At 42.7% G+C, this 127,404-nt stretch overlaps 1 protein-coding gene across 1 annotated transcript; it reads right to left on the bottom strand.

Moving 5' to 3' along the window:
* Positions 1 to 28,887: 28,887 nt before the first annotated feature.
* Positions 28,888 to 89,271, bottom strand: LOC121581023 (kelch-like protein 14). Its single transcript, XM_041896330.2, has 9 exons — positions 88,864 to 89,271; positions 87,072 to 87,975; positions 83,159 to 83,280; positions 50,940 to 51,029; positions 50,690 to 50,768; positions 37,164 to 37,354; positions 35,058 to 35,216; positions 31,839 to 31,996; positions 28,888 to 30,233 (listed from the first exon to the last, which is right to left on the bottom strand). The coding sequence occupies exons 2-9, from the start codon at positions 87,950 to 87,952 to the stop codon at positions 30,093 to 30,095; spliced, it is 1,821 nt and encodes a 606-aa protein (XP_041752264.1). The 5' UTR covers positions 87,953 to 87,975; positions 88,864 to 89,271; the 3' UTR covers positions 28,888 to 30,092.
* Between the last annotated feature and the right edge of the window lie 38,133 nt (positions 89,272 to 127,404).

Below are 127,404 nucleotides of genomic sequence, written 5' to 3'. Positions count from 1 at the left end.
GTCTCCTGAGGGGGAATAGGCTTTGTCATGCCCTCTTCACGACTGTCTTGGTGTGTTTGGACCATGATAGTTTGTTGGTGATGTGGACACCAAGGAACTTGAAGCTCTCAACCTGCAACCTGTCTATGAGAATGGGGGAGTGCTTGGTCCTCCTTTTCCTGTAGTCCACAATCATCTCCTTTGTCTTGAACCATGAGCCTCCTAGGTTTTGTATTGAAGTCAATGTACAGTCGTGGTCAAAAGTTTTGAGAATGACACAAATACTAATTTTCACAAAGTCTGCTGCCTCAGTTTTGATAATGGCAATTTGCATATACTCCAGAATATCATGAAGAGTGATCAGATCAATTGAAATTAATTGCAAAGTCCCTCTTTGCCATGAAAATATACTTAATCCACTGCATTTCAGCCCTGCCACAAAAGGACCAGCTGCCATCATGTCAGTGATTTTCTCGTTAACACAGGTGAGAGTGTTGACGAGGACAAGGCTGGAGATCACTCTGTCATGCTGATTGAGTTAGAATAACAGACTGGAAGCTTTAAAAGGAGGGTGGTGCTTGAAATCATTGTTCTTCCTCTGTTAACCATGGTTTCCTTCAAGGAAACACGTGCCGTCATCATTGCTTTGCACAAAAAGGACTTCACAGGCAAGGATATTGCTGCTTGTAAGATTGCACCTAAATCAACCATTTATCGGATCATCAAGAACTTCAAGGAGAGAGGTTCAATTGTTGTGAAGAAGGTGTCAGGGCCCCCAAGAAAGTCCAGCAAGCGCCAGGACCGCCTCCTAAAGTTGATTCAGCTGCGGGATCGGGGCACCACCAGTGCAGAGCTTGCTCAGCAATGGCAGCAGGCAGGTGTGAGTGCATCTGCACACACAGTGAGGTGAATACTTTTGGAGGATGGCCTGGTGTCAAGAAGGGCAGCAAAGAAGCCACTTCTCTCCAGGAAAAACATCAGGGACAGACTGATATTCTGCAAAAGGTACAGAGATTGGACTGCTGAGGACTGGGGTAAAGTCATTTTCTCTGATGAATCCCCTTTCCGATTGTTTGGGGCATCCGGAAAACACCTTGTCCGGAGAAGACAAGGTGAGCGCTACCATCAGTCCTGTGTCATGCCAACAGTAAAGCATCCTGAGACCATTCATGTGTGGGGTTGCTTCTCAGCCAAGGGAGTGGGCTCACTCACAATTTTGCCTAAGAACACAGCCATGAATAAAGAATGGTACCAACACATCCTCCGAGAGCAACTTCTCCCAACCATCCAAGAACAGTTTGGTGATGACCAATGCCTTTTCCAGCATGATGGAGCACCTTGCCATAAGGCAAAAGTGATAACTAAGTGGTAAATAATGTATTGTGTCATTTTGGAGTCACTTTAATTATAAATAAGAATATAATATGTTTCTAAATACATGTACAGTGGGAAAAAAAAGTATTTAGTCAGCCACCAATTGTGCAAGTTCTCCCACTTAAAAAGATGAGAGGCCTGTTATTTTCATCATAGGTACACGTCAACTATGACAGACAAATTGAGAATTTTTTTTCCAGAAAATCACATTGTAGGATTTTTAATGAATTTATTTGCAAATTATGGTGGAAAATAAGTATTTGGTCACCTACAAACAAGCAAGATTTCTGGCTCTCACAGACCTGTAACTTCTTCTTTAAGAGGCTCCTCTGTCCTCCACTCGTTACCTGTATTAATGGCACCTGTTTGAACTTGTTATCAGTATAAAAGACACCTGTCCACAACCTCAAACAGTCACACTCCAAACTCCACTATGGCCAAGACCAAAGAGCTGTCAAAGGACACCAGAAACAAAATTGTAGACCTGCACCAGGCTGGGAAGACTGAATCTGCAATAGGTAAGCAGCTTGGTTTGAATAAATCAACTGTGGGAGCAATTATTAGGAAATGGAAGACATACAAGACCACTGATAATCTCCCTCGATCTGGGGCTCCACGCAAGATCTCACCCCGTGGGGTCAAAATGATCACAAGAACGGTGAGCAAAAATCACAGAACCACATGGGGGGACCTAGTGAATGACCTGCAGAGAGATGGGACCAAAGTAACAAAGCCTACTATCAGTAACACACTACGCCACCAGGGACTCAAATCCTGCAGTGCCAGACGTGTCCCCCTGCTTAAGCCAGTACATGTCCAGGCCCGTCTGAAGTTTGCTAGAGTGCATTTGGATGATCCAGAAGAGGATTGGGAGAATGTCATATGGTCAGATGAAACCAAAATAGAACTTTTTGGTAAAAACTCAACTCGTCGTGTTTGGAGGACAAAGAATGCTGAGTTGCATCCAAAGAACACCATACCTACTGTGAAGCATGGGGGGTGGAAACATCATGCTTTGGGGCTGTTTTTCTGCAAAGGGACCAGGACGACTGATCCGTGTAAAGGAAAGAATGAATGGGGCCATGTATCGTGAGATTTTGAGTGAAAACCTCCTTCCATCAGCAAGGGCATTGAAGATGAAACGTGGCTGGGTCTTTCAGCATGACAATGATCCCAAACACACCGCCCGGGCAACGAAGGAGTGGCTTCGTAAGAAGCATTTCAAGGTCTTGGAGTGGCCTAGCCAGTCTCCAGATCTCAACCCCATAGAAAATCTTTGGAGGGAGTTGAAAGTCTGTGTTGCCCAGCGACAGCCCCAAAACATCACTGCTCTAGAGGAGATCTGCATGGAGGAATGGGCCAAAATACCAGCAACAGTGTGTGAAAACCTTGTGAAGACTTACAGAAAACGTTTGACCTGTGTCATTGCCAACAAAGGGTATATAACAAAGTATTGAGAAACTTTTGTTATTGACCAAATACTTATTTTCCACCATAATTTGCAAATAAATTCATTAAAAATCCTACAATGTGATTTTCTGGATTTTTTTTCTCATTTTGTCTGTCATAGTTGACGTGTACCTATGATGAAAATTACAGGCCTCTCTCATCTTTTTACGTGGGAGAACTTGCACAATTGGTGGCTGACTAAATACTTTTTTTCCCCACTGTACATTAATGTGGATGCTACCATGATTACGGATAATCCTGAATGAATCGTGAATAATGATGAGTGATAAAGTTACAGACGCACAAATATATTATCATACACCCCCCAAATTTCTAACCTCCCCTGGTATTATAATGGTGAGAGGTCAGCATGTCTTGGGGGTAATTTCTAAACGGTTCACCCGCTATGGATAGAAATACCCTCAAATTAAAGCTGACAGTCTGCACTTTAACCTCATAGTCATTGTATCATTTCAAATCCAAAGTGCTGGACTACAGAGCCAAAACAACACAAAATGTGTCACTGTCCCAATACTTTTGGAGCTCAATGTAATTTCCCCCTTGTATTATTTCATACAGTCTTTTTTGCTCATCTTTATCAAGGGTGCCAATACTTTTAGAGGTGACTGTATTAGCTTTAGGCTACACACTGAGCGCATTGAGATATTTTTATTAATGAAGACAGACTTGTAGGCTACTATTAAAAACATTTAACCAATCCAGGTCATTGTGCTAGTATCGGAATATCATGTCTGAAATAAAAATAGATCATGAAATAGATATTGAGGGGCTGCCCCCTTTTTGAGGGAGAGGAGAAGAAAGCAGGGGCTTTAACACTAGTTCAGAGTGTGATGGAGACCTAATTTGGCAACCAGGCTCATTCCATCTGCCGCTGTCCTTCCCTTCCCAAAGGGAGATGTGGAGATGGGTCTAACAAATGACCACCACTTCATCCCAAGAGAATTGGGATGAATGGGTATACTGTATGTGATGTATACTGCATGTGCAGATAAGGAGAGAGAGAGAGAGAGAGAGAGAGAGAGAGAGAGAGAGAGAGAGAGAGAGAGAGAGAGAGAGAGAGAGAGAGAGAGAGAGAGAGAGAGAGAGAGAGAGAGAGAGAGAGAGAGTGAGAGTGAGAGAGAGAGAGAGGGAAGGGGGAGCGAGAAAGAGGGAGGGAGAAATGTAAACTAAAAATTGCGTATTTAAATCCAGCTATCTGTTTTACATAAACCTCCATTACATAAAGCACAAAAAAAAACACTCAATATTTGTCAATTTCTATAAACATGACATTCCTTTTTCTCTATCTTAACAGTTGTTTCCATAGCGACACAGCTCTCTTGAATTTCTGCTCTGTTCTTTTCATTTTGCCAACAAAAGCCATGTTGCACAATAGAGCAACCTCTTCCTACATAAATCAGTTTCTTCCCCAGGGCAACTCCGCTTCAAGCACATCACGTCAAGGTTTCAGTCCCTCTAGATAAACGGAAGGGCCAATACCACCTTCAAACAATACAAAATAAAATAAGTAAACTGAACGCGTATGAACAACGCTCAGCTTACTATGTTGGATGTAACAACCGATCATGATCCAATATCTAATCATCAAAGTTGCACAGAGAAACATGTTGTGTTTGTTTCCAGATTGAATCCACCATGCATAATAATCATGCATTCATCATTATGTCAGCTCATCATCATCATCATCATCATGCCTTCAGATGTCACTTCATAAGACATAGCATCAGAAGGGTTAGCATGGTTGTTCCTATGACAGCATCAGGAACAACTGAGTAACCTTCAGCCTGTTCTGGTGGGGGTAGCTGGATTAAGTAGGTGGGGTCCACATCTACACTACACTTCCACTAAAATGACCTCAGTAGGGGGGTCATGGCAGAAATGGTGTGCTGTTATTATGTGTTTCAGCAGGAAGTTCTGTATTGGAGATACAAAGAGGAGAAGAGCATTTCCGGTGGCATCTCATGTTTCTCTAGACATGGCAGAAAAACTAATGATGTATTTATCTCTTCACAACATTTTGGAGGAGGAAATTATAATAAGCACAGCCCTTTAAAAAAATATTCCTATTACACCCATTAACATTAAAAGAGAACATTGAAAAGCATTTATGTAATTGTTGACAGAGACTTTCACCAACCAACACTGATTGGAGTGGCTTTAGCGATTTTCTTTTTCTCCGTTACCTAGCAACAGACACGCTACATTCCTGAGTTTTGTTGATTTGGACATAACAATAACTGAAGCTTATATAGACAGATATATTAATCATAACCTAACTGTACACCACACCCCCAATCAAAGTTGCATTTTGATAATGGTAAAATGTTGTTTATGTCTCCTACAGTAATCCCTATCCTGTACAATATTGCTCAAAGATGGCAACTGTCAGTCAAAAGTGGTTGGTCCATCCCATCCTGTGACACGTGTCAAAAATGTGTCCCTCTTCAGACACACACTCATATGTCATTAAAAGTTATTTGTAACCTTTTGTAAGATCCTTAGAAATACTTCAACGTTTATTGAAACCAGTCATCCACTACTTGTATAGCATAACCATCTCTACTGCTCTACTGCTCATATATAGCAAATACCCAAACCATTTTGGGTACAGCTGGGAAGAACAAGAACTTTTCTTTCCATTGTCATCTCCACTATCTATCTGATTTTCTACGGTCTGCTTTGTTTTATTCTGTGGCATCCTCTAATGGTCAGATATGCACACTACATTCAGATAAGCCTTCATGTCTGGCCTTTCTGCTGGACATTCTATTAGGACTACAAAAATACTAGAGGTGGAATTCAGGGGGAATGCGTGGGAATAAATGTGTGAGTTCCCAAATTGAATCTCATTTTGACATGCTGAAACTGTTGTTAAGGGTGAATTCCCAGTGATTCCCAAACCTGATAGACACCATAGTACAAGACTGAGAGAGTACCCGTTGCATTGAATGTTGCACATTGGAACACTGGGTTGCAACCCAAAATAAACAACTCTCCCGATTATGTTTGGCTGTATATGATGAATGAGTGAGGGGGCGGTGGGGGGATGTGAAGCGAGAGAGTGTGTGCTTGTGTAGTAGGGATACGAAATAGTAATTATGTACGTGTGTATGACAGAGTGAGAGAGCACGGAAAAGACAGAATGAGAGTGAAAGCATGAGAGAGAGAAAGCATGAGAGAGACAGCGACAAAGAGAGAGTGACAAGATAACCCAGTATATACCAGTATGTGCTGTATGAACGGTATGATGAAGAGGGTGTGTTGGGGGCGGTGGGGGGAGAGAGGGGGGTAGAGAGATGAGTGGGGGTCTACAGTGATGGAGTGGAACTCCACAGTCAAGTGATGCTGAGGTAATCAGAGCTCCAGGCTCCAGAGCTCAATGTTCCACAAGCAAGCTACGCATACACTAGCTTGCATTAAACGTTATTTATCTCTGCCCCATGGCAAAAATATAATAATAAATAGTCATAATAATTATAATAATATATTTGGGGGGGGGTTGGGGAGGCATGCTCGAACCTTGCGTGGGCCCTGCAAAACTGCGCTACGCCACTGACCTCAATGTAGGCTGATTATTCTGTGCATTCCTATAAATAATTAGATACATTCTGCACATTTCTTTTCATCTTGACACATGCCAGAGATCTGAAGAGAGAACCCCTCCCCCTCTATCTTGTGTACTTACTCCCACTCTTTCCTGCGGGCCTGTGGTGTGCTCTGCATCTTGTGCGACTCGTGGGCTCTGATCACATCCCTCTGATCCACGATGCCCCCACGTCTCCTCTGCATACTACAGGGGCTCACAGACCCTGAGCCTGTGTCCGACCCGACCTTTTCAACCCTGTAAGGGACATCAAAGCTGGCCGCCCGCGGGGGTAGAGCCAGGGTCTCCAGGCCGGAGCGGGGAACCTGCAGGGAGCAGGAGCGGGACCCCTGAACTAGGCCCCCCTGACGGGTGGTGCCCACGCTGGGCCTCGGGGTCCGACGCCATGCCTCGGGCTCAGGGAGAGAGAGGGAGGAGCGGGTGCCGTGCATCCCCCTACTGGTGGTGCAGCCTTTGGGATCAGAAGCCAAACACGCTGGGGCACAGTGGTCTGGCGTCAGAGAGAGATTTAGCTGAGCTGGTGAGCATCTCCGGACAGGAGAGCTGCTGGGATCAGCATAATGCTAGAGAGAGAGAAAGAGAGAGAGAGAGAGAGAGAGAGAGAGAGAGAGAGAGAGAGAGAGAGAGAGAGAGAGAGAGAGAGAGAGAGAGAGAGAGAGAGAATATATTAACAATGTTCTAGTAATAGTTTTTTGTGCAGAGTCTTAGTAAACTGATTTTTATTTTCTGTAACTCAATCTGATAACCAGAAGCTAAAAACAAGCTAAAAATTAATTCCCTGTTCAGTCTTATCTCATGCAGACCAGACAGATTTATTTTCTCCTAACTCTCAGACAGTGAGTCCACCTGCCGATGTTCCCTATTTTAACCTTTAACATCATCGATGTAGGAGCACACAATGGTCACCTTTATCTGACCATTGGTCCGTTCCTTTCAGTGATGATGATGTTGTCAAATAAAAGGGGTTAAAAGTCTGATCCCTGTGGAGGCGTAAGGCTGTATTGATATTTCACTGAAGAGTCATTGGGTGAAAAGAAAAGTACAGTGATCTCCCTGGATGCAGCCCTATTTTCTTTCAGTGTTAACAGCTGTTTGTGTGAAGCTAACTACTAATGCATAACTAATATGTACTAAAGAACCAAGCACTTCGAGTATAATAGGGTAAGGAGAATGATAGATGGAAAACCAAGCTGAAAACCAAAGGAGTAAAATAATGACTTGATCCTCTCTAACCTCACCTTTCCTGATTGCAATCTGATTACATGAACAAAATCTACCCAATAATACACTACATTAAAATGACTTGAATAAGAGCACATAATTGGATGATGATGTAAATGCCAGGGGTTCATCACACCATTATCAACCTCCTTGCGCCAATGGATCTCACAGGATTACCCTGGCTGCTTTCCTATCTACAGATGTAGGATCTTAATTTGATTACCCTGTTGCAGCAGAACTTTCCTGCAATATAGGAAATGTAAAAGTTGTAGTGTATTTGAGGTTTAAAAATACTTCTGAAGTTTGTAATTTCCACTTTGAAATTTCAGACTTGATTTTACGTTACGAAAAATTTATAAACCGCTACAAAAATGTCCATTAATTATAATCCACATAATAATTCATATTTCGTGTTGCTGCAGGATTACTTTCCTGATGTAGTAAACTGGCTCAAATTAAGATCCTACACATGTATCAGGCACCTCAATTGGCTATTTAAGTGTGTTGGCATTGGCAAGAGAACAGAACAGTGGTTAGCTGTGACACTGTCTGAGACAGAGGAGAGACAAGGCCGTTTCCATTGAGCAGGATCTGAAAGGAGCATTATGGAGTGTGGGAGAGCTGAGGTACAGGGAGAGGAGAGAGAGTGAGTCACTCATGAGCAGCTAGGCTCATTAGACCTGTACAGCCACAGGAGACATGACTGCAGAGCTGCCTCTGCCCTCACCTAGGCTACAGTAGAGGGACAGCCAGTGACAGCCAGCATACTGTGAAAGGGTGAGGGGGGAGATGTATTGTATTCTGTTGTGCTTTGTGTAATGGACCTTGGCCTCATATTATCATTAAAGCAACATTGAAGCTGTAGGAAATAGGTCAGACACACCTGAACCAACATGATGTGAATCATATCAGTCTGGACTTCAGTTAATGCATAAGGTATAGATGAGCTGATCATTAGTAGTACTATTTATTCTGCCATATGAAAGATGTCATAGTAGCTAAATAAATCAATGACCTGTTGAAATGATCCAAAAACAAAAAATACATATTCAGACCGTATTCAGTATGAAAATGTATGCACTCACTAACTGTAAGTCGCTCTGGATAAGAGCGTCTGCTAAATGACTAAAATGTAAAATGTAAATGAAGCCATGAGCATCTTCCCTCACAAACATAAAGCCATGGGGTAGCTAGAATATAATAGAATAGACAAGACAATCAGGATGTCCACATGCCTTTTCAATCTTCATTATAAAGTGAACCACTCCATTGAGATTCTCTGTCATTTTTAATTTGGAAACACTTCCTTGCCTGTTATCTTGCACAACACTTAATTAGTGCGCCCACGTACTGGAATTGTAGGAAAGAAGAGTTGGCAAGTTATACTGCCTTTTGCCTAATTGGTGTGTGTCAAACATGGGTCGGCTGCGAATCGATGCGATAATAAAAACCTGGCTTCCAACAGGTATATTTAGAATTATAGGATGTGTTTATGGACAGTGCAAATGAACGAAAACAACCAATTAAGAGCATTACAATATAATCAGATAACATACTAAACGACTAGGAACAACTTATTAAAATGGTTCTCTAGGGAATACAGTAATGGAAGGTTGGGAAAACATAAATTAACTGATCTGTAAAAACAACATTTACCTTGAAGTGACGTCCCTTTCTCCATACTACATGTTGCGACTCACAGCAGAGCACCTGCTTTCAAAATGACACAAAATTTGTCTTCTTCTCTTCTTATTATTCCTCAAGTTGTCTTTGATTATGGTTAGAAATGATTTTGCGTGGATTCCTTGAGTGATGATGATTAGTGCTGTGCGGCTAAATCCAGGAGAGTGGTAGCCAAGGAGTCTAGCTGAGATCAACGTAGGCTACACAGGCTGCATGGGAAAGGAAGGAATGAAGGAAGGGAAAGGGGCAATGCATGGAAATCATCCCAATAATCATATACTCTGTGCAGGGATATGAGTCAGTCAGTGTTAGATCAAGTACAACATGTTATATTATATAGTCACTAGTATATTGCTAACATTTGTTATTTGATCATCTTAGTGTTTACTGTGAACAGTGTAACCTACTCTAGCCTATTGGAAAAGCCTAATAATAATAATAATAATTTATTCAACTTCTGAAGCTCTTTTCATTACAAAAATAATCTCAAAGCGCTTGAAAAAGGCAGAAAAATACAATCAAGAATCAAATAAAACAGCTACAGTACATGATGAGTAGGTCTGTACCACGATTTGAGTGTTTCAAGCCTCCCAACAGATGGAGCAGACAGTCAATAGGGAATCACATGGCTTGAGCAGAGGGAGGTCAACAGTCACACCTAACGTCACACCTGGTTTTATTTATTAGGGAAAACATTTTGGAAAGCCTTTTTTTCAGTTGAAGCATCATGCAATGGCTTGGACATCCTTCTGCTTAACTGACCAATAATGAACAAGGGTCAAAACTAGTGTATGCCTAAGGAAGTGAATAAGAACATTATTTACACAATAAATATCAATGCAATATTGTTGAAAGGGTCATAAGCTATTTGATACTATGGCAGTGAAGTAAAATTACAGTATTCCACACATTTTCCACTAGATGGAGGCCTAGTCTTACATTTATTACATTTACGTTTGAGTTATTTAGCAGACGCTCTTATCCAGAGCAACTTAGATCTAATCACGCAATGACAGTCAGAGATAGACTGTTCAACTTGTTTAATCTTCAGCTCTGTTAACTTTTATTTTGAAATGAAATTGTCAAGAGTCGCAAGGAAAGTAACTCTGAATATGAGATTTTTGAGTGATAGTCATATGAAAAGTGATATGTGACAAATGCATTTAATTAAAACCAGACTCAGTATGTCCCAAATAAAATGTCACTACATGACCAAAAGTATGTGGACACCTGCTCGTCGAACATTTCATTCCAAAATCATGTGCATTAATATGGAGTTGGTCCCCCCTTTGCTGCTATAACTGCCTCCACTCTTCTGGGAAGGCTTTCCACTAGATGTTGGAACATTGCTGAGGGGACTTGCTTCCATTCAGCCACAAGAGCATTAGTGAGGTCGAGCAGTGATGTTGAACAATTAGGCCTGGCTCACAGTCACCGTTCCAATTCATCCCAAAGGTGTTCGATGGAGTTGAGAACAGGGCTCTGTACAGGCCAGTCAAGTTCTTCCACACCGATCTCGACAAACCATTTCTGTATGGACCTCGCTTTGTGCACAGGGGCATTGTCATGCTGAAACAGGAAAGGCCGTCCCCAAACTGTTGCCACAAAGTTAGAAGCACAGAATCGTCTAAAATGTCATTTTATGCTGTAGCATTAAGATTTCCCTTCACTGGAACTAAGGGGCCTAGCCCGAACCATGAAAAACAGCCCCAGACCATTATTCTTCCTCCACCAAACTTTACTTTTGGGACTGTGCATTCGGGCAGGTAGCGTTCTCCTGGCATCTGCCAAACCCAGATTCGTCCGTCGGACTGCCAGATGGTGAAGTGTGATTCATCACTCCAGAGAACGCATTTCCACTGCTCCAGAGTCCAATGGCGGCGAGCTTTACACCACTCCAGCCGACGCTTGGCATTGCGATGGTGACCTTAGGCTTGTGTGCGGCTGCTCGGCCATGGAAACCCATTTCATGAAGCTCCCGACTAACAGTTCTTGTGCTGACGTTGCCCCCAGAGGCAGTTTGGAACTCGGTAGTGAGTGTTGCAACTGCTACGTGCTTCAGCACTTGGCAGTCCCATTCTGTGAGCTTGTGTGGCCTACCACTTCGTGGCTGAGCCTGTGTTACTCCTAGACATTTCCACTTCACAATAACAGCACTTACAGTTGACCTGGGCAGCTCTAGCGGGGCAGAAATTTGACGAACTGACTTGTTGAAAATCACTAAGCTCTTCAGTAAGGCCATTGTATTGCCAATATTTGTCTATGGAGATTGCATGGCTGTGTGCTCAATTTTATACACCTGTCTGCAACGGATGTGGCTGAAATATCCAAATCTACTAATTTGAAGAGGTGTCCACATACTTTTGTATATATAGGGTATCTCGAAAGACCATTTGGATCACTTCAAAGTGATACAAATAAAGGTTTTACGAATTATAAGCACATTAGCTTTGTTTACAAATTGCAGGTCAGATTTCTCCAGGTAATTATGACGCATTGCATGCAAAGGCCTATTGATAATTTATCTCACGCACGTTCTATCTGTCCTTCTGATCCATCCACGACTACAGCAACACATACATCAACAATACATTTCTAGCTATATCCCTCTAAATACAAACGAGACTCTTAAATGAGAGCTGAGTGACACAGAATAAACGTGTAATTTAGTTGACAAATGCATGTTGCAACGGTTAATAATATTGTCTCCTGGCTGTCAGTCCGTCTGAGTCTGCCTGTCTGTGCGACAGAGCACAGATTTGATATGCAGGGCCCCACTTTTTTTACTGTTTTGCATGTTATTTTGGCCTTAATATGTGTCACATATCAATTTGCAACCAATAAAATACAAATTGACTTAATAAAGCCGCATACAAACATGGTCACTTTTTTGCTTTCTTGAGTAAGGCAACTCCGAAATGCAGGTGTTTCAGCCTAGAGTAGTCCTTTCTGTGGTGGTAGGGCAGCCAGCGGAAAACACGGAGCATAGGGGTTGGTAATGTTCTCTAGTTGCGCCGTGATTGGCTCAGTGTTCTGTCACTCATGTGGACACTACATCACCGCAAAATCTACGTGTAGAGCTCGAAAATTCAAGCCCCTTGGGTGCTGCCATAGACTTACATTAGAAGTGCCTATCCAAGAAGGCTCAAGGTCATTGGCCACAGATAAAATGACCTTCGCCGAGTCCGTAGAGGAGATGCAGCGATGAGACAAGATTGTAACTTCTGGCCCAATGGCATTGCATGTGAATGTTTATCCTTTTACATTTTTTTACTTTTTCTCCCCAAATTCGTGGTATCCAATTGGTAAAGTTTGAATACATTGGCCATGCTGTCAATCCAGCATGACTTCTGCCACGTTGAAAACAACTCGAAACTGGGATATCTCAGACTTCAGTGAGTTCAAGACTGGGAACTCTGCAAAAAAACTAGCTCCGACTGGGAAAATACGGAAAAAATAATTTTGAACGGTCATCCAACTTGGAATTCCAAGTCGGGAACTCTGGCCTCTTTCTAGAGCCCACAAGAAGGAACGCTGCGCCACCTTCCTGTTCAATTGAGCACAGCACAACAAGGTGAGTCCAAAAATGTCCTGTATGCTGCTGCAATTCATAGGCCTATGCTACAAATTAAACACAATTTTTAACACTTCTGGTTAGTAGGCTATATAATCAGTTCAATGTCAATAACATAGCCTAATATTTTCAATCTGATTACATTGATAAAATCACCAATGTCTCTATTAAATTCGTTTTCTATATTTATTTGTGCGTTAATTGGGGAAAAACAGCTTGCAATCAAGAGAAAATGTTACGCTGAAAAAGTCTCAAAAGAAAGGTGGATAAGGTACCACGGATTGGTAGAAAACATTTACAGAAGCCTAAGGCATTGGGTGGTTTAGCTCTACCAAATTTTCAGACATACTACATTTCAGAGCCCTTTTGTACTGGCTAGAGACTGATCCTACTCACCTAAGACCTCTCTGGGTCCAGATCGAGTCTGAATCATGTAAACCTGCTGCACTTTCCTCTGCGTTGTGCTTGTCTCTCCCAAAGTCCCTAGGCAAAAGCTGTGTCAACCCAATTATAAAGTCTCTTAAAATTTGGAATCAGTTCCGTTTAGCCTTTAGCCTTCGAGGCTTTTCTCTATCAGGCCCAGTCAATCAGAACATTTTATTTTGATGGGGCTTTTGGCATCTGGCACTCACTGGGCCTCTCGTCACTAGCCCAATTATTATTTGATGATACATTTGCCTCGTTTTCTCAGCTACAGGTAAAGTTCAACATCCCCCAATCCCACTTCTTCCACTATCTCCAGACTAGGAACTTTGTTAGAGCTAACACACCTGAATTTCCCAATAGGCCTGCGAGTACAGCTATAGAGAGCATCTTTGAGCTAGACAAGCTTCCTAAGGGTGCAATTTCAGATGTATATGCAATCATTAATGATTTACAGTACCCTTCTTTGTTGCCTTTAAAGACTCGATGGGGAAAAGATTTGGGGGAGGAACTTGTGGATGACACCTGGGAGTCTGTGCTGAACAGAGTGCATTCTTCCTCTTTTAGTGCTAGACACATACTCATTCAATTCAAGGTGCTTCACCGTATCCACTGGTCCGGGGCTAAACTGGGAAGAATATTCTCTGATTTTGATCCTACTTGTGTTCGATGTAAAACAGAACCAGCCACTCTGTTTCATATGTTTTGGGACTGTCTGGTTTCTGGGTATTCATATTTAAATGTTTCTCTGATATACAATACCGTTCAAAAGTTTGGGGTCACATAGAAATGTCCTTGTTTTCGAAAGAAAATCATTTTTTTTGTCCATTAAAATAACATCAAATTGATCAGAAATACAGTGTAGACACTGTTAATGTTGTAAATGGCTATTGTAGCTGGAAACGGCTGATTTTTTGTGGAATATCTACATAGGCGTACAGAGGCCCATTATCAGCAACCATCAGTCCTGTGTTCCAATGGCACGTTGTGTTTGCTAATCCAAGTTTATCATTTAAAATGGCTAATTGAGCATTAGAAAACCCTTTTGCAATTATGTTAGCACAGCTGAAAACTGTTGTGCTGATTAAAGAAGCAATACAACTGGCCTTCCTGAGACTAGTTGAGTATTTGGAGCAGCAGCAATTGTGGATTCGATAACAGAATCAAAATGGCCAGAAACAAATAACTTTCTTCTGAAACTCGTCAGTCTATTCTTGTTCTGAGAAATGAAGGCTATTCTATGCGAGAAATTGCCAAGAAACTGAAGATCTCATACAACGCTGTGTACTACTCCATTCTCAGAACAGCGCAAACTGGCTCTAACCAGAATAGAAAGAGGAGTGGGAGGCCCCGGTGCACAACTGAGCAAGAGGACAAATACATTAGTGTCTAGTTTGAGAAACAGACGCCTCACAGGTCTTCAACTGGCAGCTTCATGAAATAGTACCCGCAAAACACCAGTCTCAACATCAATAGTGAAGAGGCGACTCCAGGATGCTGACCTTCTAGGCAGAGTTGCAAAGAAAAAGCCATATCTCGGACTGGCCAATAAAAATAAAAGATTAAGATGGGCAAAAGAACACAGACACTGGACAGAGGAATCGAAGTTTGAGGTGTTCGGATCACAAAGAAGAACATTTGTGAGACGCAGACCAAATGAAAAGATGCTGGAGGAGTGCTTGATGCCATCTGTCAAGCATGGTGGAGGCAATGTGATGGTCTGGGGGTGCTTTGGTGGTGGTAAAGTGGGAGATTAGTACAGGGTAAAAGGGATCTTGAAGAAGGAAGGCTATCACTCCATTTTGCAACGCCATGCCATACCCTGTGGACGGCACTTGATTGGAGCCAATTTCCTCCTACAACAGGACAATGACCCAAAGCACAGCTCCAAACTAAGCAAGAACTATTTAGGGAAGAAGCAGTCAGCTGGTATTCTGTCTATAATGGAGTGGCCAGCACAGTCACCGGATCTCAACCCTATTGAGCTGTTGTGGGAGCAGCTTGACCGTATGGTACATAAGAAGTGCCCATCAAGCCAATCCAACTTGTGGGAGGTACTTCAGGAAGCATGGGGTGAAATCTCTTCAGATTACCTCAACAAATTGACAACTAGAATGCCAAAGGTCTACAAGCCTGTAATTGCTGCAAATGGAGGATTCTTTGACGAAAGCAAAGTTTGAAGGACACAATGATTATTTATATTAAAAATTATTATTTTTAACCTTGTCAATGACTACATTTCCTATGCATTTTGCTATATTTCCAATTCAAACTCATTTAATATATGTTTTCATGGAAAACAAGGAAATGTCTAAGTGACCCAAAACTTTTGAACGGTAGTGTATATGACACTGTTATAGATCCTTCTCCCCTTACAGCCCTTTTTGGAGTACTGCCCATAGTCACCCCCCTGTCAAGAATTCAGTCGGACACTGTTGCTTATACAACTCTTTTAGCTAGACGGCTAATATTCCAGAACTGGAAGATGGCAGTTCCCCCATCTTATAAATATTGGGTGGGAGATGTGTTGTGCTCTCTGAAATTATACTTTTTTTTATTCAATATACGTGGGAACTCCAAACTGTTTTATGATGCTTGGGCTCCATTCTGGTCTTACTTTCAACAGTCCACCCTTTGATGGCATTCTTATTAAAACAAAAATAAATCTGTATTTGACACCCCTGTGATTTACTGGTTGGAGGAGCATTTCTTTCAGTGGCGGCTGGTGAAAAATATTCTCGGTGGGGCTGTGCCATACTTTTTTTTTCCTGTAACCATCGCGATATATTTTAACACAAACTGCAGGACAGCAGTGCTCAGTGAAACATTCAGTAATTATTTAATGCCAATATTAAAAAGTTGAGGCATTCTTACACAAAAACATATTACACAAACCCAAGCCTTTCATTTGCATTTAAAGTGAACTTTTCACCATTGGTAGTAAACAGGCAACGCAACAGGCATGCTGTCAGAACAGAGTGGAAAGTGGACAATAACATGAAATTATTATAAAGTTTATAGGAAATCTTACACTGTATAAAAGGATGTATAATATAGAAATGGATATCAAGTGGATGAACTCAAACCTTTGACTGGAAGAATAGCATACAGTATTTTATGATCATACTAAATGTGACTAATTGTTAATGTGCTCCAGAACTGCAACAATTAATTGATACAAAACAACATATATACAGTAATATTAGCAAAGACACTATTAAGACTTTCTAGAGTACCATATATAACTGGATTTTTTATGCTAAGGTCAACTATATACAAAGAAACATGCGGCCAGAGCTGCTCTGTGTGTGTGTGTCTGTCATCTTATTTGTACAGGAATTTTGCCCGTCTGTCCTTCTGAGTGGCAAACCTCTCAATGACCCTTTGATTAAAGTCAGGAATGTCCCTGACAAGTTTCTTCTCCATGGAGAGCATGGCCAGAGCGTTCAGGCGATCCTGTGTCATGCTGTTTCTCAGGAAGGTCTTGATCCTTTTCAGTGTAGAGAAGCACCTTTCTGACTCAGCAGTTGTCATGGGTGTGGTGATGAGGATCTTGAGGAGGCTGGCAGTCTCTGTGAAAGTGCTCTGAAGGTTGTTCTCCATGAAGAACTGGTACAGGGGCACTGCACCACTACAAGCCTTGAACTCACTGTTCTCATAGATGAGGGACAGTTCGGTTTTGAGCTTGGCCTTGTTCAACATGGGGTACGCCTCCACGGTTGTTTCAAGCGCTGTATCGGGAACTTCACACTGTGTTGTGGGAACAACTCTCCGTGCAATAGTGTTGCGCTGATGAGGTGCTGGGTGAAGGAGAACCTCTCTTTGGCATGACTCAGGATGGTATCACATACCTGTAAAAGATACATCATCAGCTTTAATTTGCAATTAAGCTATTTTGATGCAAGTGATCCTGACTGACACATGCCTATGTCCAACTCAAGTATATGATTACCAAGGTGCTGATTGTTCAGGGTTTTGGCTACATACTACCAGGCCTGAAAAAAAGTTCTAGGGGAAACACTGACAATTACATCACAACTTACCTCTATAGCCAACCTCTGTTGTTCTCCTGGTCCCAGCATCCTCCGTCGCTTGATGGGCTGTTGCTGCTCGTCAGATGCGCTGTCCCCACACAAAGAGGGAATTGAGGCCCTGGGTCCAAAAAATAAAGTTTAATTTGATAACTTGCAATCAGACTTCTTAACTCACTGTAATTCCCCCTCAACACACAACCAGTGACTTTATATATATATATATATATATATATATATATATATATATATATATATATATATATATATATATATATATAGACAGACAGACAGACAGACAGACAGATAGTGTGTATATACACACAAACTATGTCTAGTAACTGCTTTTAACCTGTGATGTACATAATTAACTGATGTTATTACGTTTTAAAGCCTTTTTCTATTACATTTGTGAGAGGGATGCAACATCATTTTGTTCTGCTGTGCACTTAGCAATAAAGTTAATCTTCAATAACAACTAGGCCTCTTCTAGAAATTGACCTGGTGGACACCTGAATAATTATTACAAACTGTGTAGTACTTTCCTGCATTATTATCAACGTCTGATTGTGTCTTCTCTTTCCTTTTAAAATACTAAAACAAATATAATTGTGACGGCTCTATGATAATCACTCACTTTGATGACCAGACACATTTAGGCTTTTAAACTGTTGTAAGTGAACTATTCATCTTTCTAACAACATCTTTATCAGCCAATAGTAAATATAGTTATTTACCTGATTGTTAGCATGCTGTCTGTGAACCTCTGGACAAGTGCTTTAATGAAGACAGGGTCGATGTTCCTCTTCTGCAGCTGGCTGAAAAGCATGTCCACATTTGGCATGATCTTGTGGAACAGTGCCAGGAAAAAACAGAAAGCCTCGTCTTCGAGCATCCTCACAAAGCCCCCCGCCTCTCTGACAGTCGGGGCATCAAAGTTCCCAGAGTCTCTGATGGTCTGGAAACACGTTAGGAGGTCATCCCTGTACTCGTACACAGTGTTTACAGCGCGACTGTGGAAGTTCCACCGTGTTGTAGAGGCTCTGGGGAGTCTATGCGCAACCACTTCGTCAAGCACGGTGGTTCGCTTGGGAGACCTGGAGAAGAAAGCAGAAAATCCTGCAAGGTCGGAAAAGAAAGTGCCGATCCTGGGGATGCGTGAAGTAGCCTGCTGCATGATGAGGTTCAGCTGATGTGCATAGCAGTGGACGTAGTGCGCATTTTCGTACACATCCACTATTTTACGCTGCACTCCGCCGGTGGCTCCCCCTCATCACACTTGCTCCGTCGTAAGCCTGGGCAATAAGTTTGGCCTTTTGTCCATGTGAGAGTATGGTGCTGAGCCTCTCCAGCAGTGCTGTAGCGATGGTGTCGGGCGGTTGCGTTCTCGATCAAAATGAACTCGAAAAACGCTCTTGGACGTTACTTTTAGCATCGATGTAGCGTATCGCAAGCACCAACTGGCAGTGGGTGGAAAGCGTCAGTCGTCTCGTCAGCTTGAATGGCGATAAAATCAGCACTCTTTACTTCCTCCAGGATGTAATCCTTAAGCACTGACAGCATACAGTCCAACAGCTCGTTCTGTATCGTCTTTGACGTGCCCTTAAAAACGGTAGCTGTCTTCAGGTGCTCCTCCAGCACACTGTCGAGGGAGGCAACAAAATCCACTAAGCCCCGGAAAATGCCGGGGTTGTCCGAGGAGTCAGTCTCCTCGTGCCCACGCAAGGCCAACTCAAAAGCCCCACAGAACTTCACACAATCGATAATTTTGGATAGAATGTGCCTGTTTTTATCCACCTCCTCATTGTGTTTCCTCACCGCAATCCTGTGGCCGTCATCCAGCTGCGTAGCAATGTTCACCCTTCCTAATACAGCTAGCTTTACAGAGTTGTCCATGTGTGCCCTGGTGTTCTCATGTTTCTTTACCTTCTCTGACAGGTGCTTCATATCCCTCACTCCGGTACCTGTCCATGCTGAATCTGACCCCGTCGTTTTAAAAGCAAGCACGGAAAGCAAAATAAAGCATTAGCATCAGTGCACCCAGCTAGCCAAGCCTTCCTGGTGTACCAGCTACGGGAGAAGCCGCGCATATACTGCTTCCCTTTCTCGCTAGCCTGCTGTCTGATTGAGAGGTCAGGTTGATCTGGGCCCAGCTCTTTCACCCGAACTTTCTCTGACAAAGTTCTCCTCTCAAACGGATCTTGGAGGAGAGATTTCACCGAGTTAGGGTTGGGTCTTGGAGGAGTAACGTTTGCGCTCACCATTGTCGTCTAGTAAAAATGGCGCCACTGGAGCCCGGTCCTTATTTTATCAGGGGCGAGCTTGGGCGATAAAATAATCGCCCTCCTTGGATTCGAATTAAAATCGCTGATTAGCTACATTTTATGTCATACATTCATATCTTAAATTAGCAATTGGCTTAACTGCTACGTAGACCCGCCTCCTCGGGGCACTTTCTGTATCGCCCAGAGCTGACGAGGCGTTTGACAGGCAGAGGAAAGGTTGCGAATATGATTTTCTATCATATCTTACACATATTACTGTGTGCATTCCATATTTCAAACACACAAATATTGACATACTGATGTTTTTATTATTATTATTATTATTATTTTATTTTTTTAATTTTTTATTTTTTTATAATTTTATTTAAGGGGGCGGCGCCCTAGCGCCCTCTATCGGCCAGCCGCCACTGATTTCTTTGTGATTTTTTGGGAGGACATTGAGGTTGGTGATGTGCCTATTGATTTTTATTGAATGTGACTTGTAGATGCCTTCCTCTCACCCTGTCAGAGCCTAAAATGTGAGCTTGTTTTGCCCTGTTCATTATTTTGTTTACACTTACATTGTTTAAAAAAATAAAGCATTGTAAACTTTCATTTTGGTCCAATGGATGGTAAGTCTGTGGCCATGACTGTCTGTGAGTGTGAGTGGTTGCATTTGAGTGCTTCCCTAAAAGCTGCCTGGATTTAAACAAACATCTTCTCTTTTCAGAAAGTGAAAAGCTCAATTAATAGGGATGGAATAGTAAAGTACATTTTTTTATCTCTTCGAATATTATAGGCTGCAGCTCAGCTTCAGAATGTCATAGAGAGGAATCAACATATCCCCATATGCATCGGAGTCACGTCTTTCGCAGGCATTTTAAAGCTTGTTTCTACAATAAGTTAAGGATTGTTATAGAACGCTTTACTCTATCACAGTGTCAAGGCATATGAACTAACAGGTTATAGAGCAAACAACGCAGTTATCACAAGACATAGGTTGTAATATGGCTTTTTCCCCTGGCTTGGATTCCCCAGTGATTTTACCCACGCACCGCTACTGTTTTCAAGACATTTGCATATTTTCACTTTGTCATTATGGGGTATTGTGTGTAGATGGGTGAGAGAAAAAAATCAATTCAATCAATGTTGAATTCAGGCAGTAACACAACACTATGTGGAATACGTCAAGGGGTATGAATATTTCTGACGGCACTCCTGTACATCTCCACCTCTGGACCCTCCTGTGAGGGTAAGTGCCAGTGTTTGTACTAGTCAGTCTAATGTGCTTAGATTGGGCCATCCTGAAGCTAAGACCAATGTCATAACATGTGTGGGTGATTGACACTTTCCTTCCATCTTTGTATCCACAGAAGTAACCCCTGTGTTTATGAGCAGACTCGCTCATAGCAGTGAGGCTGGGACCATGACGGAGGAGAGATCAGAGGCCAGCTCCCTGTGCCCAGTGGTTGTCTCTGAGCACAGCCTCTTTCCCAAGGACCAATGTGGTTCTCCTCCTGTGATGGATATTAATGTGGTGAGTTTAATGCAACGGGGTGTATTGTTATTCTATCATAAGGAAACTATTTGTATGGTAAAGACAGGGGTTTCACTTTTTCTCTGCGGTGGGCCCTCTTGTCTGTCTGTCTGTCTATCTATCTGCCTGCCTGTCTGTTTGCCTGTCTGTCTTTCTGTCGAAATTGAGCTCAGGTGCATCCTGTTTCCATTGATCATCCTTGAGATGCTTCTACAACTTGATTGGAGTCCACCTGTGGTAAATTCAATTGATTGGACATGATTTGGAAAGGCACACACCTATCTATATAAGGTCCCACGGTTGACAGTGCATGTCAGAGCAATAACCAAGTCATGAGGTCGAAGAAACTGTCCGTAGAGCTCCGAGACAGGATTGTGTCGAGGCACAGATCTGGGGAACGGTACCAAAACATTTCTGCAGCATTGAAAGGTCCCCAAGAACGCAGTGGCCTCCATCATTTTTAAATGGAAGAAGTTTGGAACCACCAAGACTCTTCCTAGAGCTAGCCGCTCGGCCAAACTGAGCAATCGGGGGAGAAGGGCCTTGGTCAGGGAGGTGACCAAGAACCCGATTGTCACTCTGACAGAGCTCCAGAGTTCCTCTATGGAGATGGGAGAACCTTCCAGGTGGACAACCATCTCTGCAGAACTCCACCAATCAAGCCTTTATGGTAGAGTGGCCAGACGGAAGCCACTCCTCAATAAAAGGCACATGACAGCCCGCTTGGAGTTTGCCTAAAGGCACCTAAAGGACTCTCACACCATGAGAAACAAGATTCTCTGGTCTGATGAAACCAAGATTGAACTCTTTGACCTGAATGCCAAGCGTCACGTCTGGAGGAAACCTGGCACCATCCCTATGGTGAAGCATGGTGGTGGCAGCATCGTGCTGTGGGGATGTTTTCAGCTGCAGGGACTGGGAGACTAGTCAGGAGCGAGGGAAAGATGAACGGAGCAAAGTACAGAGAGATCCTTGATGAAAACCTGCTCCAGAGCACTCAGGACCTTAGACTGGGGTGAAGGCTCACCTTCCAATAGGACAACGACCCTAAGCACACAGCCAATACAACACAGGAGTGGCTTCAGGGCAAGTCTCTGAATGTCCTTGAGTGGCCCTGCCAGAGCCCGAACATGATCTAACATCTCTAGAGAGACCTGAAAACACGCTCCCCATCCAACCTGACAGAGCTTGAGAGGATCTGCAGAGAAGAATGGGAGAAACTCCCCAAATACAGGTGTGCCAAGCTTGTAGCGTCATACCCAACAAGACTTGAGGCTGTAATCGCTGCCAAAGGTGCTTCTGTTTTTTATTTTTAATACATTTGCAAAAATGTTTAAAAACCAGTTTTTGCTTCGTCATTATGGGTATTGTGTGTTTATTGATGAGGGGGGGGGGGAAACTATTGAATCAATTTTAGAATAAGGCTGTCACGTAACAAAATGTGGAAAAAGTCAAGGGGTCTGAATACTTTCCGAATGCACTGTAAATAGTGTTGGACCACGTCACACACTGCCACTGTAGAACTGTAGTAAGCTTAGAGCTATCTCATTGGCTGTCCCTCTTATCATTCACTCTCAGGCGAGTGCAGATTATGTTAGTGAGGTGAAGGAGGAGGTGTCATCAGAGGAGAGTATACAGGAGGAAATAGAGGAGGACATTGTCAAGGAGGAAGATAAGGAGAAGGTAAAGAAGGAGAGTGCCGTGGAGGAGAGGGAGGTGGAGAAGGAAGGAGAGTTTGAGGAAGAGAAGGAGGACGAGACCACCAAGCCTGACATCCTCTAGTAGGTTGACGTTCTCTGTAGGGTTCCTTCCCACTTTATGCAGACAAGACTCCTACTGTGCTATTCTGAGAGTGTTTGCTTGAAGACTGTTTTGTTTCTTCCTGTTTTGCAGTGTCCTCGGCTGAGGACAAGGAGCAGGACAGACACTCCACCACTGAGGCCATCATCATCAGCCTTGAGGAGCAGCTGCAGGTAAACTGAGCTGGACCACACTGCGAACAAATCTCAGCTATCTCTTGTTCTGTGTAAAACTGTAGTTAGCTTAGAAGTTCTCTCATGGGTTTCTAATTTCCTCTCAGGCGAGTGCAGATGCTGTTAGTGAGGTTAAAGAGGTGGAGAAGGAGAAGAAGGTGTCGTCGGATGAGGAGAAGGAGGAAGAGGTAAAAGAGTAACTTTTATTATTTACTTATAGGTAATGTCCTGTTACTGTGGGTAACTGAATGTGTCTATCACCAAGCTGAGGCTGAGTATGAGGAGGACTTTCAGTCCTCTGTGGAGAGTGAGAGTAAGGAGAGCACAGCTCCAGCACGAACAGCACGGGCAGGCACTCACCATCTCCTCCTGAGCAGAGCACACGCCAGGTGAGTTATCCCTTCATATTGGTTGATGTTTTTGGATGCTTTTGTATTGTCCATGTCTTGAGAAGTTCCTTTTTGAAGTCTCCAGTACAGTCTCCTACTAGAACTATTCCCTGTTCCACACTCTGTCCAGACACAGGCCACAGTCCAGCCAAAGAGGTGAAAAAGACCAAACCTCGAGATGAGCTCGATGAGCTTCTGGACTCGCTTGGGGACGAGTGGTTCGATTATGATTTTGGCCTCAGCGGGGCAAAAAAAAGCAGCCCAGTAAGCTGCAGCAGCCACTGGCCAAGGCAGTGGAAACCAGCAGCTCCAGGCTGAAGCAGGTGGCAAAAGAGCCTGCCAAAGAACCAAACAAGCCCAAGCCCAAGCCTAAGCCAAAGAAGGCTAAGATCCCTATGGTGGTGGCCCACACAGTGCCTGAGGTGACCAGACTCATTGTTTGTGTGGTTTTGAGTGACCCTCCTATGTCTCTGTTTTTGACCTCAGCTGGGAGATCCTAAAGGACATCTTCCCAGAAGGAAAAGTTAAGAGGCTGCCATGGAAGAAGCCTGAGGTCAGACACCACACCTACAAGTGCAACCTCAGCTTCGATAATATGGCAGAGGTTCAGGTGAGACATAAGCAGGATTTGTGGAGTCAAGTCTTGGTGTGTGTTTCTGTATGGGTGTGTGTCCGTGCGTGCATGCATGTTTATTAACACTGCTTGTGAGGTTTTAAAGGCCTATGGCTACAAGAAGGTAGAGGTGGACCTAACCAAGAAGTTTGGCCAGACCTTCGCAAAACAAGCTTCAAGCGGAGGAAGCTGGACAGCGTAGTCCACATTCTGGTAAGCTTTTTACAAGTGTGTTGTCATTGTCCAAAATTGACACACACACTCACACACTGCTGGACCTAATATATCCTGTTGGGCTCTTTCTGCATCAGGAGATGCAAGAGGAGTTGGCCATAAAAATCAGGATGGCCGCAAGCCTCTTTGAATACCTGCTGGAGGACACTATTGGTGTCCTCAACTCCATCAAATAAATAAATACATATATTTATATACTGTATATCTGCTACTTGTGTTTTTTGTATACTCTGACTCTGAAGGTTGTCAGTGGTCTTTCAGAATTCACCCCTGTAACCTCAGAGGTTCAGATGAGGCATAAGCAGGATTTGTGGAGTCAAGTCTTGCTGTGTGTGTGTGTGTGTGTGTGTGTGTCTATGGATTTCACATGACTGGGAATACAGATATGCATCTGTTGGTCACAGATACCTTGAAAAAAAGGTAGGGGCATGGATCAGAAAACCAGTCAGTATCTGGTGTGACCGCCATTTGCCTCATGCAGTGCGAAACATCTCCTTCGCATAGAGTTGATCAGGCTGTTGATTGTGGCCTGTGGAGTGTTGTCCCACTCCTCTTCAATGGCTGTGCGAAGTTGCTGGAAATTGGCGGGAACTGGAACGCGCTGTCATACACGTCGATCCAGAGCACCCCAAACATGCTCAAGGGGTGAAATGTCTGAGTATGCAGGTCATGGAAAAACTGGGACGTTTTAAGCTTACAGGAATTGTGTACAGATCCTTGCGACATGGGGCTGTGCATTATCATGTTGTAACATTAGGTAATGGCGGCGGATGAATGGCACGACAATCGGCCGGCCTCAGGATCTCATCACGGTACCTCTGTGCATTCAAATTACCATCGATAAAATGCAATTGTGTTTGTTGTCCATAGCTTATATCTGCCCATACCATAACCCCACTGCCACCATGGGGCACTCTGTTCACAATGTTGAAATCAGCAAACCTCCCGCCCACACGACGCCATACACGTGGTCTGCGGTTGTGAGGCCAGTTGGACGTACTGCCAAATTCTCTAAAATGACAGTAGAGAAATGAACATTCAATTTTCTGGCAACAGCGCTGGTTGACATTCCTGCAGTCAGCATGCCAATTCCATGCTCCCTCAAAACTTTAGACATCTGTGGCATTGTGTTGTGTGACAAAACTGCCCATTTTAGAGTGGCCTTTTATTGTCCCCATCGCAAGGTGCACCTGTGTAATGATCATGCTGTTTAATCAGCTTCTTGATATGCCACACTTGTCAGGTGGATGGATTATCTTGGCAAAAGAGAAATGCTCACTAAAAGGGAGAAATAAATAAGCTTTTTGTGGTTATGGAAAATGTCTGGGATCTTTTATTTCAGCTCATGAAACATGGGACCAACACTTTACATGTTACATTTATATTTTTGTTCAGTATACATACTGTCACCCTTGATGACCATAAAACATGCAGGGTCAATAATGCTGCGGGGTTGCTTTGCAGCCTCTGGTACTGGGGACCTTGAATTTGTGCAAGGCATCATAAATCAGCAGTTATCTTGGCCAAAGTATTAGCTCCAGTGTGCCAATAATAGCCATTAACACCCCCCCATTGTTTCTGCAATGTTGAAAATCAAACAACAAGGTGTTTAAAAAAGAAAACTCAAATGTTAACTTAGTTTAGAAGAAATTGTGAATTATTTTGGAAAAGTGCAAGGGTGCCAATATATTAGGCTGCAACTGTATTTCAGCTGCTTGTGTTTTTTGGTATACTCTGAGCATGAAGGATGTCAGTGTCATGACTTCCGCCGAGGCTGCCCCCCCTCCTGGTTCGGGCAGGCTTCGGTGTTCGTCGTCACCGGAGTACTAGCTACTGCCGATCCCATTCTCATCACTCCACTTGTCATGTCTTGTCAATCACACACACCTGGTGCTCATTCCCCTAATTAGTATGTGTATAAGTGTTCCCTCTGTTCCCCTTGTCTTTGTGAGTGATTGTTTTGTTGTGAGAGCGTGTAGCTCGGTTGAGCTACAATTCACTGTGTTATTGCCAAGGAGCTGTCTTATCCCAACGCTCGGGCACGCCATCCAAGCGCCGCCCCTGTGCCTTCTTTTCTAAGAAGCTCAGCTCGGCGGGGCAGAACTACGGCGTTGGTGATCGGGAGCTGTTGGCTGTTGTCCGAGCTTTGACGGTATGGATACATTGGCTCGAAGGGGCGAAACACCCTTTCCTCGTCTGGACAGACCACCGTAACCTGGAGTACATTCGGGCAGTGAGGAGGCTGAATCCTCGCCAGGCCAGGTGGGCCCTATTCTTCACCCAGTTTGATTTTACACTGTCATACATTCTGGGTACGAAGAACGTGAAGGCAGACGCACTGTCCTGGCTGTATGACACAGAGGAGAGGCCCAGAGACAACACCCCCATACTCCCGGCCTCATGCATTGTGGCGCCGGTAGTATGGGCAATGGACGCAGATATAGCGCAGGCATTACACACAGATCCATCTCCACCGCAGTGTCCAGCTGGGCTGCAGTACGTGCCTGCGCTTATCCGTGATCGTCTGAACTACTGGGCACACACGTCACCCTCCTCTGGTCATCCAGGTATCGGTCGTACAATGCACTGCCTGACCGAGAAGTACTGGTGGCCTACCTTGGCTAAGGACGTGAGGGTGTATGTTTCCTCATGCTCAGTGTGCGCCCAGAGTAAGGCACCTAGGCACCTCCCAGCGGGTAAGCTACAACAGTTCCACAACGACCATGGTCTCACCTGAGTATTGATTTTCTCACTGATCTTCCCCCCTCCCAAGGTAACACCACGATCCTGGTCGTTGTGGACCGCTTTTCAAAGTCCTGCCGCCTCCTCCCTCTACCCGGTCTCCCCACGGCACCTACAACCTGCAGAGGCTCTGTTTACTCACGTCTTCCGGCACTACGGGGTACCAGAGGATATAGTGTCCGACCGAGGTCCCCAGTTCATGTCTGGGGGTCTCGGTCAGCCTGACCTCTGGTTTTCACCCCGAGAGCAATGGGCAGGTGGAAATGGTGAATCAAGATGTGGGTAGGTTCCTGCGGACCTACTGTCAGGACCGGCCGGGGGAGTGGTCTATGTTCCTGCCATGGGCAGAATATGCTCAGAACTCTCGCCGCCACTCCTCCACTAACCTAACACCCTTCCAATGTGTTTTGGGGTACCAACCGGTCCTGGCACCATGGCACCAGAGCCAGACCGAGGCTCCCGCGGTGGATGACTGGTTTCGGCGCGCGGAGGAGACTTGGGACGCTGCCCACGTTCGCCTCCAGCGCGCCGTGCATCGTCAGAAGGCCAACGCTGACCGCAGGGAGGCCCCGGTGTTCGTACCGGGGGATCGGGTCTGGCTCTCGACCCGGAATCTGCCCTGCCGAAAGCTGAGCCCGCGCTTTGTGGGGCCGTTTAAAGTCCTGAGGAGAATAAACGAGGTGACATACAGGTTGTTACTCCCCCCTGATTACCGTATTAACCCCTCGTTTCATGTGTCTCTCCTCAGGCCGGTGGTAGCTGGTCCACTCCAGGAGTCTGAGGTACGGGAGGTTCCTCCACCTCCTCTGGACATTGAGGGGGCCCCGGCGTACTCGGTCCATTCCATCCTGGATTCGAGGTGTCGGGTGGGGGGCCTTCAGTATCTCGTGGAGTGGGAGGGGTACGGTCCGGAGGAACGGTGCTGGGTCCCAAGGCGGGACATCCTCGATCCCTCCCTGTTGAGGGATTTCCACTGTCGCCATCTGACTCGCCCTGCTCCGCGTCCTCCTGGCCGTCCCCGCTGGAGCCGCGCGCAAGGGGGGGTGTACTGTACTGTACTGTACTGTCACGACTTCCGCCGAGGCTGCCCCCCTCCTGGTTCGGGCAGGCTTCGGCGTTCGTCGTCACCTGAGTACTAGCTACTGCCGATCCCATTCTCATCACTCCACTTGTCATGTCTTGTCAATCACACACACCTGGTGCTCAGTCCCCTAATTAGTATGTGTATAAGTGTTCCCCTTGTCTTTGTGACTGATTGTTTTGTTGTGAGAGCGTGTAGCTCGGTTGAGCTACATTTCACTGTGTTATTGCCAAGGTGGATGTTTTCCCTTGTACAGTTTCGTTTGACGCTTGGGGCGTTTGATTTATGCAAACGGATTAAACTCTGGACTTCGGTATTTTACCTCCTGCGCCTGACTCCTTCTTTCACACCTTGTCAGTCAGACTTTCAGAGCTCTTTTCTGCAGTTTTCCACCTTTTATAGTGGTTATTTAAGGCATTCACTCGGCATCATCCAAACTCAATTCACCCCTGTAATGCAGATTTATCTATATCACCTCTCGAGAAGATGCAGTACTACTTGATAGTTAATACATTCAAGAAATGTCTTAATGGCTTCCTTGTTTGAATGGATCTGTGAATGTCCTTGTATACTGGAAGTTCAATGTAAAGTGAGGGTCTGTTGACTGGAAATATTTGCAGTACCTGAAACAAGCTGCAGAGACTGTTGTAATTGTGAAGTTTCCTTTTTATTTTAATATTCTAAAATGCAAAGGACATAACAGGATTTGAGAATAAATCCCAGGTTGAGTGCACAAAAATGTTCCACTGCAAGCTATTATTTACAAGAAAAAAGTAACATACTGTATCTATATGTAATTCAACAGGTACCAATATTCAGTGTGGACCTTGCACACTTACTTAGACAAAATCGTAGAATGCAGACATGACAGTTGAATTCACTTTTCATCATGTTTCTGAACATAGTATACTAAAGGTAACAACAATTCAACAAACTTTTAGTTTTGTGAACCATTCTTACACACAACTGTTTTTAATGTTCACCATTAGTGCATTGAGGACCACTGTGTGCTTTATCGTAATCTTAATTGGGATATACCCTTTTTGAGGAACTGATCATGTGGTCTCAGGATATAGGCTCTGTTAAACATTAACAGGTAACATTGAACATAAAACAACAGAAAACCTACCTTATCACTCAGTTAAAATTGCTACCCATGTATACCAATGGCTAGCAATGAATAATAATCATTTGATTGTACCATCCTTAAATAATCATATCAGTTTTTAGTGCCGTTTTTACAAAGATCAGAATCGATGTTGAATGTAAAAATTGTTCTAGCTTGCAGCTTAAAGAATGATTAATTTGCTGCAGATGAACAGTTAGTCTCTGGTTAATAATATACTGTACACAGAATCATGATTTGGTTGAAAAAAGATGAGCATATTAACCAGAGCTCAGTTTCAGTGTGATTTGGTCGACAGACAGGTTTTTCCAGTGTCAATTATTTTTAACAGCACTGCGTTCTGTTTTGATTGATGTCTCCTACTAATAACAAGATACAAATTGATTTTTTTAAAGCTATAACAATTCAGTTCAACACTATGCGTGCTATATCAAGATAAGCCAAAAACACTTACTATCGATTAAAGAAAAAATCTGATATGAAATGTGACTATTGTCTGGAAGAAGTTCAACACAGATGGGGGTTTAAATACATGAAATACATGATTACTCACTTTTTCAAACCTTCAGTAGGCAATAATAACGAAAGTGCTCTTTTGTCAAACCTGTAAAAAAATAATTTATACACATCCCATCGGCTGATTGGAGTACTTCATCACAAAATTGGTTTACAAATGTTCGTTTATCGATGGTCCTTTTCCCCATCACTCCATCCCCCCATCCTCTTCCTCACCTATTTTCCTCATCCTCATCCTGCTCTGTACCTAGTGATGTGTTATTTGTTGAAGGGCAGACAGGCAGGCAGTGTGACAGTGGAGCAGGATGGGCCTGCTAAGGGCTCGGCCACCTCTCCCTCCAGCTCTGTCCAGGTCCCCTTCTCTGGGCTGTAGCAGATTGTGGAAGACTTGTAGGCTCCCTGCAATATAATAATATTAACAATAATAATTTATTCACTGTTGATAGCGATATTCATTACATAAAGATATCTCAAAGCGCTGTTAAGCAACAACAACAACAACATCATTAATCTTTATGATTAGATCAACGGTCATGAGACTGAAGGTTGAGAAAGTTCATGGCTTGATTTTATACAGTACCAGTCAAAAGTTTGGACACATCTACTCAATCCAGGGTTTTTCTTTATTTTTACTATTTTCTACATTGTAGAATAATAGGGAAGACATCAAAACTATGAAATATGGCAAGAACAGCTCAAATAAGCAAAGAGAAACGACAGTCCATCATTAATTTAAGACATGAAGGTCAGTCAATCCGGCAAATTTCAAGAACTTTGAAAGTTTCTTAAATTGCAGTCGTAAAAACCATCAAGCGCTATGATGAAATTGGCTCTCATGAGGACCGCCACAGGAAAGGAAGACCCAGATTTACCTCCGCTGAAGAGGATAAGTTCATTAGTTACCAGCCTCAGAAATTGCAGCCCAAATAAATGCTTCACAGAGTTCAAGTAACAGACGCATCTCAACATCAACTGTTCAGAGGAGACTGCGTAAATCAGGCCTTCATGGTCGAATTGCTGCAAAGAAACCACTACTAAAGGACACCAATAAGAAGAAGAGACTTGCTTGGCCCAAGAAACACGAGCAATGGACATTAGACCGGTGGAAATCTGTCCTTTGGTCTGATGAGTTCAAATGTGAGATTATTGGTTCCAACCGCCATGGCTTTGTGAGATGCAGAGTAGGTGAATGGATGATCTCCGCATGTGTGGTTCCCACCGTGAAGCATGGAGGAGGAGGTGTGATGGTGTGGGGGTGCTTTGCTGGGGACACTGTCAGTGATTTATTTAGAATTCAAGGCACACTTAACCAGCATGGCTACCACAGCATTCTGCAGCGATACGTAAATGAATCACTAAACACATGAAATTAATAATAATCTTCAAAAAACAAGTTTGTCAAAGCAACAAAATAACTAAAGCTTTACAATGATGGTGAAACTTGGAGACATTTTTGTATTAAGTGGGTTGAAAACTTCCCTTTAAGTGATACAGGGTTGATGGAGGGACATGTCAAAATGCAAAAAAATAAATCAGATTTATTGAATTATCCATGTGGTCTATATTAAAGGGCACTTAATTTAAATGGATACTTTGGGATTTTGGCAATGACGCCCTTTATCTACTTCCTCAGAGTCAGTTTAACTCATGGATACCATTTTTATGTCTCTGTGTCCAGTATGAAGGAAGTTAAAGGTAGTTTCTCGACCCAATGCTAACTAGCGTTTGCACAATGACTGGAAGTCTATGGGTATCTACTAGCAGATACCCATGGACTTCCAGTCATTGTGCTAACGTTAGGGAAGTAGATAAAGGACCTCATTGCCAAAATCCCAAAATATCCCACTAATATAACAGGTTTTTAAAATGCAATATTGCTGCACAATTTCTACTTAAAATATTAAAGGGACGCAAAAGGCACTCTTTTCGTGAAACGACCTACCTAGGATTGCCGTGAATGTAGTGAATGAATAACATCAAGCTGATAGTGAGATGCGTCTTTACCATGCTCCAGCTGTATCCACCCACTAGGAAGATACTGTCGTCCAGGATGCAACAGCCGGGGCCACTGCGGCCCTCCAGGATGGGCGTCTGGAGGATGTTCCACTGGTCCGCTTTGGGGTCATAACACTCCACCAGCATCACATCCAAGTGAGAGAACCCTGAGCACAAAATAACAGTTAATGATACATGTGATTGTAAAGGGGATTTTCAAGGTGAATAAAAAAGAAGAGCATTCGCAGATAAAGTCAATCAAAATCGATTTGGTTTAATACAAGTTGCAACCTCAGCACAGAAGAAATGTCTAACGGGCCTTTTCTGAGAAGGCACTTATATTAATCACACCGCACTTAATGTTCTGTAAACACCAGCCCGAGAGGCTTGTAGGAAGTCACAACATCAGCTGCTACAGAATCACTTAGTGTCACAGATATATTATCAGTGTGCCCTCGACTCAACATGGCATCAAACTTCAACCATAACATTCAACACCAGCAGACATTTGATACTGGCAGTTAAACAGGTCAAAGGTAGGAACATCAGTACTTAGTTACAACAGATAATTGTAGACTAAGAAGAGAAAAATCAAATACAATTTGATTTGTCACATGCTTCGTAAACAACAGTGAAATGCTTACTTATGATATGTACTTTCTAACACTGCAGAGAGAAAAATAGAAAAATAATAGAAAGATAATAACACAAGGAATAAATACACAATGAGTAACGATAACTTGGCTATATACACTGGGTACCAGTACCGAGTTGATGTGTATGGGGTATGTGGTAATTGAGGTAGATATGTACAGTGGGGGAAAAAAAAGTATTTAGTCAGCCACCAATTGTGCAAGTTCTCCCACTTAAAAAGATGAGAGAGGCCTGTAATTTTCATCATAGGTACACGTCAACTATGACAGACAAACTGAGGAAAAAAATCCAGAAAATCACATTGTAGGATTTTTAATGAATTTATTTGCAAATTATGGTGGAAAATAAGTATTTGATCAATAACAAAAGTTTCTCAATACTTTGTTACATACCATTTGTTGGCAATGACACAGGTCAAACGTTTTCTGTAAGTCTTCACAAGGTTTTCACACACTGTTGCTGGTATTTTGGCCCATTCCTCCATGCAGATCTCCTCTAGAGCAGTGATGTTTTGGGGCTGTCGCTGGGCAACACGGACTTTCAACTCCCTCCAAATATTTTCTATGGGGTTGAGATCTGGAGACTGGCTAGGCCACTCCAGGACCTTGAAATGCTTCTTACGAAGCCACTCCTTCGTTGCCCGGGCGGTGTGTTTGGGATCATTGTCATGCTGAAAGACCCAGCCACGTTTCATCTTCAATGCCCTTGCTGATGGAAGGAGGTTTTCACTCAAAATCTCACGATACATGGCCCCATTAATTATTTCCTTTACACGGATCAGTCGTCCTGGTCCCTTTGCAGAAAAACAGCCCCAAAGCATGATGTTTCCACCCCCATGCTTCACAGTAGGTATGGTGTTCTTTGGATGCAACTCAGCATTCTTTGTCCTCCAAACACGACGAGTTGAGTTTTTACCAAAAAGTTATATTTTGGTTTCATCTGACTAAATGACATTCTCCCAATCCTCTTCTGGATCATCCAAATGCACTCTAGCAAACTTCAGATGGGCCTGGACATGTACTGGCTTAAGCAGGGGGACATGGCTGGCACTGCAGGATTTGAGTCCCTGGCGGCGTAGTGTGTTACTGATGGTAGGCTTTGTTACTTTGGTCCCAGCTCTCTGCAGGTCATTCACTAGGTCCCCCCGTGTGGTTCTGGGATTTTTGCTCACCGTTCTTGTGATCATTTTGACCCCACGGGGTGAGATCTTGCGTGGAGCCCCAGATCGAGGGAGATTATCAGTGGTCTTGTATGTCTTCCATTTCCTAATAATTGCTCCAACATTTGATTTCTTCAAACCAAGCTGCTTACCTATTGCAGATTCAGTCTTCCCAGCCTGGTGCAGGTCTACAATTTTGTTTCTGGTGTCCTTTGACAGCTCTTTGGTCTTGGCCATAGTGGAGTTTGGAGTGTGACTGTTTGAGGTTGTGGACAGGTGTCTTTTATACTGATAACAAGTTCAAACAGGTGCCATTAATACAGGTAACGAGTGGAGGACAGAGGAGCCTCTTAAAGAAGAAGTTACAGGTCTGTGAGAGCCAGAAATCTTGCTTGTTTGTAGGTGACCAAATACTTATTTTCCACCATAATTTGCAAATAAATTCATTAAAAATCCTACAATGTGATTTTCTGGAGAAAAAAAATCTCAATTTGTCTGTCATAGTTGACGTGTACCTATGATGAAAATTACAGGCCTCTCTCATCTTTTTAAGTGGGAGAACTTGCACAATTGGTGGCTGACTAAATACTTTTTTCCCCCACTGTACATTATCTCCCAGACTCATGGATAGAAAGTTTGGAGCATAGCATAAGGTAACCAGTCCATCCAGTATGCATAATAATACAGTCCACATTCAAAGGCGATTACTAGAATTAGTTTAATTTTGGAGTATAGGCTAAATTAATTATGTACCAAAGTTATCTTAAATCTGTTTTTTTTATGTTTTTCTGCCATGCGTAACATGTGGTAGGCTATGTATTGTATAACGGCACAATCATTATTTTAATTCCGTATTTTTTTCGGGCTTGGGTTCATATATAGGCCTATGCCTATGCATAATATGCATATAGGTGTTTTGAATTAATAATCACCATAGAAAGCACTGTCCATTTAGTTGTGTTAGGCTTTGAAACAACATCCACAACGACTATGTTTCCCACTCAGTTTCAACCTGTTGTTGAACTTCTTTCTTCAAATTGATCAATCACAGTGAGGTGAGTTTTAAAAGCACATACTGTTTTGATGCTGTGTTTGATGTGATTTTCGATTGCATTTGCATTGATGTCAGAGTGGTTAGCGGGACAATAGAGCCTTAGGTACCAGGCCATTAGCGACCTGATGATCGTTAGCGAGTTGGGTACCACCAACGCATGTCCAGAGTGCATAAAAGGAGATTACCTTGACTCAACGGTCACATAGAACTTTAATGCAGTCATGACTCCTGACTGCCGTTGTGGCGGTAATATGCTCACCGCAACAGCCCTAAGTACAACTATTCAAAAAAATATATCTTGTATTCCACATAGTCTATTCTGCACAGTAAAGTAGAGTAGCTGAGACATGCCAGTCCTTACCTTTCAGATGGTTGCCCCCGATAGCGTAGAGGCGGTCGTTCATCCCAGCCAGGGCATGAATAGCTCTCTTTGTGTTCATATCCTGTTTCCTGGCCCATACATCCATGATGGGGTCGTAGCAATACAGCCAGGATACGTACTCTCCATTGTGGACTCCTCCTATAGTGGTATGGCAGATACACACATAAAGACCTGTTATTATTAGCTGTGAATGGCAGGATCAGGATCCATAGACACATCACTCTGCTTTTGGAAAGTCTGTGTATGAAATGATACAGTGGGGAAAAAAAGTATTTAGTCAGCCACCAATTGTGCAAGTTCTCCCACTTAAAAAGATGAGAGAGGCCTGTAATTTTCATCATAGGTACACGTCAACTATGACAGACAAATTGAGAAAAGAAAATCCAGAAAATCACATTTGTAGGATTTTTAATGAATTTATTTGCAAATTATGGTGGAAAATAAGTATTTGGTCACCTACAATCAAGCAAGATTTCTGGCTCTCACAGACCTGTAACTTCTTCTTTAAGAGGCTCCTCTGTCCTCCACTCGTTACCTGTATTAATGGCACCTGTTTGAACTTGTTATCAGTATAAAAGACATCTGTCCACAACCTCAAACAGTCACACTCCAAACTCCACTATGGCCAAGACCAAAGAGCTGTCAAAGGACACCAGAAACAAAATTGTAGACCTGCACCAGGCTGGGAAGACTGAATCTGCAATAGGTAAGCAGCTTGGTTTTAAGAAATCAACTGTGGGAGCAATTATTAGAAAATGGAAGACATACAAGACCACTGATAATCTCCCTCGATCTGGGGCTCCACGCAAGATCTCACCCCGTGGGGTCAAAATGATCACAAGAACGGTGAGCAAAAATCCCAGAACCACACGGGGGGACCTAGTGAATGACCTGCAGAGAGCTGGGACCAAAGTAACAAAGCCTACCATCAGTAACACACTATGCCGCCAGGGACTCAAATCCTGCAGTGCGAGACGTGTCCCCCTGCTTAAGCCAGTACATGTCCAGGCCCGTCTGAAGTTTGCTAGAGTGCATTTGGATGATCCAGAAGAGGATTGGGAGAATGTCATATGGTCAGATGAAACCAAAATAGAACTTTTTGGTAAAAACTCAACTCGTCGTGTTTGGAGGACAAAGAATGCTGAGTTGCATCCAAATAACACCATACCTACTGTGAAGCATGGGGGTGGAAACATCATGCTTTGGGGCTGTTTTTCTGCAAAGGGACCAGGACGACTGATCCGTGTAAAGGAAAGAATGAATGGGGCCATGTATCGTGAGATTTTGAGTGAAAGCCTCCTTCCATCAGCAAGGGCATTGAAGATGAAACGTGGCTGGGTCTTTCAGCATGACAATGATCCCAAACACACCGCCCGGGCAACGAAGGAGTGGCTTCGTAAGAAGCATTTCAAGGTCCTGGAGTGGCCTAGCCAGTCTCCAGATCTCAACCCCATAGAAAATCTTTGGAGGGAGTTGAAAGTCTGTGTTACCCAGCGACAGCCCCAAAACATCACTGCTCTAGAGGAGATCTGCATGGAGGAATGGGCCAAAATACCAGCAACAGTGTGTGAAAACCTTGTGAAGACTTACAGAAAACGTTTGACCTGTGTCATTGCCAACAAAGGGTATATAACAAAGTATTGAGAAACTTTTGTTATTGACCAAATACTTATTTTCCAGCATAATTTGCAAATAAATTCATTAAAAATCCTACAATGTGATTTTCTGGAATTTTTTCTTCTCATTTTGTCTGTCATAGTTGACGTGTACCTATGATGAAAATTACAGGCCTCTCTCATCTTTTTAAGTGGGAGAACTTGTACAATTGGTGGCTGACTAAATACTTTTTTTCCCCACTGTAGGTGATATTTAGCAGTCCTGCACTCATCACAATACTACAGATCAGTAGATTTTGTACTTTCATTTTTACTGTCTGAGTGAGTAATTTTTCAGCTTTTAATTTCCAACATGAACTCATTTTCCATTAATAAGATGATCAGTGGGTCTCCCTTGAAAAATAGGTATTTTGACCTCAATGGGACAACCTTGTAAAATAAAGGTTATATAAAATGAGTGAGGTCTGACCTGAGATGTATATTTTCCCATTGTGCACTGCTCCAGCATGTGCGGCCAGAGGTTGGGGCAGGGAGGACACGTAGTTCCACTCGTTAGTCTCTAGGTTGTAGGACTCCACGCTGGAGAGGTAGCCTGACTCGTTCCTCCCGCCAATCACATACAGGTGCTTATCCAGGCAGCAGGCGAAGAAACTGGCTCTCCTGAGCAGGAGGTGTCAACCAGACAACATAATTAAAACAAGCAGGACAGTGTGTGTGTGTGTCAGTGGCGCAGCGCAGTTTCGCGGGTCCCATTTTTATAATTTTTTTGCCATGTGGCAGAGAGAAAAATGTGCAGTTTTATAGATAATCTCATGCTATTTTACACATTTTGCCATGAGGCTGAGAGAAAATGTTGGTGTTATATAGCACATTTCCTGCTATTCTACACATTTTGCCGTGAGGATGAGAGAACATTTTGCAGTTCTAAAGCAAATTTCCTGTAATAAAAAATATTTGACAGTACCAGTCAAAAGATTGGACACACCTACTCATTCAAGGGTTTTTCTATATTTTTACTATATTCTACATTGTAGAATAATAGTGAAGACATCAAAACTATGAAATAACACATATGGAATCATGTAGTAACCAAAAAAGTGTTAAACAATCGATCAATAATATAATAATACTTTTAGCAAAGATGTTTTTTTTCAATTCACAAACTGTAGAAACAATAAAAATAGAAAGGTTCAGAACTTTTGTAAAACATCACAGTACAGTTGAAAAAATGTATGGCAAGTGGAGGTCCAGTATGGATGGTGTTGGGAGATAGATGGGAGGTGTTGAATGGAGCTGAAGGATGGGACTAATGGCAACAACTAATAACAACAAGATAACTAGTGTAAGACATGCTGTGTCCATAATAAGTATATAGGTTATATATTGTGAGCTTTTGTGAAAGAGCACAGTTAGAAAGATATGGCATACAGAAGCATACCAGATGGACATCATGAAAATGATCGGAGGAAGTTCAGGAGTAAAAACAAACAAAATATAATTAGTGACTTGTGTCCATAAAATGTACACTGCTCAAAAAAATAAAGGGAACACTTAAACAACACAATGTAACTCCAAGTCAATCACACTTCTGTGAAATCAAACTGTCCACTTAGGAAGCAACACTGATTGACAATACATTTCACATGCTGTTGTGCAAATGGAATAGACAACAGGTGGAAATTATAGGCAATTAGCAAGACACCCCCAATAAAGGACTGGTTTTGCAGGTGGTGACCACAGACCACTTCTCAGTTCCTATGCTTCCTGGCTGATGTTTTGGTCACTTTTGAATGCTGGCGGTGCTTTCACTCTAGTGGTAGCATGAGACGGAGTCTACAACCCACACAAGTGGCTCAGGTAGTGCAGCTCATCCAGGATGGCACATCAATGCGAGCTGTGGCAAGAAGGTTTGCTGTGTCCGTCAGCGTAGTGTCCAGAGCATGGAGGCGCTACCAGGAGACAGGTCAGTACATCAGGAGACGTGGAGGAGGCCGTAGGAGGGCAACAACCCAGCAGCAGGACTGCTACCTCCGCCTTTGTGCAAGGAGGAGCAGGAGGAGCACTGCCAGAGCCCTGCAAAATGACCTCCAGCAGGCCACAAATGTGCATGTGTCTGCTCAAACGGTCAGAAACAGACACCATGAGGGTGGTATGAGGGCCCGACGTCCACAGGTGGGGGTTGTGCTTACAGCCCAACACCGTGCAGGACATTTGGCATTTGCCAGAGAACACCAAGATTGGCAAATTCGCCACTGGCGCCCTGTGCTCTTCACAGATGAAAGCAGGTTCACACTGAGCACGTGACAGACATGACAGAGTCTGGAGACGCCGTGGAGAACGTTCTGCTGCCTGCAACATCCTCCAGCATGACCAGTTTGGCGGTGGGTCAGTCATGGTGTGGGGTGGCATTTCTTTGGGGGGCCGCACAGCCCTCCATGTGCTCGCCAGAGGTAGCCTGACTGCCATTAGGTACCGAGATGAGATCCTCAGACCCCTTGTGAGACCATATGCTGGTGCGGTTGGCCTTGGGTTCCTCCTAATGCAACACAATGCTAGACCTCATGTGGCTGGAGTGTGTCAGCAGTTCCTGCAAGAGGAAGGCATTGATGCTATGGACTGGCCCGCCCGTTCCCCAGACCTGAATCCAATTGAGCACATCTGGGACATCATGTCTCGCTCCATCCACCAATGCCACGTTGCACCACAGACTGTCCAGGAGTTGGCGGATGCTTTAGTCCAGGTCTGGGAGGAGATCCCTCAGGAGACCATCCGCCACCTCATCAGGAGCATGCCCAGGCGTTGTAGGGAGGTCATACAGGCACGTGGAGGCCACACACACTACTGAGCCCCATTTTGACTTGTTTTAAGGACATTACATCAAAGTTGGATCAGCCTGTAGTGTGGTTTTCCACTTTAATTTTGAGGGTGACTCCAAATCCAGACCTCCATGGGTTGATACATTTGATTTCCATTGATAATTTTTGTGTGATTTTGTTGTCAGCACATTCAACTATGTTGTCACGGATTCTGCCGAGGCTGCTCCTCCTCCTAGTTCGGGCAGGCTTCGGCGTTCGTCGTCCCCGGAGTACTAGCTGCCACCGTTGAATGTTTCTATGTTTGATTGCTTTTGTCTGTCTATTACACCTGTGTCCGTTTGTGTCTGATTACGTGTTCTATAAGTTTCCTGTTTTGTATTGGTTAGGTTGTGTGTTGTTTTTCGCCTGTCCGTAGTGCTGCGTGTTTTTTCTCTGTTTTGTTGTTTTATTGTTTTACGCATAGTTTGCGTAATTGCTCGCCTCTGTTTTGTTTTGAGGCCGATCATTGTATCTTTGCCTTGTGGTTCACAAGTAAACTTTGTTGGACTAAGCTTCGGTGTCCTGCGCCTGACTCCCACACCACATACACCTCAGCCTTGACAGAACAACACACCAGTATGGAGTCAGCAGGAGCAGCGGCGGCACCCAAGTCGCTGGAGGATCGGCTCAGCGACCAAGACACCATGATCCGGCAACTTGGGGCCGCCATGAACGAGGTGTCCAACACTCTGCGCCGGTTGGTTACGGGAGAGGTGCCCACGCCTTCTCACACCATACCATCACCAACGGCCAGTCCTCCTCTCCCAGCACCGGAACCCAGTGGCATTCGGCTCTCGCTCCCGAGGGCATATGATGGTTCTGCAGCCGGGTGTCAGGGGTTCCTCCTGCAGGTGGAAGTCTACCTGGCCACCATACACCCAGCGCCCTCGGGATACGAGAGCGTCTCCGCCCTCATCTCCTGTCTATCCGGCAAGGCGTTGGAATGGGCCAACGCCGAATGGAGGGGAATAGACGCCGCTACTATCACCTACGCGGAGTTCTCCCACCGCTTCAAGGCTGTGTTCGATCATCCACCTGAGGGGAAGGCGGCGGGGGAGCGTCTGTTCCACCTCCGACAGGGGAAGAGGAGCGCACAGGAGTTCGCCCTGGAGTTCCGGACTCTAGCGGCGGATGCGGGGTGGAATGAGAGGGCCCTCATCGACCATTACTGGTGTAGCCTACGAGAGGACGTTCGTCGTGAGCTGGCCTGCAGGGACACCAACCTATCCTTCGACCAGTTGGTGGACATCTCCATCCGTCTCGACACCCTGCTGGCTACCCGCGGACGACCCGAGTGGGGGTCGTCCATTCCACCCTCCAGCACCTCCGAGCCGATTCCCATGGAGCTCGGAGGTGCTGGCGCTAGAGAGAGGAGGAGAGAGAACCCGAGGGGGGCCATCCCCTGCACCAACTGTGGCCGTGGAGGACACACTGCGGCCAGGTGCTGGGGAGGGTCTCCTGGGAGAGGGGACAACAGGTCACGCACTGGGGAGTCATTTCAGGTGAGTAGGCGCCCCACTTACCCAGAGCTCTCTGTTGGTCACATGTGTATACCTGTGAGATTTCCACAGGTGGCACCTCATTCCCAGCATAAGGCGCTAGTAGATTCAGGCGCAGCTGGGAATTTTGTTGATCGTGAATTTTGTTATAGGTTAGGAATTCCCCTTCGGCCGGTAGAAGCCCCCTTTCCTGTTCATGCCCTAGACAGCCGGCCGTTGGGGTCGGGATTGATCAGAGAAGTCACAGCACCACTTAAGATGACGATGCAGGGGGGTCATGAGGAGATCATTCAGTTTTATCTGATTGACTCTCCTGCGTATCCCGTGGTGCTGGGGCTTCCCTGGTTAAGCGCCCATGATCCTACCATAGCGTGGCAACAGAGGGCTCTTATGGAGTGGTCTGCCCAGTGTGTAGGGAGATGTCTAGGTGTTTCCTTAGGGGCGACCTCGGTAGAGAGTCCAAACCAAGTGCCCGCAATGCGCATTCCCCCTGAATATGAGGATTTAGCACTTGTGTTCAGCAAAACGAGGGCAACACGGCTACCACCTCATAGACAGGGGGATTGTGCGATAGATCTCCAAACAGGAGCGGCACTTCCGCGGAGCCGTGTGTATCCCCTGTCTCAAGAGGAGACAGCGGCTATGGAGACTTACATAGCCGAGTCCTTGGCACAGGGATACATACGGTCCTCCACTTCCCCGGTTTCCTCGAGTTTCTTCTTTGTGAAGAAGAAGGACGGGGGTTTGCGCCCGTGTATTGATTACCGTAGTCTCAATCAGATCGCGGTTAAGTACAGTTACCCTCTTCCACTGATTGCGACTATGACAGAGTCATTACGCGGAGCGCGGTTCTTCACAAAGTTGGATCTCAGGAGCGCGTACAATCTGGTGCGCATTAGGGAGGGGGATGAATGGAAAACAGCATTTAGCACCACCTCGGGTCATTACGAGTATCTCGTCATGCCATACGGGTTAATGAATGCTCCTTCAGTCTTCCAATCCTTTGTTGACGAGATTTTCCGGGACATGCATGGGCAGGGTGTGGTAGTATACATCGACGACATCCTAGTGTACTCTTCTACACGAGCCGAGCATGTAGCCCTGGTGCGCCGAGTGTTGAGGAGACTGTTGGAGCATGACTTGTATGTCAAGGCAGAAAAATGCTTGTTCTTCCAGGAGTCCGTCTCCTTTTTGGGTTATCGGTTGTCCGCGTCTGGTGTGAAGATAGAGTTTGACCGTGTGTCGGCCGTGCGTAATTGGCAAACTCCAACCACTGTAAAAGAGGTGCAGCAGTTTTTGGGTTTTGCTAATTACTACCGGAGGTTTATCCGGGGCTTTGGACAGGTTGCAGCTCCCATTACGTCCCTGCTAAAGGGGGGTCGGTTCGTTGCAGTGGTCAGCTGAGGCGGACAGGGCATTTGTCAAACTGAAGAACCTGTTCACCTCGGCTCCGGTGCTGGCGCATCCGGATCCCTCTTTACCATTCCAAGTAGAGGTAGACGCGTCCGAGGCCGGTATTGGGGCAGTCCTGTCGCAACGGTCCGGCACGCCACCTAAGCTCCGCCCCTGTGCGTTCTATTCTAAGAAGCTCAACTCGGCGGAGCGTAATTATGACGTAGGGGACAGGGAGCTGTTAGCTGTAGTCCAGGCCCTAAAGGTGTGGAGGCATTGGCTTGAGGGGGCTCAACACCCTTTCCTCATTCTGACTGACCATCGTAACCTGGAGTACATCCGGGCAGCTAGGAGATTGAGCCCTCGTCAGGCTAGGTGGAACATGTTCCTGACCCGGTTTGTTTTTAAGATCACATACATCCCAGGGTCCCAGAACGGTAAGGCAGACGCCCTGTCCCGGCGGTATGACACAGAGGAGAGGTCCATTGAGCCTACTCCCATACTGCCGGAGTCTTGTCTGGTGGCTCCGGTGGTGTGGGAGGTCGATGCGGAGATCGAGCGGGCACTGCGTACCGACCCTACTCCCCCCGAGTGTCCTGTGGGGCGGATGTACGTTCCGCTCGAGGTTCGTGACCGCCTTATTTATTGGGCTCATACATCACCCTCCTCTGGACATCCAGGTATTGGCCGGACAGTGCACTGCCTTAGCGTGAAATACTGGTGGCCAACGTTAGCTAGGGATGTGAGGGTTTATGTCTCCTCCTGCTCGGTGTGCGCCCAGTGTAAGGCGCCTAGACATTTGCCCAGGGAAAGTTACATCCCCTGCCCGTTCCACAACGACCATGGTCCCACCTCTCGGTGGATTTTGTGACCGACCTACCCCCCTCCCAGGGGAATACCACCATTTTGGTCGTTGTGGATCGGTTTTCCAAGGCCTGTTGTCTCCTCCCAATGCCGGGTCTCCCTACTGCCCTACAGACCGCTGAGGCCCTATTTACCCACGTGTTCCGGCACTATGGGGTCCCCGAGGATATTGTGTCTGACCGAGGTCCCCAGTTCACCTCCAGAGTCTGGGGGGCGTTCATGGAACGCTTGGGGGTCTCGGTGAGCCTTACCTCGGGGTACCACACAGAGAGTAATGGGCAAGTTGAACGAGTCAACCAGGATGTGGGTAGGTTTCTAAGGTCCTATTGCCAGGTATATCCCCTGGGCAGAGATGGCCCAGAACTCTCTCCGCCACTCCTCCACCAATTTAACACCTTTCCAGTGTGTTTTAGGGTATCAGCCGGTCCTGGCACCATGGCACGAGAGCCAGATCGAGGCCCCTGCGGTGGATGAGTGGATTCGGCGCTCGGAGGAGATGTGGGACGCTGCCCATGTCCATCTGCAGCGGGCCATCCATCGACAAAAGGCGAGCGCCGATCGCCACCGCAGTGAGGGACCGGTATACGCACCGGGAGATCGAGTCTGGCTCTCGACTCGAAACCTGCCCCTCCGCCTGCCCTGCCGGAAGCTGGGTCGGCGGTTTGTGGGGCCCTTTAAAGTCCTGAGAAGATTGAACGAGGTGTGTTACAGGTTACAACTGCCTATTGATTACAAGAATATTAACCCCTCGTTCCATGTGTCTCTTCTCAGGCCGGTGGTAGCTGGCCCACTCCAAGAAGATGAGATAGGAGAGACCCCTCCGCCCCCTTTGGACATCGAGGGGGCCCCGGCGTACAGGGTCCGGACCATCTTGGACTCGAGGCGCCGGATGAGTGGTCTCCAGTATCTCGTGGAGTGGGAGGGGTACGGTCCGGAGGAACGGTGCTGGGTGCCTAGTAGGGACATCCTAGATCCATCCCTCCTGACTGAGTTCCACCGTGGGCATCCCACGCGCCCGGGTCCGCGTCCTCCTGGCCGTCCCCGAGGCCGGGGTCGGCGCACGGCTGGAGCCGCGCGTCAAGGGGGGGGTACTGTCACGGATTCTGCCGAGGCTGCTCCTCCTCCTAGTTCGGGCAGGCTTCGGCGTTCGTCGTCCCCGGAGTACTAGCTGCCACCGTTGAATGTTTCTATGTTTGATTGCTTTTGTCTGTCTATTACACCTGTGTCCGTTTGTGTCTGATTACGTGTTCTATAAGTTGCCTGTTTTGTATTGGTTAGGTTGTGTGTTGTTTTTCGCCTGTCCGTAGTGCTGCGTGTTTTTTCTCTGTTTTGTTGTTTTATTGTTTTACGCATAGTTTGCGTAATTGCTCGCCTCTGTTTTGTTTTGAGGCCGATCATTGTATCTTTGCCTTGTGGTTCACAAGTAAACTTTGTTGGACTAAGCTTCGGTGTCCTGCGCTTGACTCCCACACCACATACACCTCAGCCTTGACATATGTAAAGAAAAAAGTATTTAATAAGATTATTTCATTCATTCAGATCTAGGATGTGTTATTTTAGTGTTCCCTTTATTTTTTTGAGCAGTGTATATAGTATGTATAAGCATGAAGTAGAGGCCTAAGCATTGTTGTTCACTAGTTTACTCCAATTAGGGAGGGGATGGTGGGGTTGGAAAGTAATAAAGGGAAATAGATATATTTTTAAAGGATATGTATGTATGTATATATGTATGTATGTGTGTATATATATATATATATATATATATATGTATGTATATATATATATATATATATATATATATATATATATATATATATGTGAGAAAATTACATATGCAGACAATTACATTGATGGAAGTTACAATCTATCTGCAATATTAAAACTGATCTACCCCCTAAAAAAATTAAAAATTAGATGATTGCTTTATATATTCTGCACAGGAATGCATGCTTATGATTGGACAAAACAGATGAAAAGGGGTTTCATGTCAAATGGAATGACCATTAGTCTCACGTGGAATTCTCATCTCGTTACCTTTTCATAAACTAAAATGAAAAGTAATTGGTAATAGTTATCTATTTTTCAGGGCATCTTGTCTCGTTATCGTCATTAGTTTTCGTCAGGAAAAATAGTTTGTTGAAAAGTATTTTTCATCATAGTTATTGTTGACGACATTAACACTGATGTGTGTGTGTGAGTGTGTGCATGTGTGTAGGGCTGTTACGGTGACCGTATTACCGCCACACAGGCAGTCACGAGTCATCCGCATTCAAATTCCACGTGACCGTTTAGTCACGGTAATTAGGCTTCTCCAAGCTCTGATGTTGCTGATGGCCATTAGTAGTCTACCAAACTTGCTAACTGCCTGGTACTCAGCACTCTATTGTCCCTCTAATCACTCTGACATCAATGCAAATGTAATCGAAAATCTAATCAAACACTTAATGACAGCCCATGAGCTCATGTTGCACAACTTTTCTATTGGCTATGCGATTGCTATAGGCTATGCAATTGCATGAGAAAACAGAGTGATGGCCTCTATTAAAAAGGATCCCATCAGCTTTCTATAGGCTTACTATATATATTTCTCAACTTTCCTAATATTAAGCACATTGCTTCTCTTTACAACAGGTGTACACCCTACCTGGCTGGCATGAAAATGAACCACGGGAAAAGCGTCCTACATTCGCTATTTAAGTGCATAGATGACATGTATTTTTTTCTGCTGCCCCTGTTCCGAGACAGGTGCACGATAATGGTCCATTCTAAAACAAAACTAATTTCACACATATATTATTTAGTATATGTAAAGACAAGATTAAATCAAGAATAGTCTGATGGGTGACAATATTAGCCAATCACTTGTGAATTATATATTATCACTTGTGAATTATGCAAATAAGTGCAAATAGCGCATGCTTTTTTTTCCGACTTTGTATCACAACTAAAGTGGCCAAATAACTTCTTAAAATGAAGCACATTAATCCGCTTCACAACGGGTGTAGAGCCTAACTGGCATACATACGTAGCACATGAGTTTTAAGTTTGGGGAAGATCATTTTCACCATAAAAATGCACCTTTATAATAAAAGCATTACACGCATAATCGCATTTGTGGTCACTTTTGATAATGGTGTTTTCCTGCAAATGGAACATTCGAGCGTATAGCTTACTGCCATGTGCGCATTGCTGCGCTTATAATGTGAAGAAATAGCCTAATAGTTTATCAACATTTTAAGCTCAATGTTCTCATCTGTTGCGTCAGGTTCATTGCTTAAAACAGGTTTTTTGATGCTAGTGGTTGTATTAATTTGGGATCTATCGCATCCCACAACTGTCCCAGACTATGTTTGGAATATTTATTTCTCGTACAAAATAGATGAAGTCAACTTTTGTACTATGGAGGATAGTAGATTGACATAGGGTAGTGCTTTGATGTTCGTTAGGCCTATTCATCTTGTTGGATGACGAAAAGTAAATGAGGACAATATGGGCCTCGGAATTGGATAAGTACACGCGCAGTTGCGTCCCCAATGTCTCTGTCTTCACTTGTAGCCTGTGAGAAAGACCCGATCACGTGACTGAGAGCCATGTGAGTGAGAGGTGCCTTGGCACGCAGCCGGGAGAAGGGAAGTATAATTATTATATTCAGCCCAAGGGCACAACGGCATGCAAAAGCATGGATTTTTTTAGGGAGCATTACGGCCACACAAAGGAGATGCAGCCGGGAAATTCGAGGCATTATCAAGTGCTTGTCAAAATGTGAATGAGAGACTGATAAAGTGTGTACAGCCTGCGCAAAAAACTATGCAGAGCTCATGCCATTCAAGCGACTTTTTTCAAATCAACATGCAGCCTTAGAATGTATTAAAAATCTAAACATATAGCCCAACGTTTGTAGAACAACTAAAGTTACATAAATAACTCTAAATTAAGCATATAGGAGTACCTGTTTCTTTGTTAACCGCTCAACACAGAATAGCCACATGTGCGCACTCCCTCAAATCGTTTAGAGAAAATATCCTTTCTATTTTATTCAGCTATGTTCAATTGTATTCTTCATACTATTAAATAATATAAACTAATGCCACTGAATTCTAAGCAAATCTTATATGTTAAATGAACTAGTGTAGCCCAGAGCTATATGGCACAGCTAGATCAGGGCCTAACATTTACATAAGGACACCTCAGGGAATGGTATTCTGTTCTTCTGAAATATACTACATTTTCTTCATATAATTTTTCTTTAGACCTGTTTTATTGTGATGGTGTAGGCTATATTTCATGGATTTATTCGACTTTTTAAAATGTAGATGTTCCAAAGGTCTGCATCAGTAGCTTGTAGGCTATGCGTTGAGGCCAGGATATGTTAAATGTGTTTATGTTCATTAATGGTCAATTACCGTGAGACCGGTAGTTATTTGCTTGACAATCACTGGCTGACAAAATGTTATGACCACCACAGCCCTACGTGTGTGTGCACCTTGGTGGAAGCCATGGTGGACAAAGTTATAACCTCTGTATTTACACTGTAAAAATAGAAAGACTCAAAACACCATGATTGTGTAACGAAACCATGAAAAGTAGTGCACCTAACCTGAGATCTGGCGTTTGAATGCCTTCGGAAAGTTTTCAGACCCTTTGACTTTTTCCACATTTTGTTAGATTACAGCCTTATTCTAAAATGGATTAAAAAATCTACACAAAATACCCCATAATAACAAAGCGAAAACAGGTTTTAATAAATTTTTGCAAATTTATATCAACAAAAAAAAGTATTCAGACCCTTTGCTATGAGACTCGAAATTGACCTCAGGTCGAAGGAATTGTCTGTAGAGCTCCGAGATAGGATTGTGTTGAGGCACAGATCTGGGGAACGGTACCAAAACTTTTCTGCAGCATTGAAGGTCCCCAAGGACACAGTGGCCACCATCATTATTAAATGGAAGAAGTTTGGAACCACCAAGACTCTTCCTAGAGCTGGCTGCCCGGCCAGACTGAGCAATCGGGGGAGAAGGGCCTTGGTCAGGGAGGTGACCAAGAACCCGATGGTCACTTTGACAGAGCTCTAGAGTTCCTCTGTGGAGATGGGAGAACCTTGCAGAAGGACAACCATCTCTGCAACGCTCCACCAATCAGGCCTTTATGGTAGAGTGGCCAGACGGAAGCCACTCCTCAGTAAAAGGAACATGACAGCCCGCTTGGAGTTTGCCAAAAGGCACCTAAAGACTCTCAGACCATGAGAAACAAGATACTCTGGTCTGATGAAACCAAGATTGAACTCTTTGGCCTGAATGCCAAGTGCCCCGTCTGGAGGAAACCTGGCACCATCCCTACGGTGAAGCATGGTGGTGGCAGCATAATTTTGTGGGGATGTTTTCAGCTGCAGGGACTGGGAGACTAGTCAGGATCGAGGCAAAGATAAACTGAGCAAAGTACAGAAAGATCCTTGATGAAAACCTGCTCCAGAGAGCTCAGGACCTCAGACTGGGGCAAAGGTTCACCTTCCAACAGGACAATGACCCTAAGCACACAGCCAAGACAACGCAGGAGTGGCTACGGGACAAGTCTCTGAATGTCCTTGAGTGGCCCAGCCAGAGCTCGAACATCTCTGGAGAGACCTGAAAATAGCTGTGCAGCAATGCTCCCCATCCAACCTGACAGAGCTTGAGAGGATCTGCAGAGAAGAATGGGAGAAACTCCCCAAATAAATAATAATAATAATAATATGCCATTTAGCAGACGCTTTTATCCAAAGCGACTTACAGTCATGCGTGCATACATTTTTTTGTGTATGGGTGGTCCCGGGGATCGAACCCACTACCTTTGGCGTTACAAGCGCCGTGCTCTACCAGCTGAGCTACAGAGGACCACAAATACAGGTGCGCCAAGCTTGTAGCGTCATACCCAAGAAGACTCAAGGCTGTAATCGCTGCCAAAGGTGCTTCAACAAAGTACTGAGTAAAGGGTCTGAATACTTACATAAATGTGATATTTCAGATATATATTTTTTTATACATTTTCAAAAATGTCTAAAAAACTGTTTTTGCTTTGTCATTATACGGTATTGTGTGTAGTTTGTTGAGAAAAAAACAAACAATTTAATCCATTTTAGAATAAGGATGTAACGTAACAAAATGTGGAAAATGTCAAGGGGTCTGAATACTTTCCGAATGCACTGTATAGCTAATGTAAGTGTTATGATACACAGAAAGTGTTTTAAAACAGAATAGAAGTACTCTGAAACACCCAAAGTGGTTATTCAATCTGAATATTGGTGTTTTTAAGAGAGCTGAATCCCTGACTTCTGGGACCGTAAAATGGTATATTTCATTGGAATTTTACACACTCAACCACACAGCTACACTCTAAAAAAAAAAAAAAAAATCTGGGGTGAATTGAAATTTACTCAGAAAAAACCCTAAAAAACGAATGCTTAATAAAAATGTATGCCGTTAGAATTATTGTTAATTTCATTTTACCCCAAAAATTCGGAATCAATTCAACCTAATACGTTGCTCAAAATGTAAGTATCTTTTATGAGGATAACCAAAGATTGAGAACATTATGTGATTTAACTAATTGGAAGTCTGATTTTAATCTCCTTGCACTTCCTATCTTGCCACGTGGCTCTGTTTTTAGAGGATTGTGGGTAATTCAATTTTTTTAGACTTCATGATTCTTTTACACAATGTATGCATGTTTTTAAAAATAAAAGTGTACTTCTATATTAGTATTAAGCAGCTTGTCATGAGGTGTAATGGCCATGAGGTGTAATGGATCATGATGAACGGTCAATGATGAGACGACCCATTCCCACATATCCAACTTCTAATGGTAGAGGCAAATACAGTATCCTGCAACGCTTGCTGTAAAACCTCTGCTGGTGGATTGAGCACTGTGCTCATCAATGCCTGCCAAAATGCGTTAAACTGGCAAATAATCAGATACATGTAAATCAATATTAAATATGAAAATACTGCAGAACAAGTGATCTAATTCTGCACTAGACAGGATTTGAAACACCATTATAGTGTTTAGGAGCTTTAGAGAGGAAACGACAGCAAAAGAGAAAGTATCTAACTCTGCATTAAACAGAACTCGAAACACCAAAATAGTGTTTTCAACCTTTTGCAGTAACGTTCCCAGTCCCTGGCAAGGTGTTGCACAACACTTCATTAAGTGGTGTTACAACACACCATGTAATGTTTCAAAACGTCTCAGGATGATGTGTTTCTATACTCCAGAAAAGTTAAGATTTCTTCTCCTTAGCAGTGTAATGGTCACATACAGACACTGCAATCATTCAGTGTTAATAATTAGTGCAATAATTCACAAATCTATTGTATTGCATTACTTTGTCAATCTTGTTCGCATTGACTTACCTTTCCTGCATAGGCGGAAGTTGTATCCAACTGTTGAATCGTGGATCATAACGGCTGACATGATTGGTGCTGTGCTTTCCTGCAAAATACATCTCAGAATCAAGATCCATAAACAGTTAATATGGCCACACTTATCCAATCAAACAATGTTGATTGGAAATAAAGTGTGAATTATGAATATAAATACTAAACATTTATACTTGTTTTGTATTAGTACTAGTATTAGTAGTAGTATCAGTAGTGATGTTACCATTGGGGTTCCACTGGTCCTCTCCACCCAGCAGTAGTATGAAGTTTTCTACCTCCACCACACAGTGATGGGCACTGTTATAAGGCATTACTGGAAGACACAAGACAACATAGTGGAGGATGTCAGAAACTGGTTATGAGAGGACACAGAATGGTGCAGGACATGAGTCAGCAACTTAATAAGAAAACCTGGGATAATTGATAAATCATATGTTCGTAAACTGAGCATGCTCTTGCAGTTGAAATTCCAACATTAGCACAAAATCAACCAAAAGATCCAAAACAATTCATTGCTGTAACTTGTTCTGACATTGGTGTGTTGGAGTTCTTTATGAAAAGTCAACTGACATAGAATCTTGATACATTGAAGTGTTGCGCCCTCTATAGCCATCATGGTTATTATCTGACTCTGCTGGTCATCTATGAATGTTTGAACGTCTTGAAATGCCACATGTACTCATAAAATCTCTATCCGGTAAAGCCAGAAGAGGACTTCCTCTCTACAGCGCCTTGCAAAAGTATTCATCCCCCTTGGCGTTTTTTTCTATTTTGTTGCATTACAACCTGTAATTTAAATTGATTTTTTGGGGATTTCATGTAATGGACATACACAAAATTCTATAATATAAATAACGGAAAAGTGGTGCGTGCATATGTATTCACCCACTTTTCTATGAAGCCCCTAAATAAGATCTGGTGCAACCAATTACCTTCAGAAGTCACATAATGAGTTAAATGAAGTCCACCTGTGTGCAATCTAAGTGTCACATGATCTGTCACATGATCTCAGTATATATACACCTGTTCTGAAAGGCCCCAGAGTCTGCAACACCACTAAGCAAGGGGCACCACCAAGCAAGCGGCACCATGAAGACCAAGGAGCTCTCCAAACAGGTCATGGACAAAGTTGTGGAGAAGTACAGATCAGTGTTGGGTTATAAAAAAATATCAGAAACTTTGAACATCCCACGGAGCACCATTAAATCCATTATTAAAAAATTGAAAGACTATCGTACCACAACAAACCTGCAAAGAGTGGGCCGTCCACCAAAACTCACGGATCAGGCAAGGAGGGCATTAATCGGAGAGGCAACAAAGAGACCAAAGATAACCCTGAAGGAGCTGCAAAGCTCCACAGCGGAGATTGGAGTATCTGTCCATAGGACCACTTTAAGCCGTACACTCCACAGAGCTGGACTTTACGGAAGAGTGGCCAGAAAAAAGCCATTGCTTAAAGAAAAAAATAAGCAAACACGGTTTGGTGTTCGCCAAAAGGCATGTGGGAGACTCCCCAAACATATGGAAGAAGGTACTCTGGTCAGATTAGACTAAAATTGAGCTTTTTGGCCATCAAGGAAAACGCTATGTCTGGCGCAAACCCAACACCTCTCATCCCCCCGAGAACACCATCCCCACAGTGAAGCATGGTGGAGGCAGCATCATGCTGGGGGGATGTTTTTCATCGGCAGGGACTGGGAAACTGGTCAGAATTGAAGGAATGATGGATGGCGCTAAATACAGGGAAATACTTACATTTTACATTTTAGTTATTTAGCAGACGCTCTTATCCAGAGCGACTTACAGTTAGTGCATACATTTTTCATACTGTCCCCTTGTGGGAATCGAACCCACAACCCTGGCGTTGCAAGCGCCATGCTCTACCAACTGAGCTACATACTTGAGGGAAACATGTTTCAGTCTTCCAGAGATTTGAGACTGGGACGGAGGTTCACCTTCCAGCAGGACAACGACCCTAAGCATACTGCTAAAGCAACACTTGTGTGGTTTAAGTGGAAACATTTAAATGTCTTGGAATGGCCTAGTCAAAGCCCAGACCTCAATCCAATTGTTCTCCACCAATCAGACCTACAAATGACTGTAACGCAAGTACAGAGTCTGACTTTATTTGAATGCCTAGCGCCAAAAACAACTGCTCCTCATTCTGATATACAGGCCTCTCAAATCCTCCCCGTCTTACTCTCTGAGTTATCTGAAGTATTAACATTTTCTTGTTCCACATGCCCTGCCACAGTGCTGCTTGGGGACTTAAAGGGTTTTTATATATATAGAGTTGAAGTCGGAAGTTTACATACACTTAGGTTGGAGTCATTAAAACTCGTTATTCAACCACTCCACACATTTCTTGTTAACAAACTATAGTTTTGGCAAGTCGGTTAGGACATCTACTTTGTGCATGACACAAGTCATTTTTCCAACAATTGTTTAAAGACAGATTATTTCACTTATAATTCACTGTATCACAATTCCAGTGGGTCAGACGTTTACATACACTAAGTTGACTGTGCCTTTAAACAGCTTGGAAAATTCCAGAAAACGATGTCATGGCTTTAGAAGCTTCTGATAGGCTAATTGACATCATTTGAGTCAATTGGAGGTGTACCTGTGGATGTATTTCAAGGCCTACCTTCAAACTCAGTGCCTCTTTGCTTGACATCATGGGAAAATCAAAAGAAATCAGCCAAGACCTCCGAAAAAAATTGTAGGCCTCCACAAGTCTGGTTCATCCTTGTGAGCAATTTCCAAATGCCTGAAGGTACCACGTTCATCTATACAAACAATAGTACACAAGTATAAACACCATGGGACCACGCAGCCGTCATACCGCTCAGGAAGGAGACGCATTCTGTCTCCTAGAGATGAACGTACTTTGGTGCGAAAAGTGCAAATCAATCCCAGAACAACAGCAAAGGACCTTGTGAAGATGCTGGAGGAAACAGGTACAAAAGTATCTATATCCACAGTAAAACGAGTCCTATATCGGCCGCTCAGCCAGGAAGAAGCCACTGCTCCAAAACCGCCATAAAAAATCCAGACTACGGTTTGCAACTGCACATGGGGACAAAGATCGTACTTTTTGGAGAAATGTCCTCTGAAACACATATAGAACTGTTTGGCCATAATGACCATCGTTATGTTTGGAGGAAAAAGGGGGCCCTTGTAAGCCGAAGAAAACCATCCCAACCATGAAGCACGGGGGTGGCAGCATCATGCTGTGGGGGTGCTTTGCTGCAGGAGGGACTGGTGCACTTCACAAAATAGATGGTATCATGAGGAAGGAAAATTATGTGGATATATTGAAGCAACATCTCAAGACATCAGTCAGGAAGTTAAACCTTGGTTGCAAATGGGTCTTCCAAATGGACAATGACCCCAAGCATACTTCCAAAGTTGTGGCAAAATGGCTTAAGGACAGCAAAGTCAAGGTATTGGAGTGGCCACAAAGCCCTGACCTCAATCCTATAGAAAATGTGTGGGCAGAACTGAAAAAGCGTGTGCGAGCAAGGAGGCCTACACACCTACATTTTGCACACCTGACTCAGTTATACCAGCTCTGTCAGGAGGAATGGGCCAAAACTCACCCAACTTATTGTGGGAAGCTTGTGGAAGGCTACCCGAAACGTTTGACCCAAGTTAACCAATTTAAAGGCAACGCTACCAAATACTAATTGAGTGTATGTACATTTCTGACCCACTGGGAATGTGATGAAAGAAATAAAAGCTGAAATTAATCATTTTCTCTACTATTATTCTGACATTTCACATTCTTAAAATAAAGTGGTGATCCTAACTGACCTAAGACAGGGAATCTTTCCTAGGATTAAATGTCAGGAATTGTGAAAAACTGAGTTTAAATGTATTTGGCTAAGGTGTATGTAAACTTCCGACTTCAACTGTATATCCACATTATGAAGTTGGAATAATACTGTAAAATTGTGAAAATTATGATAATGCTCTTTTAGTGTAAGAGCTGTTTGAAAAGGCCGCCTGAATTTTCAGCCTGTTTTGGTTTGAAGGAGTTTTGGCCTGCCTGGTGACATCACCAGGTGGTAAATTAGACCAATTAGAAAGATAGTTCCGAATCTCTCTGCCAATAACAGCTAGTTTTCAGTTATCCCCTCCCCACTCAAGCCACTCCCAGACAGTCCTAGCAAAATTCTTGCTTGAGAAATTGCTCGTTGCTAAGAAGCTATTTATATATTTTTAACCATTTTAATTGAAAAGAATCACAGTAAGGTACTTAAATATTACCCAGAAATGATTTGATATTCAGTTAAAAATGGCTGCATTGGACCTTTAAAGTGGAACTGACAGCATTTTAACTACTTTGCAGATATTAAACAAACAGACAATCATAATATCAGTCAAAAATATCAAATTCCTAGTTTATGCTTCAAAACCAACTTCATGAGAGGTTTTAAAAATAGGTTATATTTGACTCAAAATTCCATGACGTACAGTAAGGCATTGTTGGCAGAATAGATGGATGCAGTTCAATGCATGATTAATATAATTCACAAATACATTTCTTGGTAGTCCCAAAAATATTGCTATCAGGTTGTAAATCACAGCTGGCCTGGTACATTGTTTGCTACCTCCACCCATTCGGGATGCACTGTTTCAGTTTCAATGGCTCAATATTTTGGACAAAAACTGACGAATGTAACTAAGGCTGGGAATGACATTACAATCAAACTAGCAAGGGCATTGATCTAAAGTCACTCATAACGTGGCTAATAGGCTAGCGCACATGTGTCAAACACAAGGCCCGCGGGCCAAATAGGACACACAAGCGAGTATAAATTAGTCAACAGTTGAGTCATCTACTTTGTGAAATTACAGCCTGATGCACCAGTGAATTCAACTTCAATTGCGCTGCTTTCGTGTGTCCCGTTTACAGCGTGCAGCGGAGGGAAAGTGTACAGACACATGCCACAGTCCTAGCTAGGCTACTAAAATGTTGCAGTCTGGCTCGGTTTTAAAGCTTGACAATCAATAACAAAAACAAAACCTGGAACAAAACAACATGCAAAGGAGAAACATGTAGGCATAGTACAGCAACATTTGAGCAAGTAGCCTAGGCTGGCTACCAGTGGTGGAAAAGGTACCCAATTGTCATACTTGAGTAAAAGTAAAGATACCTTAATAGAAAATGACTTAAGTAAAAGTGAAAGTCACCCAGTAAAATACTACTTGAGTAAAAGTCTAAAAGTATTTGGTTTAAATATACTTAAGTATCAAAAGTAAATGGAATTGCTCAAATATACTTAAGTATCAAAAGTAAAAATATTTTCAAATTCCTTATATTAAGCAAACCAGACGGCACAATTTTCTAGTTTTTTATTTATTTACGGATAGCCAGGGACACACTCCAACAATCAGACATCATTTACAAACAAAGCATTTGTGTTTAGTGAGTGTTTAGTGAGTACACCAGATCAGAGGCAGTAGGGATGACCAGGGATGTTCTCTTGATAAGTGTGTGAATTGGACAATTTTCTTGTCCAAATGTAACTAGTACTTTTTGGTGTCAGGGAAAATATATGAAGTAAAAAGTACATTATTTTCTTTAGGAATGTAGTGAAGTAAAAGTAAAAGTTGGCAAAAATATACATAGTAAAGTAAAGTACAGATACCAAAAAAATTACATAAGTAGTACTTTAAAGCATTTTTAGTTGCTGGCTACTTAACTACAATACATTTTGAGTGCACCATACAGCAATGCTGCATTCAATCGCACCGGTGATCCATGCAGTGCAAATTTTTTTTAAACATGTTTTAAGTTTAAATGTTACAACAACCTATAGCTAAGTTTTTGTTATTTGTAGTTATTAAGTACTTTTTGATTAGGGTATTATGCACATCTGCAAGCATAGCAGCAAAGGCTGGACAAATATTATTTATCTCTTCTTTTTTTATACGTAAAAATGCTATATACAGCATCCTGTACATAAGTGGACATTATTAAGGGCCATATTTTTTCAAACAATGGCCAGTTTGGGTCGCAGTTGCACATGGTTGTTTGATCAATAGGACTGTGAATTTCCCAAATGTAAGAGGACTCCCATGGTATTTACATATTTGCAGAAATCCATTCAGGTGTATTTTGTGGCTTTTGGCGAATGCGTTCTAATGATCTAAAGTTGTGTTGTTGCTACTGCCTGTAAACACACAGTCCAGTTCAAAGTGAATGATGGCAGGCCTGTGTGGCAAATGGCTTATTTGCATATAGGCCTACTGTAGCTCTGATTGGTAGACTCCGGTCCTGGACAAGACAGATGTTTTTTTGTTGGTTTTATTTACTGCAGTGTCTATTAATTGTACAAATGCACGGCCGCTTTCCCACTCTATATTGCTATAGAATTTGCACAAATGTCTTACTATACGTCATTCCCAAACATTCTATGAACTGATGAAAAGGTGAAAATGACCATATCTAAGTGCTCGCTTGTCAGAAAATGTAAAAAATTTGTCATATCCGTCCTGGGGGTGTATATGAACAGATTTTTATTAGGTTTCACGTTGCTAAAACGCTGTCAGTTCCACTTTAAACATCCATGTGGACTCCAGCACTTGTGAGTTTGTGGCAGATTTCGTTTCCCTGTTGGACTGTTTCAATTTCAATTTTAAGGCCACACCCTCGACCTGGTGTGCTCCACTGGCATAGCTCTCGCTGACCTGTATGGCCTGGACCGCACCATTTCTGACCACATAGCCGTCCTATTTAATCTTTCCATCCCCCTCCCCAAGCCCCTTACCAAATGCTCCATCACCCTCATAAACATCAAACCTGTCAACCCCCCCCCCCCCACACACCCTAATTGAACTGATTCAGTCCCATGAGAACCCCGAACCTCTCCTGACCCCTGTTGGTGACCTGGTTTCCAACAACAACAGAGTTCTCTCCTCTAATCTGGATCTACTGGCCCCTGTCAAATCCTGCATCTTCACCCTGGGATACACCCGAACCACGTACTAAGAAGGCTGCCAGCCGCTGTGTAAGAAAACAGAGCTCACAGTACATGCTGAGGCATATAAGGAACATGTCTCAAACTACAATGATGCTCTCCACAAGGCCAAGTCTACCCACTACTCAAACATCATCAGTAAAGGTCATAATAACCAGAGAGCTCTCTTCTCCACGATCAACAAGTTACAACAGCCACGTAACGACTCCCCCCTCACTGCTTCAGCTGACCTCAGTGATCAGTATCTGGACTTCTTCCAAAACAAAATAGACACAATATACTCACAGCTCCAACAAACCCACTCCCCCTCCCCCACCACAGCTCGACTCAGCAATCCTTTCCTCCCTCTCCGCCTCCTCCCCTGTTAATGCTGCATGTATCTCTGGTGTAGTCACCAAACCCAAAGCCTCAACCTGCTCACTTTGACCTTATGCCCACCTCCCTAGTTAAGACATGTCTTCCTGCACTCTCTCTCCTCATGGTTGACATTTTCAATGTGTCCCTCTGCTCTGGCACTTTACCCCTTGAATTCAAACTGGCTGCAATCACACCCATTCTAAAAAAGCAAGGACTTGACCCAGTTAACCTCAACAACTACAGGCCCATATCCAACCTTCCCTTCCTATCTAAAGTCATTGAGCTTCCCAACTCCAGCAGCACATGACTCCCATGACCTCTTTGAGCCTCTTCAAGCAGGGTTTAGGGCCAATCACAGCACGGAAACGACTCTCGTCAAAGTGGTCAATGAACTACTTCTAGCGGCTGATTTAGGCAATCTCAACCTCCTCATTCTACTGGACCTACTGTATCAGCTGCATTTGACACTGTTTGCCATTCCATCCTCCTTGAAAGAATGGAGAGGACCCTGGGAATCACTTGAACAGCCCTGGCCTGGTTCAGGTCCTACCTGTTGGACAGGCAGCAGTTTGTGACCCTGGGGTACTTCAAATCTGCCCACGCTCCTGTCTGCCAGGGGGTCCCCCAAGGCTCAATCCTAGGGCCTCTCCTTTTCATTACATCCTACCCCTCGGCCAAATCATCCGTCAACACGGTCTCCAAGTCCACTGCTACGCTGATGACACAGAAATCTATGTTCAGTCCAAACTCACCTCTGACCTCTCCCATCATCACTCATCAATTGCCTAAAATAAATAAAATCATGAATGAGGTCAAACTTTCTGAAGCTCAATGGCAATAAGACACAGGCCATGTTGGTGGCCCCCAGATCTCTCTTGAAGAAGGTGGAGCAGTTTGACCTCAGTTTCCACACTCTACTTTGATGCCCACATTAAAACCTTCACTAAATATGCCTTCTTCCATCTCAAGAACATTGCAGACTCAGCTGCTGAAACCCTTATACATGCCTTTATTACCTCACGCCTGGACTATTGCAATGTTCTTCTGTATGGACTCCCTGCCAGCTCCCTCAACAAATTTCAGTACATCCAAAACTCAGCTGCGAGACTCCTCACCCGCACCAAACCCTGGGAGCACATCACACCCACACTCCTCCACTGGTTTCCAATCAAATTCTAGATCAACTTTAAACTCATTCCGACAAATCCCTGCAAGGCTTGGCTCCCTCCTATCTCTCAGACATGCTACACCCCCACCCGCAGCATTCGATCCTCTGACTCTGGCCTACTGGTCACCCCCCTCACCAGACTACGCTCCATGGGGGATCGTGTCTTCATCTTTGCTGTGGGTATAACTGACGGTGGCTACAGATAAATACATTAAAAAAACTGTGAAAAGTCCGGACATATAATTTAAACATTCTAGAAATTATAAATTAACTCGGTAGGTTTAGCACTATACTGTCATTTGTGCATGGCTAGAGAAGCCTATAACTTGGGTCTCCAAATTTCATCCCAAGTTATAAGGCCAGCATTTCATAAACTTCACTGTGGAAAATGTGATATGTTGATATGCTTCAGTTTGCTGCCATATGACTGGTTTCACAATTGTCATTTACAATCCCCTTATCCAAACGGCTTACTCATTTACCTAGCTTTTATCAATAGCTCTTATCAGTTTTAAAATGACAGTGCATGGAGAATGGTGTTATTTCTATCCGAAAAAAAGAAAGTAGATTTTGTTCCACTTGGAACCGACAGGTTGCTCGACCTTATTGATAATTTCATAGAGCGTAAAGGTGGTGGAATTATGAGGGAATTGAGTCAAGGTCAGAAAACGGCGTATCAGCAGACACACCTCCGCCACACCTTCATTTCTCTGATCTCCACCCCCAATGAATAGAGGGTGAATAGCGTGCTATTCTCATGCTTAAGTTCAAGGTCAGAATACGCGTAGAGAGAAAGGTGCATAAAAAGCTATTTACGTTCCATTTACAGTATGCGCGCTTAACTCTGGTCTCAATCGGGCCCTTTGCTGTTAGTATTGCCATGTTTATATTTGCTATTTTATGTTTTACTCTGTAAGTGTCCTTGTATATCTTGAAAGGCGCAAAAAAATGTATTATTATTATTATTAGGTTCCTGACTTCTAGGGAGTTTTTCCTAGCCACTGTGCTTCTGCTTTTGCCTCCGCATTTCTTGTACTTGGTGTTTAGGCTGGGTATCTGTAAAGTGCTGATGTAAAAAGGGCTTTATAAAATACATTTGATTGATTGTTGTTTTATATTTGACAACACTCGGCAGCTCACAGGGCCAAAAGACACCCCCCAATCTCCCTGCCTGTACACTGTCTATATGTTTCGGTTGTCTATATGTTTCGGTTGTCTATATGTTTCGGTTGTCTATATGTTTAGGTTGTCCTCCCTATCCCTCTAATGCTCTCCTCTCCATCTTCCCCTGCTAAAGTGACCCACGTTGAGATGGAGAGAAATGGTCTTAGGTGACAGTCATAATGAACATGATCATGTTCACTCAATAAATCTAGGGGCCAGTGCCGTGCTTTTCAGCTTAAATCAGTGGAATGGTAAAGCCCACCTGTCTGTCTCCATCCGTCATTTCCACTGTCACCTCCCCGCTAGTCTGATGGATCGCAGTTGCTGTAAAATTAGACAGCCTTGAATCTAATTTATTTTCTTCTCTCCTCAGCTGCAATCTCAATAGCTGTGGCTGGCTGACATGCGGAAGTCTTCCATTCATTGAGGGGAGTCTAGCTCAGACAGATAGGGACTGACTAACACAGCTTTATCTTCTGTCTGTGTGTGTGTGTGTGTGTGTGTGTGTGTGTGTGTGTGTGTGTGTGTGTGTGTGTGTGTGTGTGTGTGTGTGTGTGTGTGTGTGTGTGTGTCTGTGTGTGTGTGTACTTGACATGCGGAGGTCTTCCATTGAGCCTCAGATAGATAGGGGAACTAACACAGCTTTATCTTGAATGAGGAAAAGGGATTATAGTCCCTGACTCCAGTGCATCACAATGGCAGGAGCGTGTAGGTGTCAGATTTCCTTAAATGCCTTAATATTTAACATTCAGTTGATGTTTAATGATTTGAACGAGTGATTATTTTAGTTAAAATCAAATCAAATTTTATTGATCGCATACACCGTTTAGCAGGTGTTATGGCGGGTGCAGCGAAATGCTTATGTTCCTAAACTCAGCAAAAAAAGAAACGTCCCTTTTTCAGGACCCTGTCTTTCAAAGATAATTAGTAAAAATCAAAATAACTTCACAGATCTTCATTGTAAAGGGTTTAAACACTGTTTCCCATGCTTGTTCAATGAACCATAAACATTAATGAACATGCACCCGTAGAACGATCGTTAAGACACTAACAGCTTACAGATGGTAGGCAATTAAGGTCACAGTTATGAAAACTTAGGACACTAAAGAGGCCTTTCTACTGACTCTGAAAAACACCAAAAGAAAGATGCCCAGGGTCCTTGCTCATCTGCGTGAATGTGCCTTAGGCATGCTGCAAGGAGGCATGAGGACTGCAGATGTGGCCAGGGCAATAAATTGCAATGTCCGTACTGTGAGACCCCTAAGACAGCGCTACAGGGAGACAGGACGGACAGCTGATCGTCCTCGCAGTGGCACACCACGTGTAACAACACCTGCAAAGGATCGGTACATCCGAACATCACACCTGCGGGACAGGTACAGGATGGCAACAACAACTGCCCGAGTTACACCAGGAACGCACAATCCCTCCATCAGTGCTCAGACTGTCCGCAATAGGCTGAGAGGGGCTGGACTGAGGGCTTGTAGGCCTGTTGTAAGGCAGGTCCTCACCAGAAATCATAGGCAACAACGTCGCCTATGGGCACAAACCCACCGTCGCTGGACCAGACAGGACTGGCAAAATGCTCTTCACTGAGGGGTGATGGTCGGATTCGCGTTTATCGTCGAAAAATGAGCGTTACACCAAGGCCTGTACTCTGGAGCGGGATCGATTTGGAGGTGGCGGGTCCGTCATGGTCTGGGGCGGTGTGTCACAGCATCATCGGACTGAGCTTGTTGTCATTGCAGGCAATCTCAACGCTGTGCGTTACAGGGAAGACATCCTCCTCCCTCATGTGGTACCCTTCCTGCAGGCTCATCCTGACATGACCCTCCAGCATGACAATGCCACCAGCCATACTGCTCGTTCTGTGCGTGATTTCCTGCAAGACAGGAATGTCAGTGTTCTGCCATGGCCAGCGAAGAGCCCGGATCTCAATCCCATTGAGCACGTCTGGGACCTGTTGGATCGGAGCATGAGGGCTAGGGCCATTCCCCCCAGAAATGTCTGGGAACTTGCAGGTGCCTTGGTGGAAGAGTGGGGTAACATCTCACAGCAAGAACTGGCAAATCTGGTGCAGTCCATGAGGAGGAGATGCACTGCAGTACTTAATGCAGCTGGTGGCCACACCAGATACTGACTGTTACTTTTGATTTTGACCCCCCCTTTGTTCAGGGACACATTATTCCATTTCCGTTTGTCATATGTCTGTGGAACTTGTTCAGTTTATGTTTCAGTTGTTGAATCTTGTTATGTTCATACAAATATTTACACATGTTAAGTTTGCTGAAAATAAACGCAGTTGACAGTGAGAGGACGTTTCTTTTTTTGCTGACAGTAAATGTCAACAAGCACACAATAATCCAACATTTTAAAATAATAAAACATTTTGTACAGCAGTAGATATATAAATAGTATGTAAACATTATTAAAGTGACTAGTGTTCAATGACTATGTACATAGGGCAGAAGTCCCTAAGGTGCAGGGTATAGTACCCGGTGGTATCCGGCTAGTGACAGTGACTGAGGGGCATAGTAGGGTACAAGGCAGGGTATTGGGCGGAGGCCATCTAGTGGTGGCTGTTTAACAGTCTGATGGCTTGGGGATAGAAGCTGTTTATCAGTCTCTCGGCCCAGCTTTGATGCACTTGTACTGTCTCTGCCTTCTTCATATCATGGTAGTGGGGTGAACAGGCCGTGGCTCGGATGGCTGAGGTTCTTGGTGATCTTCTTGGGCTTCCTGTGACACCGGGTGCTGTAGATGTCCAGTAGGGCAGGCAGTGTGCCCCCGGTGGTGCATTGGGCTGACTGCACCACCCTCTGGAGAGCCCTGTGGTTGCGAACAGTGCAATTGCCGTACAGCCTGACATGATGCTCTCAATGGTGCATCTGTAGAAGTTTGTGAAAGTTGTAGGGGCCAAATTTCTTCAGCCTCCTGAGGTTGAAGAGGCGCTGTTGCGCCTTCTTCACCACACTGTCAATGTGAAGGGACCATTTCACGCAGTCATGGGTAGTACAGGAGGGGACTACGCACGCACCCCTGTGGGGCCCCCATGTTGAGGATCAGCGTGGCGGAGGTGTTGTTACCTACCTTCACCACCTGGGGTCAGCCCGTCAGGAAGTCCAGGACCCAGTTGCACAGGGAGGGGTTCAAACCTAGGGCCCTATGGCTGAGCTGTAGTTGATGAACAGCATTCTAACATAGGTATTCCTCTTGTCCAGGTGGGATAGGGCAGTGTGCGTCATTCGTGGATCTATTGGGGTGGTATGCAAATTGTACTGGGTCTAGGGTGTCAGGTAAAATGGAGGCGATATAGTCCTTAACTAGCCTCTTAAAGCACTAAATGATTACAGAAGTGAGTGCTACAGGGCTATAGTCATTTAGTTAAGTTACCTTCGCTTTCTTGGGTACAGGAACGATGGTGGACATCGGTGTCCGCGACGTGGCTGCCTTTCCCTTTATAATCCGTGATTGTCAGGATTCCCTGCCACATGCGTCTCGTGTCTGATCCGTTGAATTGTGACTCCACTTTGTCTCTGTACTAACGTTTTACCTCTTTGATTGCCTTACGGAGGTGATAGTTGGTTTGTTTGTACACACCCATGTTCCCAGTCGCCTTGCCGTGGTTAAGTGCAGTGATATACGCTTTCAGTTTTGCATGAACGCTGCCATATATCCACGGTTTCTGGTTTTGGGTAATGTCATAATTCCACTGTCCCGCAGACCATGCAGGAAATTCATAAACTTCATCTCCCTCGGGAAAAAAGTACCTACACATTATTTTTTCCATACTACTATTTGGTTTACAACAGTTGCGGGTTGTATAAATCTACCTGTCTGCCTCTACAACCTTGGCAACAATGTATCATTTTACAAATGTGATCTCTCCCATGCTAGTAGGCTAGCTAGCCCAATAATGAACTTGAAACGAATCATTCACCATGGAAACCGTAAACAATTAGAATTGCATTAATTCATTAACCAGTGCAGTGCGGCCTATGTAGGCCTATTGGATATTTATGAAATCATTATTTATTGAAGTTCTTGTCTCTCATCATCATTGAATCTCTGCTAGCTAGCTACATGCCAATGATTTGTTTAGCATAGCAACGTAGAATTAACAAATGGGTCAAAACATGAGAAAATAACTAACGACCAGCTCGCTTAGGTAGCAACTTCAGAATGCAAAAGTTATCCGATGCGGCCTTTAGGCAAGGGAAATAATGCCTGTGAGTGGTCATCGGTGTGAGAGCTCACTCAATAGTTATTGGCAGCTCCTAACAAGGAGAACAGAAAGTGCTGGAGTGCCATTTTAGCTGCCAATGATGTGAGTAGGACGTCCCATTCTCTGCCAAAGAAGAGGCTAGCACTGGCTGTCACCAACCAGTGCCAGGACCATAAACAGTTCTTCCACTCATGTGCCCTCAACGGAAACGTCACTATTAACATCACCAACTAACTTGGTTAGCTCGGACTCGCCAATGTGGCACCGTCATAGGATGCCACCTTTCCAACAAGTCAGTTCGTCAAATGTCTGCCCTGAGATAGCGGACTGAAGATGGACTGAAGATTGCAGTGCAGAGTGCCTCATGAGAAATCGCAATATTCAATATCTCTAAAATGGACTAAATAGTAGCACTACACTGATTTAGAAGTTTATTGATAAATATTACGAACGCAACACTGTCGACAAAATAAAACTCGAACGTGTACACTGTTTCGGAAGGAAAGGACAGCGATACGAGCGCCCAATCGTTGCAAAATTTGCATTCTTTAAGGATAAAATAATGGTTAAAAGGCAAAAGACTTGCACGAAAATAGCATTAGAAGAAAGGAAAATTATTGAATTACAGTTTTCTTTCGATTGCTAACAAGCATTGTTCAATACTGCGGATACATGTGCAAAACTCTAAATACAGTTATCAAAACAACATGCAACTTGGCAATGCACATCCTACATGTCTCAAAAGCAAATATTTCTACCAATATATTTCTACCAAATATTTCACGACATACACACGTTGTCATTCATAGTATCATGACCTACAAAACTCTAAAAACAGCTACCACTTGAAAATGTGTAAATTTGTCTTTAATATCATAATATCAAACAGATATACAGTGGGGAAAAAAAGTATTTAGTCAGCCACCAATTGTGCAAGTTCTCCCACTTAAAAAGATGAGAGAGGCCTGTAATTTTCATCATAGGTACACGTCAACTATGACAGACAAAATGAGAAAGAAAATCCAGAAAATCACATTGTAGGATTTTTTATGAATTTATTTGCAAATAATGGTGGAAAATAAGTATTTGGTCAATAACAAAAGTTTCTCAATACTTTGTTATATACCCTTTGTTGGCATTGACACAGGTCAAACGTTTTCTGTAAGTCTTCACAAGGTTTTCACACACTGTTGCTGGTATTTTGGCCCATTCCTCCATGCAGATCTCCTCTAGAGCAGTGATGTTTTGGGGCTGTCGCTGGGCAACACGGACTTTCAACTCCCTCCAAAGATTTTCTATGGGGTTGAGATCTGGAGACTGGCTAGGCCACTCCAGGACCTTGAAATGCTTCTTACGAAGCCACTCCTTCATTGCCCGGGCGGTGTGTTTGGGATCATTGTCATGCTGAAAGACCCAGCCACGTTTCATCTTCAATGCCCTTGCTGATGGAAGGAGGTTTTCACTCAAAATCTCACAATACATGGCCCCATTCATTCTTTCCTTTACACGGATCAGTCGTCCTGGTCCCTTTGCAGAAAAACAGCCCCAAAGCATGATGTTTCCACCCCCATGCTTCACAGTAGGTATGGTGTTCTTTGGATGCAACTCAGCATTCTTTGTCATCCAAACACGACGAGTTGAGTTTTTACCAAAATGTTATATTTTGGTTTCATCTGACCATATGACATTCTCCCAATCCTCTTCTGGATCATCCAAATGCACTCTAGCAAACTTCAGACGGGCCTGGACATGTACTGGCTTAAGCAGGGGGACACGTCTGGCACTGCATGATTTGAGTCCCTGGCGGCGTAGTGTGTTACTGATGGTAGGCTTTGTTACTTTGGTCCCAGCTCTCTGCAGGTCATTCACTAGGTCCCCCCATGTGGTTCTGTGATTTTTGCTCACCGTTCTTGTGATCATTTTGACCCCACAGGGTGAGATCTTGCGTGGAGCCCCAGATCGAGGGAGATTATCAGTGGTCTTGTATGTCTTCCATTTCCTAATAATTGCTCCCACAGTTGATTTATTCAAACCAAGCTGCTTACCTATTGCAGATTCAGTCTTCCCAGCCTGGTGCAGGTCTACAATTTTGTTTCTGGTGTCCTTTGACAGCTCTTTGGTCTTGGCCATAGTGGAGTTTGGAGTGTGACTGTTTGAGGTTGTGGACAGGTGTCTTTTATACTGATAACAAGTTCAAACAGGTGCCATTAATACAGGTAACGAGTGGAGGACAGAGGAGCCTCTTAAAGAAGAAGTTACAGGTCTGTGAGAGCCAGAAATCTTGCTTGTTTGTAGGTGACCAAATACTTATTTTCCACCATAATTTGCAAATAAATTCATTAAAAATCCTACAATGTGATTTTCTGGAGAAAAAAAATCTCAATTTGTCTGTCATAGTTGACGTGTACCTATGATGAAAATTACAGGCCTCTCTCATCTTTTTAAGTGGGAGAACTTGCACAATTGGTGGCTGACTAAATACTTTTTCCCCCACTGTATAACAATGCTAGTCAACCCTGTCTGTTGCATTGGGCCACAAGTTATCATACACATCACACCGTGTGGCCTCTCGCGCGATACACCTAGGAAATAATCTCTTTGCATGCCTGATCCATCCCTGGCAATCTTCTGCAGAGATATCCAGGCATCCTGCATTCATTGCGTCCAAGAGTGACATTTCATCATGTGGATGGTGGACATAAACTTTCCACCTCCATGAGGAAAATAATTATTCTATGGGGTTGAGGAAGGGAAAGTAAGGGGGAGGAAAAGTGACACCATCCCGGGATGGGCTGCAAACCACTCTGTGACTGCATGGGAGTGGTGAAATGCCACATTGTCCCATACAATCACCCAGGTTTCCATATTCCTTCTGACTTGCCCTCGTTCTTCACCTGGCAAACGCCTTCCATAGAGGTCATCCATGAATGAAATGAGGCGCTCTGTGTTGTATGGCCCAATTAGTGGTTTATCTAACAGCAATCCTTCAGAGGATATTGCGGCACACATTGTGATGTTGGCACCCCTCTGGCTCGGGACATTCACTGTTGCTCTTTTCCCAATCACATTCCTTCCACGTCGGCGTGTTTTGGTCATGTTAAAACCAGTCTCATCCACAAAGACAAACATGTGGGGTGTTGGCTTCAAGCTCCATGACATTCTAAAATATTGTAAATCCACAGGGCAACATAACAATTATTCTATAACAGTAGTTTACATTACAGTATACTGTAACTGAAATCACTGCTGAGTGTGCAGCGCTCTGGTGGGTTTTGTTTACAGTAAAAACAGTACTGTATTACAGGATATAGACATCTTACCTGGACATATTGGTACCGGAGTTCCTTGACACGATCAGAGTTCCTCTCAAAGGAAACAGTGTACCCCTGCTTCATGCTGAAATCATGCTTTGTCAAGACTCTAGCAATGGTTGTCGTGCTTACACTTTCAACATTTTGAAATGTATTATTGTCTGCCAACACTCTCTCTTGAGTTTTATGGCATTGTTGCTAATGTCTACTCAGCTTCCTGCTGAGTAGAGAAAATCCTACCTCTCCCCCCTCCATTTGGTAACTGTTGGGTCCTAAAACAGAAATAAAATTACACATAAGCGGTTCAGAGAGCTTTTGTTCGATTTACTACTCTACAGTAATATTCAGTACAGCTAGATGCCCATGCAGAATGCGTATCTTACTTGTTAGTTTGCTGGAAGGTTCTTATAATAGATGACACAGTTGAGCGTTGCACATTTGGCTGCACTCTGAGACCAGCATCTCTCATTGATAGACCATGATTGACAACATGATCAATGATTGTAGCCCTAATCTCATCTGACACTACAACTCTGGGTCTTCTCCTCAGTCGTTTCCACCACAGACACGTAATCCTCTGCCTCTCCCGGCAACTCTTCCACCTCTGTTATCCACTACACGATCTCTGGCTGGGTCCATGTTTATGTAAAATATATTCCAAAGATGTCCCCTTTTGTAAAGATGGTAATGACATAAAAATGGAAAACACCTGGGTAGGTCTTCAGTTACGTAATGTAGAATGAAAATCAGCTGTGAATAATTAAGAGTTATTATTATTATTTTAATTGCAGTCTAATTCAATTTTCACTAGCTTTTGAACTTGAGTTTAACAGTTTTGATAAGGGTATCTTAACATTTGCAAAATGGTCTGTAGATACATAGAGTTTTGTTGGTGAATGTGTTTTTGTGAGACAAGTATTTATGTAATTTGAAAGATGTTGTCATTGAATGCATTTTGTGTCAAAGCAATGACAAATTATCCACAGGTTGCCACAGAGTGTTGTTGTGATAACTGTATTTAGAGTTTTGCACATGTATCCGCAGTATTGAACAATGCTTATTAGCAATCGAAAAAAACTGTAATACATCTTCAAATATAAGTAACTGGAACACAAAAGGACTTAAAGCCAGAAATTAGGTAGGAATCAACATGGTAGGGATATAAACACAGCAAACCGAGGACATAAAAGGCACAGTATGTGGGTATGTGCATGTGTATTGTGATGGAAGGTGGGATTAAGTGAGTGAAAAATGAAAATGGTTGCAAATGCCAGAGCCCACATCTGTGTGCAAAGCTGACATCAAGGCAAAGGGTGGCTATTTGAAGAATCTCAAATATAAAGTATATTTTGATTTGTTTAACACTTTTTTGGTTACTACATGATTCCATATGTGTTATTTCATAGTTTCTTCACTATTATTCTACAATATAAATTATTGTAAAAATAAAGAAAAACCATTGGATGAGCAGGTGTGTCCAAACTTTTTACTGGTACTGTAAGTATTCAGACCCTTTACTCAGTACTTTGTTGAAGAACATTTTGCAGTGATTACAGCTGTGAGTCTTCTTGGGTATGACGCTACAAGCTTGGCACACCTGTATTTGGGGAGTTTCTCCCATCCTTCTCTGCAGATCCTCTCAAGATCTGTTAGGTTGGATGGGGAGTGTCGCTGCACAGCTATTTTCAAGTCTATCCAGAGATGTTTGATCAGGTTCAAGGCTGCTCCTGCGTTGTCTTGGCTGTGAGCTTAGGGTCGTTGTCCTGTTGGAAGGTGAACCTTCACCTCAGTCTGAGGTCCTGAGCGCTCTGGAGCAGGTTTTCATCAAGGATCTCTCTCTACTTTGCTCTGTTAATCTTTCCCTCGATCCTGACTAGTCTCCCAGTCCCTGCTGCTGAAAAGCATTCCCACTGCATGATGCTGCCACCACCATGCTTCACCGTAGGGATGGTGCCAGGTTTCCTCCAGACGTGACGGTTGGCATTCAGGCCAAAGAGTTCAATCTTGGTTTCATCAGACCAGAGAATCTTGTGTCTCATGGTCTGAGAGTCCTTTAGGTGCCTTTTGGCAAACTCCAAGCGGGCTGTCATGTACCTTTTACTAAGGATGGCTTCCGTCTGGCCTCTCTACCATAGAGGCCTTATTGGTGGAGTGCTGCAGAGATGTTTGTCCTTCTGGAAGGTTCTCCCATTTCCACAGAGGAACTCTGGAGCTCTGTCACAGTGACCATCAGGTTCTTGGTCACCTCCCTGACCAAGGACCTTCTCCCCCGATTGCTCAGTTTGGCCGGGCGGCCAGCTCTCGGAAGAGCCTTGGTGGTTCCAAACTTCTTCCATTTAAGAATGATGGAGGCCACTGTGTTCTTGGGGACCTTCAATGCTGCAGAATTTTTTTGGCACCCTTCCCCAGATCTGTGCCCCGACACAATCCTGTCTCGGAACTCTACGGACAATTCCTTCAACCTTATGGCTTGGTTTTTGCTCTGACATGCACTGTCAACTGTGGGACCTTAAATAGACAGGTGTGTGCCTTTCCAAATCATGTCCAATCAATTGAATTTACCACAAGTGAACTCCAATCAAGTTGTAGAAACATCTCAAGGATGATCCATGAAAACAGGATGCACCTGAGCTCAATTTCGAGTCTCATAGCAAAGGGTCTGAATACTTATGTAAATAAAGTATTTCTGTTTTTTATTTTTATGAATTTGCAAACATTTCTAAAAACCTGTTTAAACTTTGTCATTATGGGGTATTGTGTGTAGATTAATAAGGGGAAAAAAGTATTTAATCAATTTTAGAATAAGGCTGTAACATAACAAAATGTGGAAAAAGTCAAGGGCTGAAAACTTTCCGAATGCACTGTATATATACAGTACCATTCAAAAGTTTGGACACACTGTCACAGATCCCCCTTGTACTGCTGCTCATTCCGTTCACCAGCTCTGGAGGTCTACGTCACCGGTCTTCAAGGCGTCACTGACCTGGATCATTACCACCAACCCCGGACTGTTTTGTCTCATTACGCACACCTGGTTCCCATTTCCCCTGATTAGTATGTGTATATATGTGCCCTCTGTTCCCCAGTGTCCTTGTCGATTATTATCCCATGTCCGTTGGTCTCGTGAGTACCGTGTATTGTGCTCTTGTTATTACGGGTCTCGTCCCGTGTATTGTTTAGAGGTTTACACATCGCTCTTTGTTTTGGAACCATCCCTGTGTTATATATATACACGTGTTTGTTTCGGGCTTCGTCGCCGTCATTTTGTATGACGTACCTTGTGTTGGGTGGAGTAATAAAACCACCTAATATGTATTCTTGCGCCTGTCTTCTAATCATTATACAACATGACACACACCTACTCATTCAAGGGTTTTTCTTTATTTTTACTATTTTCTACATTGTAGAATAATAGTGAAGACATCAAAACTATGGAATAACACATCTGGAATCATGTAGTAACCAAAAAAGCATTCAACAAATCAAAATATATTTTATATTTGAGATTCTTCAAATAGCTACCCTTTGCCTTGATGACAGCTTTGCACACTCTTGGCATTCTCTCAACCAGCTTCACCTGGAATGCTTTTCCAACAGACCAGGCAAGGAGGGCATTAATCAGAGAGGCAACAAAGAGACCAAAGATAACCCTGAAGGAGCTGCAAAGCTCCACAGCGGAGATTGGAGTATCTGTCCATAGGACCACTTTAAGCCATACACTCCACAGAGCTGGACTTTACGGAAGAGTGGCCAGAAAAAAGCCATTGCTTAAAGAAAAAAATAAGTAAACACGTTTGGTGTTCGCCAAAAGCCATGTGGGAGACTCCCCAAACATATGGAAGAAGGTGCTCTGGTCAGATGAGACTAAAATTAAGCTTTTTGGCCATCAAGGAAAACACAAAGTCTGGCGCAAACCCAACACCTCTCATCACCCCAAGAACATCATCCCCACAGTGAAACATGGTGGTGGCAGCATCATGCTGTGGGGATGTTTTTCATCGGCAGAGACTGAGAAACTGGTCAGAATTGAAGGAATGATGGATGGCGCTAAATACAGGGAAATTCGTGAGGGAAACCTGTTTCAGTCTTCCAGAGATTTGAGACTGGGACGGAGGTTCACCTTCCAGCAGGACAATGACCCTAAGCATACTGCTAAAGCAACGCTTGAGTGGTTTAAGCTGAAACATTTAAATGTCTTGGAATGGCCTAGTCAAAGCCAGGACCTCAATCCAATTGAGAATCTGTGGTATGACTTAAAGATTGCTGTACACAAGCGGAACCCATCCAACTTGAAGGAGCTGGAGCAGTTTTGCCTTGAAGAATGGGCAAAAATCCCAGTTGCTAGATGTGCCAAGCTTATAGAGACATACCCCAAGAGACCTGCAGCTGTAATTGCTGCAAAAGGTGGCTCTACAAAGTATTGACTTTGGGGGGGTTCAGTTTTTTTGTCTTATTTCTTGTTTGTTTCACAAAAAAATTATTTTGCATCTTCAAAGTGGTAGGCATGTTGTGTAAATCAAATGATACAAACCCCCCAAAAATCTATTTTAATTCCAGGTTGTAAGGCAACAAAATAGGAAAAATGCCAAGGGGGGTGAATACTTTCGCAAGCCACTGTAGGTACAGCAGATGCCCTTATTGTATGTGACACTTTTAAATGTGCCTTTAGAGCCCATGCAATTCAATACTCATCTTTGAAAACAAAAGCAATTTAGGTCTAAATAATTCATATTAACAAAGTAAATAGAGTGACTAACTACTGATAGATAGCAATAAAAACTGTACCACAGAGGCACAGAATACGTTAAAGGAAAAACTAAAAGAAATGGAGGAACTTTTTAAAGCGAACTGGATGGAATATGGGGGAAAATGCACCAAATTATTTTTTTATCTTCAACATAGAAATGCTACCAAAAAGAATTTGCTGAAACTTGTTACAAATGAAGGAGTCACCCGTGATTCACCAAACAATGTTTTGAAAGAGGAAGCAAAGTAGCATATGTTTTCGTTTCAGTCTCCTCCATCTCCACTAACCAAAGTTTTCTGTTAATAATGTTTCAGTTTACAGCTGTACAGAAAGACTCATGTGAAGGCCAAATCACATAGAAGGAACTTCTTGATGCAATTAAAGCCTTTAAGTCCGGGAAAACTCCAGGGCTGGATGGTATACCAGTTGAGGTATACCAAACCTTTTTTAATGTACTCAGAGGACCGTTATTAGCATGTTTTAACCACTCCTATAAAAATGGTCTGATTTCATTATTCCAGCACAGGACCCAAGTGCTAAAAATAAAAATCCAGTCCATAAAAAAATTGGAGACCCCTTACACTTCAGTGTTGTGATGCAGAAATTCGGATAGCGCATAGAATTAAAAAGGTATTGTCGGATATTATTCATACTAATCAGACAGGTTTTGTACATGGACGATACATTGGAGATAATATAAGACAAGTAATGGAAACAATAGAACACTATGAAAATCTGAGAAACCAGGCCTAGTATTCATAGCTGACTTTGAAAAGGCTTTTGATAAAGTACGACTGGAATTTATATATAAATGCCTGGAATATTTCAATTTTGAAGAATCTCTTATACAATGGGTTAATGTTATGTATAGTAACCCTAGGTGTAAAATAGTTTTAAAAAATGGCTACTTCTCAGAAAGTATTAAATGGTCAAGAGGAGTAAAACAAGGTTATCCACTATCGGCATATCAATTTATTATGGCCATCGAAACGTTAGCTATTAAAATCAGATGCAACAATAATATCAAGGGGCTAGAAATCCAGGGCTTAAAAACAAAGGTGTCATTGTACGCTGATTATTCATGTTTTCTTTTAAATCCACAATTTGGATCCTTCCACAGCCTCATAGAGGATCTAGATAATTTTTCTAACCTCTCTGGATTACAACGAAATTATGATCAGTGTACTATATTACGTATTGGATCACTAAAAAATACAACTTTTACATTATCGTGTAGTTTACCAATAAAATGGGCTGAAGGTGAAGTGGACAAACTCAGTATTCATATCCCGAAAGAAAGAAATGATCTCACTACATTTTTTTTTATAGAAAGTTAGCAAAAATAGATAAGATCTTGCTACCATGGAAAGGAAAATACAGTTGAAGTCGGAAGTTTACATACACCTTAGCCAAATACATTTAAACTCAGTTTTTCACAATTCCTGACATTTAATCCTAGTAAATATTCCCTGTCTTAGGTCAGTTAGGATCACCACTTTATTTTAAGAATGTGAATAATAGTAGAGAGAATGATTTATTTCAGCTTTATTTATTTCATAACATTCCCAGTGAGTCAGAAGTTTACATACACTCAATTAGTATTTGGTAGCATTGCCTTTAAATTGTTTAACTTGGGTCAAACGTTTCGGGTAGCCTTCCACAAGATTCCCACAATAAGTTGGGTGAATTTTGGACAATTCCTACTGACAGAGCTGGTGTAACTGAGTCAGGTTTGTAGGCCTCCTTGCTCGCACATGCTTTTTCAGTTCTGCCCACAAATGTTCTATAGGATTGAGGTCAGGGCTTTGTGATGGCCACTCCAATACCTTGACTTTGTTGTCCTTAAGCCATAATGCTACAACTTTGGAAGTATGATTGGGGTCATTGTCCATTTGGAAGACCCATTTACGACCAAGCTTTAACTTCCTGACTGATGTCTTGTGATGTTTTCCTTCCGCATGATGCCATCAATATTGTGAAGTGCACCAGTCCCTCCTGCAGCAAAGCACCCCCACAGCATGATGCTGCCACCCCCGTGCTTCACGGTTGGGATGGTGTTCTTCGGCTTGCAAGGAACCCCCTTTTTCCTCCAAACATAACGATGGTCATTATGGCCAAACAGTTATATTTTTGTTTCATCAGACCAGAGGACATTTTCCATGAAGTACGATCTTTGTCCCCATGTGCAGTTGCAAACCGGAGTCTGGCTTTTTTATGGCGGTTTTGGAGCAGTGGCTTCTTCCTTGCTGAGCGGCCTTTCAGGTTATGTCGATATAGGACTCGTTTTACTGTGGATATAGATACTTTTGTACCTGTTTCCTCCAGCATCTTCACAAGGTCCTTTGCTGTTGTTCTGGGATTGATTTGCACTTTTCACACCAAAGTACGTTCCTCTCTAGGAGACAGAACGCGTCTCCTTCCTGAGCGGTATGACGGCTGTGTGGTCCCATGGTGTTTATACTTGCGTACTATTGTTTGTACAGATGAACGTGGTACCTTCAGGCGCTTGGAAATGGATGAACCAGACTTGTGGAGGTCTACAATTTATTTCCTGAGGTCTTGGCTGATTTCTTTTGATTTTCCCATGATGTCAAGCAAAGAGGCACTGAGTTTGAAGGTAGGCCTTGAAATACATCCACAGGTACACCTCCAATTGACTCAAATGATGTCAATTAGCCTATCAGAAGCTTCTAAAGCCATTACATAATTTTCTGGAATTTTCCAAGCTGTTTAAAGGCACAGTCAACTTAGTGTATGTAAACTTCTGACCCACTGGAATTGTGATACAGTGAATTATAAGTAAAATAATCTGTCTGTAAACAATTGTTGGAAAAATTACTTGTGTCATGCACAAAGTAGATGTCCTAACCGACTTGCCAAAACTATAGTTTGTTAACAAGACATCTGTGGAGTGGTTGAAAAACGAGTATTAATGACTCCAACTTAAGTGTATGTAAACTTCCGATTTCAACTGTACCTGTCTATTTGTGGAAAAATCACCCTGATTATCTCTTTAGTCATATCCCAGTATACCTATTTACTTATGGCCTTGCCTACACCTAGCGACTTGTTTTTTAGATGAGCAAAACATATTCCATTTTATTTGGAACCGCAAGCCAGACAAAATTTAACGGGCCTATTTATATAATGAACATGAATTCGGAGGGCAGAACTTATTAAATATTAAAGCATTAGACCTCTCACTAAAGGCTTCAATCATACAAAAGTTATACTTAAATCCAAACTGGTTCTCTAGAAGATTAGTAAGAATGTCTCACCCCATGTTCAAGAATTGCCTTTTTCCCTTTATTCAGATTACAACCTCTCACTTTCGGTTATTTGAAAATGAAATAATCTCCAAAATATCGCTATTTTAAAACAAGCCATAGAAGGTTGCAATTTCAGTTTAATCCACCAGAAAAGACAGAACAAATATTACAACAATTATTATGGTTAAACTCAAATATACTAATTGATAAAATAAAATAAATTAAACAGTATAATCTTTGTAAATTATATCATAAATAGGGCTGGTGGAGTTATGTCACACATGCAGCTAACAAAAATATATGGAAATGTCTGCTCTACTCAAAATTGCAATCAACTAATTGCAGCATTACTGCAAAAATGAAAGAGGCAAGTGGAAGGGGGAGAAAGTAAGGAACCTTTCTGTCGGCCATGCATTAAAGAACATAATTGGTTAAAGAAAATTGTGATATATAGAAAAGTATACCAGTTTCATTTAAGGACCAAAAAATTGACAGATGAGCCATATAGATTGCAAAATAGTTGGGAAAATATTTTCGATGTACCGATTCCATGGCACATGGTTTATGAACTGATACACAAAACAACGCTTGATTCAAAACCTAGAGTTTTCTATACACAATTCTTGCAACCTATAGAATGTTATGTATATGGGGGATACAACCATCCCAGCTCTGCAGGTTTTGCTGCGAAGAGACAGAACCATTAGATCATTTGTTTTGGTACTGTCCATATGTAGCTTGATTTTGGTCACAGGTTCAGGAATGGCTGAAGAATTGCAACATTTACCTGGAGCTAACTCTGCAAATAGTACTAATGGGTGATTTAAAAAGTCATAGTCAATCGATCAATAATATAATAATACTCTTAGGAAAAAATAAAATAATTTACAATCTGTAAAAACTATGAGAATAGAAAGGTTCAGAAGTTGTGAAACATCACAGCACAGTTGGAAAATACATGGCAAACAGAAATCAAAACTGGATGGTGTTCAGAGATAGATGGGAGGGGTTGAGTGGAGCTGAAGGATGGGACAAAAAATAACAAGATAACTAATGTAAAATATACTGTGTCTGTAAAATGTATATACTGTAGGTTCAGAACTTTTGTGAAACACCACAGTTGAAAAATATATGGCAAATAGAAATCAAAACTGGATGGTCTTCAGAGATAGATGGGAGAGGTTGAGGGTAGAAGAAGGATGGGACTAAAAACAAACAATAGATAACTATTGTAAAATATACTGTGTCCGTAAAATTTATATAGTATGTATAAGCTGGAAGTAGAAGCCTAAATGTTGTTTTCCATTAGTTTACTCCAATTAGGGGAGGGGTGGTAGGGTTAGGGGAAAATAATAAAGTAAAATATATAAAACAATATACAGTTACAGCTTTATTCTAAAATGGATTACATAATTTTTCCCCATCATGAATCTACACACAATACCCCATAATGTCAAAGCGAAAATAGGTTTTTAGAAATTGTTGCTAATTTATTTATAAACAAAATCAGAAATACGTTATTTACATAAGTATTCAGACCCTTTGCTATGAGACTCCATTGATCATCCTTGAGATGTTTCTACAACTTGATTGGAGTCCACCTGTGGTCAATTCAATTGATTAGACATTATTTGGACAGGCACACACCTGTCTATATAAGGTTGACAGTGCATGTCAGAGCAAAAGCCAAGCCATGAGGTCAAAGGAATTGTCCGTAGAGCTCCAAGACAGGATTGTGTCGAGGCACAGATCTGGCGAAGGGTACCAAAAACAGTGACCTCCATCATTCTTAAATGGAAGAAGTTTGGAACCACCAGGACTCTTCCTAGAGCTGGCCGCCCGGGCAAACTGAGCAATCGGGGGAGATGGGCCTTGGTCAGGGAGGTGACCAAGAACCCGATGGTCACTCTGACAGAGCTCCAGAGTTCCTCTGTGGAGATGGGAGAACCTTCCAGAAAGACAACCATCTCTGCAGCACTCCACCAGTCAGGCCTTTATGGTAGTGGCCAGACAGAAGACACTCCTCAGTAAAAGGCACATGACAGCCCGCTTGGAATTTGCCAAAAGGCACCTAAAGGACTCTCAGACCATGAGAAACAAGATTCTCTGGTCTGATGAAACCAAGATATAACTCTTTGGCCTGAATGCAAGCGTCACGTATTGAGGAAACCTGGCACCATCCCTACAGTGAAGCATGGTGGTGGCAGCATCATGCTGTGAGAGATCCTTGATGAAAACCTACTCCAGAGCACTCAGGACCTCAGACTGGGGCGAAGGTTCACCTTCCAACAGGACAACGACCCTAAGCTCACAGCCAAGACAACGTTGGAGCTGTTTCGTGACAAGTCTCTGAATGTCCTTGAGTGGCCCAGCCAGAGCCCGGACCTGAACCTGATCTAACATTTCTGGAGAGACCTGAAAATATCTGTGCAGCAACGCTACCCATCCAATCTAACAGAGCTTGAGAGGATCTGCAGAGAAGGATGGGAGAAACTCCACAAATACAGGTGTGCCAAGCTTGTAGCGTCATACCCAAGAAGACTCGAGGCAGTAATCGCTGCCAAAGGTGCTTCAACAAAGTACTCAGTAAAGGGTCTGAATACATACGTAAATGTAATATTTCAGTTTATTATTATTAAGAAATTCCCCAAATTAACTTTTAAGAGGGCACACCTGTTAATTGAAATGCATTCCAGGTGAAGCTGGTTGAGAGAATGCCAAGAGTGTGCAAAGCTGTCATCAAGGCAAAGGGTGGCTATTTGAAGAATCTCAAATAGAAAATATATTTTGATTTGTTTAACACCTTTTTGGTTACTACATGATTCCATAAGTGTTATTTCATAGTTTTGATGTCTTCACTATTATTCTACAATGTAGAAAATAGTAAAAAAAATAAAGAAAGAAAAACCCTTGAATGAGTAGGTGTGTCCAAACTTTTGACTGGTACTGTATATTTACAACAAAAATATATGGGGGATTGGAAATGATGCAGACAATTACATTGATGGAAGCCACAATATATCTGCAATATTAAAGCTGATTTATGAGAAAATAACTAACGACCAGCCCGCTTGAGTAGCAATTTAAGAATGCAAAAAACGAATTGACAAATTATTTGTATTCTGTCCCCAATTTCAATCTTGTCTCATCTCCATCCCCAACAGGCTTGGGAGGTGAAGGTCGAGTCATGCGTCCTCCGAAACATGACCCGCCAAACCACGCTTCTTAACACCCTCCCGCCTGCAGGCGCCCAGCTCGCCACAAGGAGTCACTATAGCACGATGTTCCAAGTAAAGCCCCCCCCCCGGCCAAACCCTCCCCTAACCCGGACGACGCTGGGCCAATTGTGCGCTGCACTATGGGACTCCCAATTGCGTCCGGTTGTGATACAGGCCGGGATCAAACCCGGGTCTGTAGTGACGCCTCTAGCACTGGCAATGCAGTGCCTTAGACAGCTGCGCCACTCGAGAGGCCACAAATTTACTTTAAAAATTATTATTATAATAATTTAATGAAAAAATGACAATATTTTTATAAATATGTTGGCAACCGTATTATAAAAGCAATAAGGCCCTCGAAGCCGTGGATTATCGTGTGATAACTCCCTCCTAAGCGCTGTTTCCCCGGCCCTCGGCTTAGTCGGGAGTTATCACACGATAATCCCCGGGTTCTCATGCCTTATTGCTTAAGTATACGTAGATTTTATTCCCAGTGGCGACCCAGAACATATCCCAGTCCGTGTGATCAAAACAATCTTGAAGCATAGATTCCTGCTTAAATTTCTGCCTATAGTTGTCTAGTGAGTTCTGCTCATAGTAAAAAAAACACCTGATACTGTAAAAAAACAAAAAAACAGTAATACATTGAGGGTAAATTAGACGGTACTTTGATGTGAAAGTGAGGATATCTTTACTGCCTCCATTAAGGGGTAAAGGTAATAACATACTCAAAACAGTGGTTTTACTATCCATAACACATGTTCAAGTTGGCTAATTAATTTGATCAGGGATCATGATGTTGATAGATGTTGATATCAAATTATTTTTCAATTAATTGTCCCCTAACTTACCACTGGAGCCTAAACAGTAAGACCACTATGGGGCAGAAACCCAGTCCCTTAGAATTGGCCTTGCCTTAGCTTTACAGTAAGCTCTCAGACTCACTAGAGGGAGTTAGATACCTCGCATAGAAACACGCTTGGTCGGGGTCGACTGAATAACTCAACGGCAACTGCATCAACCAACGTTGCGTTACTACTGCCATCTAACATCATTAGTGTTGCATCCCACCGAATTGCATTCTTTTGTTCAGTACTGTGCTTAGATAAATACTCATTTTTGAAGCCATGAGGTGTTAATGCAAGGTTGACTCAGGTACTGTAGAATCAGGCCGTGGACAGACAGTCACTACTTTAACTGAGCCACTGTCTTTGTCTTACTTTCTCTCCCTGCTTCTTCATGGTGCTATAGGTACACTAGATGGCAAGCAAGTGATCCTCTAGTTTCTAGAACAGACGAGCTGCAGTGATCTGACCCGATGAGAGGGATCAGATTCTCCTTAAATTGTGTTGATAAATGTCTTAATCAAACGCTGTCCTTCTCAGGCTTTGCCTTATTGAAAAGTTATGATTGAATGTTAATAATCCTCTTATTCCACATCCAATGTGTAGCAGCTCCATCAGGTGGCCATCGATGTGTTACGTTAAGGGGATGATTTTGCAGTTTTGTCCTTCACTCGGACACGGACCATTTGAGTGTTAACTTTTAGTTTTGAATAATGGTAATCCCCATTGACCTTTTAGTTGTTTTACACTGTTTTACATATCGATGAGTTTTAATGAAAAAAAATGTAAACAGTGAAATATCAATTGGGCTGTAAGTCATTGTGTATGCATACCTGTTTTTCGATAACACGTATGACAAAACCAAAGGCAAATGTTAAAATACCATTAATATAACACTTAATAGAGCAGACATTTAACTTGTTGAGTATTGACAGACAGTAGACAGGTGGGTAATATTTGGAAACACTACTACAATTCTATCTAGCTACAGATGGTATGTGTTAAAATGGTATCATGTTACATGATCCTCGCACCACCAAACCAGGACCAGAAATAACTATGGGCACAAAGTGAGTGTTGTTTGTGTGTTGTCTGGGAAGGGAACCCAGAGAGCAGTTGTGACAAATAGACAATAAAGTTGTATTGTATTGTGAGAATAGAGAGTATACAGGGTCTGTGACAGCATAGGCCAGTTAATATATATGAATGGAGAGACATTAGTGAGAGATGCTCCCCGCCAGACAAGAGGACAACAACTCAATAGACACCGAAGATGATAATGATTATGATGACGATGATGATGCAAAGGACAGATAAGGTTTTCCATTAGCACTTGTTTGATCTTTGGAATGTAGCAAGAATATAGTGGTGTATCTCAAAAGGTCAACATAGTCAGGTGAGACAGAGCATAGAACACTATATCTTGAGTCAAGTACTGTAATAGAAAGCTTGTTCTTTGTATTTGCAGAAAATTATTTGTTTGTGTTCTGTGCACATTATATATTCTGGTAGAGTTCTATCATCAACTATATGCCATAAAATCGATATAATTATGAATTGTAAATTATGAAATTCATTGTCAACGCTGCGGGAAATTTTTTATTTCAACATATTATTGGGCAAAAAATACCCACAAAATTATATTTTGCCTTTGCAAGGTTTTTCAAGATGTTCATGCATGTCCAACTACCAAATTGTTTTATCAGCTTGGAGGGATGTTTTCTCTTTCCATCTCTCTACTATCTATCAGGCATATTCAATATTTCATAATTATATATTATAACTTAATATTATTGTATTTTAAAGCAGCTGGACAGTGACATGTAATTCTATCATGTTAAATCTACACCCCACTAGATTATTAGATTAATATAAATCTGGCCATGCATCTTTGCCAAGAGATTTCAGCAAAAACAAGGGAACCCAGGCATGGTGGTGTGACTGTAAAGCCACGCTCTGTTTTAAAACCGTACATTAAAAATGATAGTGATACATCATTACCTCTAGGATTTAAGGAACTCCTTTCTTCTTTCCCTCATTTTACCTGGAAATTAACCTGTGCTAAAGGCAAAACCTCAGGAACGTTCAACTTGAAATAAACCACTTCTTAAAATCTTGTCATTGATTTGTAGTTGAAATCTGGTTAAATTATTATGTTGATTACTTTTTGTGAATTCAACCCAAAAATAGATTAAAGGGACATTTCACAATTAAACAACTTAATGTTCATTATCGCCAGCACCACCACAACATCAACATATGTGAAAACTGTGTATTTCTATGTTTTGTTGTCAAAAAGATGCACACCAGATTATGTTAAAAAAAAATAAAAAAAAATAATAATTAGAAACATTTTTGATATAATCTGGTGTGCATCTTTTTGACAACAAAACATAGAAATACACAGTTTTCACATATGTTGATGTTGTGGTGGTGCTGGCGATAATGAACATTAAGTTGTTTAATTGTGAAATGTCCCTTTAATCGATTTTTGGGTTGAATTCACAAAAAGTAATCAACATAATAATTTAACCAGATTTCAACTACAAATCAATGACAAGATTTTAAGAAGTGGTTTATTTCAAGTTGAACGTTCCTGAGGTTTTGCCTTTAGCAAAGGTTAGTAAAGTAAAAAGCATGAGCTTTTTTTGTAGAGGTGCTGACTAACAGAGAGTAAACAGTATAGAAGTAAAGAAAGAAAGTCGCAGTCTACAGCAGGGCTCTTCAACTCCGGTCCTGGAGGACTGAAACACTTCATCCTCTCCTTCTAATTAGGGCTTGATTCAGACCAGGGACACCAGGTTAGTTAAATTAACTACCAGGTAGAAACAAAACACAAAAGTGTTTCGGCCCTCCAGGACAGGAGTTGAAGAGCCCTGCTCTACAGTATATATATGCTCCCAACAATTTAATGGGTAAACCTAACCAACGCTGATGATGTCATCAGAAACACTTATCTTCCTCTATCATTTTGAATACAAAACATAGAAACCCTCCGTTTTCAAATATGTTAATGATGGGGTGGTGCTGGAGATGATGAATATGAAGTAGAAAAATGTGTATGTTGACACGTTGGTATGTTGATTCCTCTTTATTAAATAAGCTTATAACGGAAGGAGCATTGGGTAAAAGATAGGGTTCCTACTCACTTGTGAGGATCTTCCATGTCTTCTTCTCGTCATCGTAGTATTGGACCAGATTACTGGGGAGTCGATCGGGTCCAGGGGGCAAGCCACCCACCAACAACAGCATCCTCTTATTGGAACGAATCCTGGAGTAAAGTGGGTGTGGAGGCGTTGAGGGTTTGGGGTGTGGAGGGGGTTGGGGTGTGGAGGTGTTGGGGTATGGAGGGGGTGGAGGGGTTGTGGTGTGGAGGTGGGTTAGGGTATGGAGTGGGTTGGGTTGGGTTGGGGGGGACAAGAGCCGGGAAACAGATTACATAACAGATATAGAATAAATAAAACAACCACTTGCAAACATAAACACAGAGAGAACCCTTTTTGTTTAGTAGTAAGCCAACTGTAACTACTCCCAACAACTTCATTGTGTTGGTAGTCATTGAATTGTAGCCCATGTACAGTGCATTCGGAAAGTATTCAGACCCCTTCCATTTTTCCACATTTTGTTACGTTACAGCCTTATTTTGAAATTGATTCAATAAAAAAAGTCCTAATTAATCTACACACAATACCCCATAATGACAAAGCGAAAACACGTTTTTAGAAATGTTTGCAAATGTATTCAAAAGAAAAAACATTAATATTTTATTTATATAAGTATTCAGACCCTTTGCTATGAGACTCGAAATTGAGCTCAGGTGCATCCTGTTTCCATTGATCATCCTTGAGATGTTTCTACAACTTCATTGGAGTCCACCTATTGTAAATTCAATTGATTGTACAGGCACACACCTGTCTATATAAGGTCCCACAGTTGACATTGCATGTCAGAGCAAAAACCAAGCCATGAGGTCAAAAGAATTGTCCATAGAACTCCGAGAGGATTGTGTCGAGGCACAGATCTAGGGAAGGGTAACCAAAAATGTCTGCAGCATTAAAGGTCCCCAAGAACACAGTGGCCTCCATCATTCTTAAATGGAATAAGTTTGGAACCACCAAGACTCTTCCTAGAGCTGGCTGCCCGGCCAAACTGAGCAAATCGGGGGAGAAGGGCCTTGGTCAGGGAGGTGACCAAGAACCCGATGGTCACTCTCACAGAGCTCCAGCGTTCCTTTGTGGAGATGGGAGAACCTTCCAGAAGGACAACCATCTCTGCAGCACTCCACCAATCAGGCCTTTATGGTAGAGTGGCCAGACGGAAGCCATCCTTAGTAAAAGGCACATGAAAGCCCGCTTGGAGTTTGCCAAAATTCACCTAAAGGACCCTCAGACCATGAGAAACAAGATTCTCTGGTCTGATAAAACCAGGACTGAACTCTTTGGCCTGAATGCCAAGCGTCACGTCTGGAGGAAACCTGGCACCATCCCTACGGTGAAGCATGGTGGTGGCAGCATCATGCTGTGGGGATGTTTTTCAGCGGCAGGAACTGGGAGAATAGTCAGGATCGAGGGAAAGATAAACGGAGCAAAGTACAGAGAAATCCTTGATGAAAACCTGCTCCAGAGGGCTCAGGACCTCAGACTGGGGCGAAGGTTCACCTTCCAACAGGACAACGACCCTAAGCACACAGACAACGCAGGAGTGGCTTCTGGACAAGTCTCTGAATGTCCTTGAGTGGCCCAGCCAGAGGCCAAATTTGAACCCGATCGAACATCTCTGGAGAGACCTGAAAATAGCTTTGCAGCGACGCTCCCCCTCCAACCTGACAGAGCTTGAGAGGATCTGCAGAGAAGAATGGGAGAAACTCCCCAAATACAGGTGTGCCAAGCTTGTAGCGTCATACCCAAGAAGACTCGAGGCTGTAATCGCTGCCAAAGGTGCTTCAACAAAGTACTGAGTAAAGGGTCTGAATACTTATGTAAATGTCATTATGCTTTGTCATTATGGGGTATTGTGTGTAGATTGATGAGGGGAAAAAATGATTTAATCAATTTTAGAATTAGGCTGTAACGTAACAAAATGTGGAAAAAGTCAAGGGGTCTGAATACTTTCCGAATGCCCTGTAACTGTATTCTATTTGGAAGATTTAGATAACAAAATAATGTTCCACATCATGGAGAAAAGTCCATATTGGCCAACACTATATGAGCTATATAGATCATAGCTGTAACATCTTAACGATCATGTGAATTTACATGATAATACTTCCTATGTATTTGGTAACAACATTGTTATTAATATTGTAACCTCTAAATACAGAAAATCGGCTTTGTAATATCACAGCTGTTTCTTATCTGAATTTATGATAAAGCTTTCAATGGCTTGTTTTTCATACGGTTTCTTTCTAAAGGGGGTTTACAGCTTAAAAATATCTGTTCAATTAGGTGTGAACTCATCAGAACTTTTCTACAGGGTGCCATACAGTGAGGCAAATAATATTATGACTGGGCAATACACAGTAGATCAACTACTACATAAAATGTTGCTATTCCATTGGCAAAGACTCTCCATGTGACAGTTCTGAGCCAATTGTGCAGCATATTCTTGAGCTGTGGGGTTGGTTTGTGAAACACGATTTCAGGGCCACATACTTTACTGTACATTGAGTCCAGTCATCTAATTAAGTTCAATGCAATTAAACAACTAACCACAAAGTAACAGTCGTTTTAACAACATGCCCATTAATTCCAGGCATTTGCATCATTCTCGTTTTACGATTGACTAAATGACCGCCCTCTCATGCATCCATTTGGATACTGGCCGACTCGTGTTTTGGGGGTTATTCTCATATGCAAATGGCCACTAGACATAGATAAGGCTAATTAATTGAGCGGAGAGAAACAGTGGATTGTGATATTAATGAGCAGTCTAGATCCTAGATCTGTGCTGTATCTGGACCCATCTATGGGTATCTCACTCTACTAGGCAATGGTTACATGCTACAGCACATGCAGGCCCTCTCCATTGCACATAACATTTTATTGGATTTCCACTTTATGTGCTCCATAAAGATATTGTGAGAAAGAAATAGTGAAATTACCCATGCCGTAAATTACACTGGTAAATAAATAATACCCCACAAGTGCAAGATAATTGTTGATTTCTATTTTCTACAATACTGTGAGAATATTTTTCCAATCATATAGCCTACTGTTTCTGAATGAAGCAGATAATGTTAGACAAATATAAAAGTCAAAATTGCTCCATAATATTTTAGACTTATAATAACTAAGTTGTTTTCTGTAAACAACAGCAGCATAAAGCCCTACCAATCAATCATCTCCCTGTCAACTCCTGTCCATTAACTATCTCTGAAAATGCTCATCATGACAAACAGACCATGACAAGCATCCCTGGCCATGCAGTACTGTATGTCCCATGGTTGTGTACTGTAGGTGAGGCAGACCAAGCAACTATCCTGAGTATTGATCACTCAGAACTATAACTCTATAACCCATGAGTTGTTTTCCTGTCCTTGCTAATAAATAAATATACCTACTGGTTGTGTATAAATAGGTTATAAGTTATAGGTGATATCTACCCAGGTTATGTCAATAAAAATGTTCATGTGCTCTTATGTCATATTTTTATAAGTGTGCCTATGTTTAGTTATGAGTGACCTATATATTTTTGGAATAATGTGATAACTGTTATTTCAGAAGAAATGCCTGAATGTACTGTACAACTATCTGCCTATTGACTAAATGTATGTACCTCCATCTTTTCAGCACTTAAAACCTTTACAGAGAAAAAAACATTTTACAGAGAGTTAACTAAGTTCTATAGTGTAGCGTTGGAATTGAGATGGTATGCAAAATAAGGTAGACCATTCTAAAGCATCCTCACTAACCCTAACCTTATGCAAGTATGCAGTATGTAGTACCTTTACTAACCTTTGTCCTATTCCAATGACTTCTTACACACCGCTCCTAACCCTTATTTGTGTGTGTGTGTGTGTGTGTGTGTGCGCGCGTGTGTGCGTGTGTGTGTGCGTGTCCTCACCTGCTGGCTGTGGTCTGCCTGCAGTGCTGTCTGAAGGGCATCAGGTGGTAGTTCATGGCGTCCATCAGCAACTTCTGGCACACCGGGTCACTCCTCATGAAGTCAACCGACTGCACCCTCTCCACCAGCTCTGGGGCCGGGATGAGGGCGAAGCGCAGCCTCTTCATCAGGTCCGGGGCGTAGTGCATGCGAGTCTCCCGGTCATGCTCCAGCCAGAGGACCGACATCTGGAAGAGGGCCAGCTCCGACTCCACCGGGGGCGGCAGAGCATCCAGCATGGCGCACATCTCCTCAAAGTTCAGCAGCAGCACATCTTCCACCAGGTACTTGTTGGCCAGCTTCTTGGTCTCGTCCAAGCCGTGCAGAGCCGCGATCTTGCAGATCTGCTTGTAGTTCTGCACAGAGATCTGGTCGTTGAGGAACTGCACGCTGAGCTTGGTGATCTGGGGGACATTGAGGATCTTGCTGACCGAGAGCACCTCTTCCACAGTGTCCAGGGAGAGAGTGACATTGGCAGTGTACAGGTACTCCAGCACTAGCCGTAGTCCGATGGAGGAGCAGCCCTGAAGGACCAGGTTGTTGATGGGCCGGGGGCTGGCCATCAGCTTGTCATCGGGGGAGGAAGACGGGGTACCACTGCTCCCCTGGTCTTTGTTGTTGTTGGTCCCCTCGTTGTTGAGCATATGACTGCTGGAGAAGAGAGACCTGAAATACTGAGAGCAGGACGCCAGCACGGCTTTGTGGCAGTAGAACTGCTGTCCCTGGGCAGTGAGAGTCACATCACAGAAAAGCTGTTTCCTCCATAGTAGGTTGAGCCCGTGCAGCAGGGTGTCACTGTGTGTAGGGTCAAAGGTGGAGGTTCTATCGCCAGATCTGGACATGACTTCCTGACTGTTAACGCCACCTAGGCAACAAATACACCACGCAAGCCATTTAGCCTACCTCTAGCCCATTTATTTGTGAATAACATAACATTATATAATCATTGCAATCAGGATGGAATTGTCTCTAATACCTTCACGTTACACCGAGCATTTTGGTTAAATGGTGGATATGCATACGACTGAACCAGTAAACCGTCATGCTGCTCCCTCCGATATTATTCTACAGTGAACAATATGGTTCAGTCCGGTATCATTTGAACTTTGGCTCAGGTCGGAAGAGAAAACAAAACGTATAGTCCCAATAATGTGCCATTCCTTTGCTATGTTCAGTCTTTCAAGACAAGATCATTTTAAATGGACGCTGCTGTTTGAAGCGCACTGTCAAAACAAAATATGATAGGAGATGCTGCAGCGCCTTATTCTCTTCGATAACGCAACTTAAGTTGTTGGATAAGAGGAAAAGGCAACCCCTATGGTGCCGTGCACGGATTCTATGCAGCATTCAGCTAACACTTATCGTTCTCCTCTTATCTTGCTGCACTCCCACAATGAGGACATTTACACATCCACAAATGCACGCACGGAGTGATACAAAAGCAATTAGTTTGTCCCTCACACAGCCGACATCATCACTGTGCGTGTGCGTTTTCCCTTATACCTGAGTTACGACTATTCAGACGTGAGTATCGGAAATTATTCATTCAATGCAGATATCCAACAAATATAAATGAAACACGCACATGTGTATGTTGTTGTACAACGCTAAACATGCATTTACTATATGAAATGTGTTTGTAAACTTGATATAAGCGTCCTGTACTACCTTGTTTCGTAGTCGCCACATTCTCTAAAGCGCCTGTCACAACTAAATGATGTGAGCAGCTTGCTTGAGAACAAGCCAAACTTACCTGACTTATGGTCTTGACAAAAAAGAAAGTAAATCTTTAGGTTCCCAATATTCTCACTTGGCTTTCCTTTGTTCTCCTTTCCTTTAGATGTATTCCTTTCCTTTAAAAGTCTATGATCGTTGCCTCAAAATAATCATTGACTCCAACTCATAAAGTCACTATTTCAGGTTATTTGTTGACGTTGATCATTTGTTCTTCTGAATTAACAAGAAGTGTGTGAGTGTGTGAGAGGGAGCTGTGCTTTCTGCAAGAGAAGAAGAAGAAGAAATATACGTGTGACAAATTATGCTACCAAGAAACAACACATCATTATCCTTGGGCCTGGGGCTCAGTGAGTCGTAACGAGAGTAATAGGAAATCCACGGTTGGGGAGAGAAACGGTCGTGCATGGCCGGTGGAGAGAGACCATGCAGGGGTATGGATGCTGGAGAGACTCGCAAAATTATGGCTCAAGGCTATTGTAAAAACTGCCGAGCGTAAATGACTGCGATTTCAAACATCTATGGAAGAAAGAAAAGAGAAAGGGGGAGAAAAACCGAGTCTTTCCCTTGCTGTTATAGAGAGAACCGTCAAGTTTTAGTGCGCATTGCTAATTAGTCAATTTCTCTCTGCCTTCACAGCCCGACGACTTTGCTGCTGAGCTGAAACTGCTAATTTCTGGGACCAGCCTTTTTTTGGCTGTGAACTGGATGGATGAATGGCTTGTCTCGCACAAATGACAAAAAGGCTGCCTTAATCTCCATCGCCAAAATAACCCCTCATCTCATTCTGCTCCTGCTAGTCCTTCAAAAGATGCTCTATACAAACTTTAGTGGTTTATATGCATCACATTTGGACATAGAGTATCATATGACATATATAATATTATAAATTATAAATTATAAAACATATTTTTCTATGTTTGACAAAATCATGTTCTGGGAGCATAAGGTCATCATTCCAATAACCAGCCACATTGTATCAACTTAAGTTGCTATGCATAAAAACAGCCATTATATTACTATTTTATCATCTAAAAGCAGAACTTAACTATCAGATACTTGTAGCTTGATAGACTAATTAATGTGGCATGAACATAGTCAAACTGTAGGCCTACACAATAGAAAGGAATGAGTGTAATATGAACCGGACCCACATGATCATCGTGTGTGGATAGGCTTGATGTAGATAGATACTCTTTCTATATATTCCTCCTACACATCACTACAAATAAGCCCATACAAAGTAGGCCTCAACCTATTTTGACAGCATTTGTAAATAATTTCACCTTATAGTAGGTGTACAGATGCACTGTCAACTTTAATTAAGACACACTACATATCTGTCTGGTATTTGGTCTTTTATAACTCATATTCAGGTGGGTCAATTAGTCAACCATCTTCAAGGCCACAATAAAGGAGCTCCTGATCATATCCACTGTTATAAACATCTTACATATAAATATCTTAAAAAGCCATACATAATTCTGTTTTGAAAGTATTGTTATAACACTACACGTATCTTGGGAGGTAACATCTTATGTCCAGAACTGTCTGGTCCAACTTTTTGGTGTTACCACTATGTGGTTTTAGTGTCACTCAATACATGTGGTACCATATCTTATCACATACAATTGCCTATAATATCTTATCACATACAATGAAATTGTCATTCTTAATTGACTATATGATGCATTAAAGTTGATGTCTCATCACAATTGTCATATTGAGGGGCTATACGTAACAAAGCAAGTCAATCAAACATGTCTTTCACACAAAGTAAACGGAGAAAACAAAGCATTCAAGCAAATCAATTTCAAATCTGTTAAAGCATTTATTAGGTTGGACTGAACTGTCAATTAAATAAAGAGCTCAATTGGAGCAAAAACCTGCACATCCAGGGGTCCCCTGGGACCAGAACTGACAGATACCTCCTCACAAGTTCTAAAATGACAGATAGGGATAAATAGGCTTGTTCACATACTATGAAATAGAGTAACACCACAGGCAACCATCAGATAATAGCAGGCCACACAAACAGTGGGTTATAACGTTGATCAAATTCAAGCCTTCTTGATGCCTTTTGATGGTTGAATGTTTGACAACAGGACAGTACCACTTCTCAACCAAGTGTGGTGTATAGATCATGTTATTACCAGATCCATTTGGTCTTGTAAAATGTAACAGACCATCTGAGCATCCTGTGTACTCATCTGGTGCTTTGGCTCTACATGTTTCAAGCAAAGTCCATCACTAGATATTGTTAAATGAATTTGTGTTTTATCAAGTTAAAACACAATCGTTTTGATTATACTTCAACCTTTCCAAAGGACTTAACATACAGTATAATTGCATTCTAGTACCTAGCTATAATCCATTTTGTGGTATGTCTGGGACTGTAATGTTTGCAAAAGATAATACAACAGTCAATTAGGATGGCATTACCCAAGTCTCCGGCGAGCCATTCTAGTGCTATGAAATGACAATTTCGAACTCTTTCAGCTATTTGTAGAAACTCAGTCTCCTGAGGCCACTGGTCTTCAAATTGCAGGGCATTTATATGGTGGTAGGTTGTTGCAGTGTGGCTAGGGGGAGGGAGGGGGGTCGGTCATCAGATAAGAGAAGAGTTTCTGGACTAATTAAACCCGTTGAGACAGAGAATCACAGTACAGTGATTTACAACTCTCTCTATACCAGTTAACCCAACTCATATTTATCTGTCACATTCACATTAGATACACTGTACCGTATGTATTCCTTGAAGAGGAAATTACAATATATTTTATGGAACGTAATTAAAAAATATGATTGAACACTAATTCTACTCTGTTATCAAACAAAAGCAAAATGCTTATACAACCACCTCAAGACATAAATACAATATATACTTACTTCTGTTGACCGGAGTTGACTTGCTTATGTACTGCTTATGTATGGACTATGAATGTGTTTTGAGTTTAGTGTGAGGTCTAAGGCTAGGGTTAAGGTTAAGGTTAGGACTAACCATAGTAGTGGTTTCCAGTCCTGGTCATTGAGAACCACGGGGTGTGCAGGCTTTTGTTCCAGCTCAGCTCACCTGATTGAAATAATCAACTAATTATCAAGACCTTGATTTGTGGAATATATTCTGTTTGTGCTAGGCTGAAAGAAAAGCTGACACCCTGTAGCTGTCAAAGACCAGGGTTGGTGCCCACTGCCCTACTACATAGAGTATATGCAGAGAAAGAAAACATATTTAGTGTGAAATATGTAGGAATAGTTAAGAAATGTGAATACGATACGCTTTGTGCATTTCTACAAAATGTGAACTAAGCTATTTATTTTTGTTAAAGATATCACTAAATATATTGACATACAATGTCAATAATTGAAATAACATTGTAGTGATAGGCATATCAACAACAATACAGGGAACTGCTAAATGATTTCAGCCTAGAATAAACAGATAAAAGATTAGAGCATTTAATCTAATCAATCCAATGAAACAAAACATGGAGAATCTATCTGGAAGTTATAGCATAGCAAAGTCTACCAAGCATAATTCATTTTGCTGGCTACAGTAGCAGCAGAGGGTATGCTAAGATAGAAAGTATTATTTTCCTAAATGGAAGGTGTCAGATGGTCACGGAAATGTGATCGGCTGTTCAAGATCACTGCTTCCCATCTGCAATTTGTGACGTGTGAAAGATTCAGCCCAAATGTGCTCACAAACCGGAAATCCTCAGCACTTTCTCTTATCATGGAAAAGCAAGATAACCAGCTGTTTACAGATCACAGAACATATCATATTAATATCATGGAGAGGGTGATATCATCTTGTTTGTAAAAATATTTTGTTAACTAAGTGTGGTGGTATGGCAACCTTGGATCAGAGGGAAAGTTCTAATTTATAGATTTTACATGTAAGTGTTTTAGGTTAAAGACTTTATATTCCTTTCTCCAAAAATCTTTGGAAAATGAATAAAATATGAAGATATTGCCATGCGAAGCACATTTCTAATATCTCATTATGTGGCAAAATGTATGTACACCATTTTTTTGTGTTTGATCACCAACGCTATCCCTTTTAACGTGCACAAATTATACACATCAAATAGTAATTTCATACAGAATATCTGCTGTACATAACATGTGTACAATTAATTTTTTATGATCAGTTACTAATGATTTAACAGCTTTCACTGACAATACGATAGCAACTGCAGTCTTTCCCAAGTGTAACCTCAAATTACCTCTGCACCTGATGTCTGTCTACTGTAAACTCAAGCACTTTTCCTCTTCATTTAATCACTGTAGGCTTTCACTTTATCTGATAAGAGTTTCACTACTGTTGGAGTGATATTGTTAGTGTGAGTAAAGGAAATTAAAGATATAGTGGGGGACAAATACAGTTCATGGTCAAATTCACTGCTCCAGAACCTTATACATTGTTAACTGTCTCCGACACCAGTTTTACCAGTTTAATCATCTCCACTCTGCACAGTCTAGTCACAAAAACAGCAGGTGGAATTTGCTGGAGACAAAACTATTCCAGTTATAAAAAAGTCAGTTATTGGCCTGCTCCGTTATTGAAAATATCCATAACCATGGGAAGGAAGTCCATCATTTACAGAGTGAAAGGTTCTGTTGTCTGTACAGCACCAGCTGCTTATTCTTCACTGTAAGGAGAAAGTAAAGCTGTGATCTATATAAAATGATAAACTCCTCTAATATGTGAACAACTACAGTACAGGTTTCATATCAGTGCAAAGTTAGTGTTAGTACTCATCCAAAGTCTACTGTGTATTAATTCTAGTGCTGTCATTGGTAATTCTGGGACCATGGAGAGGGCCTGCTGCTGCTTTTTGAAACCCCCAGATCCTCACACATGGCGGAGTGTAGGCACCACAGACACAGACACGGCTCACAGAGTCAGCCAGCAGCCGGGAGGTGAGCAGAGAGAACAACAGGCGGTGTCCCCTCCAGAGTGAGCACAGGAGCGTACGTGTCTGTGTATGTGAGAGAGAGAGCGAGGCATTCTCAAATGACAAAAGGAGAGTGGATGAGCGATAGAGGAGGGAAAGAGGGAGGGGAACGGGAAGTGACACGGAGGGAGGAAGGACTCACCTAGGGAGAGGCTACTGGGACAGGAAAAGGTGTGGTGGAGACTGGAGAGGACACCAAGGTGTGGAGGACAGGGCACAAAATGTGCCAACCAAAGCCACGGTGGTGTAGACTAGAGTGGTGTGTGGGGGCTGGAGGGTGGGGGGAGTAAGGGGGTGCCAATGTGCAGTCTCCCCCGCGTGATGCATCTACCTTCAGGGTGGCAGCAGGCGTGGAGTGGGGTGCGGTGGAGCGAGCACAGGCTCAGTGGCGCGGTCACCTAGGGACGCTGGAGCTGCTGTTGCACGACTGATAGTTATTCCTTGGGAGAGTTGTAAGATGAGCCCCATTGTATTAGCAAACCCCTCACTACCCCACCCAAAATTGTATCAATGCTGTTGAGCTATGAAAGTCTTTTTTTAAGGGGTGCAAAGAAAATGTGGTATCTGCTAAACAAATGTTGTATTTTTTTAACCAAATGATATAATCAATAACTTTAATGGAAACTACAGTCCAGTCCCTACAGTATGAATGTAAATTAAAACCATAGCAGTATGAAAGGGGATGCATAGCATAATTTTCTATCCTAAAGCAAAGTTTGGCTGTGATACAGAACAGAACTGATGTAGTCATATAAAATATAACACCCATAGTAAATGCTCTTGGCACCAAGGACCTTACACCTGATTCCATATTGATTCGGAAAATTCTCAGACATTAAGCCTTTTAATCTTTTTTCTCTCGCAGTTCTATCTTTTAGAATATTCTCTGTGTCTAATATGGTCAGCACTTCCAATTATTCACTCCACTGACAAGTGAAACAAATGGGGACCAACCAGTGCATTCTGTATTATCTACACCCCTTGGATTCCCCAACAATAATTAATACAATGGAAACCACGGTTACCAACCCTGATGACATAAGCTAAACAACATAAGCTCTCCCATTTAGAAGAGCTCTTGAAAGAGAGGAAACTACTACTTCCAGCTACATGTGAGGTCATAGCTGAGGATGTAGTCACCACACAGTCCATGAGGTCATCCTAGCTGATGATGTAGTCACCACAGTCCACAGCACGGATGGACAGGCATGCTCAGTCTGGTTTCCGATAATTAGAATGGATATACAGTGCCTTCGGAAAGTATTCAGACCCCTTTACTTTTCTACATTTTGTTACGTTACAGCCTTATTCTAAAATGGATTCAATAAAAAAAACTCTTAGCAATCTACAAACAATACCCCATAATGACAAAGCAAAAACAGGTTTTTAGAAATTTTTCCAAATGTATTAAAAATAAAAAACAGAAATATCTTATTTACATAAGTATTCAGACCCTTTGCTATGAGACTCAAAATTGAGCTCAGGTGCATCCTGTTTCCATTGATCATCCTTAAGATGTTTCTACAACTTCATTGGAGTCCACCTGTGGTAAATTCAATTGATTGCACATGATTTGGAAAGGCACACAACTGTCTATGTAAGGTCCCACAGTTGACAGTGCATGTCAGAGCAAAAACCAAGCCATGAGGTCGAAGGAATTGTCCGTAGAGCTCTGAGACAGGATTGTGTCGAGGCACAGATCTGGGGAAGGGTACCAAAAAATTTCTGCAGCATTGAATGTCCCCAAGAACACAGTGGCCTCCATCATTCTTAAATGGAAGAAGTTCGGAACCACCAAGACTCTTCCTAGAGGTGGCAGCCCGGGCCAAACTGAGCAATCGGGGGAGAAGGGCCTTGGTCAGGGAGGTGACCAAGAACCCGATGGTCACTCTGACAGAGCTCTAGAGTTCCTCTGTGGAGATATGAGAACCTTCCAGAAGGACAACCATCTCTGCAGCACTCCACTAATCAGGCCTTTATGGTAGAGTGGCCAGACGGAAGCCACTCCTTAGTAAAAGGCACATGACAGCCCACTTGGAATTTGCCAAAAGGCACCTAAAGACTCTCAGACCATGAGAAACAAGATTCTCTGGTCTTACGAAACCAAGATTGAACTCTTTGGCCTGAATGCCAAGCATCACGTCTGGAAGAAACCTGGCACCATCCCTAAGGTGAAGCATGGTGGTGGCAGCATCATGCTGTGGGGATGTTTTTCAGCGGCAGGGACTGGGAGAATAGTCAGGATCGAGGGAAAGATGAACGGAGCAAACTACAGAGAGATCCTTGATGAAAACCTGCTCCAGAGCGCTCAGGACCTCAGACTGGGGCGAAGGTTCACCTTCCAACAGGACTATGACCCTAAGCACACAGCCAAGACAACGCAGGAGTGGCTACGGGACAAGTCTCTGAATGTCCTTGAGTGGCCCAGCCAGTGCCCGGAATTGAACCCGGTTGAACATCTCTGGAGAGACCTGAAAATAGCTGTGCAGCAACGCTCCCCATCCAACCTGACAGAGCTTGAGAGGATCTGCAGAGAAGAATGGGAGAAACTCCCCAAATACAGATGTGCTAAGCTTGTAGCGTCATACCCAAGAAGAATTGAGGCTGTCGTCGCTGCCAAAGGTGCTTCAACAAAGTACTGAGTAAAGGGTCTGAATACTTATGTAAATGTGATATTTCCGTTTTTATTTGTAATAAATTAGCAAAAAATTCTGATTTTGCTTTGTCATTATGGGGTATTGTGTGTAGATTGATAAGGGGAAAAACAATTACATCCATTTTAGAATAAGGCTGTAAAAGTCAAGGGGTCTGAATACTTTCTGAAGGCACTGTAGGTCCCATTGCAAGACCTTATTAATATCATCAGGTTATTACCAGGTTATTACTCACACCATTACATTGATAACGCTGTGGCTCTGGTGGATGGCAAGAACAATATGAATACAGCCTAACCAGAAATATACAGTACAGTACATACAGTGCCCTTTCATAGCACAGACTGTCCTGTCCTGTACATCATGGACATGCATCAATGTCTTAGCAACTCAAGCAAGGTCACCACTGACCAGCACAGAGGCATGGTACAGGCGCATAGGTAGCACAATCACACATAAAGGGCACAGCATAGACAGACGGACACACAGGACATAAATATAACACAAGCACAAAATCACAATGTCAACACACAAGACAAAGTTTGAGGGGTTGTGGTAAGAGTTGCCATTACACTTCATGCAGATAAAGTTGTTCCTTTATAAAAGGAATACGTGTAATGTATTGAATTCATCAATCAACCAAACAATTTAGTGACTCTCTTACACTGACTCTATGCACACTCACTGGACTCTACCCACATGCTCACACATACACTACCGGTCAAATGTTTTAGAACACCTACTCATTCAAGGGTTTTTCTTTATTTTTACTATTTTCTACATTGTAGAATAATATTGAAGACATCAAAACTATGAAATAACACATATGGAATCATGTAGTAACCCAAAAAGTGTTAAACAAATCAAAATATATTTTCAAATATAGCCACCCAAAAGTACTTGCTACATTTTAAATGCTTAGCAGGACAGGAAAATTGTTCAATTCACGCACTTATCAAGAGAACATCCCTGGTCATCCCTACTGCCTCTGATCTGGCGTACTCACTAAACACAAATGCTTCATTTGTAAATTATGTTGGAGTGTTGGAGTGTGCCCCTGGCTATCCGTAAATTAAAATAACAAGAAAATTGTGCCGTCTGGCTTTCTTAATATAAGGAATGTGAAATGAGTGGGGCGGCAGGTAGCTTAGTGGTTAAGAGTATTGTGCCAGTAACAGAAAGGTTGCTGGTTCTAATCCCCGAGCCAACTAGGTGAAAAATCTGTCGATGTGCCCTTGAGCAAGGCACTTAATCCTAGTCGCTCTGGATAAGAGTGTCTGCTAAATAAAAATGATTTATACTTTTGATACTTAAGTATATTTTAGCAATTACATTTACTTTTGATACTTAAGTATATTTCAAAACAAATACTTTTAGACTTTTACTCAAGTAGTATTTTACTGGGTGACTTTCACTTTTACTTGAGTCATTTTTTATACTTTTACTCAAGTATGACAATTGGGTACTTTTTCCACCACTGTCCAACACACTCACACACACACAAACACACACACACATATCGACGCCACACACACACACACACACACACATAAACATACTTTCACACTCCACATATGCTGCTGCTACTCTGTTTATTATATATCCTGATTGCCTATTCACTTTTACCCCTACCTACATGTACATATTACCTCAACTATGTCGTACCCCTGCACATTGACTCTGTACTGGTACTCCTTGGATATTGTCTCGTTATTGTTATTTATTGTGTTAGTATTTTCTATTTTAATTTGCTAATTTTCTTACTTTTTAACTCTACATTGTTGGAAAAGGGCTCGAATGTAAACATTTCATGGTAAAGTCTACACCTGTTGTATTCGGCGCATGTGACAAATACAATTTGATGTGATGATTTGACAATATTGGCATGCAGTTTTACCATGGGATATGACAGGTTTTAAATGATTGTGGATCACTTTTTCCCTCCCTTCTAACATCCATTAAAAGAATGTCACACCATGTTTAAATCCTCACAGCAGGACTTGACATCAACAGAAAGAGGAGTGGGTGGCTTTTTCTTTAACAGCTGTAATTTGTGTTTTCCAATCACCATGCTGATTTCTGCTCATTATACTTTGGTTTCACACCGGTAAGTGAGCAAAGTTTGGATTGATTGACTCTAATTAAAAATTCGAGCCATGGATTTATTATCATGCTAGCTAGCCACAAATGTCACAGACTTTCACAAATTATTATCCTGTTAAGATAAATGTCTTGGACATCAAAGGAGTGTGGAAACACAGGGAACATGTAGTATTATTTTCGCAATACATTTTGTTTGGCATGTTTTTTACGTGTTGTTGGTCACACATTGGAAAAGTAGCCTACAAAGCTTATGTGCAGATTTCTAATTTCTTCTCAAAAGTCTGACTGAGAATCAACAACATTCATATATTGGTAGGCATGCAAGATTGGTATTGGTATGTACTATCCAAACTTCAGTTGTCTACTCTAAGAAACAACAAATGACAACTCATAAACGGTTTTCCACTGAGACGGTGGAAAGACAGAAATTAGAGGCGTGTTAGTTACTTTAGATGTTTTATTGTCACACTGGATTGGTGCCGTTTTAAAGAGTTAGCCACAGTAGTACAGCACCCCTGAAGCAAATTAAGGTTAAGTGCCTTGCTCAAGGGCACGTCGACAGATTTTTCACCTTGTCAGCTCGGGTATTTGAACCAGCAACCTTTCAGACACTGGCCCTGCACTCTAACCGCTAGTCTACCTGCCACCCTTTTAGATAACCTTCTTGAATATAGGTTTGTAGAGGAAAGGTATATTACTGGAACCTTTAGAAGTTTACCAGTAAACTACCAGAATGTTGGTATCTTTCAAGGATTTTATGTAATCTATCACAAGACATCTAGTGGCCCTTTTGGGTACTTCAGATTATCACAGGTGTCTGTAATACTCTCTGGCCCTCTGTATGGCCTTGAATAAGATTATTTTAAAATAAAGAATAGAATGACAAAGCTGGAAAAGATATATATATATATATATACATACATACATACATACATACATACATACATACATACATATATACATACACATAAACATACATACACTGTATATATATTTTCTGTTGTATTTTTGACTTTATGTTTTGTTTACCCCATATGTAACTCTGTGTTGTTGTTTTTATCGCACTGCTTTGCTTTATCTTGGCCAGGTCGCAGTTGTAAATGAGAACTTGTTCTCAACTGGCTTACCTGGTTAAATAAAGGTGAAATAAAAAAATAAAAAAACATATACATACATATACATACATACTGTATATATACACATATCCTTTTTAAAAATATATTTCCCTTTATTACTTTCCAACCCCACCACCCCTTCCCTAATTGGAGTAAACTAGTGAACAACAACGCTTAGGCTTCTACTTCCAGCTAATACATACTATATACATTTCATGGACACAGTCAATTTTACAATAATTCTATTTTGTTTGTTTTTACTCCTGAACTTCCTCTACCCCCAACCTCTCCGATCATTTTCATGATGTCCATCCGTTTTGCTTCTACTAAAACATGGCAGCATCTCCCTACTTGATATGTTAGACACAGGTGCAACTCCACTCTATTATTTCCTTGCCTCCATGAGCTTCATGGCTCAACTCTCTACTGCTCTTAACTCTAGCCATTTTGAAACCAAGTTGGTCTCATAGACTAGACATAACATAGTAAAGTAAATCCGGGACGCTCAAATTAGCATGATATGTTACGTTTGGCATGGTTACATACAGTGAGGGAAAAAAGTATTTGATCCCCTGCTGATTTTGTAGGTTTGCCCACTGACAGAGAAATGATCAGTCTATAATTTTAATGGTAGGTTTATTTGAACAGTGAGAGACAGAATAACAACAACAAAATCCAGAAAAACGCATGTCAAAAGTGTTATAAATTGATATGCATTTTAATGAGGGAAATAAGTATTTGACCCCTCTGCAAAACGTGACTTAGTACTTGGTGGCAAAACCCTTGTTGGCAATCACAGAGGTCAGACGTTTCTTGTAGTTGGCCACCAGGTTTGCACACATCTCAGGAGGGATTTTGTCCCACTCCTCTTTGCAGATCTTCTCCAAGTCATTAAGGTTTTGAGGCTGACGTTTGGCAACTCGAACCTTCAGCTCCCTCCACAGATTTTCTATGGGATTAAGGTCTGGAGACTGGCTAGGCCACTCCAGGACCTTAATGTGCTTCTTCTTGAGCCACTCCTTTGTTGCCTTGGCCGTGTGTTTTGGGTCATTGTCATGCTGGAATACCCATCCACGACCCATTTTCAATGCCCTGGCTGAAGGAAGGAGGTTCTCACCCAAGATTTGACAGTACATGGCCCCGTCCATCGTCCCTTTGATGCGGTGAAGTTGTCCTGTCCCCTTAGCAGAAAAACATCCCCAGAGCATAATGTTTCCACCTTTAGGTGCCTCCTCCTCCAAACACGGCGAGTTGAGTTGATGCCAAAGAGCTCCATTTTGGTCTCATCTGACCACAACACTTTCACCCAGTTCTCCTCTGAATCATTCAGATGTTCATTGGCAAACTTCAGACAGCCCTGTATATGTGCTTTCTTGAGCAGGGGGACCTTGCGGGCGCTGCAGGATTTCAGTCCTTCACGGCGTAATGTGTTACCAATTGTTTTCTTGTTGACTATGGTCCCAGCTGCCTAGAGATCATTGACAAGATCCTCCCGTGTAGTTCTGGGCTGATTCCTCACCGTTCTCATGATCATTGCAAATCCACGAGGTGAGATCTTGCATGGAGCCCCAGGCCGAGGGAGACTGACAGTTATTTTGTGTTTCTTCCATTTGCGAATAATCGTACCAACTGTTGTCACCTTCTCACCAAGCTGCTTGGCGATGGTCTTGTAGTCCATTCCAGCTTTGTGTAGGTCTACAATCTTGTCCCTGACATCCTTGGAGAGCTCTTTGGTCTTGGCCATGGTGGAGAGTTTGGAATCTGATTGATTGATTGCTTCTGTGGACAGGTGTCTTTTATACAGGTAACAAGCTGAGATTAGGAGCACTCCCTTTAAGAGTGTGCTCCTAATCTCAGCTTGTTACCTGTATAAAAGACACCTGGGAGCCAGAAATCTTTCTGATTGAGAGGGGGTCAAATACTTATTTCACTCATTAAAATGCTAATCAATTTATTACATTTTTGACATGCGTTTTTCTGGATTTTCTTGTTGTTATTCTGTCTCTCATTGTTCAAATAAACCTACCATTAAAATTATAGACTGATCATTTCTTTGTCAGTGGGCAAACGTACAAAATCAGCAGGGGATCAAATAATGTTTTCCCTCACTGTAAGACAGAAGGTTACTTACAGTAAGTTAAGGCAAAAAAGAAAGTAGGGTGGTTGGTCGGGGTGGATGGATAGTCATAGAACGCGTACCTCTAGCAACCCAAAGATTGAGTGTTCGAATATCATCATGGACAACTTTAGCATTTTAGCTAATAAGCAACTTTGGAACTACTTACTACTTTTTAGCTACTTTGCAACTATTTAGCATGTTACCTAACCCTTCCCCTAACCTGCTAACCTAACTCCTAACCCTAACCTTAGCCCTAACTTTAACACCTAACCCCTAGCCTAGTTAAAATTAGCCACCTAGCTAACGTCAGCATTAGCCACATAGCTAACATTAGCCACAACAAATTGGAAGTCTTAACACATCATACTTTTTGTTAAATGTTTTGATATTGTACAAGTTGCAATTTGTAATATATTGTACGAATTGCAATTCATAACATATCATACGAATTGTAAATCATAACATACAGTGGGGAAAAAAAGTATTTAGTCAGCCACCAATTGTGCAAGTTCTCCCACTTAAAAAAGATGAGAGAGGCCTGTAATTTTCATCATAGGTACACGTCAACTATGACAGACAAATTGAGAAAAAAAATCCAGAAAATCACATTGTAGGATTTCTAATGAATTTATTTGCAAATTATGGTGGAAAATAAGTATTTGGTCACACTCCAAACTCCACTATGGCCAAGACCAAAGAGCTGTCAAAGGATACCAGAAACAAAATTTTAGACCTGCACCAGGCTGGGAAGACTGAATCTGCAATAGGTAAGCAGCTTGGTTTGAAGAAATCAACTGTGGGAGCAATTATTAGGAAATGGAAGACATACAAGACCACTGATAATCTCCCTCGATCTGGGGCTCCACGCAAGATCTCACCCCGTGGGGTCAAAATGATCACAAGAACGGTGAGCAAAAATCCCAGAACCATACGGGGGGACCTAGTGAATGACCTGCAGAGAGCTGGGACCAAAGTAACAAAGCCTACCATCAGTAACACACTACGCCGCCAGAGACTCAAATCCTGCAGTGCCAGACGTGTCCCCCTGCTTAAGCCAGTACATGTCCAGGCCCGTCTGAAGTTTGCTAGAGTGCATTTGGATGATCCAGAAGAGGATTGGGAGAATGTCATATGGTCAGATGAAACCAAAATATAACTTTTTGGTAAAAACTCAACTCGTCGTGTTTGGAGGACAAAGAATGCTGAGTTGCATCCAAAGAACACCATACCTACTGTGAAGCATGGGGGTGGAAACATCATGCTTTGGGGCTGTTTTTTTCTGCAAAGGGACCAGGACGACTGATCCGTGTAAAGGAAAGAATGAATGGGGCCATGTATTGTGAGATTTTGAGTGAAAACCTCCTTCCATCAGCAAGGGCATTGAAGATGAAACGTGGCTGGGTCTTTCAGCATGACAATGATCCCAAACACACCGCCCGGGCAATGAAGGAGTGGCTTCGTAAGAAGCATTTCAAGGTCCTGGAGTGGCCTAGCCAGTCTCCAGATCTCAACCCCATAGAAAATCTTTGGAGGGAGTTGAAAGTCCGTGTTGCCCAGCGACAGCCCCAAAACATCACTGCTCTAGAGGAGATCTGCATGGAGGAATGGGCCAAAATACCAGCAACAGTGTGTGAAAACCTTGTGAAGACTTACAGAAAACGTTTGACCTGTGTCAATGCCAACAAAGGGTATATAACAAAGTATTGAGAAACTTTTGTTATTGACCAAATACTTATTTTCCACCATTATTTGCAAATAAATTCATAAAAAATCCTACAATGTGATTTTCTGGATTTTCTTTCTCATTTTGTCTGTCATAGTTGACGTGTACCTATGATGAAAATTACAGGCCTCTCTCATCTTTTTAAGTGGGAGAACTTGCACAATTGGTGGCTGACTAAATACTTTTTTTCCCCACTGTATCATACGAAAATGGATGATGTACATCGACAAATTAATACATACCATACAAAATGTAACATATTATACTAATTGGAGTGTCCCGGATTTACATTTACTATGTTACGTCTACCCCTGAGTCCAGGTTGTTGAAACATGTAACCACTTTTTCTTCTTCCTGTAAAACGTAGTAATTACCCTGATGGCAAGCACCGAAACAACTGCTCTCTCATGAACAACCAGAGAGGAAGGCTTTACGGGACAAGGAGCAAACCGACCCCCATTTACCTTGATCCCAAACAGACAGACAGTATTAGACTACGTGTAAATCAGTTCCCCCCACCATATCTTTACAACCTGTCTGTTTGATATAGTGAAAGCCCCTTCACTGACTGTGACATGTCACAAATTATTACACCAATAAAATACCACAGGTACTGTGTGCTGTGTTATGTTTGCGAGACATGTTCTGAATTTTGTTTACTCATCATAGACTTTACATAATAATACCAGTGTGTATATACAGCGGCTTGCGAAAGTATTCACCCCCTTGGCATTTTTCCTATTTCGTTGCCTTACAACATGGAAATAAAATGGATTTTTTGGGGGTTTGTATCATTTGATTTACACAACATGCCTACCACTTTGAAGATGCAAAATATTTTTTATTGTGAAGCAAACAAGAAATAAGACAAAAAAACAGAACATTTGAGCGTGCATAACTATTCAAGTCTCTTGGGGTATGTCTCTATAAGCTTGGCACATCTGGCCGCTGGGATTTTTGTCCATTCTTCAAGGCAAAACTGCTCCAGCTCCTTCAAGTTGGATGGGTTCCGCTTGTGTACAGCAATCTTTAAGTCATACCACAGATTGTCAATTGGATTGAGGTCTGGGCTTTGACTAGGCCATTCCAAGACATTTAAATGTTTCCTCTTAAACCACTCGAGTGTTGCTTTAGCAGTATGCTTAGGGTTATTGTCCTGCTGGAAGGTCAACCTCCGTCCCAGTCTCAAATCTCTGGAAGACTGAAAAAGGTTTCCCTCAAGAATTTCCATGTATTTAGCGCCATCCATCATTCCTTCCATTCTGACCAGTTTCCCAGTCCCTGCTGATGAAAAACATCCCCACAGCATGATGCTGCCACCACCATGCTTCACTGTGAGGATGGTGTTCTCGGGGTGATGAGAGGTGTTGGGTTTGCGCCAGACATAGCGTTTTACTTGATGGCCAAAAAGCTCAATTTTAGTCTCATCTGACCAGAGTACCTTCTTCCATATGTTTGGGGAGTCTCCCACATGGCTTTTGGCGAACACCAAACGTGCTTGCTTATTTATTTCTTAAAGCAATGGCTTTTTTCTGGCCACTCTTCCGTATACGGCTTAAAGTGGTCCTATGGACAGATACTCCAATCTCTGCTGTGGAGCTTTGCAGCTCCTTCAGGTTTATCTTTGGTCTCTTTGTTGCCTCTCTGATTAATGCCCTCCTTGTGTGGTCTGTGAGTTTTGGTGGGCAGCCCTCTCTTGGCAGGTTTGTTGGGGTGCCATATTCTTTCCATTTTTTTATAATTAATTTAATGGTGCTCCGTGGGATGTTCAAAGTTTCTGATATTTTTTTATAACCCAACCCTGATCTGTACTTCTCCACAACTTTGTCCATGACCTGTTTGGAGAGCTCCTTGGTCTTCATGGTGCCGCTTGCTTGGTGGTGCCCCTTGCTTAGTGGTGTTGCAGACTCTGGGGCCTTTCAGAACAAGTGTATATATACTGAGATCATTTGACAGATCATGTGACACTTAGATTGCACACAGTGTTTATTTAAGTAATTATGTGACTTCTGAAGGTAATTGGTTGCACCAGATCTTATTTAGGGGCTTCATAGCAAATGGGGTGAATACATATGCACGCACCACTTTTCCATTATTTATTTTTTTGAATTTTCTGAAACAAGTTATTTTTTTCATTTCACGTCACCAATTTGCGTCACCAATTTGCTGCTTCAGTGTTTTTAGATATTTTTGTCAGATGTTACTATGGTATACTGAAGTATAATTACAAGCATTCCATAAGTGTCAAAAGCTTTTATTGACAATTACATTAAGTTTATGCAAAGAGTCAATATTTGCAGTGTTGACCCTTCTTTTTCAAAACCTCTGCAATCCGCCCTGGCAGGCTGTCAATTAACTTCTGGGCCACATCCTGACTGATGGCAGTCCATTCTTGCATAATCAATGCTTGGAGTTTGTCAGAATTTGTGGGTTTTTGTTTGTCCACCCGCCTCTTGAGGATTGACCACAAGTTCTCAATGGGATTAAGGTCTGGGGAGTTTCCTGGCCATGGACCCAAAATGTTGATGTTTTGTTCCCCGAGCCACTTAGTTATCACTTTTGCCTTATGGCAAGGTGCTCCACCATGCTGGAAAAGGCATTGTTCGTCACCAAACTGTTCTTGGATGGTTGGGAGAAGTTGCTCTTGGAGGATGTGTTGGTACCATTCTTTATTCATGGCTGTGTTCTTAGGCAAAATTGTGAGTGAGCCCACTTCCTTGGCTGAGAAGAAACCCCACACACGAATGGTCTCAGGATGCTTTACTGTTGGCATGACACAGGACTGATGGTAGCGCTCACCTTGTCTTCTCCGGACAAGTTTTTTTCCGGATGCCCCAAACAATCGGAAAGGGGATTCATCAGAGAAAATGACTTTACCCCAGTCCTCAGCAGTCCAATCCCTGTACCTTTTGCAGAATATCAGTCTGTCCCAGTCGCTCTGGATAAGAGCGTCTGCTAAATGACTAAAATGTAAAATGTAAATGTAATGTTTTTCCTGGAGAGAAGTGGCTTCCTCGCTGCCCTTCTTGACACCAGGCCATCCTCCAAAGGTCTTCGCCTCACTGTGTGTGCAGATGCACTCACACCTGCCTGCTGCCATTCCTGAGCAAGCTCTTCACTGGTGGTGCCCCGATCCCGCAGCTGAATCAACTTTAGGTGACGGTCCTGGCGCTTGCTGGACTTTCTTGGGCGCCCTGAAGCCTTCTTCACAACAATTGAATCTCTCTCCTTGAAGTTCTTGATGATCCGATAAATGGTTGATTTAGGTGCAATCTTACTAGCAGCAATATCCTTGCCTGTGAAGTCCTTTTTGTGCAAAGCAATGATGATGGCACGTGTTTCCTTGCAGGTAACCATGGTTAACAGAGGAAGAACAATGATTTCAAGCACCACCCTCCTTTTAAAGCTTCCAGTCTGTTATTCTAACTCAATCAGCATGACAGAGTGATCTCCAGCCTTGTCCTCATTAACACTCTCACCTGTGTTAACGAGAGAATCACTGACATGATGTCAGCTGGTCCTTTTGTGGCAGGGCTGAAATGCAGTGGAAATGTTTTTTGGGGATTAAGTTCATTTTCATGGCAAAGAGGGACTTTGCAATTAATTGTAATTCATCTGATCACTCTTCATAACATTCTGGAGTATATGCAAATTGCCATCATAGAAACTGAGGCAGCAGACTGTGAAAATTAATATTTGTGTCATTCTCAAAACTTTTGGGGAGGTGCCTTCATTTGATATATTGCTATATAATGTTTAAGAGAAAGCAGGTGATTTTATTTGGCCCCCCAAGTTTTTTTAAATTGTGGGGGCAATTTCAGCAGAAATGTTGCAGATGGGAAGGTTCAAGTCCCTAGTGAGACACCATGGGAGAATGGAGGGGTGTATTGCGAGAGGAAATGGTAGAATGATGATTTATTGGGGAAGATGGATTGATCTGTGGCTGTCTGAAGGGTGGAATTGATGAGTGTTGGAATAATTATATACACAAATGCACAGTGTAAATGTTGGAGGTCCTCCGATCAGGGGTGAGGGTGGGGATGGGATTATTGTATGTTCTGCTTTTCGTTATTTATGTTTTGTGGTTTGGCTTCATGCTGTGAGCGGTGTGTGTGCTGGTCCTGGTAGTTATGGGTGCGCTTGCTTCCATGCCTTCCCGCCTGTGGAAAATCCCTTTGGGCCATGGGTGGGGCCTTGCCTTGCCTTGCTGGCATCTTGGGGAGGGTGGGGGCGAGCACACCCTCTGACCAGAACACCCACTGTGGGAGCGGCCATTTGTATTTTCTGTATTTATTGTATTGTTGTTTTAAATCAAAACATTTAAAAAATGTTATAGTCAAATACAGTATTATATCAGTTTGGGCTTCTTGCGGTCAATTAGCAGTCTACAAATTATTTGTTATTATGTTTTAGGCCCCCTGACCATCCGCTCAAGAAAAAAACGTCCCACGGCTGAATGTAGTTGATGATCCCTGATCTATAGTAAATTGAATTGTTACCCTTTACATGTGATGAAAATAACACAACTTAGTAGTATTAGAGTGCGTCATTCCCAAACAGAAACATCTTTAAAGGTCCAACGCAGCCGTTTTTAACTCAATGTTTAATCATTTCTGGGTAACAATTCAAAATCCAATCAAATCAAATTGTATTTGTCACATGCGCCGAATACAACAGGTGTAGACCTTACCGTGAAATGCTTACTTACTAGCCCTTAACCAACAATGCAGTTTTAAGAAAAAAAAGAGTTAAGAAAATATTTACTAAATAAACTAAAGTTTAAAAAAATAAAAGAGCAACAATAAAATAACAATAACGGGGCTATATACAGTGGGTACCGGTACCAAGTCCATGTGCGGGGGCACAGGTTAGTTGAGGTAATTGAGGTAATATGTACATGTAGGTAGAGTTATTAAAGTGACTATGCATAGATAATAAACAGCGATTAGCAGCAGCGTGCAAATAGTCCGGGTAGCCATTTGATTAGCTGTTCAGTAGTCTTATGGCTTGGGGATAGAAGCTGTTAAGGAGCCTTTTGGACCTAGACTTGGTGCTCCGGTACCGCTTACCGTGCGATAGCAGAGAGAACAGTCTATGACTAAGGTGGCTGGAGTCTTTGGCAATTTTTAGGGCCTTCCTCTGACACTGCCTGGTATAGAGGTCCTGGATGGCAGGAATCTTGGCCCAAGTGATGTACTGAGCCGTACACACTACCCTCTGTAGTGCCTTGTGGTCGGAGGCCGAGCAGTTGCCATACCAGGCGGTGATGCAACCAGTCAGAATGCTCTCGATGGTGCAGCTGTATAACTTTTTGAGGATCAGAAGACCCATGCCAAATCTTTTCAGTCTCATGAGGGGGAATATGCATTTTTGTGCCCTCTTCACGACTGTCTTGGTGTGTTTGGACCATGTTAATTTGTTTGGGATGTGGAATTCCAACACAGGCACACCTCATTCTACTGAATTAGGTACTGATTAGGTGATCACCTGAACCTAATCTTATTTAACGAGGAAAAGTATAAAAACCACTGCTGTGGTCATCACGATCCTCTTCCAATAGGACCAGCTGGATGGCAAAAACAGTGCTAATAGTACCTCAAAAGTAATATTAATCAAAAAATAACTATTGACCATGCCAAAAGAGTTGAAAAGGAAAGTTTTGAGTGAGGAAAAGAAGGGTTCAATTCTGGCTTTACTGAGCGTCAGATTGCTTCCATCCTTAAAATTTCAAAGACGGCGGTTCATTTCCCACGGGGGGCCAGTATAAAAAAATATGTATTCACTAACTGTAAGTCGCTCTGGATAAGAGCGTCTGCTAAATGACTAAAAAAAAAATATATAAAAAAAAAAATAAGAACAAGGTCAAGCAGCAGACATTGGGGACAACAAAGCTACAGACCGGCAGAGGACGAAAACGACTCTCTACTGACCGGGATGACAACCAACTCATTCGAATGTCACTCAACAACCATAGGATGACATCAAGTAACCTACATAAAGAATGGCAAACGACAGCTGGGGTGAAGTGCACGGCGAGGACAGTTCGAAACAGGCTCCTACGGGCAGGGCTGAAGTCTTGCAAAGCTAGAAAAAAGCCCTTCTTCAACGAGAATCAAAGAAGAGCCAGGCTGAGGTTTGCAAAAGACCATAAGGATTGGACCGTAGAGGACTGGAGTAAGGTCATCTTCTCTGATGAGTCCAGTTTTCAGCTTTGCCCAACACCTGGTCGTCTAATGGTTAGACGGAGACCTGGAGAGGCCTACAAGCCACAGTGTCTCACACCCACTGTGAAATTTGATGGAGGATCGGTGATGAACAAATCTGGCAGATTTGTCTTTGTGAAGGACGCATGAATCAAGCCACGTACAAGGTTGTCCTGGAAGAAAACTTGCTTCCTTTTGCCCTGACATTGTTCCCCAACTCTGAGGATTGGTTTTTCCAGCAGGACAATGCGCCATGCCACAAAGCCAGGTCAATCAAGGTGTGGATGGAGCACCACCAGATCAAGACCCTGTCATGGCCAGCCCAATCTCCAGACCTGAACCCCATTGAAAACTTCTGGAATGTGATCAAGAGGAAGATGGATGGTCACAAGCCATCAAACAAAGCCGAGCTGCTTGAATTTTTGCGCCAGGAGTGGCATAAAGTCACCCAACATCAATGTGAAAGACTGGTGGAGAGCTTGCCAAGACATCTGAAAGCTGTGAAAATCAGGGTTATTCCACCAAATATTGATTTCTTCCTAAGTTCTTCCTAAGTTAAAACATCAGTATTGTGTTGTTTAAAAATGAACATGAACTAATTTTTTGTTATTTTGACCAGTTGTCATTTTCTGCAAATAAATGCTCTAAATTACAATATTTTTATTTGGAATTTGGGAGAAATGTGGTCAGTAGTTTATAGAATAAAACAAAAATGTTATTTTTACCCAAACACATACCTATAAATAGTAAAACCAGAGAAACTGATAATTTTGCAGTGGTCTCTTAATTTTTTCAACAGCTGTATATAAAACACAGGAAAATCACGTTTGACTGCACTGGGCCTTTAACTTTAACTCTAAATTTAAAAAGTCAAAATGCCAGGGTTGTGGGTTCGTTTCCCATGGGGGGCCAGTATGAAAATGAATGCACTCACTAACTGTAAGTCTCTCTGGATAAGAGCGTCTGCTAAATGACTAAACAAAAAACAAAAAAACATAGCATGGCCGTGGACATGCTAAGGAGGAAACGGAGCTTGTGTTGCTAAAGTCAATGGTGATATCAATGTCTTCCTCCCTCTCTCAGCATGTTGTTTCATACTGCCCCCCTGGCTGGCAGGCAGGGAGGGGAGAGAGGCATCAGTGCCATCAACAAACAAACAACGTCTCTATCAACCACACAGAGAACCAGAAGACAGCAGACCTGCATGGACCAACAGTATCTATCACCTGGCTGAGTGACCTAATAGGAAATCACAGTGTCACTAGTACTTCAGGTGAGTTCAAGAACATCTTGATGAGATAATATCATACATAAATCCAATGGCCATCTCCATAGCCTAATAGCTCATTTCAGCCATAGTTTGAAATTGTGTCAGCACAATAATCTAAATATAAACAATGTTGTCGTACTAAGATTTGTATCACTAATGTTTATCAAACAGAAAAAGAAAAACTTTTGAAAGTTTGTTCAATAAATATTCATGTGCCACATCTTTAGTAAGCCTATAAAGCAATGGGAATATGCTTGATGAAATAATACAAATACATTTTCTCTTCCAAATAAATACAATGTGTGATTCAGGTGAGCTAAATTGAAAGCAGGGTTACCTGGGGGTTCTTCAGTTAGAAAGCCAGTAGGATACTGCACCCACTACACAACATTATTTTGTAATGTGCACACTATTTACCCCTAAATTGCTCCAGGCTAATGTCTCAATAATTTCTACTCCTTTCTCAGGTCCTTCACACAAAGGACTTAACTAATGATCCATGGACAAAATGAAGCATTTAAATTTATTCATTAATCATTCATATCCAGCTCATTGAAATTGCTAAACTTCCACAAAATGAAGATTGAACATTGAGAAGTGATTGAGGGAGACAGCTTTCTAGAAGAGCACAGGGGGAGAGAGAATGAAACAACAGAAACAGGGCTGCATGTCTACTGAGAGGAAGTGTTTTGCTCGGGCATTGGTCAGGGTGGTCGAGGTGGTGTACTAAGTGCTAGTTAAGGTCACGGAGGGTTCTAGTAGTCGTAATTAGATCTCGAAATCTGGAGAAGCGTAGAGTTTCTGTCAACACTGCCTGTAATTATTCTCTTTTCCAATTAATGGTGACATAGATTAATTATCTGATGAGGCAAAGCCAATTGCAATCATTCACCCAGCTAAAATTAGATCAGTCCTGACAGCAGCATGAAAGTCACCTGTTTCATTGTTATGGATCTGCTGCTGGTAAGAGAGAGAGGGGGGGGATAGTGAGTTAGTGAAGCGTACTGGGGTAAGTAAGTTGTCTGGGACCAGGTGAATGTCCAATTACACTGTTATCTGAACTGTAGGCATCTTCTTCTTGTTCAATCCAATGGCATCCGGACCCGCTTGTTTGTTCTCTGCTGCTGTCTCTATTGTCACAGCATGATCACTGGTACTGTAGTTGAGTCATCTGCCATAGAGTGCAGGAAAGCAGAGATGCGCTGGATTGCTTCTGACAACTCCTCCTGTTTGAATGAGGGAGCAAACAGAATCAATGAATACCAGCTAATTAAGAAAACAGAGTGAAGACAGTCGATGGACGACGTTGAGTCGAGGAGGCTAGAGAGGAGAGCAGCAGCCGCTTTGGCGACAGACACACAGACAACTCTAGTGTTGATGTGATGCTCTTTCGATTCTCAGTCTATCTGTTTCACTACTTGCTGTTCGCTCATCATGCTGTCTAGAGATAGCGAGAGTAGGTTACACCCAACGTCTTGAAGGAGAGAGCGAGAGTGAGAACAAAAGAGAGGCTCCTGGTTGAACCATGGTAAAGGTTCAGTGCGCCTCTGTTTTCAAAACCTCAGAATCCAGTTTGTCTATTAAACTGTCTGGCACTGTCAACCAGCTTGGGAATCTGAACCGGCCTAGCCATGCAGACATTTTCTGACTAACAATTATATCAGAAACAGGATTTTGGATTACTGTCCCTGGAGACCAGGGCTAGTGCTCGTCTGCTGCTATCATTACTGGCCATTCAACAAGCATTCTGCACTGTGAGCCTCGCCGCTGTTAGCCATTGTCAATTATGCCATCCCTGGTGTAAACTGGCAGAACACTAAAATGTAACTGCCAGTTCTGGCAGCAGTGATACAGGATGACAGCGCCCCCACCACCACACAAAAACACACCCACCATCCCACACCCCATGGGTTCCCCATCTCACCGCCCACTGCCTCCTCATCTATCCCCTGAAGCTACTTCAAAGCAAGCAAATAAGTAATATTTGGGATCATAATGGAAGTGTGCCTTGGTGGTGGAAGTGTGAACCTGACCTCTCTGATGTTCTGCTCAGGAGATTAAGTGGACATGATAGATTACTATAGTACCCTGCAGGATTCCATCCATACTGGTACATTTGTTTCAGTATTATTGGTTCTGTTGTTGCAGAACCATGAGGGAACGGCTGTGAGGCCATCACGATCAGTATATAAAGTATGCAGTGCATACTGTAGGGCAGGGATTTTCAATAATGGTACTTAAGGCCGAGATAAAAAATAAAAATAATAATATATATATACAAAATAAAACAAAATGTGAAAAATATTTATTTTAGGAATATCGCTAGCTGCAACAGAATACCATCGTGGATACAATTATTATGTCTCTGCGCCCAGTATGAAGGAAGTTAAGAGGAAGTTTCACAAGCCAATGCTAACTAGTGTTAGCGCAATGACTGGAAGTCAAGATAAATGGTTTCATTGCCAAAATCTCAAAATATCCCTTTAATATGGAGGAAATTACAGTCATTGGAGGGGTTTTTTCTATATAGAAAATTCTTAGGTTGGCCATCTAAGTGGTAATTTTCGGGATAGAAAAACTGTTTAGAATCCAAATCAAAATGTATTGGTCGCGTACACAGATTTGCAGATGTTATCGCAGGCGCAGCGAAATGCTTGTGTTTTTATCTCCAACAGTGCAGTTATAATACCTAGCAATACAAAACAAAATTCACATAATCCCCCCCCCCCCAAAAAATAAATAAATAAAAAAAACGTAAGAATCCGGAATATATATATACAGCTCTGGAAAAAACTAAGAGACCACTGCACATTTTTCTTAAATCAGCATCTCTATATGTATGACAGCCATTCCATTCCAGTGTCTGTTGAATTCCAACACAGACACACCTCATTCTACTGAATTAGGTACTGATTAGGTGATCACCTGAACCAAATCTTATTTAACGAGGAAAAGTATAAAAACCACTGCTGTGGTCATCACTATCCTCTTGCAATAGGACCAGCTGGATGGCAAAAACAGTGCTAATAGTACCTCAAAAGTAATATTAATCAAAAAATAACTATTGACCATGCCAAAAGAGTTGAAAAGGAAAGTTTTGAGTGAGGAAAAGAAAGGTTCAATTCTGGCTTTACTGGCAGAGGGATACAGTGAGCGTCAGGTTGCTTCCATCCTTAAAATTTCAAAGACGGCAGTTCATAAGAACAAGGTCAAGAAGCAGACATTGGGGACAACAAAGCTACAGACCGGCAGAGGGCGAAAACGACTCTCTACTGACCGGGATGACCGCTAACTCATTCGAATGTCACTCAACAACCATAGGATGACATCAAGTGAACTACAAAAAGAATGGCAAACGGCAGCTGGGGGGAAGTGCATGGCGAGGACGGTTCGAAACAGGCTCCTAGGGGCAGGGCTGAAGTCGTGCAAAGCTAGAAAAAAGCCCTTCATCAATGAGAAGCAAAGAAGAGCCAGGCTGAGGTTTGCAAAAGACCATAAGGATTGGACCGTAGAGGACTGGAGTAAGGTCATCTTCTCTGATGAGTCCAATTTTCAGCTTTGCCCAACACCTGGTCATCTAATGGTTAGACGGAGACCTGGAGAGGCCTACAAGCCACAGTGTCTCACACCCACTGTGAAATTTGGTGGAGGATCGGTGATGATCTGGGGGTGCTTCAGCAAGGCTGGAATGGGGCAGATTTGTATATAATAATATAATATGCCATTTAGCAGACGCTTTTATCCAAAGCGACTTACAGTCATGCGTGCATAAAAAAAAAAAATTTGTGTATGGGTGGTCCCGGGATTTGTCTTTGTGAAGGACGCATGAATCAAGCCACGTACAAGGTTGTCCTGGAAGAAAACTTGCTTCCTTTTGCTCTGACATTGTTCCCCAACTCTGAGGATTGGTTTTTCCAGCAGGACAATGCGCCATGCCACACAGCCAGGTCAATCAAGGTGTGGATGGAGGACCACCAGATCAAGACCCTGTCATGGCCAGCCCAATCTCCAGACCTGAACCTGAATATATATAGACAGTATGGACAGTATATAAATAGAAAAGGTGTGTACAGCAGTAGTTATATAGGATGAGCCATGACTAGAATACAGTATACTGTATACATACACTACATGGCCAAAAGTAGTATATGGACACCTGCTAATCAAACATCTCATTCCAAAAACATGGGTATTAATATGGAGTTGGTCCCCCCTTTGCTGCTATAACAGCCTCCACTCTTCTGGGAAGGCTTTCCACTAGATGTTGGAACATTGCTGCGGGGACTTGCTTCCATTCAGCCACAAGAGCATTAGTGAGGTCGGGCACTAATGTTGGGCGATTAGGCCTGGCTCACAGTCGGCGTTCCAATTCATCCCATAGGTGTTCGATGGGGTTGAGGTCAGGGCTCTGTGCAGGCCAGTCAAGTTCTTCCACACCGATTTTGACAAACCATTTCTGTATGGACCTCGCTTTGTGCATGGGAGCATTGTCATGCTGAAACAGGAAAGGACCTTCCCCAAACTGTTGCCTCAAAGTTGGAAGCACAGAATCGTCTAGAATGTCATTGTATGCTGTAGCGTTAAGATTTCCCTTCACTGGATCTAAGGGGCCTAGTCCGAACCATGAAAAACAGCCCCAGACCATTATTCCTCCTCTACCGAACTTTACAGTTCTCCTGGCATCCGCTAAACCCAGATTCATCCGTCGGACTTCCAGATGGTGAAGCGGGATTCATCACTCCAATGAACGCGTTTCCACTGCTCCAGAGTCCAAGAGCGGCGATCTTTACACCACTCCGCTTGGCATTGCGCATGGTGATCTTAGGCTTGTGTGCGGAGGCTCAGCCATGGAAACCAATTTCATGAAGCTCCCGACGAACAGTTATTGTGCTGAAGTTGCTTCCAGAGGCTGTTTGGAACTCGGTTGCAACCGAGAACAGATGATTTTTACGCGATTCAGCACTCGGCGGCTCCCTTCTGTTGTTGCTCCTAGACATTTCCACTTGACAATAACAGCACTTACAGTTGACAGGGGCAGCTCTAGCAGGGCAGAAATATGACGAACTCACTTGTTGGAAAGGTGGCATCCTATGACGGTGCCACGTTGAAAGTCACTGAGCTTTTCAGCACAGGCCATTCTACTGCCAATGTTTGTCTATGGAGATTGCATGGCTGTGTGCTTGACTTGACACACCTGTCAGCAACGGGTGTGGCTGAAATAGCCAAATCCACTCTTTTAAGGGGTGTACACATACTTTTGGCCATGTAGTTCACATAAAGTGGGTAAAACAGTATGTAAACATTATTAAAGTGACTAGTGTTCAATGACTATGGCAAAGCAGTCTCTAAGGTGCAGGGTAGAATATCGGGTGATAGTCGGCTAGTAAACAGTCACTAAGTTTCAGGGCAGGGTACTGGGCGGAGGCTGGCTAGTGGTATCTGTTTAACAGTCTGATGGCCTGGATAGAAGCTGTTTATTAGTCTCTCAGTCCCAGCTTTGATGAACCTGTACTGTCTCCTCCTTCTAGATGGTAGCAGGTTGAACAGTCCGTGGCTCGGGTGGCTGAGGTCCTTGATGATCTTCTTGGCCTTCCTATCACACCGGGTGCTATATATGTCCTGGAGGGCAGGCAGAGTGCCTCCAATGATGCATTGGGCTGACCACAGCACCCTCTGGAGAGACCTGCGGTTGCGGACGGTGCAATTGCCGTATAAGGATTCTCTCAATAGTGTATCTGTAGAAGTTTGTGAGGGTCTTAGGGGCCAAGCCAACTTTCTTCAGCCTCTTGAGGTTGAAGAGGCGCTGTTGTGCCTTTTTCACCACACTGTCTGTGTGAAGGGACCATTTCAGGTCATCAGTGATGTGCACGCCGAGGAACTTGAAGCTTTTGACCCTCTCCACTGCGGCCCCATCGATGTGGATGGGGGCCTGCTCTCTATGCTGTCTCCTATAGTCCACGATCAGCTCTTTTGTTTTGTTGACATTGAGGTAGAGGTTATTTTCCTGGCACCACGCCGCCAGGGCTCTTACCTCCTCCCTGTAGGCTTTCTCGTCATTGTTGGTAATCAGGCCTAGCACTGTTATGTCGTCAGCAAACTTGATGATTGAGTTGGAGACGTGCCTGGCAACGCAGTAATGGGTGAACAGGGAGTACAGGAGGGGGCTGAGCCCACACCACTGTGGGGCCCCCGTGTTGAGGATCAGTGTGGCGAAGGTGTTGTTGCCTATCTTCACCACTTGGGGTATGCCCGTCAGGAGATCTTGGACCCAGTTGCACAGGGAGGGGTTCAGAACCAGGTCCAGGACCCAGTTGCACAAGGAGGGGTTTAGACCCAAGGCCCTGAGCTTAGTGATGAGCTTGGAAGGCACTATGGTGTTGAAGGCTGAGCTGTGGTCGATGAACAGCATTCTTACATAGGTATTTCTCTTGTCCAGGTGGGATAGGGCAGTGTGCAGTGCAATGGCGATTGCGTCGTCCGTGGATCTGTTGGGGCGGTATGCGAATTGTAGTGGATCTAGGTTGTCGGGTAAGGTGGAGGTGATAAGGTCCTTAACTAGCCTCTCAAAGCACTTCATGATGACAGAAGTGAGTGCTAGTTCAGTTACCTTCGCTTTCTTGGGACAGGAACAATGGTAGACATCTTGAAGCAAGTGGGGACAACAGACTGAGATATGGAGAGATTGAATATGTCCATAAACACTCCAGCCAGCTGGTCTCCACATGCTCTGAGGAAGCAGCTTGGGATGCCGTCTGGGCTGGCAGCCTTGCGAAGTTTAACACGCTTACTTACTCACTTCGGCCACGGAGAACGAGAGCACACAGTCCTCGTGAACAGAGGGGGCCCGCATTGACGGCTCAATGTTGTTTTATTCGAAGCGGGCGAAGAAGGTGTTTAGCTTATCCAGGAGCGAGGCATCGGTGTCCGCGACGTGGCTGGCTTTCCCTTTATAATCCATGATTGTCTGGAGTCCCTGCCACGTACAGTACGTCTCGTTAAATTGCGACTCCACTTTTTCTCTGTACTGTCGCTTTGCCTCTTTGCCTTACAGAGGTCATAGCTGGTTTGTTTGTATACATCTATGGTTAAATGGGGTGGTTCGCCCTTTCAGTTTTGCAAGAATGCTGCCATCTATCCACAGTTTTTGGTTTGTATAAGTTCTAATTGTCACAGTGGGAACAACATCCTCTATGCACTTCCTGATGAACCCAGTCATCGATTCATTGTATACGTAGATACTATTCTCAGACGCGACCCGGAACATTTCCCACTGCGTGTGATCAAAACAATTTTGAAGCATAGATTCTGATTGGTCAGACCAACGTTGAATAGTCCTTACCAAGGGTGCTTCCTGTTTAGGTTTCTGCCTATAGGTGGAGAGGAGCAGAATGGTGACTTGATCTGATTTGCTGAAGTGAGGGCGGGGGATGGCCTTGTAGCCGTTCCGGAAGGTAGGGTAGCAATGACCAAGAGTTTGTGATGCACGTGTAGCACAGGAGATGTGTTGATAGAATTCTGGGAGTGTTTTCCTCAGATTTCCTTTATTAAAGTCGGCTTGGGGGGGGGGAATGTACACGGCAGTGTCGATGACCCTGAGTCTGACTAGGGCCCCACTTCTTCTTCCTCTTCATCGGCATCTGCGTTTTGGTGCAGCCCCCAGGATGAATAGATCTGCCTCGGCAAGCTCAAACAAAGGATCCAGGTTATGGAAGTCGAATTTCTGCTTGAATTTCTGTGGAGTGACCGCCAATCTAATGTCCAAAAGTAATTTTTGGCTGTAGGTAATAATACAAGAAATGTTCTGAACAAATAATGTAAGAAATAACACCCCCCCAAAATTTAAATACTGCAAAGTTGGCTAGGATCTAGAAACAGGACGACCGTGTCTGTCGGCGCCATCTTGTTTTCAGTATCAACTTAAATGACCAAAATCAGATAGAAAGCATGCAGAAAATATATTTAACTATATGTATTTTTAAATAATACCATCTTTGAGAACTAACAATCAAATAAAAGCTAGACAATCTGGGAGAATCGAGAAAAAAATTAATAAACGGAATTCAGGGCACATGCCCATTGATTTTGTTATGAAGTTTGAGCAGAGGAACACAGCATTAGCCATAGCACAATGCATAGAATTGCAGGAAATTAGCTATAAAACAGCAAAATTGTCTCTCAGCTCCATGCCAAACTGTGTAGAATTGCCGGAAATTAGCTTTAAAACTGCTAAATGTTCTCTCAGTTCAATGGAAACATTTGCTGAACAGCAACATTTTCTCTACGCCACCAAGATACCTTTACCTTTCTATGTTAGTTTACACTCCTCTTCAATTGAACTGTTGGGAGGTCATATATCAATGAAACTGTCTACCAAATCTATTCATTGAAAAATGTGATTACTTCTACTTGCCATTATTATTCACCTGATGATAAGACAATACATTATTTTTATTTTTTTATTTTTTTTGCTAACATACGATGTGGGTCCCTGGGTCGCCGATTTGCTTGGGCGGGGGTCCCTGGAAAAGAAAAGTTTGAAAACCCCTGTGGAAGGGTGTTTGGGTATAAAGTATGCGCTTCTCTGAGGGGATTTGGTTTTAAAGTGTACACTTCTCTGAGGGTCTTTGTGTTAAAAGTATGCATTGCATAGGGTCTTTATTTTTAAGGGTACACTACTCATGCACAACTCGGAGTGTCTCTTTGTTAAAGTGTGGACTATTCTTAGTAAGGACCCTGAGTCTAAGCTGTGCGTAGTGCGTAGTAAAGTCTGCTCTAGTCTGGAGGAGCCGGGTTGGGGGTTTAAAGTGAGTAGCTGCTCTGCTCTGCTCTGGGGGACCCTGTGCTGGGCTGTGACGGGTGACGGTGCGCTGCGCTTCAATACACCAGCTCTTTTGTCCTTCACACTCTGCAGCTCCCTGATAGCTCCTCCCTCCTTCCCCTCCTCCTTTTCCTCATCCTCCATGCTCCACACCTCGCTACTCTGCTCTCCCCTCTGCTCTGCTCTGTGTTCAGCTGCCTAGGGCCTCCCCTCAGCCTCCCCTCTGCTCCTTGGGGCTAGGCCTGGGAGACATGACTGCACTCTTCCTCCCTGACTGACTGACTGGCTGTAATGTCTGGCTGGACAAGACCCATCAAAAAGCATGTCGGCAATAAAAAGGGGGAAGGAATGGATGGAGAGGAAAATAATCACTAAATGTGTTATTGCTCACTGTAGTAGAGAAGACTAGAGACAGAGGGTCTGAAATTATGTTGAATGAAATCAATTCTATCTGTGAAGAAGTCTGATCGAATCAAATCAGTTGAATTATATTTAAATCGCATGAAGACCTAGCCAAAACGTGTATATTTAAGTCTGTGGGACTGTGACATTGGTAATAGTAGTGCTAGATTGAGAACAGCCGATAGACATGGCTGGTTGTAACACCCGGAGAGCAGGCGGAAGGAAACAATGCTAACTGTAAACACCTCTGTATAAAATATATAATGGCTATGAGAAAATGTGAATGGTTCCATGGTTGAATGGCACCTGCCTGCTACAGTATGACGGTCGGTGAGGGTGCTACAGGACAGGACATTTGATAAAGATTCATCACTCTCCTTCTGCCCGCTTTGACCTCCTCTCACGTCCCACCACATATTAGCCACCCATTATCCAGTAATTGAAGATCTCCACTTCTCTATGCACCCCTGCAGATTCAGAATACGTGCCTACTACTTTTTCAGCAAAACATGAGAAAGGTAGCTCGGGGTAATTCAACCAATGAACAAAGGAGGGATTGTAGTTGTACCATAGATAGGTATCCAGTAGTAACACCCAACACAGCCAAAGCCTGAATGAGAAATGAGGTAAACTCATAATGTAGCCTATACACAATAAACAGAAGGTAACTAGCTACACAGCCAAAAGTAATGTAGTGAATAAATAGGCGACCTAACGTAGTGAATGTATAGATATAGTTATCTGGAGAGGAGCCAGAGCTAGCCTCAGACACCGGGTCACTGCATGCCATTGGCGCTCTCGCCGACACATCATCAATCACGTCACTGTGCTGGCGTTGTGACGACTGGATGTATGGAGGAAGGGTGGCGGTGGCGTCTTTAACTCTAGTGTGATGACACTACAGACAGCCATGGTGACCGGTGAATGTTTTACTGTGGGTTATTGGACTGGTTAGTTCCTTGCAAATGGAGGCATAATGCTCAGCTCACCATGTTTTAAATTTGGGATGCCACACATGCTCAGCATTATATGAAGTTATTATACTGTTATAAATTATTATACTCCCATTTAATTAAAATATCTACTCAACCCATGGATCTTCCCAACCCTTTATACTGTAGGACTAGGCAGGCGGATTGAAGAATTGAAGAAAAACACATTAAACTGAATGGTTGTAATGTTGTCTGGGTGTGGATCCACATGGGAAAGTCCTATGAAACACGTACATACCTGGATGGTTTTTATTTTATGGTTGTTCTCGTTAGAGAGGTTCTGGAAGCGGGCCAGTTCAGCCAGGCTGTAGAGGCTGCGTTGTCTGAAGTATTTCACCACAGCTTTGTGCATCCTCTTCGGCAACAAAGAAAGCTAGGAGGGTGGGGGAGACAGGGAGAAAGAAGGAAAGGAAAGGAAAAGAGAGAAAAAGGAATTGGGAAGGCAGGAGAGGAAATTAATGGCAGTGTTCAAGAAGAATGATGGAGGGGAATAGAGAAAGCAGTCAATAGCCCATTCTGCAGTACACGGGCCTGACAGGAATTTCACAGTCTCTTGGTTTCTCTGCTCACTCGTGTGCAGTCATCAGAATCCAGTCACATCTGGCTGCCAGGATGGGGGGTTAATTTTCTCTAAATGCTTCAGCAGTTTTGTTCTAGCCGAGGCAAACTCTGTGACTGCAAAGCTGATGAGTAAAATATTTCTACTTCACCCAGTTTAACTTTATACCAATCCCCTCAAGACATATTTTACACATACACACAGTCATGAACCCCCCACCGAAACTAGAAATTATTCCTAGTCTATTGGAAAGACATGCTGCTCGCTTTATTATTTGAACACAGTTTCAAGCAAAGAGGTTTCTTTCAATTCTGATAGATGCCATTGCTTTTTCTTCCTCCCTCCATGTCTCTACTCTTCCTACAAAGCTTATCATTGCTTGGCAATGTGTTCCCCAGTGCATAGAGAAACTAAAGCAAATTAGCTCAGCCATCAACTGCTGAAGGAAAGACAATAACAGGAATGCTCTTTATGGTGTGCCCTGTTAAAAACCTGTGCTGAGAGCTCCATCCACATAAACAAAACAATACTTAAATGCAGTGATAAGAGGACACTTACATGAACCATAAAGTAACTGATGCTATTGGAGGAGAAATAACACAAACCATTTTTAGGTTAGCACTTGAGGAAAGTGTTGGGTTGGAGCATTGAAGCATTTAGCTATTTGCAGGTGATTCAAAAATAAACCAAGCGCTAACATGAACTTACTATATATGTAAACTAATTACAAATGCCTACATTCAGAATGTGTGAGGTATCTTAAGAATGTGTGAGGTATCTGTGTGAGTACAATGTCTTATTACCATGGGGCTACATATGTTTGTATTATAACAGGCCAAAGCCTGTAAACCATGGTTTGATGAGTCAGATAGACATTAGAGAGCCTTAGTAGGAGCTTTCATTGGCTCCCTCTGCTGAATATCAAACATTTTACAGGCTCTTCAAACAACTGAGAACTTGTAGAATGTTTGGAGTGAGCCATGTCATTCCTGTACACAGTATTGCTATGGGCTGTCAAACAATGTATGCTATGATATGATCCCACCAGTGTGCTGTGTCCTTGGCAACTAGTCTTTCTTCTCTGTTAGCCAGCTAGCCACTATGAAAAACATTGTGTATTGAGAATGGCAACTGATAGAAATTAGATCGGCAGAGGGATATGAAAATCAGCAAATCAATCAAAAACCAACAATTCAGTTCATTAACTTAAATCTGTTTCAATTTTTTATGAGAAAATGAGAGATGTTGGTTACCTAGGTAATAACAGGAAGAAGTCTAGATTAGATTTTTTTTAAACAACACTGAGAAACATTGTCTATTCTATAATGATAGTCAATTTAAGTAAATGACAGGCATATTATCAAGCTTAATTTGGGTAGAGAACGTGATTGATAGGACAGTGGTGCTGTACTAAACCTGTCTAGAGTTGAAACAAACAGAAATGGTTGAGGGAGGCTGAATCCAGAGTAAAAGAAAATCAGGCTTTGATCATGAGCGTGGAGAATCCTGTCCACAGGATTTTATTTCTGCATGCATTTCTCACTTGATAACATTCATGCAGTCAGATGAGGAATTGCTCAAGTAAAGGTATTAGTCATTTTGGGAAACAAATGATGTCTATTGCTTATTGCCAGTGCAGTGCCGAGCAGTGCATTTTATTTCCTGGTTAGGCTATAGGATATGGTTGTCATCTGCAATTCCTCTCAAGATCAAAGTTAAATTGCGTCCCGGACCATAAAGACCAAAACGGTTCTGTAGTCTCTCACAACTATTCAACACCTTTGGGAGTATAAGTTCTTCTGTAGTTTCTCATTTAAGACCTTTGGGAGTATTAGCATTGCAAGTGCATTCTCTTTTTCTATTCTTTACCTGTGCTTGCTATGGTTCTCTCTCCCATTGACCACCCAGTGAACAGAAGCTAATGTGTAACATAAACATAATGAAACATGTCACCTTGGAACACCTTGAAAGAAACGTATTATGCATCCCAAATGGCACCCTATTTAGGTCTCTGAATAAGGATGTATCCGAAATAGCACCCTATTCCCTTTATTGTGCACTACTTTTGACTAGAGCCCTATGGGCCCTGGTGAAAAAGTAGCGCACTATAAAGGGAATAGGGTGCTATTTTGGACGCATCCTTATTCAGAGACCCATTCAAGACTGCATAGTGAACTTAGTCTTTATGCGTTTGCATGAATTCCATCCACCTATCGCCTCTCTCAACTCCCCCTGGGCAGAAATACTACTATATCACATCCATAATCCTCCTACACTAAAGTTATCTAATTAAAATCAGATTACTGCAGTAACCTCCTCATTGGTTGCCCAACTAAAACCATCCGAAAATAACTGACCATGCAAAGAAACATTCCAATCAACTGGCAAACTGAATATAATATACACTCAACGGCCAGTTTATTAGGTATACCACCCAATCACGAAAATGGATCGCTCCTACAGACAGTGAGTCACGTGGCTTGCTATATAAAGCAGACAGACAGGCATCGAGGCATTCAGTTACTGTTCGATTGAACGTTAGAATGGGCAAAACGAGTGACATAAACAACTTTGAGCATGGTATGATTGTCAGTGCCAGGCACGCCGGATCCAGTATCTCATAAACATCCGTCCTCCTGGGCTTTTCACGAATGACAGTGTCTAGAGTTTCCCGAGAATGGTGCGACAGACAAAAAACATCCAGTCAGCGGCAGTCCTGTGGGCAAAAACTGTTTGTTGATGAGAGAGGTAGAAGGAGAATGGTAAGAATCGTGCAAGCTAACAAACAGACAAATAACGGCGCAGTACAACTGTGGTGTGCAGAACGGCATCTCGGAATGCACAACTCATCGATCCTTGTCACGGATGGGCTATTGCAGCAGATGACCACACCAGGTTCCACTCCTATCAGCTAAAAACAAGACAAAGCTCCAGTGGGCATGTGATCACCAACACTGGACAACTGAAGAGTGGAGAAACATCGCCTGGTATGACGAATCCCGGTTCCTGTTGCGTCATGCTGATGGCAGAGTCAGGATTTGGCGTAAGCAGCATGAGTCCATGGACCCATCCTGCCTGGTGTCAAGGGTACAGGCTGGTGGCGGTGGTGTACCACCATGCAATCTGCAGTAACTGTGTGATGCCATCGCGTCAGCATGGATAAAACATCCCTGTGGAGCGTTTCCAACTTGTAGAATCCATGCCCAAAGAATTCAGGCTATTCTGGAGACAAAGGGGGGTCCGACCCAGTACTAGATGAGTGTACCTAATAAACTGGCCGGTGAGTGTAATTTCATATAATATAATATCATGATTTAAATGTATGATTCAATGACTGTGATTATGATTCAAAATGTAAAGCTCCATAATTGAATAACATTAGGAAGTAGACACGTGGTCATAAAAAGATGCCTCCGCTCGGTTCATCTCGTCGAACACACAAACAGCCTCCTGCTTGGCGATCATCAAGGCATTCTTAAGGTCTCTATACTCATGGGCCAACTCAACCTTCTCTTTAAGGGCTACCTTTAGGTCAGCCTACAACACACACAGAGAAACGCAAGTTCAGTTATACTTTTTAAAAACACAGTTCCACATATCTTGATAACAAGGTGTCCTGTCACATCAAGCAGTTGACAGGCTTATGAGAATGGTCCAAAGTCACAGAGTATTGAGGAGACATGGCAGGTTGCAGTTCTCTAAGTGGGTACAGTATGACTGAGGAGTTCCATCATGGTGGTTGGTTCCATCAAGCCCTAGCGGAGGAGAGCTGCTACAGTTCTACCAAAGAACAATACATGCTGAAGCAGCAGTTATACTGCACTTAATACTGTACACGTTGGATGTCAGATACTATATGAGTGATCAAAGATATGGATCACTGTCCCAGGCTGGGACTACAGAAACGAGAGATACGCATTCTTATGATCCCATAGGCCTGGGAGTGAAGCCATAGATGTATGTATTTAGGAAATACTGTATACTCAGCATTATGACGAGCTTAAAATTGATTTCCAATAACATATTTTATCATAGGTTGTTTAGGAGGTGGTGCATGTACATGTCTGTGAGACTATCTGTATGTGCTTGTAAGTGTACACTAGTGTACATGTGAGTCTTACAAACTAGGGCACACAGGGACAAACACAGACACTTAAACTGGACACTATTCGGGGGAATGAAGCAAATAAATAACAATGAGTCTCTCTCTCTCTCTCTTTCCTCTCCTCTCCTCCCCCCACCCCTCCCCCCACCCCACCCTTACTGTATCCTGGTGCCTATCTCGACTGCAGTGTACTATACTGTACCTGCAAAAGGAAATAACATAATGAAGTGTGTCTCTGCAGTAAAACACAACAGCAGCAGCAACACTAAAGTGATGAGTTTAACCCAGCAGAAAGAGAGCGAGAGAGACGGGCCGTAAACATGACAAATGCCTGCTATTGATTTCAGGTTTAATTACAGCAGGCAAGGCATGCAGCACTACTGACAAAGCCCATCTGATGTGTGCTGTTGTCTGAAGTGTAAATTGAACAAATTACACTTCATTGCCCATAAGAAACTGATGGCGTCTGCAGTTTGTGTACGTTGTTTACTTTATCCACAGTGACTACGTCAAACGTCAGCTAGCCGCTTGATTAAATTAACGAAGGAAGACACCATGTTGATGGTGGAAACGCTTCGGAAATGTTTGGGTTTGGAAATTGGAGATGGCAGCCAGTTTACCTGCAGGACAACAAGACAAGCTGATTTCATTTCATTTAATCTAAATTGACTCAGTGTTACTCTTTGTTAATGTGTCTATATACAGACAACAGAGGTAAATTCTGTTTGTGGATGCTGTGGAAAGCCGATGAGCATGCCATCAAAAACACACACACACACACGAACACACACACACTCCTCCTCTGAGCTGATAGCCATGCTAATTGGCTCTACCCGACAGTTAACATCCCAACAGTCAACATCCATAGTGACCTCCAGGGCCTTCCAATGATATGAGGTCAGCATCTTTCTTCTGTGTAATTTTATATCTCAAATGTGTCGAGCCATTAGTGTGTACGCCGTTCTCTGAGTAACGCACGCCGGTTCCCAAATGCTTAGTGTGCTTATTATGTTATGCTAATGTGGACATTATGTGCGTGCTTTATATTGAACCTAATGATCAAAGTAACCCATTTCCTTATAACTTAACACTCTCTCTAACTCTTGATCTTTTCATTTGGTGAGAGGGGCTATAGGCCTATTGTTGTTTCCATTATATTTTTTCAAGTTAAAAAGGCTAAAGCTCTTTTTGCATGACTGCCTTTTATCAGGCTAATGACACTTGTGTCTATAAGGAAGACTTCCTCATTCTTAAATTGTCTCACGCCAACAACTTCTTTAAAGTTGCTGCGCTCGCGGATGCATGGCGGCCTAAGCTCCATTGCCTTTTCTTGTTTTGAACTAATGCATTCTTGATCACCGTTTAATGAAACTCCATACCACATGGCGATTTCACATTAGATAAGCCATGTGAGACTCCCATCATCCTATCCTGCATGCTGTAGATGAAATCCTTACAATATATAAGGCTTAAAAAAAAAGCATTTAAATATACAATAATGTACAAGACAGAAAATCTAGTATTTTTTTCCCCATT

Source organism: Coregonus clupeaformis, chromosome 14 (assembly GCF_020615455.1).
Source record: "Coregonus clupeaformis isolate EN_2021a chromosome 14, ASM2061545v1, whole genome shotgun sequence".
Taxonomy (NCBI): domain Eukaryota; kingdom Metazoa; phylum Chordata; class Actinopteri; order Salmoniformes; family Salmonidae; genus Coregonus; species Coregonus clupeaformis.
The sequence above is the reverse complement of the archived record's forward strand: the minus strand, read 5'-3'. Positions and strand labels throughout refer to the sequence as shown.

What these genes read in the sequence shown, in the direction of transcription:
- LOC121581023 (XM_041896330.2), bottom strand. Translation starts at nt 87,952, where the DNA reads ATGTCCAGATCTGGCGATAGAACCTCCACCTTTGACCCTACACACAGT. An exon ending in TGGGAAAATATACATCTCAG is followed by an intron (nt 35,217 to 37,163) that starts GTCAGACCTCAC and finishes ATACCACTATAG; the next exon opens with GAGGAGTCCACAATGGAGAG. An exon ending in CGGGGGCAACCATCTGAAAG is followed by an intron (nt 31,997 to 35,057) that starts GTAAGGACTGGC and finishes TTTTGTGCTCAG; the next exon opens with GGTTCTCTCACTTGGATGTG.